Raw genomic sequence first — 121,840 nt, forward strand, 5'->3', positions numbered from 1 at the left:
GTATGACTAGTGTTTTGTTGTGCACAAATGTATTTCATATTCATAGGACAATGGGTCCTAACAGGTTAAAGACATTGTCATGGTAATGAGGGCATAATGCTGTGACATCATAATGTTGTGGCTACAGCCGCCGTTCAGACAGGCCCAGCAGTGACCTGGGCAGGAAGCCTCGCATCGGCTATGACAGGTACATTGTGGTGAGACTAGGCTATGTACACAATGATATCGATTTGATGCGATATCGTCTGCGACGAGAACAGACATCGGCAAGTGCATGCACACTTTCCGATGTCGGGAGAGACGGTGGGGGCCATGCCCTCACAGGCGATGTCACTGGCGACTCGCAGGAGTGCATGTCATCAGCGAGATTGTGTATACACACTGGGCGATATCGTGAATGATGTGTCCAAATTGTGCACATCGTTCTGGTGTGTAAGCACCTTTGCAGGGCATTTTTCCAGATCGTCTCATTGGCATACAGGTGTATTCATTACTTGCTGATACATATTAAAAGATTCAAAGGTGGTGCTAATTATTTCATACGAGATACTGAAGAGATCTGTTTCACTTCAAGCTCTACTAAATTCTAAATATACTATTGCTATATTGGTCATGGTGTGGGCCGGAGAGGTTTCCAGTAGAGAACTTGCGTTTGCCTGTAGAGATAATTACTGATGAGGGAATGATATTGTAAGGTGATGGAAAATCTTATTGATCAAAAGTAATATTCATAGTACAACGGGTCCTAACAGGTTAAAAAGAGTTGGTATGGTAATGAGGTGATAATGTAGTGGCTGCAGCCGCTGCTCGGACAGGCTCCACTGTGACCTGAGCGGGAAGCCTCGCATCGGCTATGACAGGTACATTGTGGTGAGACTAGGCTAATATATATTGTAAATAGCAGAATACACAGCAAAGCGAATACAGGGCGACTTCTTAGTAAATTAAAATATTAGGATATGCTACTTGGTCACCGTCCAGATGGCGCTATCAGTAGCCAGCGCACGGCCTCCTCAGTGTGGGCCCCGCGGGTTTGAGGTGCGAGTTTAAAGCGGCGCTCACCGTCTGAGTAGTGCAAGCCCAGCCGGCGTTACGGTGCCGGGTAGCGCCGTCTTAGGGCTGTGTGTGAAACAGCCCTTACATGTTCCCCTCCAACCCGCCACTGCTAAATAATAATGTGTTTACCCGCAGATTACTGCTGTTGCGGCGTGCATGCTAGTAAGTGTGGAAGTATGGCTGCCACATGATCCGGGATATCAGCGAGCTGGCGCTGCGTCTCTGTACCTGGCGGGCCCGGCGCGCATCAGCTCAGTCACTGGGATGCAGCTCAGCTGCTGCCTCCTCCTGTATAGCACAGGGTATATATAATGTAAGCGTAGCACCCACCCGCAGCACTGACTGATAGGCACCGACAGTGCTGATGCGGCTGCGTCATTTGACCCGGCGCAACCCCCCCTCCTTTCTCTGCGGGAGGCCAGTCACGTGCTCCGTTCCGGCTGCGCTTCGCCCTGTGTTGCTTTTTGTCCCTTGTGATACCCCGTACAGGAGGCGTCGAGCTGTGTTTTGGGCCAGAAGGAAGCTAGAGCCCCGGGGCCGCTGTACTGTGTGCTCCGGTCTCCCCGTCCCAGGCAGCGGCGCCCGTGTAGCAGCACCCTTCCCCCGCAAGAGCAGATGTGCAGCACGGAGCAGTCGCTGCACTGATGGCCGCTCTCTTGGGGCCTGTGTGATAAAGACTCCCAGGCCGGTGTACGGGCCTGGTCCCAGCAGCACGCTTCCCGTCCCCCTGTATCCGGAGGCTGTGGCCGACTCCTGTCATGTGTGCTAGTGGTGATGTGAGTGGGAGAGTCCACGCTGCTTGCTCTGCTGAGGTAATGCCTGCTGCTGCTTGGTGCCCTTGTAGTGATGACCATAACCTGCCTGGTGTCTCCATGAAGTAACCACACACTGCCCACCCATGACCCTTATGGCACTGTATCAGCTGCAGGGGCCTGGGCTGACCCTCTGCCCTAACATGCCTTTACCCCCACTTATATTTTATCATTCCTCAGTTTACAAGAATATTAGTCATAACTTTTGGAGAAATCAAACAAGTTTAATTCCCCCTCTTGTTCCTCCCTGACAGGGCTGAGCAGCAACATGGGTACAAAGTTGGGCAGTAAGATGTCTCTCTCTCCTCTCTCTCTCTATATATCTATATATATATCTATCTATATATATATATATCTATATATATATATATATATATATATATATATATATATATAATGTAACTTTCATTTCCCCCAAGCAACTCTAACAGAGGGTTGCCATAACCAAAATCATTGCTGCTCTGACTCTCCGTGATATGGGCCACGTAAATGTTAATAATGTGATCATAGGTGCATAAATAATGATGTGTGGTTGGTGCCTACACACATTTAGTACATTTGTTAGCAGTATTTTTTAGGACAACTGATTCTGCAATTAACTTCCAGGGATTTGACATCACTGAAACGGGTGGTAGTCATGTGACCACCGGTCGGCTGACCGACAGTCACATGACCTCCTCCGTGAGCCCGACGGCTCACTATCCCGATGGTCGGCATGCCGACCAACAGGGACTATTTCCACTCGTGGGTGTCCACGACACCCATAGAGTGGGAATAGAACCCGCAGGTCGCCACCGAGCTCGCGGCGTGGCGAGCGCAGCGAGCCCGCAAGGGGCTTGCTGCACTCGCCCCGCCGGGATCCCGGCGTCGGTATGCTGCCGGGATCCCGGCGTCTGTAAGGTGACCGGCGGTCAGGAGACAGCCGGTCACCCGTACTACACCCCACTGAAACATGTACAATAAACTGCCTCAATGTAACCATTCATTTCTGGTGGCTATCAATAAAGTGCTTCATGCACCAGTATGATTTGTTTAGTGATTAGCTACTGTATAGAGCAGGCATTCCCAGCCTTGGTCCTCAAGGCACACTAACAGTCCAGGTTTTAATGCTATCCATGCATGAGCACAAGTGACTTTATTAGTACCTCAGTTATTTTGATTTAACATCTGTGCAGTAGCCTTGATATTACTAAAACCTGCAATATTACTGTGCCTTGAGAACCGAGGTTGGGAATGACTGGCATATATGGTAGAAAAGAGTAGTAGTGGTCATATCAGTAAGTGTACCTGTTCACTTGTATTCTGTTAAAGCAGCAATCCCACATAGTTTGCATGTTAAGTACCTTTTAAGCATGTATAATTTCTCTTATCTACTAATCATTAGCTCCTTTTCATAATCTCCCTAAAGGTAGAACAAATGAGGTTCACAGTCATAGAGGGGGCATTCCAGTTGTTGGCTGCCACGTACCTGACAAAGTAGTCCCACATCGCATGTTTTCCTGTACACAGCTAATTTAATTACCCCCATAGACTCTCATCTATCTTGTGATGGCAGAGGGGAGGTTATCACAGTTCAGAGGGTATTCACAAGCCTGTCTGCTAACTACTCCATGTTACAGTTGACTGTGATTGCTATGTTAGTAAGGTGAGATTGGATATTTCTGCATAATTATTAATCACTAACAGCAGTCAGAGGGATCAAACTAAGAGGGAATGAAATTCCATCCATAGAGTGCGAATTGCCATTGCCGCGTAGTTTAAACGTTAGCAGCGGCACCCCTCGTTGCACCCTTCACCTGGCAGGCCGAATGTCCAATTTGCACAAAAGCGCTCACTAACCTATGGGGTAGTGAACACCTTTGTGCAACATCCTGCTGCCACGCTGATTCGGCTGGACGAAGGCATTCGTCGGCAATTTAAACTGCAGCATATCGCTCGTCACATTTTTTTCAAGGGGTTTCTGCTTTAAACAGTTTAGTAATATTGTAGTTTATTTTAGTATTTACATTATAAAATATAGAAGTCATGGTTCAGAAAAAGAAATATACTTTACTAGTTACCAGCCCATCAAAATGACAGAACAATGTAACAGTAATGTCAACACTGGCAGCTGTACACGCCTGAACAGAGCAACATTTGAATTGCTCTGTCGGGTGCCATCTTGTGGCCGCTGGCACACACCACACTTGAATTGCCCCCATAGAGGTGAGGAGCAGCGTTAGACTTTTATGTTATAGTATTTTCAAATATTGGTGTTGATTCAGTTAGGTGTAAGTTGGGTCCTGCGAGGTAAGACTTAGAGTTTCATGATACAAACTCACTCCTAATTGGACTGACCTCTTAGTTCACAGTTCATTGGAGCCTGAGTGAAAATTGGAAGGAAAAAAAGGCAGTAGTTCTGTTAATGCCCCTGCGAGTGTTACTACTATTACTATTCAGACTAATATGTACTATTTTATATGTTTTAGGTTCTCCTAAAGTTCAGGATGTTGCATAAAAATGAAAGTACATAAATCATCACGTCATAGAAGAGGTGTATTCCCGGCCTGGTCTACATCATGGACTACGCTATTTGGAGGATTTAACAGTTTTCTATCCTGGAGACACCATGGTTTCTTATACAGAAAGTTGACGAATAGGCGCATAAAGAAAGTCCGCAAAAATCAGCAGGTTGGAAGACGTATAGCCAAACAACGAAAGAAAAGGAAATCTACTGGACAGGCCTCCAGGTTAAGCCAAAATAGCTTAAACAAGAAAGAACTGAATTGTAAAAATAAATTGATTAATTGTTCTTCTGACATTGTTACTGTGAGTAGAAAAGTAGCAAGACCACAGAGAACCCAAAAACAAAAGAAATCAGATGCAGGTAAAACAGTGTCTTTAGTTGGTGCATTCAGTAACACTCTTAACTCTAATAACATTGCTACTGTGTCTAAAAAGACCACTGAGGCACAGAAACGCAAGGATAACCATGAGCACTCCCTTGTAACTTGTAAGCAACCTGGAAAAAGACCTCGTCCATCATTAAAACAAAGATGCTGTGGAGGATTATGGCTGCTGAGAAGTTGTGATTTGTTTTCTACTGGAAGGGTGCCCTTATTTATGATGAATAGAAAACCTTCTCATTTTACAGCTCGTGGTAGATTACAGTCTCAAAAAAGAAAGAGAAGCTTTAAAATACTGGATTTTCACCGGCTGTGGTTTCAGAAAGGCTTTTGGAATTGCTGCAGAAAAACTCTGAGAAGCAAACTTTACAAAGTATATTCCTATTTGAAATCGAGAATTCAGAGACCCATAAAGGCAGTAAGCAGGTCATACGGTATGAACAATAACACTTCAGGGATTTTATGCGATATCCAACCATGCACAACCAAAAGCTGCCTAAAAGATGAGACTGTCAAGTTGCAGAGTGTAGAGTCTCAGTTTGCAACTGTTGCATCCAGCAGATCTCTATTAAAGGACAACCAGCAGCCACCGTTCTGCACGACTGCTCAGTGGTGTTCTGGAGAGACTGTACACAAGAGACTAAGTGATGTTCCCACTATTAATGGTTATCCAGGTGATGTGTATGTATTAACAGAAAAAGAGATATCTATATCATGTCACGAGGACACAGACGCACAGGGGGATGAGACAGATGCTTTCATGCTCCTGGCTCCTGACAAAGTGCAAGTGTGTGCGAGTGAAAATGTTGGATACCAGGACAATGCTTCCTTGGAAACAATGGAGAATGGGGACGATTCCTCCCCCATGGAGGTTGATGAAAACACAGACTCGGATTTATTTAGTACAAAGCTATTAGATCACCCTTACTGTAAAAGTCCTTTGCAAAAGACCACACTTGAAGAAGAATTAGATGTTTCAACGAAACAGGGGTTAAAGAATGGCCAGAAAATAATCACTATCACAGATGAGCAATTGGAATCCTCGATTTGTGGTAAATAAATACTTCATTGTAAAAAATAATCTCACAAAGTAGTAAGGAACAGTTACTGATTTGGTTTACCGACGTTGCAGCCTGTAGTTGAACGAGAGACTATAGTAATGAATTTGTTGATCTCTGTACAACCAGTTACCTAGCCATGTTTAGAGTCTGTAAAATATAATTCTAACCCTTGGACAAGAGCGTTCCACAAATATTAAGCACCACAAGAGTTTCTGTACAGAAGACCGCAGCAGCTACTGGTGTTTTGTGGCCACCAGCACTGCAGATTTTTCCATGTAGCCCATAGAGGTGTACAGGAAAATCTGGAAAGTTGGGATAGCATAATAAGCAGCGACGTGCGCAGCCACATATCGCAGCTAATTGAATTGCTGCATGTGGCACCCATTACCATTGGCGGTTTAAGAAAGTAGGTGGCCTGTGTGCAGATTCTGTGCGGGCTCCCTCCGCTCTGCTGCACACTAGGCTCTCTGGCAGGTTGCAGGTCTCCGGAAACATGGTGCCCGCCATGTTTCTGGTGACAAATCTCTGCTGCACATGTCTCTGGAGACTAAACTGTACTGTGCATGCACAGATCACCAGCAAAATGGCCACTGTTCCATTTTCAGAATAATTTCTGCTGCAGCAATATGGGTGCAAAGGTGTACGTTGTACCCCAGGGCTTGTGTGCACCGCACACACAGCACCTATTACAAATACGCCTGTGCCCATTACATTACTATAAATAACTTCCACCTTAGATAAAGTAGATGAATTTATCCAAGAGGAGGAGATCCACCTTGAATGAAATGTAGTGTGTACTGCCTAGTTAAAGCGCATCTTAGAAACTTGTTTCTCGTCTCGGCTGTCCCTTACTGGGTACATAGTACATTTTGATTAGAAAACTCCTATAAGGATTCACACTCAGAAACTAAATGACAGTAAAATCACCCCCCTCAATTAGAAAAATGTTTTTCTCTATCGTCCTAGTGGATGCTGGGGTTCCTGAAAGGACCATGGGGAATAGCGGCTCCGCAGGAGACAGGGCACAAAAAGTAAAGCTTTAGGATCAGGTGGTGTGCACTGGCTCCTCCCCCTATGACCCTCCTCCAAGCCTCAGTTAGATTTTTGTGCCCGGCCGAGAAGGGTGCAATCTAGGTGGCTCTCCTAAAGAGCTGCTTAGAAAAGTTTAGCTTAGGTTTTTTATTTTACAGTGAGTCCTGCTGGCAACAGGATCACTGCAACGAGGGACTTAGGGGAGAAGAAGTGAACTCACCTGCGTGCAGGATGGATTGGCTTCTTTGGCTACTGGACATTAGCTCCAGAGGGACGATCACAGGTACAGCCTGGATGGTCACCGGAGCCTCGCCGCCGGCCCCCTTGCAGATGCTGAAACGAGAAGAGGTCCAGAATCGGCGGCAGAAGACTCCTCAGTCTTCTTAAGGTAGCGCACAGCACTGCAGCTGTGCGCCATTTCCTCTCAGCACACTTCACACGGCAGTCACTGAGGGTGCAGGGCGCTGGGAGGGGGGCGCCCTGGGAGGCAAATGAAAACCTTTTTTGGCTAAAAATACCTCACATATAGCCTCCGGGGGCTATATGGAGATATTTAACCCCTGCCAGAATCCATTAAAGAGCGGGAGACGAGCCCGCCGAAAAAGGGGCGGGGCCTATCTCCTCAGCACACAGCGCCATTTTCCCTCACAGAAAGGCTGGAGGGAAGGCTCCCAGGCTCTCCCCTGCACTGCACTACAGAAACAGGGTTAAAACAGAGAGGGGGGGGCACTAATTTGGCGTTAGAAATATATAAAAGATGCTATAAGGGAAAACACTTATATAAGGTTGTCCCTATATAATTATAGCGTTTTTGGTGTGTGCTGGCAAACTCTCCCTCTGTCTCTCCAAAGGGCTAGTGGGTCCTGTCCTCTATCAGAGCATTCCCTGTGTGTGTGCTGTGTCGGTACGTGTGTGTCGACATGTATGAGGACGATGTTGGTGAGGAGGCGGAGCAATTGCCTGTAATGGTGATGTCACTCTCTAGGGAGTCGACACCGGAATGGATGGCTTATTTAGGGAATTACGTGATAATGTCAACACGCTGCAAGGTCGGTTGACGACATGAGACGGCCGACAAACAATTAGTACCGGTCCAGACGTCTCAGAAACACCGTCAGGGGTTTTAAAACGCCCGTTTACGTTAGTCGGTCGACACAGACACGGACACTGAATCCAGTGTCGACGGTGAATAAACAAACGTATACCTTATTAGGGCCACACGTTAAGGGCAATGAAGGAGGTGTTACATATTTCTGATACTACAAGTACCACAAAAGAGGGTATTATGTGGGATGTGAAAAAACTACCGTAGTTTTTCCTGAACCAGATAAATTAAATGAAGTGTGTGATGATGCGTGGGTTCCCCCCGATAGAAAATTATGGGCGGTATACCTTTTCCCGCCAGAAGTTAGGGCGCGTTGGGAAACACCCCTTAGGGTGGATAAGGCGCTCACACGCTTATCAAAACAAGTGGCGGTACCGTCTATAGATAGGGCCGTCCTCAAGGAGCCAGCTGACAGGAGGCTGGAAAATATCATAAAAAGTATATACACACATACTGGTGTTATACTGCGACCAGCGATCGCCTCAGCCTGGATGTGCAGAGCTGGGGTGGCTTGGTCGGATTCCCTGACTAAAAATATTGATACCCTTGACAGGGACAGTATTTTATTGACTATAGAGCATTTAAAGGATGCATTTTCTATATATGCGAGATGCACAGAGGGATATTTGCACTCTGGCATCAAGAGTAAGTGCGATGTCCATATCTGCCAGAAGATGTTTATGGACACGACAGTGGTCAGGTGATGCAGATTCCAAACGGCACAAAGGTGTATTGCCGTATAAAGGAAGAGGAGTTATTTGGGGTCGGTCCATCGGACCTGGTGGCCACGGCAACTGCTGGAAAATCCACCGTTTTTACCCTAAGTCACATCTCTGCAGAAAAAGACCGTCTTTTCAGCCTCAGTCCTTTCGTCCCTATAAGAGTCATATCTGCCCAGGGATAGAGGAAAGGGAAGAAGACTGCAGCAGGCAGCCCATTCCCAGGAACAGAAGCGTTCCACCGCTTCTGCCAAGCTCTCAGCATGACGCTGGGACCGTACAGGACCCCTGGATCCTACATGTAGTATCCCAGGGGTACAGATTGGAATGTCGAGACGTTTCCCCTTCGCAGGCTCATGAAGTCTGGTTTACCAAGGTCTCCCTCCGACAAGGAGGCAGTATGGGAAACAATTCACAAGCTGTATTCCCAGCAGGTGATAATCAAATTACCCCTCCTACAACAAGAAAAGGGGTATTATTCCACATTATATTGTGGTACTGAAGCCAGAAGGCTAGGTGAGACCTATTCTAAATCTAAAAAAATTTGAACACTTACAAAGGTTCAAATCAAGATGGAGTCACTCAGAGCAGTGATAACGAACCAGGAAGAAGGGGACTATATAGTGTCCCGAGACATCAGGGATGCTTACCTCCATGTCCAAAATTTGCCCTTCTCACTAATGGTACCTCAGGTTCGTGGTACAGAACTGTCACTATCAGTTTCAGACGCTGCCGTTTGGATTGTCCACGGCACCCCGGGTCTTTACCAAGGTAATGGCCGAAATGATGACTCTTCTTCGAAGAAAAGGCGTCTTAATTATCCCTTACTTGGACGATCTCCTGATAAGGGCAAAGTCCAGGGAACAGTTGGAGGTCGGAGTAGCACTATCTCGGATACTGCTACAACAGCACGGGTGGATTCTAAATATTCCAAAATCGCAGCTGATCCCGACGACACGTCTGCTGTGCCTAGGGATGATTCTGGACACAGTCCAGAAAAAGGTGTTTCTCCCGGAAGAGAAAGCCAGGGAGTTATCCGAGCTAGTCAGGAACCTCCTAAAATCAGTGCATCATTGCACAAGGGTCCTGGTAAAGATGGTGACTTCCTACGAAGCAATTCCATTCGGCAGATTTCACGCAAGAATTTTTCAGTGGGATCTGCTGGACAAATGGTCCGGATCGCATCTTCAGATGCATCAGCGGATAACCTTATATCCAAGGACAAGGGTGTCTCTCCTGTGGTGGTTACAGAGTGCTCATCTTCTAGAGGGCCGCAGATTCGGCATTCAGGATTGGATGCTGGTGACCACGGAGGCCAGCCCGAGAGGCTGGGGAGCAGTCACACAAGGAAAAAATTTCCAGGGAGTGTGATCAAGTCTGGAGACTTTTCTCCACATAAATATACTGGAGCTAAGGGTAAATTTATAATACTCTAAGCTTAGCAAGACCTCTGCTTCAAGGTCAGCCGGTATTGATCCAGGGGGAAAAACATCACGGCAGTCGCCCACGTAAATAGACAGGGCGGCACAAGAAGCAGGAGGGCAATGGCAAAAACTGCAAGGACTTTTCGCTGGGCGGAAAATCATGTGATAGCACTGTCAGCAGTGTTTCATTCCGGGAATGGAAACTGGGAAGCAGACTTCCTCAGCAGGCACGACCTCCACCCGGCAGAGTGGAAACTTCATCGGGAAGTTTTCCACATGATTGTAAACCGTTGGGAAATACCAAAGGTGGACATGATGGCGTCCCGTCTGAACAAAAAACGGGACAGGTATTGCGCCAGGTTAAGAGACCCTCAGGCAATAGCTGTGGACGTTCTGGTAACACCATGGATGTACCAGTCGGTGTATGTGTTCCATCCTCTGCTTCTCATACCTAAGGTACTGAGACTTATAAGACGTAGAGGAGTAAGAACTATATTCATGGCTCCGGATTGGCCAAGAAGGACTTGGTACCCGGAACTTCAAGAGATGCTCACAGAGGACTTATGGCCTCTGCCGCTAAGAAGGAACTTGTTTCAGCAAGTACCATGTCTGTTCCAAGACTTACCGCTGCTGCGTTTGACGGCATGGCGGTGGAACGCCGGATCCTAAGGGAAAAAGGCATTCCGGAAGAGGTCATTCCTACCCTGGTCAAAGCCAGAAAGGAGGTGACCGCACAACATTATCACCACATGTGGCAAAAATATGTTGCGTGGTGTGAGGCCAGAAAGGCCCCACGAAGAAATTTCAACTCGGTCGATTCCTGCATTTCCTGCAAACAGGAGTGTCTATGGGCCTCAAATTGGGGTCCATTAAGGTTCAAATTTCGGCCCTGTCGATTTTCTTCCAGAAAGAAGTGGCTTCAGTTCCTGGAGTCCAGAAGTTTGTCAAGGGAGTATTGCATATACAACCCCCTTTTGTGCCTCCAGTGGCACTGTGGGATCTCAACGTAGTTCTGGGATTCCTCAAATCACATTGGTTTAAAACCAGTCAAATCTGTGGATTTGAAGCATCTCACATGAAAAGTGACCATGCTCTTGGCCCTGGCCTGGACCAGGCGAGTGTCAAATTGGTGGTTTTTTTCTCAAAAAAGCCCATATCTGGTTGTCCATTTGGACAGGGCAGAGCTGCGGACTCGTCCCCAGTTCTCTCCCTAAGGTGGTGTCAGTGTTTCACCTGAACCAGCTTATTTTGGTGCCTTGCGCCTACTAGGGACTTGGAGGACTCCAGGTTGCTAGATGTTGTCAGGGCCCTGTAAATATAGGTTCCAGGACGGCTGGAGTCAGGAAAACTGACTTGCTGTTATCCTGTATGCACCCAACAAACTGGGTGCTCTTGCTTCTAAGCAGACTATTGCTAGTTGGATGTGTAATACAATTCAGCTTGCACATTCTGTGGCAGGCCTGCCACAGCCAAAATATGTAAATGCCCATTCCACAAGGAAGGTGGGCTTATCTTGGGCGGCTGCCCGAGGGGTCTCGGCTTTACAACTTTGCCGAGCGGCTATTTAGTCAGGGGCAAACACGTTGGTAAAATCCTACAAATTTGATACCCTGGCTAAGGAGGACCTGGAGTTCTCTCATTCGGTGCTGCAGAGTCATCCGCACTCTCCCGCCCGTTTGGGAGCTTTGGTATTATCCCCATGGTCCTTTCAGGAACCCCAGCATCCACTAGGACGATAGAGAAAATAAGAATTTACTTACCGATAATTCTATTTCTCGGAGTCCGTAGTGGATGCTGGGCGCCCATCCCAAGTGCGGATTATCTGCAATACTTGTACATAGTTACAAAAATCGGGTTATTATTGTTGTGAGCCATCTTTTCAGAGGCTCCGCTGTTATCATACTGTTAACTGGGTTCAGATCACAGGTTGTACAGTGTGATTGGTGTGGCTGGTATGAGTCTTACCCGGGATTCAAAATCCTTCCTTATTGTGTACGCTCGTCCGGGCACAGTATCCTAACTGAGGCTTGGAGGAGGGTCATAGGGGGAGGAGCCAGTGCACACCACCTGATCCTAAAGCTTTACTTTTTGTGCCCTGTCTCCTGCGGAGCCGCTATTCCCCATGGTCCTTTCAGGAACCCCAGCATCCACTACGGACTCCGAGAAATAGAATTATCGGTAAGTAAATTCTTATTTTTTTCAGACCACTGTTACTAAATCTGTGCTCATTCCTCTGGCACATAATTATCACAGAGACCCGGAATTCCTAATGCTAACTTTCTATAGATCCATCCACGCCCACTGTTAGATAGAAGTTGGATTTGTGGCCTGAACTCTTGTATTTATCTCTTTCCTGCTCTTATTTCCTGTCCATGAAAATCACCTTGGGCAGAATGTACTCTATAGAGTTTGTGTTTGTGAATAGGCAGTACAGCAGCAGAGGCTGGCACTGCTGGTATTACTGGGTGGGCTTTTGCTGCCTTTGTTATGTGAATGGTACTGCTTACATTATATGTTGTATGGTACTAGTATTAAATGTAGGACTGTGTACTACATAGGGGTATATGCAATTGCGACCGTTTTTAAATTCGACAGTCAGACACCCTCCCGCCGGGACCCGAATTCGACATATTCAATAAAAAACGGATTCTACAGTCCCACTGTCGAAAAACGGACCAATTAACGATAGTGTGCGTCCTGGATTCGACTTCATGGACGGCACTAAAGTGTTTAAAAAAATCAAGAAAAAAAATGTGTGGGTTCCCCCCTCCTAAGCATAACCAGCCTCGGGCTCTTTGAGCCGGTCCTGGCTGTAAAAATACGGGGGGGGGGGGGGGAATGACAGGGGATCCCCCGTATTTTCACAACCAGCACTGGGCTCTGCGTCCGGTCCCTGGTGCAAAAAATACGGGGGACAAAAGACGTAGGGGTCCCCCGTATTTTTCACACCAGCTGGAGAGATAATGCCACAGCCGGGGGACACTTTTATACCGGTCCCTGCGGCTGTGGCATAAATCCCCAACTAGTCACCCCTGGCCGGGGTGCCCTGGAGGAGTGGGGACCCCTTAAATCAAGGGGTCCCCTCTCCAGCCACCCAAGGGCCAGGGGTGAAGCCCGAGGCTGTCCCCCCCCCCCCCCCCCATCCAAGGGCTGCGGATGGGAGGCTGATAGCCAAGTGACAAAATAAAGAATATTGCGTGGGGTCCCCCCTCCTAAGCATAACCAGCTTCGGGCTCTTTGAGCCGGTCCTGGTTGTAAAAATACGGGGGGGGGGGGGGGGGGGGGGGGAAATGACAGGGGATCCCCCGTATTTTCACAGGGGACAGAGTCGGCGTGTCAACATAGGTATGTGTGTATCGGTGTGCATGTATGTAATAAAGTTTTACTATCACGGTGTGTGTGTGTATTGTTTTTATTTGGGTATTTTTTTTGCAGTAGAACTACAGGTACCAGCGGGCCCGTTTCCCCCCCGCATGCTGGTACTTGTGGTTCTCCAAGTACCAGCTCGCGGGGGAGGCTTGCTGGGACTTGTAGTTCTGCTACAAAAAACAATATTCTTTATTTTGTCACTTGGCTATCAGCCTCCCATCCGCAGCCCTTGGATGGGGGGGGCGGCAGCCTCGGGCTTCACCCCTGGCCCTTGGGTGGCTGGAGGGGGGGACCCCTTGATTTAAGGGGTTCCCACTCCAGGTTACCCCGGCCAGGGGTGACTAGTTGGGGATTTAATGCCACGGCCGCAGGGACCGGTATAAAAGTGTCCCCCGGCTGTGGCATTATCTCTCCAGCTAGTGGAGCCCGGTGCTGGTGTGAAAAATACGGGGGACCCCTACGTCATTTGTCCCCCGTATTATTTGCACCAGGACCGGACGCAGAGCCCGGTGCTGGTTGTGAAAATATGGGGGATCCCCTGTCATTTCCCCCCCCCCCCCGTATTTTTACAACCAGGACCGGCTCAAAGAGCCCGAGGCTGGTTATGCTTAGGAGGGGGGACCCCACGCAATTTTTTTTCCTGATTTTTAACCCATTCCCAGCCCTTCCCACTGAAAAACATGCTCTGATCTCTCCATATTACTTTAGTCAGTAAAAAAAAAAAATATATATATATATATTCTTTTAAAAAATCTATTAAATAATACTTGTGGCTCCTAATAGACAAACCCAAGTAGATAATCCCTTCTAATATAAATAGATATGCTATTAGCAATAAAAAAAAAAACATGTTTTCAAAAAAATTTATTAGATCCCGCCAGCAAAATGAGGCGGACTGAAATTGATGAAATTACTGGCGAAAAGCACTGTTGTCGAATCGACATTCTTCAATTGAATATACTTTTGTCGAAAAGCCGCATTTTTACCATTGCAGACATGTCGAATTGCAAAAAGTCGAATCTGAAACGGCCGTATTTTTTGTCGAAAAGTACTGTATTGCATTGTCGAATCATTTTTTTTGTGTCGAAAATGCCCCGTTTTTCGACATTTGCGACAATTCGACCGCAATTGCATATGGCCCATAATGTTTCAGACCGTTGTATTTATATGACAGAAAAAGTTATTTATAAATACAGTTCTTACAGCAAGGTGTTTTCTTAGCACATCCCAATCTTGTTAAAACCATATCGTTCGGTGTAAGCAACATTTCTGCAGTCTGCAAAAATGTGAGTTGCTGAATGAGGGTCTTTCCCAAAAACTTGCACTCTTACCCTCATCTCTCTCCCCACTTGCTCTATTGTTTTGTGCACATGGGTGTGTTGCGTCTGTGTACTCTGCCAGCATAGCACAAGGGATGAGACCTATTTCAAAGTGAAATACACACCTTTGTCCCCTAGACAAGGGATGGGCAACAGGCAGTCTGCTAGCAGCCCTCCAAGCATTCACCTCCAGCCCCCAGTACCGTCCTGCACTATTTGTTTTTTTAGCGTTTGTTTAAAATGCCTGGTCTTTGATCAAATTTGTTTTCTTTTTTTACTGAGATTGGCAGGCTAGAGAGCTTTTGGTCAGTCCCCCCATAGGGTCTCAGATTGCCCTGTGTCTTTGTCAGATTGTTCCCATGCACCGTACATGAACCAGAAGCTGCCACAACCATCTGCTTCCATGCGGGCTGGATGTTTAGTCATTAGCATTTTAACTCTGAAAATTCTGACACTTCATATAACACACACACATATAGGGGGCTGTTCAAATGTTTGTGAGGCGGGGAATACTAATGGGTGTTAATCAGAGCTATTCAAATGTTGCTCCGATCAGACGCCCATTAGCCTCGGCAATCCCATTTCAGCTCGCAGCTTGGGAGACTGCGAGCTGAAATGAGTGAGAAGTCGGCTGTTTGGGCGACCAAACAGAGCTTTTCCCTGTGGCGCCTATTAGTTTACATGGGTTTTGCTTTACGCGGCTAAACTCTGTCTAATTGGGCGCGTCAAGCGCAATATTTAAAGGGCAACCAGAACATTTGAATAGCAACAATAGGCACCCTTTCTTTATCACCCATTTGAATAGCCCCCATAGTCTCAAGAACAACAGCACTCATGGGCCAGTAAATGAAACAGCAAAGAATGTATTCCAAAGACCAATGTTTCAAGGCCACATCAGCGTTACCCTGACGAAAAGGCTACAGTGGCTTTGAAATGTTCTTTGGAATACATGCTTTGCTGTTTCATTTACTGGACCCTGAGTCTTGTTTTTTCTTGAGTCTATATATAGTGTTCACTCTAGGATTTTTTTAGGGCAGGGTGCTGAGCATTGAAGAGGGCACATTTTTATTTTGAAGGGCACATTTTTGATGTGACTCTTTGCGCACAAAGCATAGCGCATATGTTTATAGTTTTTGTACATACATTTTGCCCTTAGTAAATCATATACCCATGCATACATATAAGACACCTAACATCTGTACTGAGAAACATACTGTATATGTCCAGTCTTCTTGAAAGATCGGCTGTAGCATATACATAAGTAGATAATTATAAATGTCTTTTCCAGTGCTGAAGTAGTTAATAATCCGTTATAAAACAGAAAAGTTAAACAATGGGTTAAAATATATAGGAAAAAAATAAGTCTGTTCTACTAGGGAAATACTGTAAGCAGTACATGCTCACTGCTTACCCTGTTCTTTCCCTCTTTATCAGAGTGCTGTGTTATTTACAGTGCCTCCTCTGCCATCCAGTTGGCTAAGGATAGAAATTGTGTTCCAATTTCAGAGGTAAGGAAAATAGTAGACGACAATATTGTAACATGTACTCAGACTGTTACATTCTGTATACAAGGGGCGATTTATGGTCCTGCAGGGTGCACTGGAAAAGGTCAGGGTGCTTTTTCACATTTCAAAAATGGGCAGGGTGCAGCACCCTGCTGAAACCGCCTAGAAGGAACACTATATATATATATATATATATATATATATATATATATATGAGAAAAACTGCGGCACTCGGGGACTGATGAAAAGATGATGTATTCAGCAATACATAATTTACATCTACATCAATTAAATTATGTATTGCTGAATACATCATCTTTTCATCAGTCCCCGAGTGCCGCAGTTTTTCTCTTCTATGACAATCGTTCCTGAGGGCACCGGGGCAAGTTGATATTTTTTGTGGGAGTGCCGGGCTTTTTGTTCTAATATATATATATATATATATATATATATATATATATATATATAGCAAATAAACAGGAAGCGGCACTCAGAGACGTGGTAAGTAGTGCATAAATAAAGCAACCAAGCTTTAATATATCATCACATCATCAACGTTTCGGGGTTGTCCCCCTTCATCAGGATAGAAGGGGGACAACCCCGAAACGTTGATGATGTGATGATATATTAAAGCTTGGTTGCTTTATTTATGCACTACTTACCACGTCTCTGAGTGCCGCTTCCTGTTTATTTGCTGCATGTGCTGGGGCGCAGACCCCTCAAAGAAGGCACCAGAGCATCTACAATTTTTATGGTTGGAGTGCCGGATCCTCTGCATGGATATATATATATATATATATATATATATATATATTTGTGCATTATTTGAGGGGTCATAATTTCCAGCTTGGGTCTTTGCGATATTCTTTGCTGTTTCATTTGTTGGACCCGGAGTGCTGTTTTTTTTCTTGAGACTGTGACTGCAAATGTAATGTGGACTGGGGACAATTGCTTTTTGTCACAGTGAGTCTTGCCTTGTGTGATTGAGTTGCGTGTGTGTGTATATGTGTGTTTTTTCTTTCTTGCCATTATAAGAGGGAATTTGAGAGTTCTTATGTTTTTTTTTTTAAAGTGCCAATCATTTACGTGGTAAAACCAGATGAATTTTGCCATGCAAAATCTCTCACTTCCTGATTCTCATACCCTATTACTTTCCCCCCTATAGGGTTAACATAACTTTTATTAAACAGTAAATGAGGGAGTAGATGGCACAGAGTCACAAATTTGCTAAAAAATACAATTCCTTCTGTCACTAGTTTGTTTTTTGTTTTTTTGGGTTTTCTTTTTACAGTTTGGGAGGATGTTACTAAATTAGTTCCAATCTAGTACATCCCAGCTGAAAAGCCATCCGGAAATATGAAAGTATTAAGCCAACACAGTTGTTATCAGTGTTATGCTTACTGTTGCAAATATATATAGTCTAACAAAATGAACATGTCCTATTTTTTTATAAAACATTTCAGTTTGCAGCCAACATTTTATAAAATTCATAATCAGCACTGTGTTTCCAGGATCTCTTATCCGCATGTCTGATACTCTCCCTGGGTTAAACATATAACTGGTGGATCCGTTTTCATCTCCATAACATTGTTACAAATTCTATTCTTGAGTGAATGATGAAGGAAACACGTTAGAATGAGGGTAAACACATGACCAACACTGGGAGCTGATTATGGGTTTCCTAGTCCTTCCTCAGTCTGGCATTTGCTATGTTTTACACTCCAGGGGGCAGATGTATTAAGCCTGGAGATCGCATAAGGAAGTGCTAAATCAGTGATAAGTGCAAGGTGATAACGCACCAGCCAATCAGCTCCTAACTGTCATTTTTCAAATTGGTAATGATTGGTTGGTGCGTTATCACCTTGCGCTTACCACTGGTTTATCACTTCTTTATCCCTTCTCTGGGTTAATACATCTGCCCCAATATTAGTTAACGTATATTTTGATGAATAACAAAGTACAGGTTGAGTATCCCTTATCCAAAATGCTTGGGACCAGAGGTATTTTGGATATCGGATTTTTCCGTATTTTGGAATAATTGCATACCATAATGAGATATCATGGTGATGGGACCTAAATCTAAGCACAGAATGCATTTATGTTACATATATACCTTATACACACAGCCTGAAGGTCATTTTAACCAATATTTTTAATAACTTTGTGCATTAAACAAAGTGTGTCTACATTCACACAATTCATTTATGTTTCATATACACCTTAAACACACAGCCTGAAGGTCATTTAATACAATATTTTTATTAACTTTGTGTATTAAACAAAGTGTGTGTACATTGAGCCATCAGAAAACAAAGGTTTGACTATCTCACTCTCGCTCACAAAATTCCGTATTTCGGAATATTCCGTATTTCGGAATATTTGGATATGGGATACTCCACCTGTATTGCTATTTCTGTATGTTTTTAAAGCTGACCGTTTTCTATTCCTTTTTCCTTCTGTATATATTTCAAGGTGTTCTAAATGAGGTCATAAAGAAATATGGTAGCTTGTTTCCATTTTCTGAGAAGGATATACTGACTCGATTAAAAGAAGTTTTCAACATGGACTTTACTCACAGGTTTGCAATTTTGTTTCTAATGCATTTAATCTGTGATTGACCTCTAGCATATATCTACTGTGGAGAGTGGACCACATTTATTTCCATGAAAAAAAGCTATTAAAAGTTGTGTCCTGCAACATTTTCAAAACTCACAGGGCATCATGGGATTGCAGTTGCATGTAAGGAAAGCAGCTTAGTATTATTTTTATTTTCTGTTGCAGGAGTGGGCAGTGTTTGGCACTCCAGCAGCTGTGGAACTATATATACCAACATATTCCAGCATGCCCTGTCTTGCTCTTAGGGCATAGGTCTGCAAACTCTGTCCTCATTACCCCACACAGTGCATGTTTTGCAGGAAATCCAGTAGGAGCACAGGTGTATTAATTACTCACAGACACATTGTAAAAGGTCCGCAGGTGGAGTTAATTATTTCACTTGTGATTTTGTGAGGAGACCTGCAAAACATGCACTGTGCGGGGTAATGAGGACCGAGTTTGCAGACCTATGTCTTCGGGTATGCTAAACTATGACAGTACATGCTAGGATGTGTAGTTCCTTTGTTAGGGACTTCTATGTTAAGGTGATTAACTTGGTCAATTTATTGCAGAAATTAAAAGATTATTCTTTGCAGTTCAAAGTAGTCTAAAATATTGTTTTCTCTCTCAGGGCACCTTTCATTAGCAAGGAAATAGCAAAGTTCAGAGCCAAGCATTCCAGATCTAGTGCGTGCAATTTTCGCATCATCTATAATAAACACATGCTTGATATGGATGACCTGACTACTCTAGAAGGGCAGAATTGGCTCAATGATCAGGTATAATGTTTTAGTTCATGTTTTTATGTTGTGGCAGAGCAATTGACTACATTATTTTGAGACTTTGCACTTCATACATGTAGACTAGGTTAAAAAATAAGAATTTACTCACCGGTAATTCTATTTCTCGTAGTCCGTAGTGGATGCTGGGAACTCCGTAAGGACCATGGGGAGTAGACGGGCTCCGCAGGAGACTGGGCACTCTAAAAGAAAGATTAGGTACTATCTGGTGTGCACTGGCTCCTCCCTCTATGCCCCTCCTCCAGACCTCAGTTAAGGAAACTGTGCCCGGAAGAGCTGACACAACAAGGAAAGGATTTGGAATCCAGGGTAAGACTCATACCAGCCACACCAATCACACCGTACAACTTGTGATAACCATACCCAGTTAACAGTATGAACAACAACTGAGCCTCAGTAACAGATGGCTCATAACAATAACCCTTTAGTTAAGCAATAACTATATACATGTATTGCAGAGAGTCCGCACTTGGGACGGGCGCCCAGCATCCACTACGGACTACGAGAAATAGAATTACCGGTGAGTAAATTCTTATTTTCTCTGATGTCCTAGTGGATGCTAGGAACTCCGTAAGGACCATGGGGATTATACCAAAGCTCCCAAACGGGCGGGAGAGTGCGGATGACTCTGCAGCACCGAATGAGCAAAGGCAAGGTCCTCCTCAGCCAGGGTATCAAACTTGTAGAACTTAGCAAATGTGTTTGAACCCGACCAAGTAGCAGCTCGGCAAAGCTGTAAAGCCGAGACCCCTCGGGCAGCCGCCCAAGAAGAGCCCACCTTCCTTGTGGAATGGGCTTTTACCGATTTAGGATGCGCCAATCCTGCCGCAGAATGAGCTTGCTGAATCGTGTTACAGATCCAGCGCGCAATAGTTTGCTTTGAAGCTGGAGCACCCAGCTTGTTGGGTGCATGCAGGATAAACAGCGAGTCAGTTTTCCTGACTCCAGCCGTCCTGGCTACATAGATTTTCAAAGCCCTGACTACATCCAGTAACTTGGAGTCCTCCAAGTCCAGAGTAGCCGCAGGAACCACAATAGGTTGGTTCAAATGAAACGCTGATACCACCTTAGGGAGAAATTGGGGACGAGTCCTCAATTCTGCCCTGTCCATATGGAAGATCAGATAAGGGATTTTACATGACAAAGCCGCCAATTCTGACACACGCCTAGCCGAAGCCAAGGCCAATAGCATGACCACTTTCCACGTGAGATATTTTAGTTCCACGGTCTTAAGTGGCTCAAACCAGTGGGATTTCAGGAAATCCAACACAACGTTAAGATCCCAAGGTGCCACTGGAGGCACAAAAGGGGGCTGAATATGCAGCACTCCTTTAACAAACGTCTGAACTTCAGGCAGTGAAGCCAGTTCTTTTTGAAAGAAAATAGATAGGGCCGAAATCTGGACCTTTATGGATCCTAATTTTAGGCCCATAGTCACTCCTGACTGTAGGAAGTGCAGGAATCGACCCAGCTGGAATTCCTCTGTAGGGGCCTTCCTGGCCTCACACCAAGCAACATATTTTCACCATATACGGTGATAATGTTGTGCTGTCACGTCTTTCCTAGCCTTTATCAGCGTAGGAATCACTTCATCCGGAATGCCCTTTTCCGTTAGGATCCGGCATTCAACCGCCATGCCGTCAAACGCAGCCGCGGTAAGTCTTGGAACAGACAGGGCCCCTGCTGTAACAGGTCTTGTCTGAGAGGCAGAGGCCATGGGTCCTCTGAGATCATTTCTTGTAGTTCTGGGTACCAAGTTCTTCTTGGCCAATCCGGAACGATGAGTATAGTTCCTACTCCTCTCTTTCTTACTATCCTCAGTACCTTTGGTATGAGAGGAAGAGGAGGGAACACATAAACCGACTGGTACACCCACGGTGTCACTAGTGCGTCCACAGCTATCGCCTGAGGGTCCCTTGACCTGGCGCAATATCTTTTTAGCTTTTTGTTGAGGCGGGACGCCATCATGTCCACCTGTGGCCTGATAAAGCCTAATATTTATCTTATTTAAAACACTCTAAAAGGTTAAAGAACACAGTACGCAATTGGCGCACGAGGTACCGTAAGGGTACGCTCTTAGCGTAGCGGACGCTGTATCGGGAGCGAGCCGCTCGAGCGACACAAACGCTCGCGAGAATACGCTGTTGGTATCGGGCACACTATAGGTGAGCGACTACCGTAATGCTACGCTATCAGCGTAGCGGACGCTCGAGACCACGAGGAGATCACGAGCGGCGCAGACGCTCACAAGATAACAATCAGTAGACCTTGAATGTAACACACAGAAAGGATATTCTTATACTGTAGACCTTGTACTGAAACACTGTAGTGATATAACGCTGCTTAACCTTGTTTACACTAAAGCTGTTTGAGCGATAGAGACGCTCCTATTACCCTCTGTAATATAATAAACACTCAAATACCGGTCTAAGGGTCTAACGCCTTTTAAGGAAATGAATGAACGTTCAATCGCAAAAGAATAATACAGTACAAGTTATACACTACCAAAATAACATAGAATATCTAACCAAGTAACTACACATAAAATACAATAAAGATACAATTACTTTTAAAGGGGGAAGGAGAGAGAGAGAACGAGAGAGAATGGCTTATAACAATAAAGACAATATGATTGCAGAGAAACTTACGCACAAAGGGAAACAATCGCATGCGCCTTCTGGATATCCAGCTCCCGATTATCAGTGATGAGAACCGTTGAAGAGAATAGAGAGCTGGCCCAGATCTGCTTGTCTTTATATACACTTACAGACAGTACAGTACAATGGTCCCTACATTCTTATTGTTCATTGGACACAGGAATTCGTCTCTGCATTATAACAAAAGGTCATAGGTTGGTTCATACAGGTGGGCTGTGACTATTTCAAACTGCTCAGGTGGGAGGGAAACTGGGTTTCCCGCCGCATGGGTAATAAAGTGCAAATACAGTAAATGTTCATAAACTTCTTATGTCCATAACTATTCGCACGAGCAATTAATCCGCTTCAAACCAACACCGATATATTGCTAATTAAATACTCTTCCGATGGATACTAAACACCACTGTATAACCCCTGTCTGACCCTTCGTATCAAACAAAGAGGGATCTCTCTGTCTATGAACATGCTACATTAACTAAACTTTCAGATTCTATCAAAGGGACCATAATCTATAAAATACATTATATGGTTAAAATATGTTACGATTGAGTCGCACGCTAGACGTATACAAACTCTACCGTAAATGCGCATACCGTGCGCCCGCGGGTGCACGCAACAGCGAGTATGCGCACGCACGGGAGAGCTCATGCACGCGCAGCGGGGACATGCATGAGGTGCAAATATGGCAATGTGTAGCGTGATATTTTTCTGACTTTGACAGTCCACCCTTTGGCAGTCACCAATAACTGCCACTTTCTAAAACATTTCAAAAAGAGAAAAATATATGTCATGATTTCTATGATTGGGTAGGGGAGGAGAGGAGAAGGTAGGAAAAGGGTATGACCTAGTGAGATAGCAGAAGCATGTGTGTATGAATCCATGTTTGGGGGGTCATGTATCATCGTGCCGTACGTGTTTTAAATCAAGCTTCGAGGTATTGCGAAGTATACATTTGAATTCCTTCTTATCCCGTGGTACGGGTCTGTGGATGGGCTGTCAAACTTTACCGAGCTCTTTTCGGCTTTTGGTTGCAACAAAATGGGGGAGCACATTTTAGTTGATGATACATGAGTAGGGGGGATATGTGGGTGCTGATATCTGTGTCTGTATTCCCTATCGACTATGTGTGTCATTACCTGAAGGTTGTAGAGATGAAGATTAAGAACAATTATGGTAAATGCAGTGATAAACTATGTGAGTTTAATATACTTTTGCCGATTGAGGTCTTGTCTTGTGTCTTGTCTTGATGTACATGTTGACTGTAGTCTCTTTGTGCTTTTGCCAATAAACGCAAGCAAAGCTTTATCAATGTCCATAGACTTACAAAAAGTGTTGGGCTAGCGTAAAATTAAAAGATACTAGGGATATGGGGGGTCTATGGCATAGTCCATCAGTTGTCTGTGTAAAAGGTTGTCAAATTCTTCTTCCAAGCGGATGTCTTTTTACCTTGGAGAGAAACAAAGGAGAAACGGGTGAAAGAAACGGACCGTGGAATCACATTTTCATCACAACATTGTCTCTATCGTTGGGTCATAAATCAAATCAGTTGTTGTTATTACAGTATCTTCACTCCTTAAACTCATCACTCGGGCGCTACGTTTACACTTTGTTAAAACCCGAACGCATCTAAATATCAGACCGACCAATATGATGACACCCAGAATACACAAAAGGAATTTCCCTACATCCATGATAATTCCTTGAGTCCATTCTCCTAAACCAGAGAACCAATTTCGTGGGTTCAACCATGACACCCAACTGGTCAGCTCATTACCCACAGCGGCAAGGGTGAGATTGTGTTTCCTTCGGAACTCCCATTTTAATTGCAAAATGTCGTCCATCTTTTGGTCTATGACCTCGACCGGGTCCTCGGTGCTGTTTGTGATATACGTGCAGCACTTTATTCCATACTGAGTTGCTAGGGTAACACAATACCCACCTGTCACAGCTGTGAGATAATTGAGAATCATCCTATGCTGAACCAGTTCTGTTTTATAAGCTTGGAGCTCCCTTCCGGTATACCTAAATGTGTCATCATACATTTCAGTGATATTGTCTAATAAATTTGCAAGCGCAGATATGTACAGGTTGAGTATCCCTTATCCAAAATGCTTGGGACCAGAGGTATTTTGGATATCGGATTTTTCCGTATTTTGGAATAATTGCATACCATAATGAGATATTATGGTGATGGGACCTAAATCTAAGCACAGAATGTATTTATGTTTCATATATACCTTATACATACAGCCTGAAGTTAATTTTAGCCAATATTTTCAATAAATTTGTGCATTAAACAAAGTGTGTGTACAGTCACACAATTCATTTATGTTTCATATACACCTTATACACACAGCCTGAAGGTCATTTAATACAATACTTTTTATACCTTTGTGTATTAAACAAAGTTTGTGTAAATTGAGCCATCAAAAAACAAAGGTTTCCCTATCTCACTCTCACTCAAAAAAAGTCCGTATTTCGGAATATTCCGTATTTCGGAATATTTGGATATGGGATACTCAACCTGTATTTATAATTTATCACTCCTCTGGCGGTACGAGTGATATCTAACGCGATTAGGAATTGAATCCCGGTGGATTCATTGATCAGGTCAGAGGCCGGATGCTCTGTTCTTTCTATTAGGTGCCGTTTAACGATGTGCTCGTAATGAGTGTGAGTATAAGGAGCTTGGGCACTGCGGTGAATATCCTTCATTTTAGTGTGAGATACGGTCATTACCTCAGGCAGTACTTTTCCAATGTAACATAACCCTTCTGAGTTTGGGGCAAGCCACTTATACGCCTTCCTCCCGCATATGAAATATGCATCATCGGGGAGAACATATGGGACGGAGTAGGACATTACCATATTACACATTTTCCATATGCAATCTCCTACCCCTAATTCTCCCATCTGTTTAGTACACGTATCAGTTTGTACTATATGTGCACAGTATCCTGGTGATACCTCTCCAACTCTCATGGTCCTACTTCCTAGGGTATACCTATATCGGAAATATTTTCCACTACCGGCTATGTGGCGTATAAGTTCTGTATCTGTAGGCATTCTATCTGCTCTGTATGAAAAGGTCATGGTTTGGTTATTCCATGACACTTCTCAATTTCCCGGCTTTCGGGGATTGGAAATGTTAAAACATACTAGGGATCTATCCACATGATATTGGTGGAGCTTCAAACTAGGAGGACTGGAGATATTAAACCTCCTGTCCACCGGCCTCCCACCACTTAGCTCAAGTACCTCCCCTATAGTTAACGGGAAGGGCACTAATCCTGATTTGCTATGGCCTTGAGGTACTTGAGAGCATACCCAACAATCTGTCTGATTTAACACTTTACCCACTAAGGAGTGATAGTCACTCAATGGATGCCGGTCCATGTGGATATTAAAACTGGATTGGCATTTCTTGATACACCCATCCTCAACTACACTGTCACAGAGTCTACAGATACAGTTCTCTTCAGCTAACAATCCTTCACAATTTCTTCTATTGTCAATGCTACCAGATCGTTTTCTGATACTCGCCTTTACTCGGTGATTATGTTGTTCTTGGAAATCTACGCCTCCATCTCTGTCATCAGAACCCATTCCAGAACCTCTCTCGACCTCCATGGTACTCTCGCCGGAACAGACTGTTCTGGTCAACATCATGGTCAACAGGAAAATCCGGATCACAGTCTCTTGGGGCAAGTCCATCTTATTGGAGGAAATGGAGAAGGATGAGAAGGGGGAAAGAAACAATTGAGGGAGATGGGATGGGAAGTGGAGAAAAACAATAAAAGGGGACAGGGAATTGACAACTGCCAATGATCTTATTATTCTCAATGCTCAGGTGCCGTCTCAGTCCTCCTGAAACAGACACTCCAGTGATACAACTTCCTCTACCGTCTGTTCTTTATCACGGGACCTCTCTGGATCAGCAACCTTCTTACAATGGGACGAATGAACCCAAGTCTCTCTCTCGGCAACCTTTAATGCTGTCGTGCTAATCAATAAGACTTGGTATGGTCCTTCCCATCTGTCAATAAGGCAACCTGAGCGTAGAAAATTCCGTATCATTACATAATCCCCAGGTTCAATGTCATGACAATTACTATCTGGCAAATCAGGAATCACTAACTTCAGATTGTCATTCTGATTCCTTAGCTGTTTACTCATGTTAACCAGGTATTTTACAGTCACTTCATTGTTACACTTCAAATCATCCTGAGGGTTAATCATAACATGCGGTTGTCGACCAAACAGAATTTCAAAGGGGGACAGATTAAGAGGGGACCTGGGAGTGGTTCTGATGCTGTATAGTACAATGGGTAAAGCTTCTGGCCATGTTAATCCTGTTTCTGCCATAACTTTGCTCAATTTATTTTTAATAGTGCTGTTCACTCTTTCTACTTTCGCACTCGCCTGGGGGCGGTACGGAGTGTGCAGCTTACTATCAATTCCCATCAACTTACACATTCCTTGAAAGACATCACCTGTAAAATGGGTACCCCTATCACTTTCAATTATTCTAGGGATACCGTATCTACACACAAATTCCTGCACAATTTTCTTAGCAGTAAACATAGCGGTATTTGTGGCCGCAGGAAATGCTTCGACCCAATTTGAAAACACATCTATACAAACAAGTACATATTTCAAATTTCGACAAGGGGGTAATTGTATAAAATCAATCTGTATTACCTGAAAAGGGCCGCCTGTAGGTGGGATATGAGATGGTTCTGTTGGTATTGCCTTTCCGATGTTCTTCCTCAAGCAGGTAAGGCATGACATTGCTCTCTTACCTGCATGGGATGAGAATCCTGGGGCGCACCAATATGCTCTTACCAACTTGCACATTCCTTCCTTGCCCAGATGAGTCAGCCCATGTGCTGCTTCAGCTAAACATGGAAGGTATGCTCTGGGTGCCACTGGTTTACCCTGTCCATCTGTCCAGAGTCCTGAGGACTCCTGGCCATATCCTTTTGACCTCCAAACTGCCTTTTCCTGTGTGGAACACACATTTAGCATTTCACACAACTTCTGTGTGTTGATGGTATTGAATACCATCAATTGTGTGGTGTCTGTCTGTCTGGGGGTACCAGCTGCTAACTTAGCAGCTTCGTCTGCTCGGCTGTTACCAAGTGATACTGGGTCTTGGCTATATGTATGTGCTTTACACTTGATAACAGCCACTCTGTCGGGTTCCTGTATCGCTGTTAGAAGCCTTTTGATGTGAGCTGCATGCGCTATCGGTGTACCAGCTGCCGTCATGAAATTTCTGAGGCGCCATAGGGCTCCGAAATCATGGACTACCCCGAAGGCGTATCTAGAATCGGTGTAGATATTGGCTGACTTGCCCTTAGCCAATTCACATGCTCTGGTCAGGGCAACCAGTTCAGCAAAATGGACTGAGTGAGGTGGGCCTAGCGGTTCTGCTTCTATGGTGCCTTGGTCATCTACAACTGCGTATCCAGTACACAAGTCTCCCGAGTCCGTCTGTCTGTGACAACTACCGTCAGTGTAGAAAGTAAGATCTACATCTTCCAGTGGGTTGTCACTGATGTCAGGCCTTGCCGTGAAATTTTGGGTCAAATATTCCATACAATCATGTGTGTCATCCCTTGTATTAAATCCTCCTTCCCCATCACTCTCATCCTCCACCCTTTGTGCCTGTCCAGGCACACCTGGGAGATATGTTGCAGGATTTAATGCACTGCATCTCTTTATGGTGATGTTTACGGGGGCCATTAATGCCAATTCCCATCTTGTAAACCGCGCTGATGAGACGTGCCTGGTTTGGGCAGAATTCAGCAAGGCTGACACTGCATGTGGTGTATGAATTGTGAGGTTGTGTCCTAGCACTACATCTTCGCTTTTTGTAACTAGCAATGCTATCGCAGCGACACTTCGCAAGCATGTGGGGAGGGATCGCGCTACCGTGTCTAGCTGAGCGCTGTAGTATGCTACCGGCCTGCTGGCATCACCGTGCTTTTGGGTTAGGACGCCTGCCGCGCAACCAGCAATTTCTGTTCCGTACAGCTCAAAGGGTTTCCCATAGTCTGGCATACCTAATGCTAGTGCCTGCGTTAGGCACTGTTTAAGTCTCTCAAATGCCATCTCGGATTCGTCTGTATGCGAAATCCGATCAGGTTTGTTTGATGAAACCATCTCCTGCAAAGGTAATGCTAGAATGGAAAACCCTGGGATCCAGTTACGGCAATACCCACACATTCCTAAAAACGTTCTGATCTGTTGCTGGGTTTGTGGCAGAGTCATGTCTCTAATTGCTTGAATTCTATCAGCGGTCAGGTGTCTCAGTCCTTGTGTTAGACAGTGTCCCAGATATTTTACTTTAGGCTGGCATAATTGTAATTTGTCTTTGGAAACCTTGTGTCCTGTGTCTGAAAGATGAAACAGGAGCTGTTTCGTATCTTTCAGGGACGCTTCCAGTGAATCTGAACACAAGAGTAAATCGTCCACATACTGTATCAATATTGATCCACTCTCTGGTTGGAAAGACTGTAAACAATCATGCAAAGCCTGTGAAAATATACTTGGACTGTCTATGAAACCTTTTGGTAATCGAGTCCATGTGTATTGGACTCCTCTGTATGTAAATGCAAACAAATATTGGCTGTCAGGATGCAGGGGTACCGAGAAAAAGGCGGAGCAGAGGTCAATAACAGTGAAAAATTTCGCAGTGGGAGGGATCTGCATAAGGATGACAGCTGGATTTGGCACTTCGGGGAACTGACTCTCAACTATTTTGTTAATCCCCCTTAGATCCTGTACTAGCCTGTAACCCCTCCCCCCACTCTTTTTCACAGGGAAGATGGGACTATTGGCAGTGCTGGATGTTCTTACCAGAATGCCCTGTTGTAGCAAGCGCTCTATTACGGGGTATACTCCTAATTCCACCTCTGGCTTCAGAGGGTATTGTGGGATTTTTGGAGCTATCCTACCATCTTTTACTTGTACAACTACTGGAGCTACGTTTGCCATTAATCCAGTGTCTTGTCCATCTTTAGTCCAAAGTGACTCTGGTATTTGGGATGTCATTTCTTCTACCTGGGATGGATTTCTATTTATCATAACAGTATGTGACATTAATTTTGATGGGGAGTCTAGCATGTCTCGCTCTTCCTGAGCGTGATTCTCAGGTATGTCTAAGAATACACCTTCAGGAGTACAATAAATGACGCACCCCATTTTACACAATAAATCTCTTCCCAGGAGATTAGTCGGTGCCGATGCCGCCAGCAAAAAGGAATGCTTGGTATGCAAAGGCCCTATTGTAATCTCTGCTGGTTTGCTAACAGGGTAGTGCTGGACTACTCCCGTTACTCCCATGGCTGGAATTGTCTTACCAGTGGTTCTCATGCCCACTGTCGAATTTATCACTGATTTGGCCGCCCCCGTATCTACAAGGAAGTTTAATGATTTACCAGCTACATCAATTGTGACCTCGGGTTCACTTCTAAGGCTTGCAATCAATTTCACTGGCTGCAGATTACAGGTGTGGCCACACCCCTATTGGGTATGGTGACCTCCCTGAATCGCGCTGGCAGCAATTACTTGTGGTGGGGGTAGATGGGAACTATCAGAGATTTGCCAGTCTCTTCTTGGGGGATACCTTTTTGTTTCCCCTGCATGTGGCTCATAGCTCCGCCCCTTCGGTCCTTGATCCCAATTTCGTGTGTCATGTCGTTGTCTAGGGGGTTGATATGATTTTTGTGTGTTTTTCACTCTACAGTCTCGTGCAAAATGTCCCTCTCTATGACAGGAATAACAAGTTACCACATTTGACTTACCCACAGGGTTTGGAGATTTATACAAAGGTTGCCTTGTGGTCAGGGCCTGTATACTTACGGCCATTAACTTATCACTTTGTGACTCCCTGTGTCTGGTGATATTCCGATCGTGATCAATAGCGGCCTCTCTCAAAGTAGCCACCGACAGACCTCGCCAACATGGTTGCGTGGTCTGTACCCTTGTCTTCAATTCCTCCTTTAAACCATCCATTAACACCGAGACTGCTACTTCTCTATGATTTACATTTGTCTTAATGTCTTCTATGCCTGTATACCTGGCCATTTCCTGTATTGCCCTGTGAAAATAGTCAGCAGCTGTTTCTGCCTCTTTTTGTTTAATGGAGAAAATCTTGTTCCATTTGACAACAGCTGGGAAATACTCTTTTAACTGTAAATTTATTCTCTTTACATTGTCTTGGTTGTACACATCCGTAAGGGGTACATCCTCATCTAATTTACAGTCAGCTAAAAATCTTGCTGAGTCGACATTGGAGGGTAAACATGCCCTCAGCAATATCTGCCAGTCTTTGTTATTGGGCTCCACAGTATTCCCTAGCTCTCTAATGTATTTCTGACTAGCAACTAGATCTTTCCTAGGATCAGGGAATTCAGACACTATTGTTCTTAATTCCATTCGGGAAAACGGGCAGTGCATGGCAATGTTTCTGACAGGAGTGACTCCTGAAGTGTCCGTTTTCCCATTTGGCACTGCTATTACCCTAACGGGATTAAGCCTAATAACATCATTCTGAGTAGATTCTACAGCCTGTGGTGAAATGGTTTCAGCATAGTGTATGGTGCCGTACTTACCCGTTGATACGACCTCACCTGTCCCTCCGCTAGGGGCCTTGGATACTAATCTTACGGGTTGGGTCGTGCCCACTGCTGTTTCTGATATGGTGGCTGCTAGAGAGAGTGCCGATAGTGTTGTTGACTCGTCCTCTTGATCACACTCCTGGAGAAAGTTTAAAACAGGGTACAACTTGCACGGGTTAATATTTGCATTACTCATCTTATTCATATTATCCTTAACATTTATACAGTTACTAAGTGCCTGTTTATCACACATTAGTGCGTCATTCTCTGCAACCAACTTCTCTCCCGTTATGTAAGGTGGCGGTGGTGCCGTAGCTATCCGTTTCCTGATAGGGTTAGATCCAGCCGCCTGAGCCAATCCTCTCTGTATTTCACCCTCCTGTTGCCATAACTGTAAGTAGTCATAATGTTTGATCCGTCTCTTTGTTGATTTAATGAGACATATCCTTCTCCTAAGATTTTGTAACACATCTGGGCTAAAACTACCTACCTGGGGAAACTTTTCCCCGTCATGCACAGTCATCCTTTCCCATTCATCACATAAAACCTGTGTGTGTGAACCGCATTTTTCACACATTACATACCTTGCCGACCCGATTGGCCGGTTTACTGAATCAACCCGAACCGAGGTTGATCGCCCCCTACCTGAACAACTGGCCCCCATACTTGCAGGTGTTGCTTTCACTACCTCTGATCTTCAAATCAGGGTCTTCAGCTAAACCTTACAAAAACCAAGATGTCCGGGGTAGGCCGACGGTGGCAGTTTACCGAGTACTCCACTCACTCGCCCACGCCGACCAATACGCCTACACACTACTTTAGCGCTGGCGTACTCGACCTAGGGCCCCTGCGACCTGAACCGCTATTTACTGGAACCTGCGGGTGTGATCCGAAGAGCACTTAACCCTTTCCAGTAACTATTGGTTGTTGGATAGTTCCCAAGTGACTAGCGAACCTCCCTTAAAATAAAAAAAATTACACAAATCACGTTAGAGTGTACAAATAGCGTTTATGACCCCTTTCGTACGCAAATGGTACTGGTCAGGTTACTAACTAATGCACACAATTACGTGCGGTACAATCGTTCTGCACATAAGCAACTAATCTTATGTGCGGAGCGACCAGTGGAATCGAAAATTACGGCTGCAAATTCCTTCAGCCAGAGCTTTAATGGCCTATATGGGTTCCGCACCAACCCTTCCTGGTGTTGTGCTACTTTTCTCTATAGCGGACTTCTTAGTCTGCTGTACCTAGACCTCCTGGTCTGTTCCGGACCTCCTGGTCTGTGCTACAGTAGACCACCTGGTCTGCTATACTCTAATGCTCAAATTTATGTTTAACAAGGGATGCCTCCCAAGCCACCATGCACGTCACTTACATGTATGTACCTCACGAGAACTCGACTTCTTGTGGTTCAACCCAAAAATTGTAAAAACTTATATATACAAACACTCACCACATGTACACTTTAATTTTTATTTCTGCGCAGAAATTCCTTTCATTCAGTAAACAGTCTAGACCAGATGAGTCGCAAATTGGAGAAGGATCTATTCGCTTAAAATTTTGGACACTAAAATTGACTTGCGCTATTTATCGCGTTGCCTCCTTTTCGCCTGTTAAAAATAATACTATCGTGTGTTTTGAATTATGTGGGCGTACCCGGACGCTCCGTTGCGTAATATACGCTACGTGCGTCGGCCTTTGTGTTGCGTACACTAGTCTCACCCTTTTGTTAGAGACACGTGTATGCCGGCCAGATATGTCCACAGAAATACAATTAACACGTTTATCAATGTAGATGATTTTTTATTGTATTCATCTACCGAGCACCACACAAGTCTCTCCTTGTATCTTAGGCAAAGCTGTGTGCGTGCTTTACAAATTACCCCTTAATGTATTACTTTTACTCTTTAACTACTAATAGCAACAAATCTTTCTTAGCACGTTATCAATTGTGAAATGGCAACCAGGAGAGTGATATGTGAAAATACACGAATGAAAAGAAATGCAGATGTATGCGTGCGTGCGTGCGTACGCAAGACAGAACAGAAAAAAAAAACAGTTTTAAAAGACACTAGCGTATTGTTCTTACCTCCGGTTCCGGATTCCTTCAGCACCCTTTACTAAGCGAAGCAGACGCTTATCTGGTCAGCACTACGAGGAATATTACCTCCCGCCCTTTGCTGACCGATAATGTCTGCTGAAATTACCTAGTGCAGATATGTGAAGGACGGACGAGCCGCCAATTGATAAAGCCTAATATTTATCTTATTTAAAACACTCTAAAAGGTTAAAGAACACAGTACGCAATTGGCGCACGAGGTACCGTAAGGGTACGCTCTTAGCGTAGCGGACGCTGTATCGGGAGCGAGCCGCTCGAGCGACACAAACGCTCGCGAGAATACGCTGTTGGTATCGGGCACACTGTAGGTGAGCGACTACCGTAATGCTACGCTATCAGCGTAGCGGACGCTCGAGACCACGAGGAGATCACGAGCGGCGCAGACGCTCACAAGATAACAATCAGTAGACCTTGAATGTAACACACAGGATATATTTATACTGTAGGCCTTGTACTGAAACACTGTAGTGATATAACGCTGCTTAACCTTGTTTACACTAAAGCTGTTTGAGCGATAGAGACGCTCCTATTACCCTCTGTAATATAATAAACACTCAAATACCGGTCTAAGGGTCTAACGCCTTTTAAGGAAATGAATGAACGTTCAATCGCAAAAGAATAATACAGTACAAGTTATACACTACCAAAATAACATAGAATATCTAACCAAGTAACTACACATAAAATACAATAAAGATACAATTACTTTTAAAGGGGGAAGGAGAGAGAGAACGAGAGAGAATGGCTTATAACAATAAAGACAATATGATTGCAGAGAAACTTACGCACAAAGGGAAACAATCGCATGCGCCTTCTGGATATCCAGCTCCCGATTATCAGTGATGAGAACCGTTGAAGAGAATAGAGAGCTGGCCCAGATTGGCTTGTCTTTATATACACTTACACACAGTACAGTACAATGGTCCCTACATTCTTATTGTTCATTGGACACAGGAATTCGTCTCTGCATTATAACAAAAGGTCATAGGTTGGTTCATACAGGTGGGCTGTGACTATTTCAAACTGCTCAGGTGGGAGGGAAACTGGGTTTCCCGCCGCATGGGTAATAAAGTGCAAATACAGTAAATGTTCATAAACTTCTTATGTCCATAACTATTCGCACGAGCGATTAATCCGCTTCAAACCAACACCGGAATATTGCTAATTAAATACTCTTCCGATGGATACTAAACACCACTGTATAACCCGTCTGACCCTTCGTATCAAACAAAGAGGGATCTCTCTGTCTATGAACATGCTACATTAACTAAACTTTCAGATTCTATCAAAGGGACCATAATCTATAAAATACATTATATGGTTAAAATATGTTACGATTGAGTCGCACGCTAGACGTATACAAACTCTACCGTAAATGCGCATACCGTGTTCCCGCGGGTGCACGCAACAGCGAGTATGCGCACGCACGGGAGAGCTCATGCACGCGCAGCGGGGACATGCATGAGGTGCAAATATGGCAATGTGTAGCGTGATATTTTTCTGACTTTGACAGGCCGTTCCCAACGGTTTACAATCTGCGTGAAGACTTCTGGATGAAGTCCCCACTCTCCCGGGTGGAGGTCGTGCCTGCTGAGGAAGTCTGCTTCCCAGTTGTCCACTCCCGGAATGAACACTGCTGACAGTGCTAGCACGTGATTTTCCGCCCATCGGAGAATCCTTGTGGCTTCTGCCATCGCCATCCTGCTTCTTGTGCCGCCCTGGCGGTTTACATGGGCGACCGCCGTGATGTTGGTTGGTTTTGAAGCAAGGGCTCTGCTTGACTCAGGGCGTTGTAAATGGCCCTTAGTTCCAGTATATTTATGTGTAGTGAAGTCTCCTGACTTGACCACTGTCTTTGGAAGTTCCTTCCCTGAGTGACTGCCCCCCATCCTCGGAGGCTTGCGTCCGTGGTCACCAGGACCCAGTCCTGTATGCCGAATCTGCGGCCCACGAGAAGATGAGCACTCTGCAGCCACCACAGCAGAGACACCCTGGCCCTCGGGGACAGGGTGATCAACCGATGCATCTGAAGATGCGATCCGGACCATTTGTCTAACAGATCCCACTGAAAGATCCTTGCATGGAACCTGCCGAAGGGAATTGCTTCGTAAGAAGCCACCATCTTTCCCAGGACTCGCGTGCAGTGATGCACCGATACCTGTTTTGGTTTCAGGAGGTCCCTGACCAGAGATGACAATTCCTGGGCCTTCTCCACCGGGAGAAACACCTTCTTCTGTTCTGTGTCCAGAATCATGCCCAGGAAGAGCAGACGAGTCGCAGGAATCAGCTTCGACTTTGGGATATTCAGAATCCAGCCGTGCTGTTGCAACACTTCCTGAGAGTGTGCTACGCTGACTAACAACTGCTCTCTGGACCTCGCCTTTATAAGGAGATCGTCCAAGTACGGGATAATTATAACTCCCTTTTTCCGAAGGAGTATCATCATTTCGGCCATTACTGTGGTAAATACTCTCGGTGCCGTGGACAGACCGAACGGCAACATCTGGAATTGGTAATGACAATCCTGTACCACAAACCTGAGGTACTCCTGGTGAGGTGGGTAAACGGGGACATGCAAGTAAGCATCCTTGATGTCCAGCGACACCATAAAATCCCCCTCTTCCAGGCTTGCAATAACCGCCCTGAGCGATTCCATTTTGAACTTGAACTTCCTTATATAAGTGTTCAAGGATTTTACATTTAGAATGGGTCTCGCCGAACCGTCTGGTTTCGGTACCACAATCATTGTGGAATAGTAACCCCGTCCCTGTTGAAGGAGGGGAACCTTGATTATCACCTGCTGGAGGTACAGCTTGTGAATTGCCGCCAGTACTACCTCCCTTTTCCTGGGAGCAGCTGGCAAGGCTGATTTGAGGTAACGGCGAGGGGGAGTCGCCTCGAACTCCAGCTTGTATCCCTGAGATACAATTTGTACAGCCCAGAGATCCACTTGTGAGCGAACCCACTGGTTGCTGAAGTTTCGGAGACGCGCCCCCACCGCACCCGGCTCCGCCTGTGGAGCCCCAGGGTCATGCGGTGGACTTAGAGGAAGCGGGGGAGGATTTTTGTTCCTGGGAACTGGCTGCCTGGTGCAGCTTCTTTCCTCTATCCCTGCCTCTGGGCAGAAAGGATGCGCCTCTGATCCGCTTGCCTTTCTGAGACCGAAAGGACTGTACTTGATAATACGGTGCTTTCTTAGGCTGTGAGGGAACCTGAGGTAAAAAAGTCGACTTCCCAGCTGTTGCTGTGGATACGAGGTCCGAAAGACCGTCCCCAAACAATTCCTCACCCTTATAAGGCAAAATTTCCATGTGCCTTTTAGAATCAGCATTTATCAGACAGGGAATCAGACCACGCTGCTGCAGCACTGCACATCCATGCTGAAGCAATAGCAGGTCTCGGTATAGTACCTGAGTGTGTATACACAGACTTCAGGATAGCCTCCTGCTTTCTATCTGCAGGCTCCGTTAAGGCGGCCGTATCCTGAGACGGCAGTGCCACCTTTTTTGATAAGCGTGTGAGCGCCTTGTCCACCTTAGGGGATGTCTCCCAGCGTAACCTATCCGTTGGCGGGAAAGGGTACGCCATTAGTAACCGCTTAGAAATTACTAGTTTCTTATCTGGTGAACCCCACGCTTCTTCACACAATTCGTTTAACTCATCAGATGGGGGAAAAGTCACTGGCTGCTTTTTCTCCCCAAACATAATACCCTTTTTTGTGGTAACCGGGTTAATGTCAGAAATGTGCAACACATTTTTCATTGCCGTAATCCTGCATCGGATGGCTTTTGTAGACTGTGCATTTGTCTCATCCTCATCTACACTGGAGTCAGACTCCGTGTCGACATCTGTGTCTACCATCTGAGCTAGCGGGCGTTTATGAGCCCCTGATGGCCTCTGAGATGCCTGGGCAGGCGCGGGCTGAGATCCCGGCTGTCCCAAGGCTGCTGCGTCATCAAACCTTTTATGTAAGGAGTTGGCACTGTCGGTTAAGACCTTCCACACATCCATCCAATCCGGTGTCGGCCCCGTCGGGGGCGACACCACACTTATCTGCCCTTGCTCCGCCTCCACGTAACCCTCCTCATCAATCATGTCGACACAGCCGTACCGACACACCGCACACACACAGGGAATGCTCTGACTGAGGACAGGACCCCAGAAAGTCCTTTGGGGAGACAGAGACAGAGTATGCCAGCACACACCACAGCTCTATATAACACAGGGATGTACACTATACTGAGTGAATTTTCCCAATAGCTGCTTATTATCTTATTTGCGCCTAAATGTATGTGCCCCCCCTCTATTTTTTACCCTTCATGTACAGGATACTGCAGGGGAGAGCCTCGGGAGCGTCCTTCCAGCGGAGCTGTGAAGACAAAATGGCGCTGGTGTGCTGAGGAAGAAGGCCCCGCCCCCTCAGCGGCGGGCTTCTCCCGCGTTTTGTATGTCTTAATGGCGGGGTTTTTTGCACATATACAGTTTTCCAGACTGTATTATGTGCATACTGTGCCAAAAGTAGAGATGAGCGCCTGAAATTTTTCGGGTTTTGGTTTTGGGTTCGGTTCCGCGGCCGTGTTTTGGGTTCGAACGCGTTTTGGCAAAACCTCACCGAATTTTTTTTGTCGGATTCGGGTGTGTTTTGGATTCGGGTGTTTTTTTCAAAAAACACTAAAAAACAGCTTAAATCATAGAATTTGGGGGTCATTTTGATCCCAAAGTATTATTAACCTCAAAAACCATAATTTACACTCATTTTCAGTCTATTCTGAATACCTCACACCTCACAATATTATTTTTAGTCCTAAAATTTGCACCGAGGTCGCTGTGTGAGTAAGATAAGCGACCCTAGTGGCCGACACAAACACCGGGCCCATCTAGGAGTGGCACTGCAGTGTCACGCAGGATGTCCCTTCCAAAAAACCCTCCCCAAACAGCACATGACGCAAAGAAAAAAAGAGGCGCAATGAGGTAGCTGTGTGAGTAAGATTAGCGACCCTAGTGGCCGACACAAACACCGGGCCCATCTAGGAGTGGCACTGCAGTGTCACGCAGGATGGCCCTTCCAAAAAACCCTCCCCAAACAGCACATGACGCAAAGAAAAAAAGAGGCGCAATGAGGTAGCTGTGTGAGTAAGATTAGCGACCCTAGTGGCCGACACAAACACCGGGCCCATCTAGGAGTGGCACTGCAGTGTCACGCAGGATGTCCCTTCCAAAAAACCCTCCCCAAACAGCACATGACGCAAAGAAAAAAAGAGGCGCAATGAGGTAGCTGACTGTGTGAGTAAGATTAGCGACCCTAGTGGCCGACACAAACACCGGGCCCATCTAGGAGTGGCACTGCAGTGTCACGCAGGATGTCCCTTCCAAAAAACCCTCCCCAATCAGCACATGATGCAAAGAAAAAGAAAAGAAAAAAGAGGTGCAAGATGGAATTGTCCTTGGGCCCTCCCACCCACCCTTATGTTGTATAAACAAAACAGGACATGCACACTTTAACCAACCCATCATTTCAGTGACAGGGTCTGCCACACGACTGTGACTGATATGACGGGTTGGTTTGGACCCCCCCCAAAAAAGAAGCAATTAATCTCTCCTTGCACAAACTGGCTCTACAGAGGCAAGATGTCCACCTCATCTTCACCCTCCGATATATCACCGTGTACATCCCCCTCCTCACAGATTATCAATTCGTCCCCACTGGAATCCACCATCTCAGCTCCCTGTGTACTTTGTGGAGGCAATTGCTGCTGGTCAATGTCTCCGCGGAGGAATTGATTATAATTCATTTTAATGAACATCATCTTCTCCACATTTTCTGGATGTAACCTCGTACGCCGATTGCTGACAAGGTGAGCGGCGGCACTAAACACTCTTTCGGAGTACACACTTGTGGGAGGGCAACTTAGGTAGAATAAAGCCAGTTTGTGCAAGGGCCTCCAAATTGCCTCTTTTTCCTGCCAGTATAAGTACGGACTGTGTGACGTGCCTACTTGGATGCGGTCACTCATATAATCCTCCACCATTCTATCAATGTTGAGAGAATCATATGCAGTGACAGTAGACGACATGTCCGTAATCGTTGTCAGGTCCTTCAGTCCGGACCAGATGTCAGCATCAGCAGTCGCTCCAGACTGCCCTGCATCACCGCCAGCGGGTGGGCTCGGAATTCTGAGCCTTTTCCTCGCACCCCCAGTTGCGGGAGAATGTGAAGGAGGAGATGTTGACAGGTCGCGTTCCGCTTGACTTGACAATTTTGTCACCAGCAGGTCTTTCAACCCCAGCAGACTTGTGTCTGCCGGAAAGAGAGATCCAAGGTAGGCTTTAAATCTAGGATCGAGCACGGTGGCCAAAATGTAGTGCTCTGATTTCAACAGATTGACCACCCGTGAATCCTTGTTAAGCGAATTAAGGGCTGCATCCACAAGTCCCACATGCCTAGCGGAATCGCTCCCTTTTAGCTCCTTCTTCAATGCCTCCAGCTTCTTCTGCAAAAGCCTGATGAGGGGAATGACCTGACTCAGGCTGGCAGTGTCTGAACTGACTTCACGTGTGGCAAGTTCAAAGGGCATCAGAACCTTGCACAACGTTGAAATCATTCTCCACTGCACTTGAGACAGGTGCATTCCACCTCCTATATCGTGCTCAATTGTATAGGCTTGAATGGCCTTTTGCTGCTCCTCCAACCTCTGAAGCATATAGAGGGTTGAATTCCACCTCGTTACCACTTCTTGCTTCAGATGATGGCAGGGCAGGTTCAGTAGTTTTTGGTGGTGCTCCAGTCTTCTGTACGTGGTGCCTGTACGCCGAAAGTGTCCCGCAATTCTTCTGGCCACCGACAGCATCTCTTGCACGCCCCTGTCGTTTTTTAAAAAATTCTGCACCACCAAATTCAAGGTATGTGCAAAACATGGGACGTGCTGGAATTTGCCCATATTTAATGCACACACAATATTGCTGGCGTTGTCCGATGCCACAAATCCACAGGAGAGTCCAATTGGGGTAAGCCATTCCGCGATGATCTTCCTCAGTTGCCGTAAGAGGTTTTCAGCTGTGTGCGTATTCTGGAAAGCGGTGATACAAAGCGTAGCCTGCCTAGGAAAGAGTTGGCGTTTGCGAGATGCTGCTACTGGTGCCGCCGCTGCTGTTCTTGCGGCGGGAGTCCATACATCTACCCAGTGGGCTGTCACAGTCATATAGTCCTGACCCTGCCCTGCTCCACTTGTCCACATGTCCGTGGTTAAGTGGACATTGGGTACAACTGCATTTTTTAGGACACTGGTGAGTCTTTTTCTGACGTCCGTGTACATTCTCGGTATCGCCTGCCTAGAGAAGTGGAACCTAGATGGTATTTGGTAACGGGGGCACACTGCCTCAATAAATTGTCTAGTTCCCTGTGAACTAACGGCGGATACCGGACGCACGTCTAACACCAACATAGTTGTCAAGGCCTCAGTTATCCGCTTTGCAGTAGGATGACTGCTGTGATATTTCATCTTCCTCGCAAAGGACTGTTGAACAGTCAATTGCTTACTGGAAGTAGTACAAGTGGGCTTACGACTTCCCCTCTGGGATGACCATCGACTCCCAGCGGCAACAACAGCAGCGCCAGCAGCAGTAGGCGTTACACGCAAGGATGCATCGGAGGAATCCCAGGCAGGAGAGGACTCGTCAGAATTGCCAGTGACATGGCCTGCAGGACTATTGGCATTCCTGGGGAAGGAGGAAATTGACACTGAGGGAGTTGGTGGGGTGGTTTGCGTGAGCTTGGTTACAAGAGGAAGGGATTTACTGGTCAGTGGACTGCTTCCGCTGTCACCCAAAGTTTTTGAACTTGTCACTGACTTATTATGAATGCGCTGCAGGTGACGTATAAGGGAGGATGTTCCGAGGTGGTTAACGTCCTTACCCCTACTTATTACAGCTTGACAAAGGGAACACACGGCTTGACACCTGTTGTCCGCATTTCTGGTGAAATACCTCCACACCGAAGAGCTGATTTTTTTGGTATTTTCACCTGGCATGTCAACGGCCATATTCCTCCCACGGACAACAGGTGTCTCCCCGGGTGCCTGACTTAAACAAACCACCTCACCATCAGAATCCTCCTGGTCAATTTCCTCCCCAGCGCCAGCAACACCCATATCCTCCTCATCCTGGTGTACTTCAACACTGACATCTTTAATCTGACTATCAGGAACTGGACTGCGGGTGCTCCTTCCAGCACTTGCAGGGGGCGTGCAAATGGTGGAAGGCGCATGCTCTTCACGTCCAGTGTTGGGAAGGTCAGGCATCGCAACCGACACAATTGGACTCTCCTTGTGGATTTGGGATTTCGAAGAATGCACAGTTCTTTGCTGTGCTGCTTTTGCCAGCTTGAGTCTTTTCATTTTTCTAGCGAGAGGCTGAGTGCTTCCATCCTCATGTGAAGCTGAACCACTAGCCATGAACATAGGCCAGGGCCTCAGCCGTTCCTTGCCACTCCGTGTGGTAAATGGCATATTGGCAAGTTTACGCTTCTCCTCCGACAATTTTATTTTAGGTTTTGGAGTCCTTTTTTTTTCTGATATTTGGTGTTTTGGATTTGACATGCTCTGTACTATGACATTGGGCATCGGCCTTGGCAGACGACGTTGCTGGCATTTCATCGTCTCGGCCATGACTAGTGGCAGCAGCTTCAGCACGAGGTGGAAGTGGATCTTGATCTTTCCCTAATTTTGGAACCTCAACATTTTTGTTCTCCATATTTTAATAGGCACAACTAAAAGGCACCTCAGGTAAACAATGGAGATGGATACTAGTATACAATTATGGACTGCCTGCCGACTGCAGACACAGAGGTAGCCACAGCCGTGAACTACCGTACTGTACTGTGTCTGCAGCTAATATAGACTGGTTGATAAAGAGAAGATGTCTATGTAACTATGTATGTATAAAGAAGACTGAAAAAAATCCACGGTTAGGTGGTATACAATTATGGACGGACTGCCTGCCGAGTGCAGACACAGAGGTAGCCACAGCCGTGAACTACCGTACTGTACTGTGTCTGCAGCTAATATAGACTGGTTGATAAAGAGAAGATGTCTATGTAACTATGTATGTATAAAGAAGAATGAAAAAAAACCACGGTTTGGTGGTATACAATTATGGACGGACTGCCTGCCGAGTGCAGACACAGAGGTAGCCACAGCCGTGAACTACCGTACTGTACTGTGTCTGCAGCTAATATAGACTGGTTGATAAAGAGAAGATGTCTATGTAACTATGTATGTATAAAGAAGAATGAAAAAAATCCACGGTTAGGTGGTATTACAATTATGGACGGACTGCCTGCCGAGTGCAGAGACACAGAGGTAGCCACAGCCGTGAACTACCGTACTGTGTCTGCTGCGACTGGATGATAAATGATATAAAAAATATATATATATCACTACTGCAGCCGGACAGGTATATATTATATATTATATAATGACGGACCTGCTGGACACTGTCTGTCAGCAGAATGAGTTTTATTTTTATAGAATAAAAAAAAAAAAAACACACAAGTGAAGTCACACGACGAGTGTTTAACTTTTTCAGGCAATCACAATATAAGTATACTACTAACTATACTGGTGGTCAGTGTGGTCAGGTCACTGGTCAGTCACACTGGCAGTGGCACTCCTGCAGCAAAAGTGTGCACTGTTTAATTTTAATATAATATGTACTCCTGGCTCCTGCTATAACCTATAACTGGCACTGCAGTAGTGCTCCCCAGTCTCCCCCACAATTATAAGCTGTGTGAGCTGAGCAGTCAGACAGATATATATAATATTATATATAGATAATAGATGATGCAGCACACTGGCCTGAGCCTGAGCAGTGCACACAGATATGGTATGTGACTGACTGAGTCACTGTGTGTATCGCTTTTTTCAGGCAGAGAACGGATATATTAAATAAACTGCACTGTGTGTCTGGTGGTCACTCACTATATAATATATTATGTACTCCTGGCTCCTGCTATAACCTATAACTGGCACTGCAGTAGTGCTCCCCAGTCTCCCCCACAATTATAAGCTGTGTGAGCTGAGCAGTCAGACAGATATATATAATATTATATATAGATAATAGATGATGCAGCACACTGGCCTGAGCCTGAGCAGTGCACACAGATATGGTATGTGACTGACTGAGTCACTGTGTGTATCGCTTTTTTCAGGCAGAGAACGGATATATTAAATAAACTGCACTGTGTGTCTGGTGGTCACTCACTATATAATATATTATGTACTCCTGGCTCCTGCTATAACCTATAACTGGCACTGCAGTAGTGCTCCCCAGTCTCCCCCACAATTATAAGCTGTGTGAGCTGAGCAGTCAGACAGATATATATAATATTATATATAGATAATAGATGATGCAGCACACTGGCCTGAGCCTGAGCAGTGCACACAGATATGGTATGTGACTGAGTCACTGTGTGCTGTGTATCGCTTTTTTCAGGCAGAGAACGGATTATAAAGTAAACTGCACTGTCCTCACTAGTAAACTCTCTCCACTCAGTCTCTACACTTCTACAGTAACAGTACTCCTCCTAGTCAGCTCCAGTAAATCTCTCTCAGTCTCTTATAATCTAAATGGAGAGGACGCCAGCCACGTCCTCTCCCTATCAATCTCAATGCACGTGTGAAAATGGCGGCGACGCGCGGCTCCTTATATAGAATCCGAGTCTCGCGATAGAATCCGAGCCTCGCGAGAATCCGACAGCGTCATGATGACGTTCGGGCGCGCTCGGGTTAACCGAGCAAGGCGGGAAGATCCGAGTCTGCTCGGACCCGTGAAAAAAACCATGAAGTTCTGGCGGGTTCGGATTCAGAGAAACCGAACCCGCTCATCTCTAGCCAAAAGGTATTCTTATTGCTGCCCAGGGCGCCCCCCCCCCCAGCGCCCTGCACCCTACAGTGACCAGAGTGTGTGGTGTGCTGTGGGAGCAATGGCGCACAGCTGCAGTGCTGTGCGCTACCTTAATGAAGACTGGAGTCTTCTGCCGCCGATTTCATCTCCTTGTCTTCTGGCTCTGCAAGGGGGACGGCGGCGCGGCTCCGGGAACGGACGATCGAGGTCAGGCCCTGTGTTCGAACCCTCTGGAGCTAATAGTGTCCAGTAGCCTAAGAAGCACAAGCTAGCTGCACGCAGGTAGGTTTGCTTCTCTCCCCTCAGTCCCACGAAGCAGTGAGTCTGTTGCCAGCAGATCTCACTGAAAATAAAAAACCTAACAAATACTTTCTTTCTAGCAAGCTCAGGAGAGCCCACTAGGAGCACCCAGCTTTGGCCGGGCACAGATTCTAACTGAGGTCTGGAGAAGGGGCATAGAGGGAGGAACCAGATAGTACCTAATCTTTCTTTTAGAGTGCCCAGTATCTGCGGAGCCCGTCTATTCCCCATGGTCCTTACGGAGTTCCCAGCATCCACTAGGACGTCAGAGAAATGAACATGTACAATATTTAGTTTAATCTTTTTTTGGCATATAATATATCATGTATTAATTTTATTTTATTTCATTAGTAGAAGTTACATCAGTTGAAGATTACCACCACACTGCAGTAGTTTACAGGGTCCAGTGGGAAGGGTGGGTCTGTTACTGAGAACATGGGGGCAGATGTATTAACCTGGAGAAGGCATAAGGAAGTGATAAACCAGTGATATGTGCAAGGTGATAAACACACCAGCCAATCAGATCCTAACTGTTAATTTACATATTGGAGCTGATTGGCTGGTGCCTTTATCACCTTGCTCATATCACTGGTTTATCACTTCCTTATGCCTTCTCCAGGTTAATACATCTGCCCCATGATTCTGAATTCAGATGCCACAATTCCCTGTGTTTGCAGTGTCTTGTATTAGTCCACTCCCTTTTGTTGCATCTGGTGTTGACACCACTGGCTGGCGCACCTGTTTCTTGTTCTGTGATTATACAGGAAACACACAAACCAACTCTCACTCTCATTCTTTTGTTCTGGTTTCAGTGTATAGATAGTGTTTAGATAGACAGTCAGTAGGTTTGCACCGTATGGTCGACATGCATTAGGTCAACAGGTAAAAATTAGACGGTGTTAAAGGTCAGCATGTACAAAAGGTCAACATGACAGTGGTCAACACAAGGTTTTTTTTTCTGTTTTGCTTGATTTACCAGCCATGTGGACTACGACTAGGAATAGTAGCCTTACCCAAAGCAAGCCCATAAGGGTAAACATTTACACTGGTCACAGATGATGAGATGTACAAAATGGCACCCAAAATGCCCAAGAAGCTTGTGTTGACTTTTTTTTTCTTTGTATTGACCATTTCCATGTCTACCTTTTCTACTATCTACTTTTTCCATGTCGACATTTGGACCCTGCTGACCTTATGCATGGTGACCTTTATGGGGTCGACCTGATGACTGTCTAGCTATTACTGTAGATCTTTTATTCCACACCCCTTTTCTCAACCATCCTACGTCAGTACATACACAACATTATACTTGAAAATTGATTTTCTTTGTTTCTTATTGCCTGTAACTGAATATTCACATTGTACTGAGAAGTGAATGAGTTTAAGATCATTGCAGCTATTGATCGCAATTGCACTACCTCATCCCTTACAGTGGATTATAAGTCTGGCATCAAAATCTGCCTCATCCAAATTCAAATATATATATTATTACAAATAAGTCCCATTTGCAATATCAAGTAGATACGATATGCTGTCGTATAAGTGCCTTGAGTCCTATTGGAGAAAGGGCGCTATATAAATTAAATTATTATTATTATTTGTGTGTGTATATATATATATATATATATATATATATATATATATATATATATATATAATATTATTTTTGCTATACTCATCTTAAACTTTACATTTTCAAGCTTTGGTAGATAGCTGATCACCTAAAGGCCAAGGTGGCCTGGAACTATGGCCTCTATTGCACGTGACATCATTACTCTGCTGTTTTTTTTTATCATTATTTTTAATCTTTTTACATTGTTGGTCTTCATAAATATTTTGCTAATTTAATATACAATAATTTTATCTTTCACAGGTTATTAACATGTATGGTGAACTCATAAAAGATGCAGTACCAGACAAGGTATATCATTTTTAAAATTACTGTAGGCCCAGTTTGGGCAGCCTGTGCCTCTCCAGGTGTTGTGTAAAAATAATTGGGCGCATACCCTACCATTTATCACCTACCAGCTCATCTGGCAAAGGATACTGGAGCTTGTAGTTTCACAACACCAGGGGGTATATTCAATTAAAGTCGAAAACTGTCGACAAGACGGCAGTTTTCGACTTTTTAAGGTTGAATCCTGATTCGACCTATTCAATATTTTACAAAAATCAATATTTTAAAAAAAGCACGTTGATCAGCGGAATAGCTGCCGATCCACGTGTTTATGTCGAAAACGGGGCCACAACCACAGGTTATGGCCACCTTTTCGGCCATCTCAGTCCGACATCAAAATGATGTCGGACTGAGATGCGGACCCAGAGGAGGCAAGGGGGAAAGCCGCAGGGAGACGGGGGGACAGCCGGCGGGCATACAGGGAGATCAGCGCTACAGTAGCGCTGCAGCTGGATGTCACTCTGCCACCCGACCTCACGGCAGTTTCCACCCGGCTCCAGCACGCTGCTGGAGCCGGGTGGAAGCTGCCGTGAGGTGGGGCGGCTGAGTGACATCCTGCTGTAGCGCTGATCTCCCTGTATGCCCGCCGGCTGTCCCCCCGCGGCTCGCCCCCCTTCTCCTCCTCTGCGTCCCATCTAAATTCGACTTGAAAAGTCGAATTAAGATGGGATTGAATAGGGGTTGTCAGATCCATTCCGACAAATACATGTCGGAATGGATCCGAATTGAATATACCCCCAGGAATGCCACAGGGCAGACCGGTCACAGGCTTTCAGTCCAGCATGATAGGTTATCATGCTGGGCAGATATTTTCAAACTGGTTATCATTTAAAGAAAAATAAAAGTTTAGTGATAAGTGCTCGCTTTTCTTATAAGTGAAATCTATAGCCACATTCTGCTTGGATGATATAAGTAAGTTAGGTATAAGTAAGGGGTCCACAATACACCTCAACAGGATTCTGCCTGGGATTAGTAGATAAGTGCATTAGGAATCCTGTTTAAATAGGATAGAAGATGAAGGGTATAAAGGCATTATGCAGGATAGCCCTTCCTATTGGGTCTTTTCTGGCCATGGTGTACAATATTCACTCATCTTTTTATAATTATCCTAAATAAAAAAAACAAAAACACTTTTCAGTCTTAACATTTAAATTATATGTACATTAAAACTAGTAATGATGGTGCTGCTACAATAATATAAGCTCCATCACAAGTAAGTTTTAGAAAAAATATAAAAAATGTATGTAATCTTGGAATAATTGAATTATAGGTATAGTAAAACAAAGTGTCTGAACTGCAACTTTAGTAATAAAGCACTAGAACCAATTTAGCTGTTCCTGGAGTGAGCTGACAATGTCTAAGCCACTTCTAATATGGTTAGTGAGACCATTCCCTTCCCCAGATAAGTCTTGGAGAAGTCCACGTCCGCTACATATGTACTGCTTCATACTTATCTTACTATATGTTACCACTTTTTAAAAAAACTTTTTGCGATAATATACTAACATTAGTACTGTCTCTGCCAGGTACACTTCTTCAACAGTTTCTTTCATAAACAACTCATGACCAAAGGTTATAATGGGGTGAAAAGATGGACTAAAAAGGCAAGTTTTTAATATTTTCTTTTTTATCTTCAAATTTACAAATGTGTGTGCAGAAAATAGTGTAGCTGTTTTATAGATTACAGTTATTTCTCTATCGTCCTAGTGGATGCTGGGGTTCCTGAAAGGACCATGGGGAATAGCGGCTCCGCAGGAGACAGGGCACAAAAGTAAAGCTTTCCGATCAGGTGGTGTGCACTGGCTCCTCCCCCTATGACCCTCCTCCAAGCCAGTTAGATTTTTGTGCCCGGCCGAGAAGGGTGCAATCTAGGTGGCTCTCCTAAAGAGCTGCTTAGAAAAGTTTAGCTTAGGTTTTTTATTTTACAGTGAGTCCTGCTGGCAACAGGATCACTGCAACGAGGGACTTAGGGGAGAAGAAGTGAACTCACCTGCGTGCAGGATGGATTGGCTTCTTGGCTACTGGACATCAGCTCCAGAGGGACGATCACAGGTACAGCCTGGATGGTCACCGGAGCCTTGCCGCCGGCCCCCTTGCAGATGCTGAAATAAGAAGAGGTCCAGAATCGGCGGCAGAAGACTCCTCAGTCTTCTAAAGGTAGCGCACAGCACTGCAGCTGTGCGCCATTTTCCTCTCAGCACACTTCACACGGCAGTCACTGAGGGTGCAGGGCGCTGGGAGGGGGGCGCCCTGGGAGGCAAATGAAAACCTATTTTGGCTAAAAATACCTCACATATAGCCTCCGGAGGCTATATGGAGATATTTAACCCCTGCCAGAATCCGTTAAGAGCGGGAGACGAGGCCGCCGAAAAAGGGGCGGGGCCTATCTCCTCAGCACACAGCGCCATTTTCCCTCACAGAAAGGCTGGAGGGAAGGCTCCCAGGCTCTCCCCTGCACTGCACTACAGAAACAGGGTTAAAACAGAGAGGGGGGACACTAATTTGGCGTTAGAAATATATAAAAAAGATGCTATAAGGGAAAACACTTATATAAGGTTGTCCCTATATAATTATAGCGTTTTTGGTGTGTGCTGGCAAACTCTCCCTCTGTCTCTCCAAAGGGCTAGTGGGTCCTGTCCTCTATCAGAGCATTCCCTGTGTGTGTGCTGTGTGTCGGTACGTGTGTGTCGACATGTAGGAGGACGATGTTGGTGAGGAGGCGGAGCAATTGCCTGTAATGGTGATGTCACTCTCTAGGGAGTCGACACCGGAATGGATGGCTTATTTAGGGAATTACGTGATAATGTCAACACGCTGCAAGGTCGGTTGACGACATGAGACGGCCGACAAACAATTAGTACCGGTCCAGACGTCTCAAAAACACCGTCAGGGGTTTTAAAACGCCCGTTTACTTTAGTCGGTCGACACAGACACAGACAGGGACACTGAATCCAGTGTCGACGGTGAATAAACAAACGTATTCCTTATTAGGGCCACACGTTAAAGGCAATGAAGGAGGTGTTACATATTTCTGATACTACAAGTACCACAAAAGAGGGTATTATGTGGGATGTGAAAAAACTACCATAGTTTTTCCTGAATCAGATAAATTAAATAGAGTGTGTGATGATGCGTGGGTTCCCCCCGATAGAAAATTATGGGCGGTATACCCTTTCCCGCCAGAAGTTAGGGCGCGTTGGGAAACACCCCTTAGGGTGGATAAGGCGCTCACACGCTTATCAAAACAAGTGGCGGTACCGTCTATAGATAGGGCCGTCCTCAAGGACCAGCTGACAGGAGGCTGGAAAATATCATAAAAAGTATATACACACATACTGGTGTTATACTGCGACCAGCGATCGCCTCAGCCTGGATGTGCAGAGCTGGGGTGGCTTGGTCGGATTCCCTGACTAAAAATATTGATACCCTTGACAGGGACAGTATTTTATTGACTATAGAGCATTTAAAGGATGCATTTCTATATATGCGAGATGCACAGAGGGATATTTGCACTCTGGCATCAAGAGTAAATGCGATGTCCATAACTGCCAGAAGATGTTATGGACACGACAGTGGTCAGGTGATGCAGATTCCAAACGGCACAAAGGTGTATTGCCGTATAAAGGAAGAGGAGTTATTTGGGGTCGGTCCATCGGACCTGGTGGCCACGGCAACTGCTGGATAATCCACCGTTTTTACCCTAAGTCACATCTCTGCAGAAAAAGACACCGTCTTTTCAGCCTCAGTCCTTTCGTCCCTATAAGATCATATCTGCCCAGGGATAGAGGAAAGGGAAGAAGACTGCAGCAGGCAGCCCATTCCCAGGAACAGAAGCGTTCCACCGCTTCTGACAAGTTCTCAGCATGGCGCTGAGACCGTACAGGACCCCTGGATCCTACAAGTAGTATCCCAGGGGTACAGATTGGAATGTCGAGACGTTTCCCCTTCGCAGGCTCCTGAAGTCTGCTTTACCAAGGTCTCCCTCTGACAAGGAGGCAGTATGGAAAAAAATTCACAAGCTGTATTCCCAGCAGGTGATAATTAAATTACCCCTCCTACTACAAGAAAAGGGGTATTATTCCACACTATATTGTGGTCCTGAAGCCAGAAGGCTAGGTGAGACTTATTCTAAATCTAAAAAATTTTTGAACACTTACAAAGGTTCAAATCAAGATGGAGTCACTCAGAGCAGTGATAACGAACAGGAAGAAGGGGACTATATAGTGTCCCGGGACATCAGGGATGCTTACCTCTATGTCCCAAATTTGCCCTTCTCACTAAGGGTACCTCAGGTTCGTGGTGCAGAACTGTCACTATCAGTTTCAGACGCTGCCGTTTGGATTGTCCACGGCACCCCGGGTCTTTACTAAGGTAATGGCCGAAATGATGATTCTTCTTCGAAGAAAAGGCGTCTTAATTATCCCTTACTTGGACGATCTCCTGATAAGGGCATAGTCCAGGGAACAGTTGGAGGTAGGAGTAGCACTATCTCGGATACTGCTACAACAGCACGGGTGGATTCTAAATATTCCAAAATCGCAGCTGATCCCGACGACACGTCTGCTGTGCCTAGGGATGATTCTGGACACAGTCCAGAAAAAGGTGTTTCTCCCGAAAGAGAAAGCCAGGGAGTTATCCGAGCTAGTCAGGAACCTCCTAAAAACAGTGCATCATTGCACAAGGGTCCTGGTAGAAAATGGTGGCTTCCTACGAAGCAATTCCATTCGGCAGATTTCACGCAAGAACTTTTCAGTGGGATCTGCTGGACAAATGGTCCGGATCGCATCTTCAGATGCATCAGCGGATAACCCTATATCCAAGGACAAGGGTGTCTCTCCTGTGGTGGTTATAGAGTGCTCATCTTCTAGAGGGCCGCAGATTCGGCATTCAGGATTGGATGCTGGTGACCACGGAGCCCAGCCCGAGAGGCTGGGGAGCAGTCACACAAGGAAAAAATTTCCAGGGAGTGTGATCAAGTCTGGAGACTTTTCTCCACATAAATATACTGGAGCTAAGGGTAAATTTATAATGCTCTAAGCTTAGCAAGACCTCTGCTTCAAGGTCAGCCGGTATTGATCCAGTGGGAAAAACATCACGGCAGTCGCCCACGTAAACAGACAGGGCGACACAAGAAGCAGGAGGGCAATGGCAAAAACTGCAAGGACTTTTTCGCTGGGCGGAAAATCATGTGATAGCACTGTCAGCAGTGTTTCATCCCGGGAATGGAAACTGGGAAGCAGACTCCCTCAGCAGGCACGACCTCCACCCGGGAGAGTGGAAACTTCATCGGGAAGTTTTTTCCACATGATTGTAAACCGTTGGGAAATACCAAAGGTGGACATGATGGCGTCCCGTCTGAACAAAAAACGGGACAGGTATTGCGCCAGGTCAAGAGACCCTCAGGCAATAGCTGTGGACGTTCTGGTAACACCGTGGGTGTACCAGTCGGTGTATGTGTTCCCTCCTCTGCTTCTCATACCTAAGGTGCTGAGAATTATAAGACGTAGAGGAGTAAGAACTATACTCATGGCTCCGGATTGGCCAAGAAGGACTTGGTACCCGGAACTTCAAGAGATGTTTACAGAGGTCTTATGGCCTCTGCCGCTAAGAAGGGACTTGCTTCAGCAAGTACCATGTCTGTTCCAAGACTTACCGCAGCTGCGTTTGTTGGCATGGCGGTGGAACGCCGGATCCTGAGGGAAAAAAAGGCATTCCGGAAGAGGTCATTCCTACCCTGGTCAAAGCCAGAAAGGAGGTGACCGCACAACATTATCACCACATGTGGCGAAAATATGTTGCGTGGTGTGAGGCCAGGAAGGCCCCACAAAGAAATTTCAACTCGGTCGATTCCTGCATTTCCTGCAAACAGGAGTGTCTATGGGCCTCAAATTGGGGTCCATTAAGGTTCAAATTTCGGCCCTGTCAATTTTCTTCCAGAAAGAATTGGCTTCAGTTCCTGAAGTCCAGAACTTTGTCAAGGGAGTATTGCATATACAACCCTCTTTTGTGCCTCCAGTGGCACTGTGGGATCTCAACGTAGTTCTGGGATTCTTCAAATCACATTGGTTTAAAACCAGTCAAATCTGTGGATTTGAAGCATCTCACATGAAAAGTGACCATGTTCTTGGCCCTGGCCTGGACCAGGCGAGTGTCAAATTGGTGGTTTTTTTCTCAAAAAAGCCCATATTTGTTTGTCCATTCGGACAGGGCAGAGCTGCGGACTCGTCCCCAGTTCTCTCCCTAAGGTGGTGTCAGTGTTTCACCTGAACCAGCTTATTGTGGTGCCTTGCACCTACTAGGGACTTGGAGGACTCCAAGTTGCTAGATGTTGTCAGGGCCCTGAAAATATAGGTTCCAGGACGGCTGGAGTCAGGAAAACTGACTTGCTGTTATCCTGTATGCACCCAACAAACTGGGTGCTCTTGCTTTTAAGCAGACTATTGCTAGTTGGATGTGTACTACAATTCAGCTTGCACATTCTGTGGCAGGCCTGCCACAGCCAAAATATGTAAATGCCCATTCCACAAGGAAGGTGGGCTCATCTTGGGCAGCTGCCCGAGGGGTCTCGGCTTTACAACTTTGCCGAGCGGTTATTTAGTCAGGGGCAAACACGTTTGTAAAATCCTACAAATTTGATACCCTGGCTAAGGAGGACCTGGAGTTCTCTCATTCGGTGCTGCAGAGTCATCCGCACTCTCCCGCCCGTTTGGGAGCTTTGGTATAATCCCCATGGTCCTTTCAGGAACCCCAGCATCCACTAGGACGATAGAGAAAATAAGAATTTACTTACCGATAATTCTATTTCTCGGAGTCCGTAGTGGATGCTGGGCGCCCATCCCAAGTGCGGATTATCTGCAATACTTGTACATAGTTACAAAAATCGGGTTATTATTGTTGTGAGCCATCTTTTCAGAGGCTCCGCTGTTATCATACTGTTAACTGGGTTTAGATCACAAGTTGTACGGTGTGATTGGTGTGGCTGGTATGAGTCTTACCCGGGATTCAAAATTCCTCCCTTATTGTGTACGCTCGTCCGGGCACAGTACCTAACTGGCTTGGAGGAGGGTCATAGGGGGAGGAGCCAGTGCACACCACCTGATCGGAAAGCTTTACTTTTGTGCCCTGTCTCCTGCGGAGCCGCTATTCCCCATGGTCCTTTCAGGAACCCCAGCATCCACTACGGACTCCGAGAAATAGAATTATCGGTAAGTAAATTCTTATTTTTACATTGTAGTAAATGATTTCTCTCGTTCTAGAAATGCATAAGGAAAGCCTTTTTTATTTAAATGAAACCTCACTCAGTGGCCCCTTTGCTAGGTATACCTAGGTGCAAGGTGTCTGAGTTGTTTTTGGTATGGATTCAGCAAGATACTGAAAACATTCCTTTAGGATTCTGGTCCATGCTGGCATTAGGTAGTTGCAGCAGAGTTGCTGGCTGCACATTCATGCAGAGAATCTCCTATTCTACCACATCTCAAAGGTGCATTTGTACATGTCTGTTGAGATGATGTGGTTTATGAAACGTTATACTAATGAAAGTAGCCATTATAAAATGGGTAGACTGGGGCAATAAAAGGATGCAGTCAACAATATATTCCCAAGGTCAACAAAAACAGGAATAGTAAATTCAAACCAATGTGGCTTAATAAGAAGGTAAATGAACAAATGGATAAAAAGAGGCGTGCTTTCAAAGCATTTAATTCTGACGGGAGGTCGGAATCATTCCAGTTCTACAAGGAATGTAACAAAAAATGCAAAAAAGAAATCAGAGCAGATAAAATAGAAAACGAAAAACAAACTTTTTGGGGTTTGTTTTACTCTCCCTTGAGATTTAAGTATATAAATGCTAAAAGGTTAAAAAAAAAATATTGGGCCATTAAAGGGCGAGTCGGATGTCTTGATTAATGATCATAGGGAAAAAGCAGATTTATTGAATAAGTTCTTTTAATCAGTATTCACTAGAGAGGACAGGGTGACGAGAGTAGAGCACAAAATAAACTATAATAACGACCCGTTGCTAAGTAATTGGATAAACGAGGAAGTAGTCTGGGAGAAACTAAGTAAAATTAAGATAAATAAATCTCCTGGGTCGGATGAACTTCACCCCAGGGTTCTTATGGAACTTAACGCAGAGATATCTAGACCCCTATATTTGATCTTCAGCGAGTCAATTGCATCAGGAATGATACAGAAGAACTGGCAGAGGTAGTCCCAATATTTAAAAAGGGTAGTAAAACTCATCCCGGCAACTATAGACTGGTAAGTTTGACATCTATAGTGGGGAAAATATTGGAAGGTATATTAAGGGATAGCATACTAGAGCACTTGGATACCTCCAAGGTTATTACTAAGAATCAGCATGGTTTTGTGAAGGACAGGTCATGTTAAACTAACTTAATAATAAGCTTCTACGAGAAAGAGCGATAATATTGATCAGGGTAAAGCAGTGGATGTGGTCTTTTTGGACTTCGCTAAGGCCTTTGACAAGGTCCCACATAAGAGACTAATTTTCAAACTAAAGAGCTTGGGGTAGGAAACACTATTTGGAGACAAGGGATGAGAGCGTAATCTTGCCACTGTATAAATCTTTGGTGCGGCCACACCTAGAATATTGTATACGGTTCTGGGCACCTCACTATAAAAAAATATATTGGTACTCGAAAGGGTTCAGAGACGAGCCACCGAACTAGTTAAGGGGTTAGAGGCACTGAATTATGAGGAAAGACTCAAAAGGTTAGATTTGTTTACACTGGAAAAGAGGTGATTGAGATGGGACATTATTAATATTTCTAAATACATAAAGGGACAATACAAGGATTTATTAAATGATTTATCAAAAAAATGCAACATAGGACACGAGGACCCCCCCTGAAGTTAGAGGGGGGGGGGGGGGGGGAATTCATACACAATGGAGAAAAGGGTTCTTCACAGTAAGCAGTAAGGATTTGGAATTCCCTGCCAGAGAAGGTAGTAATGGTGGATTCAATCAATAAGTTTAAAAATAGGATTTTGGTTACCTACCGGTAAATCCTTTTCCCGTAGTCTGTAGAGGATGTTGGGGTCCATATTAGTACCATGGGGTATAGACGGGTCCACCAGAAGCCATTGGCACTTTAAGAGTTTGAGAGTGTGGGCTGGCTCCTCCCTCTATGCCCCTCCTACCAGTCTAGAAACTGTGCCGGAGGAGACAACATACTTCAAGAGAAGGATTATACACAGATAGTGGTGAGATTCATACCAGCTCACACAACAGACACATCCGGCTAACATGCCGGAACAATTCAGCAATGGCTGAAAAAGAAAATAACGCAGAACTTACCTAGGAACCAGGCAGTACTGAACTATGAAACCAAAGTAGGATAACGCAGCGCTGGGCAGGCGCCCAGCATCCTCTACGTACTACGAGAAAAGGATTTACCGGTAGGTAACCAAAATCCTATTTCTCTAACGTCCTAGTGGATGCTGGGGACTCCGAAAGGACCATGGGGAATAGCGGCTCCGCAGGAGACTGGGCACAAAGTAAAAGCTTTAGGACTAGCTGGTGTGCACTGGCTCCTCCCCCTATGACCCTCCTCCAAGCCTCAGTTAAGATTTTGTGCCCGAACGAGAAGGGTGCAATCTAGGTGGCTCTCCTGAGCTGCTTAGAGTAAAAGTTTAAATAGGTTTTTTATTTTCAGTGAGACCTGCTGGCAACAGGCTCACTGCATCGAGGGACTAAGGGGAGAAGAAGCGAACTCACCTGCGTGCAGAGTGGATTGGGCTTCTTAGGCTACTGGACATTAGCTCCAGAGGGACGATCACAGGCCCAGCCATGGATGGGTCCCGGAGCCGCGCCGCCGGCCCCCTTACAGATGCTGAAGCAAGAAGAGGTCCATAAATCGGCGGCAGAAGACTTTCCTGTCTTCATAAGGTAGCGCACAGCACTGCAGCTGTGCGCCATTGCTCTCAGCACACTTCACACTTCGGTCACTGAGGGTGCAGGGCGCTGGGGGGGGGCGCCCTGGGAAGCAATGAATTTACCTTATTTGGCAAAAAATACATCACATATAGCTCCTGGGCTATATGGATGTATTTAACCCCTGCCAGTTTTCCAGAAAAAAGCGGGAGAAGAGCCCGCCGTGAAGGGGGCGGGGCCTATCTCCTCAGCACACAGCGCCATTTTTCCCACACAGCCCCGCTGGTAGGAAGGCTCCCAGAATCTCCCCTGCATCCTGCAACTACAGAAACAGGGTAAAAAAGAGAGGGGGGCACTTATTTGGCAAAATAACAGATATAAGCAGCTATAAGGGATAGACACTTATTGTAAGGTTGTCCCTATACATATATAGCGCTCTGGTGTGTGCTGGCAAACTCTCCCTCTGTCTCCCCCCCAAGGGGCTAAGTGGGTCCTGTCCTCTATCAGAGCATTCCCTGTGTGTGTGCTGGGTGTCGGTACGTGTGTGTCGACATGTATGAGGAGGAAAATGATGTGGAGGCGGAGCAATTGCCTATAATGGTGATGTCACCCCCTAGGGAGTCGACACCTGAATGGATGGCCGTAATTAAGGAATTACGTGACAGTGTCGGCACGTTACAGAAAACTGTTGACGACATGAGACAGCCGGCAGCTCAGTTAGTGCCTGTCCAGGCGTCTCAAACACCGTCAGGGGCTATTAAACGCCCGTTACCTCAGTGGGTCGACACGGACCCAGACACAGACACTGACTCCAGTGTCGACGGTGAAGAAACAAACGTATTTTCCAGTAGGGCCACACGTAACATGATCACGGCAATGAAGGAGGTTTTGCACATCTCTGATACTGCAAGTACCACAAAAAGGGGTATTATGTGGGGTGTGAAAAAACTACCCGTAGTTTTTCCTGAATCAGATGAATTGAATGAAGTGTGTGATGAAGCGTGGGTTACCCCCGACAAAAAAAAAAAAAACACCCCCTAGGGTGGATAAGGCGCTCACACGCTTATCAAAACAAGTGGCGTTACCGTCTCCAGAAACGGCCGCCCTTAAGGAGCCAGCAGATAGGAGGCTGGAAAATATCCTTAAAAGTATATACACTCATACTGGTGTTATACTGCGACCAGCAATCGCCTCAGCCTGGATGTGCAGTGCTGGGGTGGCTTGGTCGGATTCCCTGACTGAAAATATTGATACCCTGGACAGGGACAATATATTATTGACTATAGAGCATTTAAAGGATGCATTCCTATATATGCGAGATGCACAGAGAGACATTTGCACTCTGGCATCAAGAGTAAGTGCAGTGGTCAGGGGATGCGGATTCCAAACGGCATATGGAAGTATTGCCGTATAAAGGGGAGGAGTTATTTGGGGGCGGTCTATCGGACCTGGTGGCCACGGCAACGGCTGGGAATTCCACCTTTTTACCCCAAGTCACCTCGCAGCAGAAAAAGATACCGTCTTTTCAGGCTCAGTCCTTTCGTCCCCATAAGGGCAAGCGGGCAAAAGGCCACTCATATCTGCCCCGGGGCAGAGGAAGGGGAAAAAGACTGCAACAGACAGCTTCTTCCCACGAACAGAAGCACTCCCCCCGCTTCTGCCAAGTCCTCAGCATGACGCTGGGGCCTTACAAGCGGACTCAGGCACGGTGGGGGCCCGTCTCAAGAATTTCAGCGCGCAGTGGGCTCACTCGCAAGTGGACCCCTGGATCCTGCAGGTAGTATCTCAGGGGTACAAATTGGAATTCGAGACGTCTCCCCCTCGCCGGTTCCTGAAGTCTGCTTTACCAACGTCTACCCCCGACAGGGAGGCGGTATTGGAAGCCATTCACAAGCTGTATTCCCAGCAAGTGATAATCAAGGTACCCCTCCTACAACAGGGAAAGGGGTATTACTCCACGCTGTTTGTGGTACCGAAGCCGGACGGCTCGGTGAGACCCATTTTAAATCTGAAAGCCTTGAACACTTACATAAAAAGGTTCAAGTTCAAGATGGAGTCACTCAGAGCAGTGATAGCGAACCTGGAAGAAGGGGACTACATGGTGTCTCTGGACATCAAGGATGCTTACCTCCATGTCCCAATTTGCCCTTCTCACCAAGGGTACCTCAGGTTTGTGGTACAGAACTGTCACTATCGGTTTCAGACGCTGCCGTTTGGATTGTCCACGGCACCCCGGGTCTTTACCAAGGTAATGGCCGAAATGATGATTCTTCTTCGAAGAAAAGGCGTCTTAATTATCCCTTACTTGGACGATCTCCTGATAAGGGCACGGTCCAGAGAACAGTTAGAGGTCGGAGTAGCACTATCTCAAATAGTACTACGACAGCACGGATGGATTCTAAATATTCCAAAATCGCAGCTGATTCCGACGACATGTCTGCTGTTCCTAGGGATGATTCTGGACACAGTACAGAAAAAGGTGTTTCTCCCGGAAGAGAAAGCCAGGGAGTTATCCGACCTAGTCAGGAAACTCCTAAGACCAGGCCAGGTATCAGTGCACAAGGGTCCTGGGAAAGATGGTGGCTTCTTACGAAGCGATTCCATTCGGCAGATTCCACGCAAGAACTTTTCAGTTGGATCTGCTAGACAAATGGTCCGGATCGCATCTTCAAATGCATCAGCGGATAACCCTGTCTCCAAGGACAAGGGTGTCTCTCCTGTGGTGGTTACAGAGTGCTCATCTCCTAGAGGGCCGCAGATTCGGCATTCAGGATTGGGTCCTGGTGACCACGGATGCCAGCCTGAGAGGCTGGGGAGCAGTCACACAGGGAAAAAATTTCCAGAGCTTGTGGTCAAGCATGGAAACGTCACTTCACATAAATATCCTGGAACTAAGGGCCATTTACAATGCCCTAAGTCAGGCAAGGCCTCTGCTTCAGGGTCAGCCAGTATTGATCCAGTCGGACAACATCACGGCAGTCGCCCACGTAAACAGACAAGGCGGCACAAGAAGCAGGAGGGCAATGACGGAAGTGGCAAGGATTCTTCGCTGGGCGGAAAATCATGTGATAGCACTGTCAGCAGTGTTCATTCCGGGAGTGGACAACTGGGAAGCAGACTTCCTCAGCAGACACGATCTTCACCCGGGGGAGTGGGGACTTCACCCAGAAGTCTTCCACATGATTGTAAACCGTTGGGAAAAACCAAAGGTGGACATGATGGCGTCTCGCCTCAACAAAAAACTGGACAGATATTGCTCCAGGTCAAGGGACCCTCAGGCAATAGCTGTGGACGCTCTGGTAACACCGTGGGTGTACCGGTCAGTGTATGTGTTCCCTCCTCTTCCTCTCATACCAAAAGTACTGAGAATCATAAGAAGGAGAGGAGTAAAGACTATACTCGTGGCTCCGGATTGGCCAAGAAGGACTTGGTACCCGGAAATTCAAGAGATGCTCACGGAAGACCCGTGGCCTCTACCTCTAAGACAGGACCTGCTCCAGCAGGGACCATGTCTGTTCCAAGACTTACCGCGGCTGCGTTTGACGGCATGGCGGTTGAACGCCGGATCCTGAAGGAAAAAGGCATTCCGGATGAAGTCATCCCTACCCTGATCAAAGCCAGGAAAGATGTAACCGTACAACATTATCACCGTATTTGGCGTAAATATGTTGCGTGGTGCGAGGCCAGGAAGGCCCCTACGGAGGAATTTCAACTGGGTCGATTCCTGCATTTCCTGCAAACAGGACTGTCTATGGGCCTCAAATTAGGGTCCATTAAGGTTCAAATTTCGGCCCTGTCGATATTCTTCCAAAAAGAACTAGCTTCTGTTCCTGAAGTTCAGACGTTTGTCAAGGGAGTACTGCATATACAGCCTCCTTTTGTGCCTCCAGTGGCACCTTGGGATCTCAATGTAGTGTTGGGATTCCTAAAATCACATTGGTTTGAACCACTCACCACTGTGGACTTGAAATATCTCACATGGAAAGTGGTAATGCTGTTAGCCCTGGCTTCAGCCAGGCGTGTATCAGAATTGGCGGCTTTATCCTATAAAAGCCCTTACCTAATTTTTCATACGGACAGGGCAGAATTGAGGACTCGTCCTCAATTTCTCCCTAAGGTGGTTTCAGCATTTCACTTAAACCAACCTATTGTGGTGCCTGCGGCTACTAGGGACTTGGAGGATTCCAAGTTGCTGGACGTAGTCAGGGCCCTGAAAATATATGTTTCCAGGACGGCTGGAGTCAGAAAATCTGACTCGCTGTTTATCCTGTATGCACCCAACAAGCTGGGTGCTCCTGCTTCTAAGCAGACGATTGCTCGTTGGATTTGTAGTACAATTCAGCTTGCACATTCTGTGGCAGGCCTGCCACAGCCAAAATCTGTAAAAGCCCATTCCACACGGAAAGTGGGCTCATCTTGGGCGGCTGCCCGAGGGGTCTCGGCTTTACAACTTTGCCGAGCAGCTACTTGGTCAGGGGCAAACACGTTTGCTAAATTCTACAAATTTGATACCCTGGCTGAGGAGGACCTGGAGTTCTCTCATTCGGTGCTGCAGAGTCATCCGCACTCTCCCGCCCGTTTGGGAGCTTTGGTATAATCCCCATGGTCCTTTCGGAGTCCCCAGCATCCACTAGGACGTTAGAGAAAATAAGAATTTACTTACCGATAATTCTATTTCTCATAGTCCGTAGTGGATGCTGGGCGCCCATCCCAAGTGCGGATTGTCTGCATTACTTGTACATAGTTATTGTTACAAAAATCGTGTTATTGTTGTTGTGAGCCATCTTTTCAGAGGCTCCTTCTGTTATCATGCTGTTAACTGGGTTCAGATCACAAGTTGTGCGGTGTGATTGGTGTGGCTGGTATGAGTCTTACCCGGGATTCAAAATCCTTCCTTATTGTGTACGCTCGTCCGGGCACAGTATCCTAACTGAGGCTTGGAGGAGGGTCATAGGGAGAGGAGCCAGTGCACACCAGCTAGTCCTAAAGCTTTTACTTTGTGCCCAGTCTCCTGCGGAGCCGCTATTCCCCATGGTCCTTTCGGAGTCCCCAGCATCCACTACGGACTATGAGAAATAGAATTATCGGTAAGTAAATTCTTATTTTTCTCTAACGTCCTAAGTGGATGCTGGGGACTCCGTAAGGACCATGGGGAACAGCGGCTCCGCAGGAGACTGGGCACAAAAGTAAAGCTTTAGAACTACCTGGTGTGCACTGGCTCCTCCCCCTATGACCCTCCTCCAAGCCTCAGTTAGATTTTTGTGCCCGAACGAGAAGGGTGCACACTAGGTGGCTCTCCTGAGCTGCTTAGTGAAAAGTTTAGTTTTAGGTTTTTTATTTTCAGTGAGACCTGCTGGCAACAGGCTCACTGCATCGAGGGACTAAGGGGAGAAGAAGCGAACTCACCTGCGTGCAGAGTGGATTGGGCTTCTTAGGCTACTGGACATTAGCTCCAGAGGGACGATCACAGGCCCAGCCATGGATGGGTCCCAGAGCCGCGCCGCCGGCCCCCTTACAGAGACAGAAGAGGTCCGGAAAATCGGCGGCAGAAGACGTCCTGTCTTCAACAAGGTAGCGCACAGCACTGCAGCTGTGCGCCATTGCTCTCAGCACACTTCACACTCCGGTCACTGAGGGTGCAGGGCGCTGGGGGGGGGGGGGGGGCGCCCTGAGACGCAATAAAAACACCTTGAATGGTAAAAAATGCATCACATATAGCTTCTGGGCTATATGGATGAATTTAACCCCTGCCAGAATACATAGAAAAACGGGAGATAAGGCCGCCGATAAGGGGGCGGAGCCTATCTCCTCCGCACACTGGCGCCATTTTCCCTCACAGCTCCGTTGGAGGGAAGCTCCCTGGCTCTCCCCTGCAGTCACTACACTACAGAAAGGGTTAAAAAAGAGAGGGGGGCACTAATTACGCGCAGTATTAAATAAAACAGCAGCTATAAGGGGAAAAACACTTATATAAGGTTATCCCTGTATATATATAGCGCTCTGGTGTGTGCTGGCAAACTCTCCCTCTGTCTCCCCAAAGGGCTAGTGGGGTCCTGTCCTCTATCAGAGCATTCCCTGTGTGTGTGCTGTATGTCGGTACGTTTGTGTCGACATGTATGAGGAGAAAAATGATGTGGAGACGGAGCAGATTGCCTGTAATAGTGATGTCACCCCCTAGGGGGTCGACACCTAAGTGGATGAACTGTTGGAAGGAATTACGTGACAGTGTCAGCTCTGTATAAAAGACAGTGGTTGACATGAGACAGCCGGCTACTCAGCTTGTGCCTGTCCAGACGTCTCATAGGCCGTCAGGGGCTCTAAAGCGCACGTTACCTCAGATGGCAGATATAGATGCCGACACGGATACTGACTCCAGTGTCGACGGTGAAGAGACAAATGTGACTTCCAGTAGGGCCACACGTTACATGATTGAGGCAATGAAAAATGTTTTACACATTTCTGATAATACGAGTACCACCAAAAAGGGGTATTATGTTCAGTGAGGAAAAACTACCTGTAGTTTTCCTGAATCTGAGAAATTAAATGAGGTGTGTGATGATGCGTGGGTTTCCCCCGATAACAACTGATAATTTCTAAAATGTTATTGGCATTATATCCTTTCCCGCCAGAGGTTAGGGTGCGTTGGGAAACACCCCCTAGGGTGGATAAAGCGCTCACACGCTTGTAAGAACAAGGGCTCTACCCTCTCCTGAGATGGCCGCCCTTAAGGATCCTGCTGATAGAAAGCAGGAGGGTATCCTAAAATGTATTTACACACATACTGGTGTTATACTGCGACCAGCAATCGCCTCAGCCTGGATGTGCAGTGCTGGGTTGGCGTGGTCGGATTCCCTGACTGAAAATATTGATACCCTGGATAGGGACAGTATATTATTGCCTATAGAGCATTTAAAAGATGCATTTCTATATATGCGTGATGCACAGCGGAATATTTGCCGACTGGCATCAAGTCTAAGTGCGTTGTCCATTTCTGCCAGTAGAGGGTTATGGACACGACAGTGGTCAGGTGATGCGGATTCCAAACGGCATTTGGAAGTATTGCCTTATTAAGGGGAGGAGTTATTTGGGGTCGGTCTTTCAGACCTGGTGGCCACGGCAACAGCTGGGAAATCCACGTTTGTACCCCAGGTCGCCTCTCAACATAATAAGACTCCGTATTATCAGGCGCAGTCTTTTCGTGGGCAAGCGGGCAAAAGGTTCCTCATTTCTGCCCCGTGACAGAGGGAGAGAAAAAAGGCTGCAGAAATCAGCCAGTTCCCAGGAACAGAAACCCTCTCCCGCCTCTGCCAAGCCCTCAGTATGACGCTGGGGCTTTACAAGCAGAATCAGGCACGGTGGGGGCCCGTCTCAATGAATTTCAGCGCGCAGTGGGCTCACTCGCAAGTAGACCCCTGGATCCTTCAGGTGATATCTCAGGGGTACAAATTGGAATTCGAGACGTCTCCCCCTCGCCGTTTCCTAAAGTCGGCTTTACCGATGTCTCCTTCTGACAGGGAGGCAGTTTTGGAAGCCATTCACAAGCTGTATTCCCAGCAGGTGATAATCAAGGTACCCCTCCTGCAACAGGGAACGGGGTATTATTCCACACTGTTGTGGTACCGAAACATTCTAAATCTAAAATCTTGAACACTTACATACGGAGGTTCAAAGTCAAGATTGAGTCACTCAGAGCAGTGATTGCGAACCTGGAAGAAGGGGACTACATGATGTCTCGGGACATCAAGGATGCTTACATTCATGTCCCAATTTACCCTTCTCACAAAGGGTACCTCAGGTTTATGGTACGGAACTGTCACTATCAGTTTCAGACGCTGCTGTAGGGATGGTCTACGGCACCCCGGGTATTTACCAAGGTAATGGCCGAAATGATGATACTCCTTCGAAGGAAGGGAGTTTTAGTTATCCCTTACTTGGACGATTCCCTGATAAGGGTAAGATCCAGGGAACAGTTGGAGGTCGGTGTAGCACTATCTCAGGTAGTGTTGCGGTAGCACGATTGGATTCTCAATATTCCAAAATCGCAGCTGATTCCGACGATCCGTTTCTGTTCCTAGGGATGATCCTGGACACAGTCCAGAAAAAGGTGTTTCTCCCGGAGGAGAAAGCCAGGGAGTTATCCGAACTAGTCGGGAACCTCCTATAACCGAGCCAAGTCTCAGTACATCAATGAAATGGTTCTGGGAAAAATGGTGGCTTCCTACGAAGCAATCCCATTCGGCAGATTCCACGCAAGAACTTTCCAGTGGGACCTGCTGGACAAATGGTCCGGGTCGCATCTTCAGATGCATCAGCGGATAACCCTGTCACCAAGCATAAGGGTGTATCTCCTGTGGTGGTTGCAGAGTGCTCATCTTCTAGAGGGCCGCACATTCAGGACTGGGTCCTGGTGACCACGGATGCCAGCCTGCGAGGCTGGGGAGCAGTCACACAGGGAAGGAATTCCAGAGCTTATGGTCAAGCCTGGAGACATCACTTCACATAAATATCCTGAAGCTAAGGGCCATTTACAATGCTTTAAGCTCAGCAAGACCTCTGCTTCAAGGTCACTCGGAGTTGATCCATTCGGACAACATCACGGCAGTCACCCATGTAAACAGACAGGGTGACACAAGAAGCAGGAGGGCAATGGCAGAAGCTGCAAGGATTCTTCGCTGGGCGGAAAATCATGTGATAGCACTGTCAGCAGTATTCATTCCGGGAGTGGACAACTGGGAAGCAGACTTCCTCAGCAGACACGACCTCCACCCGGGAGAGTGGGGACTTCACCCAGAAGTCTTCCACATGTTTATAAAACTCGACAAGTATTGCGCCAGGTCAAGGGACCCTCAGGCAATAGCTGTAGACGTTCTGGTAACACAGTGGGTGTACCAGTCAGTGTATGTGTTCCCTCCTCTGCCTCTCATACCCAAGGTACTGAGAATTATAAGATGGAGAGGAGTAAGCACTATATTCGTGGCTCCGGATTGGCCAAGAAGGACTTGGTAACCGGAACTTCAAGAGATGCTCACGGAGGATCCGTGGCCTCTACCTCTAAGAAGGGACCTGCTCCAGCAAGGACCCTGTCTGTTCCAAGACTTACCGCGGCTGCGTTTGACGGCATGGCGGTTGAACGCCGGATCCTGAAGGAAAAAGGCATTCCGGATGAAGTCATTCCTATCCTGATCAAAGCCAGGAAAGATATAACCGCAAAACATTATCACCGCATTTGGCGAAAATATGTTGCGTGGTGCGAGGCCAGTAAGGCCCCGACGGAGGAATTTTCAACTAGGTCGATTCCTACATTTCCTGCAAACAGGAGTGTCTATGGGCCTGAAATGGGGGTCCATTAAGGTTCAAATTTGGGCCCTGTCAATTTTCTTCCAAAAAGAACTAGCTTCAGTCCCTGAAGTTCAGACGTTTGTGAAAGGGGTACTGTATATACAGCCTCCTTTTGTGCCCCAGTGGCACCTTGGGATCTAAATGTAGTTTTTGGGTTCCAAAAGTCACATTGGTTTGAACCACTTAAAAATATGTGGAGTTAAAATATCTCACATGGAAAGTGGTCATGCTGTTGGCCCTGGCCTGGGCCAGGTGCGTGTCAGAATTGGCGGCTTTATCCTGTAAAAGCCCTCATCTGATTTTCCATTCGGACAGGGCGGAATTGAGGACTTGTCCTCAGTTTCTCCCTAAGGTGGTTTTCAGCGTTTCACCTGAATCAACCTATTGTGGTGCCTGCGGCTACTAGGGACTTGGAGGACTCCAAGTTGCTAGACGTTGTCAGAGCCCTGGAAATATAGGTTTCCAGGACGGCTGGAGTCAGAAATCTGACTCGCTGTTTATCATGTATGCACCCAACAAGCTGGGTGCTCCTGCTTCTAAGCAGACTATTGCTCGTTGGATTTGTGGTACAATTCAGCTTGCACATTCTGTGGCAGGCCTGCCACAGCCAAAATCTGTAAAAGCCCATTCCACAAGGAAGGTGGGCTCATCTTGGGCGGCTGCCCGAAGGGTCTCGGCTTTACAACTTTGCCGAGCAGCTACTTGGTCAGGAGCAAATACGTTTGTAAAATTCTACAAATTTGATACCCTGGCTGAGGAGGACCTGGAGTTCTCTCATTTGGTGCTGCAGAGTCATCCGCACTCTCCCGCCCGTTTGGGAGCTTTGGTATAATCCCCATGGTCCTTACGGAGTCCCCAGCATCCACTTAGGACGTTAGAGAAAATAAGAATTTACTTACCGATAATTCTATTTCTTGTAGTCCGTAGTGGATGCTGGGCGCCCATCCCAAGTGCGGATTGTCTGCAATACTGGTACATACTTATTGTTACCAAAAAAAAAAATCGGGTTATTGCTGTAGTGAGCCATCTTTTCTAGAGGCTCCTCTGTTATCATGCTGTTAACTGGGTTTAGATCACAAGTTATATGGTGTGATTGGTGTGGCTGGTATGAGTCTTACCCGGGATTCAAAATCCTTCCTTATTGTGTACGCTCGTCCGGGCACAGTATCCTAACTGAGGCTTGGAGGAGGGTCATAGGGGGAGGAGCCAGTGCACACCAGGTAGTTCTAAAGCTTTACTTTTGTGCCCAGTCTCCTGCGGAGCCGCTGTTCCCCATGGTCCTTACGGAGTCCCCAGCATCCACTACGGACTACGAGAAATAGAATTATCGGTAAGTAAATTCTTATTTTCTCTTACGTCCTAGAGGATGCTGGGGTCCATATTAGTACCATGGGGATGTACCAAAGCTCCCAGTACGCGAGGGAGAGCGCGGAGGCTCTTGCAACACTGCTTGACCAAACTTGAGGTCATCAGAGGCCAAAGTATCGAACTTGGCAAACGTGTTCGACCCAGACCAAGTAGCTGCTCGGCAGAGTTGTACAGCCGAGACACCCACGGGCAGCCGCCCAGGAAGAGCCCACTTTACGAGTAGAGTGGGCCTTTACAGATTTAGGACACGGCAATCCTGCCGTGGAATAAGCATGCTGGATAGTGAATCTGATCCAGCATGAAATCGACTGCTTAGAAGCAGGACACCCAATTTTCTCTGGATCATAGAGGACAAACAGAGTCGCTTTTTCTATGACGAGCTGTCCTCTTCACATAAATCTTCAAAGTCCTCACCACATCCAAGGCCTTTGCAGCAATTGAGGAGTCAGTAGCCACTGGCACCACAATAGGTTGGTTGATATGGAAAGCCGATACAACCTTAGGCAGGAACTGTGGACGAGTCCTAAGTTCCGCCCTGTCTTCATGGAAAATCAGATAGGGGCTTTTACAAGATAAAGCCCCCAATTCCGACACGCGTCGTGCAGAAGCCAAGGCCAACAAAGTGACCGCCTTCCACGTAAGAAACTTGAGATCAGCCTCCTGTAGAGGCTCAAACCAAGCAGATTGCAGGAACTGCAACACTACATCAAGTTCCCAGGGTGCCGTTGGTGCCACAAAGGGAGGCTGGATATGCAGAAACCCTTTCAAAAAGGTCTGAACCTCAGGGAGGACAGCCAATTGTTTTGGAAGACGATGGACAAAGCAGAGATCTGAACCTTGATGGAGCCCAATCTCAGTCCCATATCCACCCCTGCTTGAAGGAAAAAGGAGAAACCGTCCAAGTTGAAACTCCACCGCAGGAAACTTCTTGGCCTCACACCAAGAAACATATTTTTTCCAAATGTGATGGTAATGTTTAGACGTTACCCCCTTCCTAGCCTGTTACAGGGTAGGAATGACCTCACTCGGGATACCCTTCCGAGCTAAGATCTGGCGTTCAACCGCCATGCCGTCAAGTGTAGCCGTGGTAAGTCTTGCTAAGCGAACGGACCCTGCAGTAGCAGATCCTCCCAAAGAGGTAATGGCCTTGGATCTTCCAGCAGAAGATCCACGTACCAAGCCGTCATTGGCCAGTCCGGAGCAATGAGGATTGCCAGAACCTTTGTTCTTCTTACTAGTTGTATAACCTTTGGTATCGGAGGAAGTGGAGGGAACACATACACTGACTAGAACACCCACGGTGTTACAAGAGCGTCCACCGCCACTGCCTGTGTATCTCTCGACCTGGAACTGTACCTCTGTAGCTTCTTGTTGAGGCGGAAGGCCATCATGTCTATGTGAGGAACCCCCCACCAACCGGTTACCTCCTTGAACACCTCCAGATGGAGGCCCCACTCTCCTGGATGGAGATTGTTTCTTCTGAGGAAGTCTGCTTCCCAGTTGTCTACACCCGGAATGAAGATTGCCGACATCGCCACCGCATGCCTTTCTGCCCAGAGGAGGACTTTTGACACCTCTGACATGGCAGCCCTGCTCTTCGTTCCGCCTTGTCGGTTTATGTAGGCCACTGTGGTCACGTTGTCCGACTGCACCTGAACAAGCCCGATCCTGTAGAAGGCGTGCTGCTTGCAGAAGGTCATTGTACACGGCCCTGAGCTCCAGGATGGTGGGAGAAGGGATTCTTGATCCGACCATCTTCCCTGAATGGTTTCCCCCAGAGCGACTGCTCCCCAACCTCTTAGACTTGCATCTGTGGTTAAAAGGATCCAGTCTTGAATTCCAAATCTTCGGCCTTCCAGAAGGTGCGGAAGTTGTAGCCACCAGAGGAGTGAAATCCTGGCTTTTGGAGACAGGCGAATCCTCTTGTGTAGGTGAGAGCCCGACCACTGGTCCAAGAGGTCCAGCTGAAAAGGTCGAGCATGAAACCTGCCGTACTGCAGAGCCTCGTAGGCGGCAACCATCTTCCCCAGAAGGCGTATGCATTGATGAACCGATACCCGGGTAGGCTTTAAGACATCCCAGACCATTGTTTGAATCACCAACGCTTTCTCCACCGGGAGAAATACCCTCTGCACTTCCGTGTCGAGGATCATTCCCAGGAAAGACAGCCTCCTTGTCGGCTCCAGATGAGACTTCGGAAGGTTCAGGACCCAGCCGTGCTTCCTGAGCAGCTGTGTGGTGAGCGCGATGGATCGCAACAACCTCTCTCTGGACGACGCCTTGATCAGGAGATCGTCCAGATATGGAATTATGTTCACCCCCTGTTTGCGTAGGAGAACCATCATCTCCGCCATCACCTTGGTGAAGATCCTTGGTGCTGTTGAGAGGCCACACGGCAGCGCCTGGAACTGATAGTGATCGTCCAACAGTGCAAATCTGAGATATGCCTGATGCGGTGACCAAATGGGAATGTGGAGATAAGCATCCTTGATGTCTAGAGACACCAGGAACTCCCCCTCCGTCAGTCCTGAGATAACAGCTCTCAGAGATTAAATCTGGAATTTGGACTTCCTGAGATAAGGGTTCAAAGACTTTAAGTTTTAGAATAGGCCGTACCGAACCATCCGCTTTTGGTACCACAAAAAGGTTCGAATAATAACCCTTGTTCCACTGCTGAGGTGGAACTGGAACAATGACCTCTGACACCACCAGTTTTCTGATGGCCTCCAGAAGAATTGTTCGGTCTGCCAGCAGAGCTGGCAAGCCTGACTTGAAGAAACGGTAGGTGGGGGATTTTGAAACTCCAGTCTGTACCCCCTGGATACTATATATCCAGTACCCAGGGGTCCAGGCCAGACGACACCCAGACGTGGCTGAACTGCCGGAGTCTTGCCCCCACCTGACCCTCCTCCAGGCCTAGCTGTCCACCGCCATGCGGAGGACTTAGGGGTCTCAGAAGCGGGCTTCTGGGTTTTGGAACCTGCGGGAGCAGGTTTCTTTCCTATGGCACGACCACCTCTGAAGAAGGTGTTCGAAGGCTTGTTCTTTCTAGGCCTTGCGGGCCGAAAGGATTGTGACGTGGCTGGTGTAAAAGGCTTCTTCATAGCCGGTGCAGCTGAGGGGAGAAATTGAGACTTACCCGCGGTAGCCGTGGCAATCCACACATCCAGTGCCTCCCCAAAGAGAGCCTGACCAGTATAGGGTAGGCCCTCCACGCTCTTCCTGGATTCCGCAGACCATTGGCGCAGCCAGAGATCCCTGCGAGCCGAGATGGACATGGAGGAGATCCCCGCAGCCATGGAACCCAGGTCCTTCATGGAATCCACCAGGAACCCGGCAGAATCCTGAATATGGCGTAAAAATACATTGTCACCTTTATCCAGCGAAGTCGACTCCTCCTGCAGAGCGATTGACCACCTGGCAATTGCTTTTGCAATCCAAGCACAGGCTATAGTAGGCCGTAATATAGCCCCGGAAGCAGTGTAAATGAATTTTAGCGTAGCATCCACCTTGCAATCCGCCAGGTCCTTCAACGCGGTAGATTCCAGGACTGGTAAAACCACCTGTTTTGACAGCCTGGAGACAGGGGCGTCAACTATCGGCGGAGACTCCCACTTCTTTCTATCTTCCTCTGGGAAGGGAAGAGCAACCAAGACCCTCTTAGGGATCTGAAATTTCTTTTCCGGAGTTTTCCAGGCTTTTTCAAAGACAGCGTTTAATTCTTTGGATGCTGGGAAGGTGAGGGGGGGTTTCTTATTATCTGTGAAGAAAAAAAAAAAAAAAGGCCTCCTCCACCTGTTCAGGAGCTGTGTCAGAAATATGTAAAATATCCCTCACAGCTTCAATCCACTGCACCCCCCTAGCAAGTGATGCTGTCCCCCTCGACATATCCCCGTCACCGTCTGCAGTGTCAAAGTCGGTGTCCGTGTCATCCTGCATAAGCATTGCAAGTACACGTTTTTGAGAATCTACCGCAGGGGACCCCAAGGACGCAGTATCAGGATTGTAGGATCTGAGTGGCATGCTCAGTCATAGCAACCCTGTCAGAAATCTGAGAAATAGTCCCCCTCAGAGAGACCAACCATTCTGGCTCTGAAGCTGGGATCTGCGCTATAACAGTGCAATCCTGATTACATGGTATGGAGTCTTCCTAGGAAGACAAATCGTCTGCAGCATATGAAACAGTGTCCCTAGACATGTTGTCACACACACCAAACACCCCACAAACACACAGGGTATTCACTAGACAATTTCCCCCTAAGAATGGCAGAGAGATTGGAGCCAACCCACATACAGCGCTATTATAGGTATAGGGAGACCCTAACCCGCGCTGACTGTGTCCCTTAATAGGTGACACAGCCTATAATACAGCTTCCCTCCCCCATCCCCCCCTTCTACAACCCCCTGGTACCGTACAGATAGCTGGTGGAGTTGCACTGGAGGGACCTGGACATCCACTTGTAGTGATTGCAGGCAGGAAAAATGGTGCTGAACGCTGCTGGGTCCGCTCTGAGGAGAAGCTCTGCCCCTTCAATGGCGCGGTCTTCCTGCTCTTGAAGATTATACTGGCCTGAGGAAATTTGTGCTGGCTGAGATTCGCGGAACCCGACAGGCTGGAAATGGTCAGTGTAAGGTACTTTGCTGGCTCAGGGCGCCCCTCACAGCGCTGCACCACAGTACCGCTGAGCCGTCCGGGAGCGCTGTTAATACCGCGCTCCCACCCTTAAGCCGCCCTCTTCACACTGACCCCCAGCTTGTAAGGGGGGACAGTGTCTTACTCGCCACACTTTAGCTCTGTGAGCTACCGGGGTGAGCGTTCCCTTGTGGCGGGGCGCAATCTGTCCCCTCTGGAGCTCAATGTCCAGTCAGCGGAGGCAGTGGCTCAAGACCCAGCAGGGCGGACACTGCTCCCCCCTCAGTCCCTCGATGCAGGGAGGCTGTTGCCAGCAGCCTCCCTGTAAAAAAACAAACTCTAAAATAAACTTTCTCTAACGTCCTAGTGGATGCTGGGAACTCCGTAAGGACCATGGGGAATAGCGGGCTCCGAAGGAGGCTGGGCACTCTAGAAAGATTTAGGACTACCTGGTGTGCACTGGCTCCTCCCACTATGACCCTCCTCCAAGCCTCAGTTAGATTTCGTGCCCGGCCGAGGTTGGGTGCACACTAGGGGCTCTCCTGAGCCCTTAGAAAGAAAGTATAGTTTTAGGTTTTTTATTTTCAGTGAGACCTGCTGACAACAGGCTCACTGCAGCGAGGGACTAATGGGAGAAGAAGCGAACTCGCCTGCTTGCAGCCGGATTGGGCTTCTTAGGCTACTGGACACCATTAGCTCCAGAGGGATCGACCGCAGGCCCAGTCCTTGGTGTTCGGTCCCGGAGCCACGCCGCCGTCCCCCTTACAGAGCCAGAAGCAAGAAGAGGTCCGGAAAAACGGCGGCAGAAGACATCAGTCTTCACCAAGGTAGCACACAGCACTGCAGCTGTGCGCCATTGCTCCTCATGCACACTTCACACTCCGGTCACTGAGGGTGCAGGGCGCTTGGGGGGGGGGGGGGCGCCCTGAGCTGCAATAAAAACACCTTGGCTGGCAAAAATACCACAATATATAGCCCTAGAGGCTATATATGTGGTAAATACCCCTGCCAGAATCCAGAAAAAAGCGGGAGAATAGGCCGCGGAAAAGGGGCGGAGCTATCTCCCTCAGACACACTGGCGCCATTTCTCCTTCACAGATCCGCTGGAAGGAAGCTCCCTGGCTCTCCCCTGCAGTCTACACTTCAGAACAGGGTAAAAACAGAGAGGGGGGGCACTAAATTTGGGCGCAATACATATATAATATAAAAAGCAGCTATAGGGGACATAACTCAGTTAGTCCCTGCATTATATAGCGCTCTGGTGTGTGCTGGCATACTCTCACTCTGTCCCCCCAAAGGGCTTTTGTGGGTCCTGTCCTCATTCGGAGCATTCCTTGTGTGTGTGCGGTGTGTCGGTACGGCTGTGTCGACATGTTTGATGAGGATAATGATGTGGAGGCGGAGCAGATGCCTTTAGAAGGGATGTCACCCCCTGCGGGGCAGACACCTGAGTGGATGGGCTTATGGAAAGTAATGAGTGCACGTATAGACTCCCTATATAAGAAAATCGACGACATGCCAAATGTGGGACAGCCGACTTCTCAGCTCGTGCCTGCCCAGGCGTCGCATGGGTCGTCAGGGGCTCTAAAACGCCCGCTACCTCAAGCAGACCCAGATGTCGACACTGATACTGACACCAGTGTCGACGACGATGAGTCAAACCTGATGCCCACTAAGGCCATTCACTGTATGATTGAGGCAATGAAAGAGGTGTTAAACATTTCTGATATAACTACTGGTACCACTAAAAAGGGTATTATGTTTGGAGAGAAAAAACTACCCGTAGTTTTTCCCCCATCAGATGAATTAAATGAAGTGTGTGAAGAAGCGTGGGCTTTCCCTGATAAAAAATTGGTAATTCCTAAGAAGGTACTAATGGCGTTCCCTTTCCCGCCAGAGGATAGGTCACGTTGGGAAACACCCCCTAGAGTGGATAAAGCGCTCACACGTTTGTCTAAAAAGGTGGCACTACCGTCTCCGGATACGGCCGCCCTCAAGGAACCTGCTGATAGAAAGCAGGAGGCGATCCTGAAGTCTGTATATACACACACAGGCATTATACTTAGGCCAGCTATTGCGTCAGCTTGGATGTGCAGTGCTGCCGCTGCTTGGTCAGATAAACTGTCAGAAAATATTGACACATTAGACAGAGACACGATCCTGTTAACCATAGACCATATAAAAGACTCAGTCTTATATATGAGAGATGCACAGAGGGAAATCTGCCGACTGGCATCTAAAGTAAGTGCATTGTCCATTCTGCTAGGAGAGGCTTATGGACTCGCCAGTGGACAGGAGATGCAGATTCTAAAAAGCACATGGAAGTGTTGCCATATAAGGGTGAGGAATTATTTGGGGATGGTCTCTCGGACCTAGTTTCCACAGCAACGTCTGGGAAGTCAGCATTTTTACCCCATGTCCCCTCACAGCCTAAGAAGGCGCCGTTTTATCAGGTTCAGTCCTTTCGGACCCAGAAAAACAGGCGTGGAAAAGGCGGGTCTTTTCTGTCCAGAGGCAGAGGTAGGGGAAAAAGGCTGCAACAAACAGCAGGTTCCCAGGAGCAAAAGTCCTCCCCCGCTTCTTCTTCCAAGTCCGCCGCATGACGGTGGGGTGCACAGGCGGAGCCAGGTACGGTGGGGGGTCGCCTCAAAAATTTTCAGCGATCAGTGGGTTCGCTCACAGGTGGATCCCTGGATCCTGCAAATAGTATCTCAGGGGTACAAGCTGGAATTCGAGGCGTCCCCACCCCACCGGTTCCTAAAATCTGCCTTGCCAATTGCTCCCTCAGACAGGGAGGCGGTGCTAACGGCAATTCACAAGCTGTATTCTCAGCAGGTGATAATCAAGGTACCCCTACTTCAACAAGGCCGGGGTTATTATTCCACACTATTTGTGGTACCGAAACCTGACGGTTCGGTGAGACCCATTCTAAATTTGAAATCCTTGAACACATACATAAAGAAATTCAAGTTCAAGATGGAATCGCTCAGGGCGGTTATTGCAAGCCTGGATGAGGGGGATTACATGGTATCCCTGGACATCAAGGATGCTTACTTGCATGTCCCCATTTACCATCCTCACCAGGAGTACCTCAGATTTGTGGTACAGGATTGCCATTCCCAATTCCAGATGCTGCCGTTTAGACTGTCCACGGCACCGAGGGTATTTACCAAGGTTATGGCGGAAATGATGATACTCCTTCGAAGAAAGGGAGTTTTAATTATCCCGTACTTGGACGATTTCCTAATAAAAGCGAGGTCCAAGGAACAGTTGTTGGTGGGAGTAGCACTATCCCAGGAAGTGCTGCACCAGCACGGCTGGATTCTGAATATCCCAAAGTCACAGCTGGTTCCGACGACACGGCTACTGTTCCTGGGTATGATTCTGGATACAGTCCAGAGAAAAGTGTTTCTCCCGGAGGAGAAAGCCAGGGAGTTGTCATCTCTAGTCAGAGACCTCCTGAAACCAAAACAGGTATCAGTGCATCACTGCACGCGGGTCCTGGGAAAGATGGTGGCTTCTTACGAAGCAATTCCCTTCGGCAGGTTCCATGCTAGAATCTTTCAGTGGGACCTGTTGGACCAGTGGTCCGGATCGCATCTTCAGATGCATCGCTTCATAACCCTGTCTCCAAGAACCAGGGTGTCTCTACTGTGGTGGCTGCAGAGTGCTCATCTTCTAGAGGGCCGCAGGTTCGGCATACAGGACTGGGTCCTGGTGACCACGGATGCCAGCCTTCGAGGCTGGGGGGCAGTCACACAGGGAAGAAACTTCCAAGGACTATGGTCGAGTCAGGAGACTTCCCTTCACATAAATATTCTGGAACTAAGGGTCATCTACAATGCCCTAAGTCAAGCAAAATCCCTGCTCCTACACCAGCCGGTGCTGATCCAGTCAGACAACATCACGGCAGTCGCCCATGTAAATCGACAGGGCGGCACAAGAAGCAGGATGGCGATGGCAGAAGCCACAAAAATTCTCCGATGGGCGGAGAATCATGTACTAGCACTGTCAGCAGTGTTCATTCCGGGAGTGGACAACTGGGAAGCAGACTTCCTCAGCAGACACGACCTCCACCCGGGGGAGTGGGGACTTCACCCAGAAGTCTTCCAGATGCTGGTAAACCGTTGGGAAAAACCACAGGTGGACATGATGGCGTCCCGTCTCAACAAAAAGTTAAAAAAATATTGCGCCAGGTCAAGGGACCCTCAGGCGATAGCTGTGGACGCTCTAGTGACACCATGGGTGTACCAGTCGATTTATGTGTTCCCTCCTCTGCCTCTCATTCCAAAGGTATTGAGAATAATAAGAAAGCGAGGAGTAAACACAATTCTCGTGGTTCCGGATTGGCCAAGACGAGCGTGGTACCCGGAACTTCAAGAGATGCTCTCAGAGGACCCGTGGCCTCTACCGCTCAGACAGGACCTGATACAGCAGGGGCCCTGTCTGTTCCAAGACTTACCGCGGCTGCGTTTGACGGCATGGCGGTTGAACACCGGATCCTAAAGGAAAAGGGTATTCCGGAAGAAGTCATTCCTACGCTTATTAAGGCCAGGAAAGATGTTACGGCAACGCATTATCACCGCATATGGCGAAAATATGTTGCATGGTGCGAGGCCAATAAGGCCCCAACAGAGGAATTTCAACTAGGTCGATTTCTGCATTTCCTGCAAGCAGGAGTGGATATGGGCCTAAAACTAGGCTCCATTAAAGTACAGATCTCGGCTCTGTCGATTTTCTTTCAAAAAGAACTAGCTTCAGTACCTGAGGCTCAGACTTTTGTAAAAGGAGTGCTGCATATTCAGCCCCCGTTTGTGCCTCCAGTGGCACCTTGGGATCTCAACATGATGTTGAGTTTCTTAAAATCACATTGGTTTGAGCCACTAAAAAACCGTGGATCTGAAATATCTCACGTGGAAAGTGGTCATGTTATTAGCCTTGGCTTCAGCCAGGCGAGTGTCAGAATTGGCGGCTTTATCATGTAAAAGCCCTTATCTGATTTTCCATATGGATAGGGCAGAGTTGAGGACTCGTCCCCAATTTCTCCCTAAGGTGGTGTCAGCGTTTCACCTGAACCAGCCTATTGTGGTGCCGGCAGCTACTAGTGAATTGGAGGACTCCAAGTTGCTAGACGTTGTCAGGGCCCTGAAAATATGTTTCCAGGACGGCTGGAGTCAGAAAATTTGACTCGCTGTTTATCCTGTATGCACCCAACAAGCTGGGTGCTCCTGCTTCTAAGTAGTCTATTGCTCGCTGGATTTGTAGTACAATTCAGCTTGCACATTCTGTGGCAGGCATGCCACAGCCAAAATCTGTAAAGGCCCATTCCACAAGGAAGGTGGGCTCATCTTGGGCGGCTGCTCGAGGGGTCTCAGCTTTACAACTTTTCCGAGCAGCTACTTGGTCAGGGGCAAATACGTTTGCAAAATTCTACAAATTTGATACCCTGGCTGAGGAGGACCTGGAGTTCTCTCATTCGGTGCTACAGAGTCATCCGCACTCTCCCGCCCGTTTGGGAGCTTTGGTATAATCCCCATGGTCCTTACGGAGTTCCCAGCATCCACTAGGACGTTAGAGAAAATAAGAATTTACTCACTGGTAATTCTATTTCTCGTAGTCCGTAGTGGATGCTGGGCGCCCATCCCAAGTGCGGATTGTCTGCAATACTTGTAAATAGTTATTGTTAACAAAAGGGTTATTGTTGAGCCATCTGTTGAGAGGCTCAGTTGTTTTCATACTGTCAAACTGGATATAGTATCACGAGTTGTACGGTGTGATTGGTGTGGCTGGTAAGAGTCTTACCCGGGATTCTAAATCCTTCCTTATTATGTCTGCTCGTCCGGGCACGGTGTCCTAACTGAGGCTTGGAGGAGGGTCATAGTGGGAGGAGCCAGTGCACACCAGGTAGTCATAAATCTTTCTAGAGTGCCCAGCCTCCTTCGGAGCCCGCTATTCCCCATGGTCCTTACGGAGTTCCCAGCATCCACTACGGACTACGAGAAATAGAATTACCGGTGAGTAAATTCTTATTTTTCTAAAGAAGCTCTGTAGAGCTCCCCTAGCTGTGACCGTCTCCTCCGGGCACATTTTCTAAACTGAGTCTGGTAGGAGGGGCATAGAGGGAGGAGCCAGCCCACACTCTTAAACTCTTAAAGTGCTAATGGCTCCTGGTGGACCCGTCTATACCCCATGGTACTAATATGGACCCCATCATCCTCTAGGACGTAAGAGAAAATGAATTAGACAAATTCCTAGCTGAAAGAAATATCCAAGGATACAGCACTTAATTCATATAAAATTTATAATACAGGTTGAACTCCATGGACGTGTCTTTTTTCAACCTCAACTATGTAACTATATGTACCAATAAAACTAAGGTAAGCTGTGGCATTTATGCAGTGCTTAATTGGTATTAAAGGTCCAAGTGTGTATCAACAAAACATGTTAAATACCATTAGAACACAACCAGCCTGCACCACTGACGCACAGCAGGATGGATCCACGTTGATACCAAATTCTGACCCTGCCATCTGCATGTCGCAGCATGCAGATTTGTCAGATGGCTTTTTGCTACTATTATGTCCAGCTTTGAGTCTGTGTCCACCCCATTTCTGGACAGCAGTGGAACCGATGTGGTTTTCTAGCAGGGCCTAAAATAAGGAACAAAGCTACAAATGGGGGTTTGGGGGATGAAATTCCCAACGGTGTTCAGAGACGAAGCCTCACAAGCCGAACCTTTCTGCATAATAGAAAACAAAGTCCAGCTCTCCTTTAAAACTGATTATGCAATGTTACTTATAGGCAAAAAGCACAATGTCACTTTAAAATATTGACATTTACAACTTACGAAGTTTTGTATAGAATTTAATATCACCTGATAAGTCAGAATGCGGTGTTTTAATTAATGTTTGTCAAAGTTCTCAACTGTAGAAGAATATTCATATCTGTAAATAGATGAAAATCCCATAGTCAATGTGAGTGTGGTTGATTTGTGGCTCAGTAGGGCATAGAGGGTCACTGTTAGAATTAGTTGGCCTCGGATCACAGAAGTAGTCAGTGTATGGAAAAGATGATGATGTGATGAGTCTGTGTCCCAGGCCTGCAGAAAATGTTGTAGTCAGTGTGTGACGCACAAGGTCCGTGTGAGTGTGTACTCTGCTCACGTGGTTAGAGACGGCCATCAACCATCATGTCACTTAGCTGCAGCTCTCTTTCCTCATTGGTCCGTCACCTTCCCATGATTGACAGCAGGGATATCCATTGATTATTATTTTTTTTTATTAAATCATTGATAGTTTCCTGTTGATGGTTTACATCCATTGATTTAAAGTAACAATGGCACTATTAATATTAGACTCACCGGTGGTAATCACTAGTTCAGTTGAAAACAAGCGTGCAGCAGAGAGGTTCCTAGTGGCGCAATGCTAGAACTCTGTAAATGAAGGATGTATCGCTGCAGTACAGTTGATACTTTCGGGTACATTTACTAAAGTGCGGATTCCAGAATTGGAGACATTACTCATTGCAACTGATCAGATTCAAGCTATTATCTTGCGGAAGGTGCTAGATAAATGATAAGTGGATCTTCACTTCCGAAAATCCGCACTTTAGTAAATATACCTCCTACTGTGGTGTTCCCATCTGAACCCCATAGCACATCCATATGGTAGGTGCTTGCGGTAGCAGCTGTAAAATTAAGATTTACAGCAAGCTTTCATCACTGAACGAAAACTCACATTGGAAACCAGGCTCACAGAAATAAAATATGCCACTGCCAAAAGCATGAAAAATGTTGCAAAGATATTTCCAACTATTTTAGACCCTGTCTTCTGGTGCTGTATGTAGCTCATCTCCTTCAAGGTATGACAGTGCTGTGCGGTCAGAGACTCTCATCTACATAACATTGTTGTAATAGGTATCCAAATGACTTATTAAATGTTTGTATTCGGGAGGTGTACATAATAAAGGGGCCACATATAAAAATGAAGTACTGTAAATGTTTATATTGTTTCCTATGTAAATTATTTTGTAACTTTCTTAAATCTACAGCGGTCTTTTCCAACAAAGACTGTGTGTGAAGTGAAGATCTGAAAGAAGTAACATGTTTACGATTCTGTTGGAATCGGTCACATCTATATTTTGCAGTAGTTTGGAACAGCATCCTGAGAGAGACACAGCAAACAAGAGAAGAAATGCTAAATGCTAGCTGTGTTCTAAATGTATATTTGCTAGATTCACTAGTCTGCTTATCTACAGCTAAACAATACAATACATTGACTTAAGTGTGTGTGTGTGTGTGTGTGTGTATGTGTGTGTGTATATATATATATATATATATATATATATATATATATATATATATAAAATGTGTGTAATAATAAAATTCACAAAGTCGACCTTGTTGCCAAACCTTACTGTGTATTTTCGTCTTGTAGGTGGATTTGTTCAAAAAAACCCTGCTGTTAATTCCCATACACCTAGAAGTCCACTGGTCTCTCATTACTGTGAATATCCCCAATAAAATCATTTACTTTTATGATTCCCAAGGCATTCATTTCAAATTTTGCGTGGAGGTAAGTTCGTTTTTTTGTTTGTTTGTTTAAATCAAAATATATTGTTCCATCTTAAACGTTAAAGCTTCTTTCACTGAATACAAACTTTTTACAGTGACCTTCAGCTTAGTTTTTAATGTGCAAAAGCAGCAGTAAACATTTCTCCATCCCGTTTGGTTTGGCACGTATCTACTTGGGGTTTTGCTTTGCCTTCCTCTGGATCAACAAAGTTGAAACTTAAAATGTTGGGACTTTTTTGTGGACCTTCCTTTTCCCCACTACAAAGTTAGACTACACTTTTATGGATTATTAATTTTTCCATGTTAATATGAATGAATTGCTTTTATACAGTAAACATTAGTTATCTAGAATCTTACATGGGTTAGCTTTGATTCTTAGGCCCATAGTGCTCATGTTTTGTTAATGGATTATACAACATTAGTGTTCAGCATGTTTCCTCATTTCTGTTTATTTTGCACACATGTAGGTCATGAAGCTTTATTTTGGTGTATGTAGCTGCTTTGCCCAATTTTTTAAAACGTGAAAAGAATGGTGAATAATTAACAACATCTTTTTATGGTGACTCGTGTTGTGTTTCTTGCCGAGTGAAAATATGTTTGCTGTTATTTTTCTGTAGAACATACGCAAATACTTAATTACAGAAGCTAAGGAGAAAAATCAAGAAGAGTTTCTTCAGGGGTGGCAGAGTGCTGTTAACAAGGTATGTGTGTTATTGGTTTAAGAATGGTTTTCCGTGAGAAGAGTAATTGTCCCATAGCATGCAATTTCAGACTTGATTCTAAAGCATGCGAGTTTGCAGGCGAATATTAGTCTCTTTAAATGTTAGGCATGCCCACCAGTTTATTATACCTATTAAACAAAACTTTGAATGTCTATTAGGTGGTATTATTAAGTTTGACACTTGTCTTTCAGTGCATTCCACAACAGAAGAATGACAGTGACTGTGGCGTGTTTATGCTTCAGGTGAGTATATAAACAGATTACCTGTAACATGCTGCAGAATGCATTGTGGTCTCTATGCCTGTAGTTTTCTTGTTAACCTAAATCTATTTTTCAATTCACAGTACTGTAAGTGCCTCGCTCTAGAACAGCCTTTCCAGTTCTCCCAAGAAGACATGCCTCGTGTGCGAAAAAGGATATACAAAGAACTCTGCGATTGCAGACTCATGGATTAAACATTAAAGCTACTTTTTACTGCCCACTTCGGAAATATTTCAGCTGTACTTGAATTAAAGTATACTTCCACAATTTTTGAACATTGCTTTAGAAGGGTGGTTGACCCTCCATTGTTACCTCAGATGTTCCTTTTTTAATTTAATTTTTTATTTCTCTTTTGGGACATGAACTTGGTCAGCTGTGGGACATTGAGCAAAGCTGCCATTAAATCTATGTGGCTTCATTTTGGTTTTGTATTTAATATTTATTATGTAAGCATGCAAATACGCAAAAGCATGCCGCAGTAAAACAAAAACTGTAGATTTGACGCACCTTTGACTTGTAGATAGAACTTATAAAGAGTTTTAATTTTGTTTAAATATATAAAAATAGCAGGTACATTTTTCCTGAAATCATTAAATCTGTATTTACTTTCAAATGCTATTCCTATGGAAAAATCACTCACAACATGCATTTTGACCAATTCCGATGTCCTATCTTCTAAAGCAAATTCCACAGCAAACACGCAACTGGAGATATATTCCAGTGTAATGATGCTTCTGTCTGCCTCTCTCAATATGGTCTTATTTCATGTGGCTAAAGAATAGAAACTGGAATTTTTTTTCACAGCCAAATTGAAATAGATTTTTAAAGAGAAGAAAAAAAAGGCTGCATTATATTCTTCTACAACTTCAAAACTGTTACCGGCTGTATTTTTCATTTAGTGCTTTCTCTTCATATCACAAGTGAAATGTATATTCTACGATGTGAGTGTAGTGATTTTTTAGTATCACATTTGCAGTTAGAGTGCTGGAATGGTCCTGATGGCTGTAGTGGTACCCAAACAACACTATAAGGGTAAATGTAATGGCCTGTGACTTGCAGGCATTGGTTGTTTCTGGGGAGTCTGCACCATAGTTTAAAATGGAAAATCATGTCAAAGGAAAATCGGGTTGGTTGTGCCTGTTAAATGATTACTACTTTAAACCATCAGGCAGACTCTCCGGAAACTTGCTGATGCCTGCAAGTTGCAGGCTATTACATTTAGACAAAAGAAAGAATTGAGAATCTGGACTCTTCAAAAAGGGGTCTACCTGTTATGTAAACTCTGGGGTTTGTCCCCAATGACCCCAGGGGATAAGATACCGAAATATATAGGTGGTAACTTTGTGTGGTCCTTGGATTCTTATGTCTCCCTTCTTTAATGGACAATAGGTTCATGAAGCTGCTGTTCTCAGAAGTGGACCAAAGTTTGAGAAAACAAAGATATAAGAAGTAATGAGCAGTAATGTCAGAATACATGTTAGCAATTTATAACTGTATCGTCTATATGGGTGTCCAATAGAAAACACCCCTGTCGTGATATCTCAGTATGGGTAGTGGTGAATGCATACCCAAACTCACAGTTTTACATTACAATTCACACTGTGAGTTTGGGTATGCATTCGCCACTACCCATAGGGAGATATTACGCCTGAGAAGAACAGCTTCACATCCTATTATCCATCAAAGAAGGGAGATATATATGAATCCAAGGACCACACACAGTCAAAAGGGATGTATGGTTTTATTCACTTTGTTCATATAGATCTTTTATATATACCTACAGTACCCTTTCCATAGTGCTATTTATTAGGCTCAAACCAAAAAGGGAGCGCCGTGCTGTTTACACCACCTATATATTTCTGTAGGCTTTTACGTTTATTTCAGGTACGTGCAGTGAGGTAAATGGCTGAGGTGGCACTGGCTAGTACCAGAGTCAGATTTACACACAATATATGAGCCCAAGGGTTCAGGTGGGCTTTATACAAAAGTGCCGCATTTTATACTGCTAGAAATTAGTTGAGTTTTGATCCGGGATGTGTAGAAAAGGACACAGCCTTATCTGTCAGATTTTTTTTTTTACCCCAGAGTTTTGACTATAAAAATGACTAGAATAATTCAAAGAAGATATTTCTTATATATTCTTTGTATTTTTCATATACTTTATGTAGTCAAAAATCTGGCTTATATTGGAGTATGACAGGAAAGGCTCTGCCTCACCTCACTGGCTTATTCATATTTCTGGACTAATGGAAACTGTCCCCCAAAATAAACAATTCTATTCCACACAGGTATTGCAGACTGGAATGGAGAGCACAGCATTTTGTACCTGCTAGAATAGGTCATGTTGGAGGGTTCATCTTAAAGGTTTTATTATAGACTTGACTAAGGTCGGAGTACCTATTGTTTGCATTTTCCATCTGCTTATCTCTGTATTCACTGGTTAGTGTTACCAGCATCGCACAGTATTGATGCAGCACCAACTCTGTAATGGTGCATACATATGGTGAGATATTGTCTAGGCCCGATTTTTGACTATGCGATTTCCCCTGTACTCCCCCAGAGCACAAAAGCACCAATTTTGACTATCTGTACCTTCGATTTTGACTAAGTGACAATTTTGACTATACTTTGTACTAGATAGACTGTGCAGGCAAGTCAATCTTGACTATCTAGCCTTGCGATACCGACCCCGCGGGAATGCGCCTCAAGATCGCAAGGTGGCTAACCTTGCGATTTTGACTATATAGTCAAAATCGAAAGGAGAAATCTCACCGTGTGTACACACCTTAAGCCCTAGTCTATGCAAATTTGAGTGGGAGGGGCTAAGCTAACAGTCAGTAGCAGCCTCAACATATTAAAATATCCCCTCATCCTTAATATACAATCTTTTGGGGGTGTTTTATAATATTTGAAGCCCCCACCCTCTTCAGTGTTGGTAATGCCACTGTTCAGAAGATCCTATTAGTTAAGCACCTTGAATGTGATGGATTGCTTGAATGTACATTAGAACCCCCATTATTCAGGTTAAACAAGGGGGAAGGTTAAAACAAAACTTTTGTTAATTCATACATGTATAGTACCTACTGTATTGTTAACGTGGACACTTTACACGGTGGAGCCAAAGCATAAGGATGAATACAGTATGTAGCGGCGTTGCTCCAAATGAACATGCAGAGCCTAGCATGGACTACCGACCTAGTGTCTGTTAGTTAATGTGATACTGGATAATTGGGGTAAATTACACAAAAATTAAACTGATAGGTGTTTTATACTAATTTGTCGCACGTTTTCACTTGTAAAGAAAATACCAACTGTTGCATTTCAGAAGTGGTCAGACTATATCTTTAGGAGACCGAGTATTAGAGGGTACAATAATCTTCCCCTATTTAGGGGCTTTGTGTCATCATTAATGTTACATTTGTCATTGTGTTGTATTATTTTTTCCTTTTGAATTTATTTGATTTGAATAGGGAGGATGTAGCAATCTCTTCATCTATAAAATCATACCATTGTCCTCCCACATTGTCATTTCTGTTCCCAGATGTACCTGTAGATCAAATGGATCTGCAGCAGCCTTTGGGAATTATTCCTCCTTTTCTAGTCCTGGTCACCCTGAGGGACTCATCTACTTCCTACAATTAAGAGTGGCCAAACACTATTTGAAGAGAACTCCTGCAGAATCCAGATGGAGAAGACAAAGGCATCCACTGGAGACTACTGCCACTGTTAAAGGACCATAAGGCCCTACTAATATTACAGAGAAACAGCATGGTATTGTTCAGTGCATGATTTTTTTTTAGCTCGTGCATATACATCCTGTATCCAGTCAGGTTCGGTCTAGACAGATCCCTCATGAGCATCACAATGCAATAATACTTTGGAATGAACAAGAGCACCAGTGTTGTCTTCCTGGCTGCTGCAGCCTGTGGGCACAGGTAGTAGGGTTGCTATGTGTGCTTTTCAGTTTCTGCTCTTTCATATGTCCAACCTAATACCCCACCTGGACTACTACCTTTCTCAGACCACTCCTGCTGCTCTGTGTCAGTCTCGCCAATCTGTTGACAACTTCACTGGCTCCCCATCCACCTCAGTGTAGAATTCAAATTCCCCACCCTCATATTTAAAGACCTTAATCACACTACTCCATTATTTACCTCAATTCTGATCATAGGGGGTAATTCCAAGTTGATCGCATTCGCAGCAGCAAGTTTGTTAGCAATTGGGCAAAACCATGTGCACTGCAGGTGTGGCAGATATAACGTGCAGAGAGAGTTAGATTTGGGTGGGTTATTTTGTTTCTGTACAGGGTAAATACTGGCTGCTTGATTTTTACACTGCAAGTTAGATTTCAGTTTGAACACACCCCACCCAAATCTAACTCTCTCTGCAAATGTTATATCTGCCCCACCTGCAGTGCACATGGTTTTGCCCATTTGCTAACATATTTGCTGCTGCGATCAACTCAGAATTACCCCCATAGTCCCTTCTTTCCTCAACTCTGATCACCATTTTCTATATGGAGGCTGTCTAAATGCCAAACCTACCATGCTCTGGAATGAGAAGAGTTTTGCCCCAGCAGATAATGATATCTTCAAAGGGTGTTAGCTGTAGCCCATAGGCTACAACAGCTAACAAAAGTTACCTAAGGATCCCACCTCACACCTGATGACTGCGCACTCTGCTTACAGGTGTGCAGTCATCAGACTTTGCATGCGTAGTAATGCGGCCGACCTTAAAATTTAAAGTAAAGTGATTGCATTAATGATTACTACTTTTGTTACATCTCAGCGATATAATTTCTTATCACAGCAATAAGAAATGATGTAAGTATGATTTCTGAGTCCTCTCTCCGTTGGAGTACCGCAAGGCTCAGTCTTAGGTCCTCTGCTTTTCTCTATCTATACCACATCTCTTGGCAAACTAATCACCTCTTTCGGATTTCAGTACCATCTGTATGCAGCTGATACTCAAATCTACCTATCCTCCCCAGATTTGTCTCCATCTGTATTGGGCAGTGTCACTTTTCTACCATTTCATCTTGCATGACATCTCGCCACCTCAAACTTAATATTTCCAAAACAGAATTAATTATATTCCCACCGGCCAGTAGTAGTTCCCAACCTGATAATCTCTATCACTGTTGGTAACTCAGCAATCATCCCTATCCCACAAGCTTCCTGCCTAGGTGTCATTCTTGACTCTGAACTGTCCTTTATTCCCCACATTCAATCTGTCTCAAAATCATGTTACATACATCTAAGAAACATATCTTTCACAAGACACATCAAAAACTCTAATCCATGTTTCTCTGACGTCCTAGTGGATGCTGGGAAATCCGTAAGGACCATGGGGATTAGCGGGCTCCGAAGGAGGCTGGGCACTCTAGAAAGATCTTAGACTACCTGGTGTGCACTGGCTCCTCCCACTATGACCCTCCTCCAAGCCTCAGTTAGATTTCGTGCCCGGCCGAGGTTGGATGCACACTAGGGGCTCTCCTGAGCTCTTAGAAAGTTATAGTCTTAGAATTTGTTATTTTCAGTGAGACCTGCTGGCAACAGGCTCACTGCAGCGAGGGACTAAGGGGAGAAGAAGCGAACTCGCCTGCTTGCAGCCGGATTGGGCTTCTTAGGCTACTGGACACCATTAGCTCCAGAGGGATCGACCGCAGGCCCAGCCTTGATGTTCGGTCCCGGAGCCGCGCCGCCGTCCCCCTTACAGAGCCAGAAGCAAGAAGATGGTCCGGAAAATCGGCGGCATGAAGACATCCTGTCTTCACCAAGGTAGCGCACAGCACTGCAGCTGTGCGCCATTGCTCCTCATACACACTTCACACTCCGGTCACTGAGGGTGCAGGGCGCTGGGGGGGGGCGCCCTGAGGCAGCAATAAAAACACCTTGGCTGGCTAAAATACCTCAATATATAGCCCCTGGGGCTATATATGAGGTAAATACCCCTGCCAGAATCCCATAAACAGCGGGAGAATACGCCGCGAAAAAGGGGCGGAGCCTATCTCCTCAGCACACTGGCGCCATTTTTCCCTCACAGCTCGGCTGGAAGGAAGCTCCCTGGCTCTTCCCTGCAATTCTACAGTACAGTAAGAGGGAAAAGAGAGGGGGGGCATTAAAATTGGCACTGTATACAGTATATTATATTGAAAAGCAGCTATTAGGGACATAACTCAGTTAGTCCCTGTATATATATAGCGCTCTGGTGTGTGCTGGCATACTCTTACTCTGTCCCCCCAAAGGGCTTTTGGGGTCCTGTCCTCTGTTGGAGCATTCCCTGTGTGTGTGGAGTGTGTCGGTACGGCTGTGTCGACATGTTTGAGGAGGATAATGATGTGGAGGGGGAGCAGATGCCTTTAGCAGGGATGTCACCCCCTGGGGGTCAGACACCTGAGTGGATGGTATTATGGCAGGAAATGAGTGCACGTATAGACTCCTTACATAAAGAATTGGACGACATGACGACTGTGGGACAGCCGAGTCTTCAGCTCGTGCCTGTCCAGGTGTCTCAAAAGTCATCAGGGGCTCTGAAACGCCTGCTATCTCAGGTGGCACAAGTAGATGTCGACACGGATACTGACACCAGTGTCGACGACGATGAGTCAAATTTAATGCCCGTTAAGGCCATTCACTGCATGATTGAGGCAATGAAAGAGGTGTTAAATATTTCTGATTTACATCCAGGTACCACAAAAAAGGGTATTATGTTTGGGGAGAAAAAACTACCTGTAGTTTTTCCCCCGTCAGATGAATTAAATGAAGTGTGTGAAGAAGCGTGGGCTTCCCCTGATAAGAAATTGGTAATTCCTAAGAAGCTACTAATGGCGTTCCCTTTCCCGCCAGAGGATAGGTTACGTTGGGAAACACCACCGAAGGTGGATAAAGCGCTCACACGTTTGTCTAAAAAGGTGGCACTACCGTCCCAGGATACGGCCGCCCTTAAGGAACCTGTTGATAGAAAGCAGGAGGCGATCCTGAAGTCTGTATATACACACTCAGGCATTATACTCAGACCAGCTATTGCGTCAGCATGGATGTGCAGTGCTGCCGCTGCGTGGTCAGATAAACTGTCAGAAGATATTGACACGTTAGACAGAGACACGATCCTGCTAACAATTGACCATATCAAAGTCTTATACATGAGAGATGCACAGAGGGAAATCTGCCGGCTGGCATCTAAAGTAAGTGCATTATCCATCTCTGCTAGGAGATGCTTATGGACTCGCCAGTGGACTGGAGATGCAGATTCCAAAAGGCACATGGAAGTTTTGCCTTATAAGGGGGCGGAATTATTTGGGGATGGTCTCTCCGACCTAGTTTCCACAGCAACGTCTGGGAAGTCAGCATTTTTACCCCATGTCTCCTCACAGCCTAAGAAGGCGCCATTTTATCAGGTTCAGTCCTTTCGGTCCCAGAAAAATAAGCGGGGAAAAGGAGGGTCTTTTCTGTCAAGAGGCAGAGGGAAAAGGCTGCAGCAAACAGCAGGTTCCCAGGAACAAAAGTCCTCCCCCGCTTCCTCTTCCAAGTCCGCCGCATGACGGTGGGGCTTCACAGGCGGAGCCAGGTACGGTGGGGACCCGCCTCAGGAATTTCAGCGATCAGTGGGCTCGCTCACAGGTGGATCCCTGGATCTTTCAAATAGTATCTCAGGGATACAGGCTGGAATTCGAGGCGACTCCACCCCGCCGTTTCCTAAAATCCGCCTTGCCGATTGCTCCCTCAGACAGGGAGGCGGTGCTAGCAGCGATTCACAAGCTGTATTCCCAGCAGGTGATAATCAAGGTACCCCTACTTCAACAAGGCCGGGGTTACTATTCCACACTATTTGTGGTGCCGAAACCGGACGGTTCGGTGAGACCCATTTTAAATTTGAAATCCTTGAACACATACATAAAAAAATTCAAGTTCAAGATGGAATCGCTCAGGGCGGTTATTGCAAGCCTGGACGAGGGGGATTACATGGTATCCCTGGACATCAAGGATGCTTACCTGCATGTCCCCATTTACAATTCTCACCAGGAGTACCTCAGATTTGTGGTACAGGATTGCCATTACCAATTCCAGACGCTGCCATTTGGACTCTCCACGGCACCGAGGGTATTTACCAAGGTTATGGCGGAAATGATGATACTCCTTCGAAAAAAGGGAGTTTTAATTATCCCATACTTGGACGATCTCCTAATAAAGGCACGATCCAAGGAACAGTTGTTGGTGGGAGTAGCACTATCTCAGGAAGTGCTGAGCCAGCACGGTTGGATTCTGAATATCCCAAAGTCACAGCTGGTCCCCACGACACGTCTAATGTTCCTGGGAATGATTCTGGACACGGCCCAGAAAAAAGTGTTTCTCCCGGAGGAGAAAGCCAGGGAGTTGTCTTCTCTAGTCAGAGACCTCCTAAAACCAAAACAGGTATCGGTGCATCACTGCACGCGGGTCCTGGGAAAGATGGTAGCTTCTTACGATGCAATTCCATTCGGCAGGTTCCATGCCAGAATTTTTCAGTGGGACCTGTTGGACAAGTGGTCTGGATCGCATCTTCAGATGCATCGTTTAATAACCCTGTCTCCACGAACCAGGGTGTCTCTTCTGTGGTGGCTGCACAGTGCTCATCTTCTGGAGGGCCGCAGATTCGGCATACAGGACTGGGTCCTGGTGACCACGGATGCCAGCCTACGAGGCTGGGGGGCAGTCACAAAGGGAAGAAATTTCCAAGGACTATGGTCAAGTCAGGAGACTGCCCTTCACATAAATATTCTGGAACTAAGGGCCATTTACAATGCCCTAAGTCAAGCAAAATCCCTGCTCCTACACCAGCCGGTGCTGATCCAGTCAGACAACATCACGGCAGTCGCCCATGTGAATCGACAGGGCGGCACAAGAAGCAGGACGGCGATGGCAGAAGCCACAAAAATTCTCCGATGGGCGGAGAATCATGTACTAGCACTGTCAGCAGTGTTCATCCCGGGAGTGGACAACTGGGAAGCAGACTTTCTCAGCAGGCACGACCTCCACCCGGGAGAGTGGGGACTTCATCCAGAAGTCTTCCAAATGATTGTAAATCAATGGGGTCGTCCACAGGTGGACATGATGGCGTCCCGCCTAAACAAAAAACTAGAGAAGTATTGCGCCAGGTCAAGAGACCCTCAGGCGATAGCTGTGGACGCTCTAGTGACACCGTGGGTGTACCGGTCAGTTTATGTGTTCCCTCCTCTACCTCTCATACCAAAGGTATTGAGAATAATAAGAAAGCGAGGAGTAAACACAATTCTCGTGGTTCCGGATTGGCCGAGAAGGTCGTGGTACCCGGAACTTCAAGAGATGATCTCAGAGGACCCGTGGTCTCTGCCGCTCAGACAGGACCTGCTGCAGCAGGGCACCTGTCTGTTCCAAGACTTACCGCGGCTGCGTTTGACGGCATGGCGGTTGAACGCCGGATCCTGAAGGAAAAGGGCATTCCGGAGGAAGTCATTCCTACGCTTATTAAAGCCAGGAAAGATGTTACGGCAAAGCATTATCACCGCATATGGCGAAAATATGTTGCATGGTGCGAGGCCAAAAAGGCCCCAACAGAGGAATTTCAACTAGGTCGATTTCTGCATTTCCTGCAAGCAGGAGTGAATATGGGCCTAAAACTGGGCTCCATTAAGGTACAGATCTCGGCTCTGTCAATTTTCTTTCAAAAAGAACTAGCTTCAGTAACTGAAGTTCAGACATTTGTGAAAGGAGTGCTGCATATTCAGCCCCCATTTGTGCCTCCTGTGGCACCTTGGGATCTCAACGTGATGTTGAGTTTCTTAAAATCACATTGGTTTGAGCCACTAAAAACCGTGGATCTGAAATATCTCACGTGGAAAGTGGTCATGTTATTGGCCTTGGCTTCAGCCAGGCGAGTGTCAGAGTTGGTGGCTTTATCATGTAAAAGCCCTTATCTGATTTTCCATATGGATAGGGCAGAATTGAGGACTCGTCCCCAGTTTCTCCCTAAGGTGGTGTCAGCGTTTCACCTGAACCAGCCTATTGTGGTGCCTGCGGCTACTAAGGATTTGGAGGACTCCAAGTTGCTAGACGTTGTCAGGGCCCTGAAAATATATGTTTCCAGGACGGCTAGAGTCAGAAAATCTGACTCGCTGTTTATCCTGTATGCACCCAACAAGCTGGGTGCTCCTGCTTCTAAGCAGACTATTGCTCGTTGGATTTGTAGTACAATTCAGCTTGCACATACTGTGGCAGGCCTGCCACAGCCAAAATCTGTAAAGGCCCATTCCACAAGGAAGGTGGGCTCATCTTGGGCGGCTGCCCGAGGGGTCTCGGCTTTACAACTTTGCCGAGCTGCTACTTGGTCAGGGGCAAACACGTTTGCAAAATTATATAAATTTGATACCCTGGCTGAGGAGGACCTGGAGTTCTCTAATTCGGTGCTGCAGAGTCATCCGCACTCTCCCGCCCGTTTGGGAGCTTTGGTATAATCCCCATGGTCCTTACGGAGTTCCCAGCATCCACTAGGACGTCAGAGAAAATAAGAATTTACTCACCGGTAATTCTATTTCTCGTAGTCCGTAGTGGATGCTGGGCGCCCATCCCAAGTGCGGTTTATCTGCAATACTTGTACATAGTTATTGTTAACTAAATCGGGTTATTGTTGAGCCATCTGTTGAGAGGCTCTATTGTTTCATACTGTTAACTGTGTTTCATATCACGAGTTGTACGGTGTGATTGGTGTGGCTGGTATGAGTCTTACCCGGGATTCAAAATCCTTCCTTATTGTGTACGCTCGTCCGGGCACAGTACCTAACTGAGGCTTGGAGGAGGGTCATAGTGGGAGGAGCCAGTGCACACCAGGTAGTCTAAGATCTTTCTAGAGTGCCCAGCCTCCTTCGGAGCCCGCTATTCCCCATGGTCCTTACGGAGTTCCCAGCATCCACTACGGACTACGAGAAATAGAATTACCGGTGAGTAAATTCTTATTTTTCATTATCTCCTGCATTGATTATGCTAATAGTCTCCTGACTGGTCTTCCCAAACATAGGCTCTCACCACTACAATCAATTTTGAATGCAGCTGCGAGGCTAACCTTCCTCGCTAGACGTTCATCATCTGCAGATGTCAGTACCTCCATTGATTACCGGTATTCTACCGTATTAGATATAAAATACTTTTACTTACATACAAGGCCATTAACCAAACTGCACCAACATACATCTCTTCACTCATCTCAAGATATCTTCCTAACCGACCTCTTCGCTCTGCACCTCTCATCCACACGTATTACTTGTTCCCACTAAAAATTACAGGACTTTATCTGGGCTTCACCCACTCTGTGGAATTCCCTCACACGCACAGTAAGACTCACCTCTAGTCTCCAAACCTTTAAAGCAGGCCTGGCCAACCTGTGGCTCTCGAGATGTTGTGAAACTACACATCCCAGCATGCCTTGCCACAGTTTTAACATTCCCTAATAGCAAAACTGTGGCAAAGCATGATGGGACTTGTAGTTTTACCGCAGCTGGAGAGCCACAGGTTGGCCAGGCCTGCTTTAAACCGTCCCTGAAAACTCACCTCTTCAGACAAGCCTATCAAATTCCAAACACACCCGCATAAACCTACAATGCTTCCCTATCTAATTACATCCTCTATGTACAGTACACATAACCTCACATATTTTGTCTTTCTTTACTCTCACACCCTCCTTGCCAAAATTGCTGGGTGATCATATCATACAACCCATTAAGAACCTAGCAATCTGGTGGACCATTATGCAATAGGTAGCATCTATCCTTGTGTATCAATGCCTATTTCCCTATTGATTGTAAGCTTGCGAGCAAGGCCTTCCTACCTCTATGTCTGTCTGTTTTACCCAGTTTTGTTCAATTACTGTTGTTCTAATTGTAATGTGCAACGGAATATGCTGCGCTATATAAACTGTTAATAACAATAAAAACTTATAATGAATAAGCCCCTTTATGAGGAGCTAGGTCCTACTGATTAGGCAAAAGCTATGGCAGATAAAGGCAAGGGGCCTGATGCACAGTTAATTCTTACATAGCAAGATTTCAGGCAATGTAGTCCATATGCCAAGTTGGACACATCTGATGCTTACAACTCTTCATTGACAGTACTTCCATTGCACCCATTGCCGAGCATGCGCAGTGCAAATTCATGCAAGATGAGCTTCGCAAATGGGAATATATTCAACTCTATAGCATCTCCAAGGGCAGTAAGGTGAGTAAAGGAATAAACAGTCGATAAAGTGTAAGCTTGTTCTAATCAGGAAAACGGGCCCCAAATGACAGAGGATCTGTGAGGATAGAGCAGCAGCCCTCCTTACAATTTGGGATGATGCCATGCAGAGAATGCCACACACCACAAAGGATGGAGGCAAGGGATAGGAGCACTAAAATAATTTTTTCTATTGATGGTCCAGGTAATTATGGAAGTTCTTTTCCCAAAAGAAGTATTCACAGGAGGATTCAGAATAGTACTAGACTTCAAGTACTTAAACAGCAAATCAAGTACTATTCTGGTTAGAGATGAGCGGGTTCGGTTCTCAGAACCGAACCCCCCCTAACTTCATGTGACGAGCCTGGATCCGAGTCAGGCTCGAGTTTTCCCTCCTGACTCGGAAACCAGAACGAGGCAAAACGTCATCATCCCGCTGTCGGATTCTCGTGGAGTTTGGATTCCATATAAAGAGCCGCGCGTCGCCGCCATTTTCACTCCGGCATTGGAGAGTGTAGAGAGAGGATGTGTCTCCGTCCTCAGTGTCCTGCATCAGTTCAGTGTTAGTGTCTTGTGCTGCATCAGTCCAGTCACAGTGTTGTGTCCTCTGCTGCCATATGTCCAGTGCTGTCCAGTGGTGCTGTGTTGTGCTGCATCAGTCCAGTGGTGGTGTGTTGTGCTGCATCAGTCCAGTCACAGTGGTGGTGTCCTCTGCTACCAAATGTCCAGTGCTGCTGTGTAAGACTAGTCCATTGCAGTGGTGCTTTGTTGTCCTGCATCAGTCCAGTGGTGGTGTCCCTGTGCTGCTGTATATGTCCAGCGGTACTGCCGTATAATTCCAGTGGTACTGGCGTATACGTCCAGTGATCCTGCCGTATAATTCCAATGGTACTGGCGTACAAGTCCAGTGATCCTGCCGTATAATTCCAGTGGTACTGGCGTACAAGTCCAGTGATCCTGCCATATAATTCCAGTGGTACTGGCATATAAATCCAGTCGAGTGGTACTGCCGTATAATTCGTTTAGCACTCTTGGAACGAATACTACAGACAACACTGGATGATGGAGTTCTGCCCACTTTAGTGTGTGACTTACCTCCTTCATCACTTTTCGGCTGCGGGTTCCTCCCTGATGGTTGAGGTACGCTACTGCCGTCACATTGTCCGAGCGGATCTGAACTGGTTTTACCCGAAGAATGTCCTTTGCCTGAATCAGTGCCATGTATATGGCCCAAAGTTCCAATATATTTATTAGCAGGCAACCTTCTTCTTGGTCCATTGCCCCTGGAAACACAACCTTGTTGACACTGCTCCCCAGCCCTGGAGACTGGGAAATTCTGACAACGGATGCCAATCTGATATCCAAAAGGGTCTCCCCTTGTCCAGATGGGATGTCTGTAGACACCAGGCTAATGACCTTCTTACTTCCATCGTAAGGGCCATAGTCTGCATTTTTATCATCTGATGCAACCCATTCCATTTAGGAAGGATCAGATGCTGCAGAAGCCTCAAGTGGGACTGTGCATACTCCACCATGTCGAATGTTGACACCATCAATCCCATCCCACGCATTGCTGCGTGAATAGATACCTTTTGACTGTAGCAACTCCTGAATCCTTGACTGAACATTGGATATCTTGTTCAGAGGTAAAATTACTCTCCGACGGTTTGAATCCAGTACAGCCCCCAAGTGAGTCATCCGCTGTGATTGAACCAGATACGATTTTGCCCAATTTATGAGCCACCCGTGCCTTTGCAGACACGTTATTGTCTGTTGCAGATTACATAGGAGCAATTCCTACAACTGTGCCAGGATTAAAAGATCGTTGAAGTATGGAAAAATTCTAATCCCCTGCTGGCGGAGATAAACTGCCATTACCACCATAATTTTAGTAAATACTCTGGGGGCTGTGGCTAACCCAAAAGGTAGGGTCTAGAACAGAAAATGCTGTTGAAGGATAGCGAACCTGAGATAGCACTGATGGGACAGTGCTATAGGAACATGTAGGTAAGCATCATGGATATTCAGGGTACCATATAATCCCCTGGCTCCATGGCCAAAATGATGGAACGTAAAGTCTCCATATGAAACCGAGGTTCCCAAATGTATTTGTTCAGCACCTTGAGATTGAGAATGTGCCGGAATGACCCATTTGGCTTCTGAACTGGAAACAAGTTGGAGTAAAAACCCTGTCCTCGTTGTGCAGGAGGAACTGGAATGACTACTCCTGACTGAAGCAATTTCTGAACTGCCTCTTGCAAAGCCCTGGCCTTTGTCTCTACACAAGATGGGCTGGTACAAAAAAAAAAAACACCCCTTCGAGGAGGGTGCATCTTGAAGGCAAAATCTGTTGTAGACTGCTGCCAGATCTGTGCAAACTGAAGAAGTCGGCCCCCCTCCCTGGAATTCCCTAGGTGGAGGCCCGACATCAGGCTGATGGCTTATTTTCTGTTTTACCCACCGGTCCTCTGGTAGCCCAATGCTCTTTAGTCTTACCAGACTTGTTGTATTGGGGCTGCCTGCCATCACTTTTTCCTTTAGATTTTCCTTGAGACCGAAAGGGCCGAAAAGCTGGAACTTTAGGTTTGAAATTGTATGTGGAAGGAAACTTTACCTTCTTAGAGTCTGCTTCTGACTCCAAAAGATCTGTCAATTCTTTACCAAAAAGAATATCTCCAGGAAAAGGCAACGATTCCAAAACCTTCTTAGATTCTGAATCAGTTTTGCACGTACGTAGCCAAACTGCTCTACAAGCAGCTATTGTTGAAGCTGATGCCCTGGAGGCAATAGTACCCATATCCAATGCTGCTTCTTCCAAGAACATTGCAGCCTGTTTTATATGTGGTATATGGGATTTTTGCTCTCTAGGGGGTCTATTCATGAAGCAGTGAAAAGAGTGGAGAGGTGAGCCTGTGGAGAAGTTGCCCATGGCAACCAATCAGCTGCTCCGTACAATTGTATAGTATGCAAATTATAAATGTTACTTCAATGCTGATTGGTTGCCATGGGCAACTTCTACACTGGCTCACTTCTCCACACTTTTCACTGCTTCATGAATAGACCCCTAGATGCCATTGAAAAACCCCTCTCCAATGCATCAGCCCAGGCAGCCAATGCCTTTGCCATCCAAGCTGAAGCCATGGCTGGCTTTATGACTGCCCCAGACAGGGAAAAAAAATGTTTTTAAAAAACATCCACTCTCCTATCCGTGACATCATTTAATGATGGTGAAGGCAAAAGTAATGTAGATTTTCACACTAATTGAATCACATGCGTATCAACCTTGGGAGCCACCTCCCTTTTTAAAAAATCCCCAGCTGGAAGAAGATAATAAGAATTTACTTACCGATAATTCTATTTCTCGGAGTCCGTAGTGGATGCTGGGGTTCCTGAAAGGACCATGGGGAATAGCGGCTCCGCAGGAGACAGGGCACAAAAAAGTAAAGCTTTACTAGGTCAGGTGGTGTGCACTGGCTCCTCCCCCTATGACCCTCCTCCAGACTCCAGTTAGGTACTGTGCCCGGACGAGCATACACAATAAGGGAGGCATTTTGAATCCCGGGTAAGACTCATACCAGCCACACCAATCACACCGTACAACTTGTGATCTAAACCCAGTTAACAGTATGACAACAGAAAGGGCCTCTTAAAGATGGCTCCTTAACAATAACCCGAATTAGTTAACAATAACTATGTACAAGTATTGCAGATAATCCGCACTTGGGATGGGCGCCCAGCATCCACTACGGACTCCGAGAAATAGAATTATCGGTAAGTAAATTCTTATTTTCTCTATCGTCCTAAGTGGATGCTGGGGTTCCTGAAAGGACCATGGGGATTATACCAAAGCTCCCAAACGGGCGGGAGAGTGCGGATGACTCTGCAGCACCGAATGAGAGAACTCCAGGTCCTCCTTTGCCAGGGTATCAAATTTGTAAAATTTTACAAACGTGTTCTCCCCCGACCACGTAGCTGCTCGGCAGAGTTGTAATGCCGAGACCCCTCGGGCAGCCGCCCAAGATGAGCCCACCTTCCTTGTGGAGTGGGCTTTTACAGTTTTAGGCTGTGGCAGGCCTGCCACAGAATGTGCAAGTTGAATTGTGTTACAAATCCAACGAGCAATCGACTGCTTAGAAGCAGGTGCGCCCAACTTGTTGGGTGCATACAATATAAACAGCGAGTCAGATTTTCTGACTCCAGCCGTCCTTGCAATGTATATTTTTAAGGCTCTGACAACGTCCAACAACTTGGAGTCCTCCAAGTCGCTAGTGGCCGCAGGCACCACAATAGGTTGGTTCAGATGAAATGCTGATACCACTTTAGGGAGAAAATGCGGACGAGTCCGCAGTTCTGCCCTATCCGAATGGAAGATTAGATATTATGTGAAGAGACTTTTCCAGACTCGTCCATACTCCCTGGAAATTTCTTCCTTGTGTGACTGCTCCCCAGCCTCTCAGGCTGGCGTCCGTGGTCACCAGGATCCAATCCTGAATGCCGAATCTGCGGCCTTCTAATAGGTGAGCCTTCTGCAACCACCACAGAAGTGACACCCTTGTCTTTGGTGACAGGGTTATTCGCAGGTGCATCTGCAGATGCGACCCTGACCATTTGTCCAACAGATCCCTTTGGAATATTCTTGCATGGAATCTGCCGAATGGAATTGCTTCGTAAGAAGCCACCATTTTTCCCAGGACTCTTGTGCATTGATGTACTGACACTTTTCCTGGTTTTAGGAGGTTCCTGACCAGATCGGATAACTCCTTGGCTTTTTCCTCTGGAAGGAAAACCTTTTTCTGAACCGTGTCCAGAATCATTCCTAGGAACAGCAGACGAGTTGTCGGGATTAAATGGGATTTTGGAATATTCAGAATCCACCCGTGTTGTCTTAGCACCTCTTGAGATAGTGCTAAAGCTGTCTCCAGCTGTTCTCTGGACCTTGCCCTTATTAGGAGATCGTCCAAGTATGGGATAACTAATACGCCTTTTCTTCGAAGAAGAATCATCATCTCGGCCATTACCTTGGTAAAGACCCGAGGCGCCGTGGACAATCCGAACGGCAGCGTCTGAAACTGATAGTGACAGTTTTGAACAATGAACCTGAGGTACCCCTGGTGTGCGGGGTAAATCGGAACGTGTAGATACGCATCCTTGATGTCCAAGGATACCATAAAGTCCCCTTCTTCCAGGTTCGCTATCACTGCTCTGAGTGACTCCATCTTGAACTTGAACTTTTTTATGTAGAGGTTCAAGGACTTCAGATTTAGAATAGGCCTTACCGAGCCATCCGGCTTCGGTACCACAAATAGAGTGGAATAATACCCCTTTCCTTGTTGTAATAGGGGTACTTTGACTATCACCTGCTGAGCGTACAGCTTGTGAATGGCTTCCAACACCCTCTCCCTTTCGGAAGAGACGGTTGGTAAGGCAGACTTCAGGAAACGATGAGGAGGATCCGTCTCTAATTCCAACCTGTACCCCTGAGATATTATCTGCAGGATCCAGGGGTCTACCTGCGAGTGAGCCCACTGCGCGCTGTAATTTTTGAGACGGCCCCCCACTGTCCCCGAGTCCGCTTGAGAGGCCCCAGCGTCATGCTGAGGTTTTTGCAGGAGCCGGGGAGGGCTTCTGTTCCTGGGAAGGAGCTGCCTGTTGGTGTCTCTTCCCTCTTCCTCTGCCTCGTGGCAGGTACGACAAGCCCTTTGCTCTCTTATTTTTGTAGGAGCGAAAAGGCTGCGGTTGAAAGGTCGGTGCCTTTCTCTGTTGGGGAGTGACTTGAGGTAAAAAAGTGGATTTCCCGGCAGTAGCCGTGGCCACCAAGTCTGATAGACCAACTCCAAATAACTCCTCCCCTTTATACGGCAAAACCTCCATGTGACGTTTTGAATCCGCATCGCCTGTCCACTGTCGTGTCCATAAGGCTCTTCTGGCTGAAATGGACATAGCACTCACCCGAGATGCCAGTGTGCAAATATCCCTCTGTGCATCACGCATATAGATAAATGCATCCTTTATTTTTCTAACGACAGTAAAACATTGTCCCTATCTAGGGTATCAATATTTTCAATCAGGGATTCTGACCAAACTACTCCAGCACTGCACATCCAGGCAGTTGCTATAGCTGGTCGTAGTATAACACCTGCATGTGTGTATATATTCTTTTGAATAACTTCCATCTTTCTATCTGATGGATCCTTAAGTGCGGCCGTCTCAGGAGAGGGTAACGCCACTTGTTTGGATAAGCGTGTGAGCGCCTTGTCCACCTTAGGGGGTGTTTCCCAGCGCGCCCTAACCTCTGGCGGGAAAGGGTATAATGCCAATAACTTTTTTGAAATTATCAACTTTTTATCAGGAGCAACCCACGCTTCATCACACACGTCATTTAATTCTTCTGATTCAGGAAAAACTGTTTGTAGTTTTTTCACACCATACATAATACCCTGTTTTACGGTATCTGTAGTATCAGCTAAATGTAACGTCTCCTTCATTGCCAAAATCATATAACGTGTGGCCCTACTGGAAAATACGTTTGAATTTCTACCGTCGTCACTGGAATCAGTGCCCGTGTCTGGGTCTGTGTCGACCGACTGAGGCAAAGGGCGTTTTACAGCCCCTGACGGTGTTTGAGGCGCCTGGACAGGCATTAATTGATTGTCCGGCCGCCTCATGTCCTCAACTGACTGTTTAAGGGAAGATAAACCATCACGTAATTCCACAAATAAAGGCATCCATTCTGGTGTCGACCCCCTGGGGGGTGACATCTGCATATTTGGCAATTGCTCCGCCTCCACACCAATATCGTCCTCATACATGTCGACACCACGTACCGACACACACCGCAAACTCACAGGGAATGCTCTAATGAAGACAGGACCCACTAGCCCTTTTGGGGAGACAGAGGGAGAGTCTGCCAGCACACACCACAAAGCGCTATATATACAAGGGATATCCTTATATTAAGTGCTCCCTTATAGCTGCTTTAATATATATATATATAGCCATTAATGTGCCCCCCCTCTCTGTTTTACCCTGTTTCTGTAGTGCAGTGCAGGGGAGAGACCTGGGAGCCGTTCTGACCAGCGGAGCTGTGACAGAAAATGGCGCCGTGTGCTGAGGAGATAGGCCCCGCCCCTTTTTCGGCGGGTTCTTCTCCCGCTATTTTTCCAGTCAGGCAGGGGTTAAATATCTCCATATAGCCCCTATGGGCTATATGTGAGGTATTTTTAGCCTTGTATAAGGTTTATATTTGCCTCTCAGAGCGCCCCCCCCCAGCGCTCTGCACCCTCAGTGACTGCCCAGTGAAGTGTGCTGAGAGGAAAATGGCGCACAGCTGCAGTGCTGTGCGCTACCTTATGAAGACTGAGGAGTCTTCAGCCGCCGGTTTCCGGACCTCTTCACGCTTCAGCATCTGCAAGGGGGTCGGCGGCGCGGCTCCGGGACCGGACTCCACGGCTGGGCCTGTGTTCGATCCCTCTGGAGCTAATGGTGTCCAGTAGCCAAGCAGCAAATCCACTCTGCATGCAGGTGAGTTTACTACTTTCCCCCTAAGTCCCACGTTGCAGTGATCCTGTTGCCAGCAGGACTCACTGTAAAGAAAAAAAACCTAAACTAAACTTTCTCTAAGCAGCTCTTTAGGAGAGCCACCTAGATTGCACCCTTTCTCGTTCGGGCACAAAATCTAACTGGAGTCTGGAGGAGGGTCATAGGGGGAGGAGCCAGTGCACACCACCTGACCTAGTAAAGCTTTACTTTTTTGTGCCCTGTCTCCTGCGGAGCCGCTATTCCCCATGGTCCTTTCAGGAACCCCAGCATCCACTTAGGACGATAGAGAAAAGTGGAATTCCATTTCCTAGGAATTCTAAACTTCTTACTGGGCGTAGCCCAAACCTCTTTCATGACTTCAATCAGCTGATCTGACCCCAGAAACTCAGTCTTAACTGTTTTGGGACGTTTAAACACAGGTGCCTTGGTTTTTAACACAGGCTCTGCTGAATCCTCTAAGGATAGAATGGCTTTCATAACTTTAATTAACTCAGCTATATCCACTGGGCGGAGATCTTCCTCCTCCTCTTCCTATGCAGAAGCAGAGTTTATTAAGCTTTCATCCTCCGATGAATCCTCATCTGAAACATGTGTAGCCTGTGCGGATGAAGATTTACTTACCACTGGCTTATCAGCCTGTTTCTTTTTAGAGGCTGCTGCTGGAAGTAATAAACCGCAGGTGGGAAGCTGCATGTAAGGGTTAATCGTGTAACCTATCCCTGGTACAGGAGTTGGAATTATCTGTTCAGCTATACTGGATAATGTCTGTGCAAACATAGCCGAGGCGGATCAATCTGCACCTGAATCTGCCTTGTATTTTTCAAGCGACCCTGGTGAAAGCTAAATCGATTTGCACACAAACCATTCTGAACCACATCTTGAGAGGTTAACTCGGCTTTGCAAGACAAACATGATATGAGTGTTTGTGTTGTTGTGAGTGTATCTTCCTCACCTTTGCCGCTCTTAGACATGATAAATAATCAACACTTCCAAAGTGTACTACACAATTTGTGACTATAATCACTTTAAACCCTACGCATGCACCAGCATTAAGGATCGGAATAGAAAAAAACCCAAAAGAATATTATAGTAAAGTCAACAATCACAGTAGCAGTCAGACACGTTACACATTAGTATAATAAGCAATATGAGCATATCAACTACATTTCAAGTATGTAGGAGAACATATTACTGAATCATATTTAAACAGATCTACCGTATTCAGATGCATAGCAAAAGAAACCGTAGTAATAATATACAGACTCATATGCAATAGGCACTTATCTAACTACTCATACTCAAAAGGTAGATAGAGACTTAGTGCTGTATTACCCGTACTCAGTAGAGTGGGATACAGGGAGACTCACCCCGCTTCTAGGACCGATCAATACATTTGTAAACACTAAGTGGATCCAGACGCTACTAGTGTACACTGCGGCTCCATGAACCTATAGTGAACACAGATGCTCAGTGAACACAGACGCACCAGTCACACAGCCGCCTATGCTGCAACTGGGTCCCCTTTGTATACAGTGTCTGAGATGGAAGCAACAAAAAAGTTAATGGCAGGATACTTGGAGAAAACTGGTCATGAACCAGGGGGAGGGGTGACCAGAAGAGCGTCTGACTCCCCACTGCTGACATCAACCCTAGGGATCGCAGCCTCATACTATTCCTGGAGCCTATGATGCCTAAGGCCTAGCGCAGGTGCACCCGAGGTGGCTGCTGCGTCAGCAACTGTTTGGTGGTCTCCTTCCCAAAACAGTGCGGCTGTGTCCATATTCCACTTCTAATCGGAATCGATGCCTTACCTTCTCCCCGTGCTACGGCCACAGCCTGGTAACGTCTGCTGGACCTGCTAGTATATCCGACACAGATGCCCGCCGAAACAGCACTGTACTTGTGGGTAAACATTGTCGCGACCCGGCAAAAGTTGTTGGAGCAACTCAGGTACGTATAAGACGCTTTTTAGAAAGATTACTCAAGAAAAAAAAATAGTAAAGACTAAAAATAAAATAAGAAAGCTTAGGGCTGCTAAAACCAGCAGCCCTCTTACCATGGTCCGGCTCCTGCCACACCAAACAAAAAACTGATTTGCCTGAGCCAGGAGGCGGGGATACATGGACGGGCCCGTTGTATGCTGGGAGGCCGAAAGCTTTGACCGATTGGTGCAAATCCGCTGTCGCTGCATCATATCCCAATATTATCCTGTCGATAACCTGTGGACCCTGCCGGAGATGCAAAGATCTGAGTGTAGTCTCAAATTTTGTGATCAACCGCGTATTTTAGGGAGGCTACACACAGGACAGGCAATACAATCTTTCGTGAGAGCCTGGAGACGGATGCATCCTCTACTGGTGTATTTTCCCATTGTTCCCCGATCCTCAGGAGGAAAAGGAAAAGATAACAACCACCATTTAGGAATCTGAATTTTTTTTATCTGGATTAACCCACGGTTCTTCAAACAGGGTATTTAGGGGGTCATTTCGAGTTGATCGCTCGCTAGCTAGCTATTTTTTACAGCGCTGCAAACAGATAGTCGCTACCTATAGGGAGTGTATGTTTGCTTTGCAAGTGTACGATCGCATGTGCAGCCGAGCACTACAAAAAAGTTTTGTGCAGTTTCTGAGTAGCTCAGGCACTGCGATCACTTCAGCCTGTTCTTGCCCGGAATTGCCCAACCACTCCAGAAAACGGTCAGTTTACACCCACAAACGCCCTCTTCCTGTCAATCTCTTTGCGATCGGCTGTGCGAATGGATTCTTCGTAAAATCCATTGCTCAGCAACGATGCGCTTTGTACCCATACGACGCACCTGCGCATTGCGGTGAATACGCAGTTCTGACCTGATCACATCGAAAAAATGAGTTTTATGGTAAGAACTTACCTTTGTTAAAACTCTTTCTGCGAGGTACACTGGGCTCCACAAGGATAATATACAATATATAGAGATTACCCAGCGCCAGCTGATAATTTAAATACCTGCCGCTTCTTTAGCGGGTATGCTCATCCCACCAAGCAAGAAACCAGAAACAAAAATTCTCCTTTAGTGGAGAAAAAAGAAGCGCTGGTATTTAAATGTTATTTATTTAGTAATTCTATTGTATCATACATATATAAAACACTCAATATTTTCCAATAAATGAATCACCGGCCGGTAAATAAATTAAAATAAATCGAATAATTAAAATTAACCCCACTTGTAGAAGCACATTTAGGGAAATTCCCAATAATACTGAGGTTGTCATTTTTAGAACCTTCAAGTATCCAAAGAGCAGGAAATTGGTATTTGTTTGGATGTTATCCTTAATACCCAAGCACAGTCTTGTACAATTATGAAAAGTCCTCCCGGCCGCTGGTTGCTACTGGGCTCCACAAGGATAAACATAGGGGTGTAGAGTAGGATCTTGATCCGAGGCACCAACAGGCTGAAAAGCTTTGACTGTTCCCAGAATGCATAGCGCCGCCTCCTCTATAACCCCGCCTCCCTGCACAGGAGCTCAGTTTTTAGTTAACCAGCCCAATGCAGTAGCAGGAAAAGAGACGACAACGGTTAGTAGCCACATACACCACACTCTCAGAACAGGAGAAGTGTCAGCGGCTAATGCCATACCAACCCAAAGAAGCTAAGTGCGTCAGGGTGGGCACATTGTGGAGCCCAGTGTACCTCACAGAAAGAGTATTAACAAAGGTAAGTTCTTACCATAAAACTCGTTTTCTGCTGCGGGGTACACTAGGCTCCACAAGGATAGACATAGGGGGATGTCCTAAAGCAGTTCTTTATGGGAGGGGACACACTGTAGCAGGCACAAGAACACTGCGTCCAAAGGAAGCATCCTGGGAAGCGGCAGTATCGAAGGCATAGAACCTTATGAACGTGTTCAGAGGACCACGTAGCCGCCTAGCACAATTGTTCAAGGGTCGCACCACGGCGGGCCGCCCAAGGTTGTCCAACAGACCGAGTAGAATGGGCCGTAATGTGAGCATGAGCTGATAGACCAGCCCTCACATAAGCATGTGCAATTACCATTCTAATCCATCTGGCCACAGTTTGCTTGTGAGCAGGCCAGCCCCGTTTGTGAAATCCAAACAGCACAAAGAGAATCAGCTTTTCTAATAGAAACAGTTCTCTTCACATAGATACGGAGAGCCCGTACCACATCCAAAGATCGCTCTTTGGGAGACAGATCAGGAGAAACAAGTGCCGGAACCACAATCTCCTGGTTAAGGTGGAACGAAGAAACCACCTTAGGTAAATATCCGGGACGAGTCCCAAGAACCGCCCAGTCACGGTGAAATATCAGATATGGGGAACTACAGGACAAGGCACCCAAATCCGACACTCTTCTAGCTGAAGCAATAGCCAGCAGAAACACCACCTTAAGGGAAAGCCACTTAAAATCAGCTGAACCAAGAGGTTCAAACGGAGACTCTTGTAACACCTCCAAAACAACCGAAAAGTCCCAAGGAGCCACAAGCGGGACATATGGAGGTATGCACATCAGGTAAGGTCGCAATTTTTTTCTGAAACCACACCGACAAGGCAGATATTTGAACCTTGAGGGAGGCCAGACGCAGACCTGCACATCAGGTAAGGTCGCAATTTTTTTCTGAAACCACACCGACAAGGCAGATATTTGAACCTTGAGGGAGGCCAGACGCAGACCTAAGTCGAGGCCCTGCTGCAGAAAAGCCAACAACTTGGCTATATTAAACTTGGAAGCGTCATAATCGTTAGATGCGCACCAAACAAAGTAAGAATGCCAGACCCTATAGTAAATCCGAGCTGAAGCCTGTTTCCGGGCCCGCAATATAGTTTGAATGACCGCCTCAGAAAACCCTTTAGCCATTAAGACGGAAGCTTCAAGAGCCACGCCGTCAAAGACAGCCGGGCTAGGTCCTGGTAGACACAGGGGCCCTGAACGAGGACGTCTGGGCGTTGTATAAGTAGAATTGGACGCTCTGACGATAGGCCTTGCAGGTCTGAGAACCAGTGCCTACTGGGCCACGCTGGAGCTATGAGAAGCAGATTTCCTTTTTCTTGCTTGAACTTCCGAATTACCCTGGGCAGGAGTGACACCAGAGGGAACGCGTACGGCAGTCGAAACCTCCACGGCACCGCCAGCGCATCCACGAATGCTGCTTGAGGATCCCTTGTCCTTGCTCCGAAGATCGGAACCTTGTGATTATGTCGCGACGCCATCAGATCTACGTCTGGAAGGCCCCACTTTTCCACTTGGAGTTGAAACACTTCTGGATGGAGGACCCACTCGCCGGCATGTACGTCTTGACGACTGAGAAAGTCCGCTTCCCAATTCAGGACTCCCAGAATGAATATTGCCGATATGGCCGGTAGATGGCGTGCCGCCCAATTTAGAATCTGTGAGACTTCCTTCATTGCCAAACGGCTTCGAGTGCCGCCTTGATGATTTATGTAAGCCACTGTGGTGGCGTTGTCCGACTGTACTTGAACAGGACGGTTCTGAATTAAATGCTGGGCCAGGTTCAACGCATTGAAGACCGCCCGCAATTCCAGAATGTTGATCGAGAGGAGGGATTCCTCCTTGGTCCACCGACCCTGAAGGGAGTGTTGCTCCAGCACCGCGCCCCAACCTCCAAGAGTGGCATCTGTCGTCAACAGGACCCAGTTGGATATCCAGAAGGGACGGCCCCTGCACAATTGTCGGTCCTGGAGCCACCAGAGCAGCGACAGACGGACCTCCGGAGTCAATGAGATCATTGGAGACCTGATCCGGTGAGGCAGGCCGTCCCACTTGGCTAGAATCAGCTTCTGGAGGGGGCAAGAATGGAATTGAGCATACTCCACCATGTCGAATGCTGATACCACGAGGCCCAGCACCTGCATCGCCGAATGTATCGACACTTGCGGACAAGAAAGAAAGCAACGAATCCTGTCCTGAAGCTTCAGGACTTTCTCCTGAGACAAGAACAACCTCTGGTTGTGAGTGTCCAATAGCGCTCCCAGGTGCACCATGCTCTGAGCAGGGACCAGGGAGGATTTCTTCCAGTTGAAGAGCCACCCGTGGGCTTGTAGAAACCGGACAGTCATATCCAGATGACGTAGGAGAAGTTCTGGGGAATTTGCCGGGATTAACAAGTCGTCCAGATATGGCGGTATCCTGACCCCTTGACGGAGGAGGAGGTGCAGGCCCTGACATGCCACATGGAGCATTATGGGGTTGCTCCAAGGTAGGTAGCTCTTAGCTTAGACATATTGTAGCAAGGAGCCATTATCATGTGGCTCCTTGCTGGTTAATCTTAGACCCAGATTGGGGTAATGGAGGTGTGAGGTGTGGTGCCTCTGGACTGGCTGAGCTGGATAGCCTTAGTGTGGCATACCCTTACATTCTATTAACACTTTTCACTTATTAATTTTTTAACACTCTTTCTCTATTTTAATTGCATTTCATTTTTGTATCACTTTCTCTATAGCTTCGGCTTCCTAAATACTAATTTATTAACACTATAGTTTTTTCACTGGTATGCTACGCTGGGCTTTCTGGCTTATGCTGGTGTTTTCGGGTGCCACACCCTGCACCTAGATATAGCGCTAGGGACCCCATATATACAGAGACGCCTTGATGCGGCTTTGGGGCTTATTCACACATTTGCGCAAATATGTGTAACGAAGATCTCTGAATTCTATTATTATGTGGAATTTATATCTGGTTACTGTTATCATTCAGGGTGCTGGGGAAACAAATGGATTTTTTTCTTGCTTAGAAATACCCCTCCCTTTCGAGCACCTGAATGATATCACTAAGCTAATTGAGCATCTACCAATATATATGTTTGGTGGAGTACCACCGTCAGCACCGCCATAACTTTGGTGAAGACTCGCGGAGCCGTAGTTAAACCAAAAGGTAACGCCCAAAACTGGTTGGAGGTTGCAATCACAAACCTCAGGTATTGCTGATGTGACGCTGCTATAGGAATATGCAGGTAAGCATCCTGTATGTCCAGGGAGACCATGTAGTCCCCAGGTTCCAAGGCCAGAACTATATAGTGAAGGGTTTCCATACGGAACTTGGAAACCTTCACAAACCTGTTCAATGCCTTGAGGTTGAAAATGGGCCGGGAGGACCCATTCGGTTTTGGGACTGGAACAGCGGAGAATAGTACCCCCGGCCCCTCTGCGCAAGAGGCACCTGTACTACGACTCCCGTGTCCAGGAGGGTCTTTACCACCGAATGTAGAGTGTTTGCCTTTGGTCCAACGGGACGTCTGTCTGGCAAAATCGATGAGAGGGTCGGTTTTTGAAGGCTATGGCGTAACCTCGAGTGACTACTTCCAGTACCCAGGCATCTGAAGTGGTCTTCAACCATTCCTGGGTATACCCTAGAAGCCAGCCCCCCACCCTGGGATCCCCCAGGGGGAGGCCCGCCCCGTCATGCGGCAGGTTTATCGGTCTTGGAAGCTGGCTGTCAGGCCGCCCAGGCTCTTTTGGGCTTTGGCTTACCAGGTTTGGAAGTGCGGGCCTGCTTGTTGTACGCCTGACCTTTTGCTTTACCTGAAGGCTTTACCTGAAGGACGAAAGGGGCAAAAGGAAGTACCTTTAGCCTTCGACACAGAGGAGCGGTACTTGGCAGACAGGCAGTTTTGGCAGTAGCCAAGTCAGCCACAATCTTATTTAAGTCCTCCCCAAACAGAATATCTCCCTTGAAAGGGAGTACCTCCAGGGTTTTTCTAGAGTCCAGATCCACAGACCAGGATCTCAGCCACAATATCCGGCGAGCAAGGACTGATGTAGTAGAGGCCTTGGCTGCTAGGATACTGGCATCAGAAGCCGCCTCTTTAATATAGTGAGAAGCTGTGACAATATATGACAAGCATTGTCTAGCATGGTCAGAAGAGATTTAAGCTTCTAACTCCAAGGCCCATGCTTCAATAGCCTCTGCAGCCCATGTTGCTGCAATAGTGGGCCTTTGTGCAGCACCCGTGAGGGTGTAAATCGCTTTCAGACAACCCTCTACATGTTTATCCATAGGCTCTTTTAGAGACGTGACGGTAGTGACAGGTAGAGCTGAGGAAACCACCATCCTAGCCACATGTGAGTCTACTGGAGGAGTCGTTTCAAAATTTTTAGAGAGCTCTGGCGCGAGGGGATAGCGAGCCAGCATCTTCTTTTGAGGCACAAACTTCTTACCCGGGTTTTCCCAGGGTTCCTGATGTATATCCACTAGGTGGTCAGAGTGAGGTAAAACTTGTTTAACCACCTTCTGACGCTTGAACCTATCTGGTTTCTTAGGAGGGACAGATGGCTCGGGATCATCCGTAATCTGTAAAATCAACTTAATAGCCTCCAAAAGCTCAGGAACATCCACATGTGAACTACCCTCCCCATCAGCAGTATCTGTGTCAGAATCTGTGGGGTCAGTGTAAGTGCCATCTTCATCAGACGAGGCGTCAGTGACAGCAGTGGATTGTGAGGAGATAAGAGCTCGCTTAGAAGACCCCTTGGGCTTGGGCGAGCGAGGGTCAGACTTTTTAGTAGTCAGGGACTGGTTCAACTTCTTCAATTGAGCAGATAAATTGTCCGCCCACGGCGAATTAGCTGCAGGGACCACATACGGTTGCACCGGCATAGGGGGTCCCATAGGGGGTGTTAGTTTATTAACTAGCGTATGTAGAAGCGTGGAAAAAGCAGCCCACGGTGGGTCATTATGTAACTCCATTGCCACAGTCCCAAGGGGGGCAAGGAGCCCCCAGAACCAGAGCCCACAGCTGCTATATTCTCCTCATATGGATCTGTGGCTTCAGGAACACCTGCAGTGTTCCGCCCCAGAACCGTTACCTTCAGCAGCAGACATGATATAACTTGCAGTATCAGGTAACACAGTACAATTGGCAGCAGCACAATACCTCTTACTCAAACCTCTGCGCAGTGTAGGCAGCACAAGCAGAGATATAGGAGAGATATGGTGACTAAAATCACAGAGAAAAATACGTATTAAAGTATACCTTGTGAAAATACTATATAAATAGGAAACCGGACGCACCAAGCCCCCTCAGGTTATAGAATATAGGGATAGGAAGTTGAGTGAGAGACACGAAATGGAAACCACTCAGCAAGCTAATGCACACACAAATAGTCACAGATGTACAATGCAGAGGTTATTACTAACAATAATACTGCACTGGACCAGCTGATATAGCTATGTAGTCAATAGATCTAACACTGCACAGTAAGAACTGGATGTATATCACAGGATAATTGTACTAGAAAACCCTGACTAAATGCACTCTTTCTTAACTAACACTGTCTAATAGGCAGGTAGAATACTTAAGTGTCATGTAAAGTCACAGCGCTGACAACCAGGTGGCTTTACACAGGAGGATTTGCCCAAGCATTCCCAGGAACAGTGTAGCTGAGAGAAATGGCGCCCAGACACTGACAGGGAGTGAGGGAGAGACAGATATGCAGCTCCAGGGCGGGAACATTTGCGGGAAATGGCGCCCTGGGGCTGGGGGAGGGGCTCCAGGTCTAAGCCTTATCCCCCTGCTGGCAAAACCACCGGGTACTGTTGGCTACTATTAAAAATAAGATTTTACTCACCGGTAAATCTATTTCTCGTAGTCCGTAGTGGATGCTGGGGACTCCGTAAGGACCATGGGGAATAGACGGGCTCCGCAGGAGACTGGGCACTCTAAGAAAGAATTAGTACTACTGGTGTGCACTGGCTCCTCCCTCTATGCCCCTCCTCCAGACCTCAGTTAAGGAAACTGTGCCCGGAAGAGTTGACATTACAAGGAAAGGATTTTGGAATCCAGGGTAAGACTCATACCAGCCATACCAATCACACCGTATAACTTGTGATAAACTTACCCAGTCAACAGTATGAACAACAACAGAGCATCAAACAATGGATGCCAACATAACCCTTTATTAAGCAATAACTATATACACGTATTGCAGAAAGTACGCACTTGGGACGGGCGCCTAGCATCCACTACGGACTGCGAGAAATAGATTTACCGGAAAATCTTATTTTCTCTAACGTCCTAGTGGATGCTGGGGACTCTGTAAGGACCATGGGGATTATACCAAAGCTCCCAAACGGGCGGGAGAGTGCGGATGACTCTGCAGCACCGAATGGGCAAACACAAGGTCCTCCTCAGCCAGGGTATCAAACTTGTAGAACTTAGCAAAGGCGTTTGAACCCGACCAAGTAGCTGCTCGGCAAAGCTATAATGCCGAGACCCCTCGGGCAGCCGCCCACTTTCCTTGTGGAATGGGCTTTCACTGATTTTGGATGCGGCAATCCAGCCGCAGAATGATCCGGCTGAATCGTGTTACAGATCCAGCGAGCAATAGTTTGCTTTGAAGCAGGAGCACCCAGCTTGTTGGATGCATACAGGATAAACAGCGAGTCAGTTTCCTGACTCCAGCCGTCCTGGCTACATAGATCTTCAAAGCCCTGACTACATCAAGCAACTTGGAATCCTCCAAGTCACGAGTAGCTGCAGGCACCACAATAGGTTGGTTCAAATTAAAAGATGACACCACCTTCGGCAGAAATTGCGGACGAGTCCGTAATTCTGCCCTGTCCATATGGAAAACCAGATAGGGGCTTTTACATGACAAAGCCGCCAATTCTGACACACGCCTAGCCGAAGCTAAGGCCAATAGCATGACCACTTTCCACGTGAGATATTTTAACTCCACGGTCTTAAGTGGCTCAAACCAGTGAGATTTTAGGAAACTCAACACCACGTTAAGATCCCAAGGTGCCACTGGTGGCACAAAAGGGGGCTGAATATGCAGCACTCCCTTAACAAACGTCTGAACCTCAGGAAGTGAAGCCAGTTCCTTTTGAAAGAAAATGGAGAGGGCCGAAATCTGGACCTTTATGGACCCCAATTTTAAGCCCATAGTCACTCCTGACTGTAGGAAGTGCAGGAACCGGCCCAGCTAGAATTCCTCTGTAGGGGCCTTCCTGGCCTCACACCAAGCAACATATTTTCGCCATATACGGTGATAATGTTTTGCTGTCACATCCTTCCTAGCCTTTGTTAGCGTAGGAATAACTTCATCCGGAATGCCTTTTTCCGCTAGGATCCGGCGTTCAACCGCCATGCCGTCAAACGCAGCCGCGGTAAGTCTTGGAACAGACAGGGCCCCTGTTGCAACAGATCCTGTCTGAGAGGCAGAGGCAATGGGTCCTCTGTGAGCATTTCTTGCAGTTCCGGGTACCAAGTCCTTCTTGGCCAATCCGGGACAATGAGTATTGTTCTCACTCCTCTTTTTCTTACGATTCTCAGCACCTTGGGTATGAGAGGAAGAGGAGGAAACACATAGACTGACTGGAACACCCACGGTGTTACTAGTGCGTCCACAGCTATCGCCTGAGGGTCTCTTGACCTGGCGCAATACCTTTGTAGTTTTTTGTTGAGGCGGGATGCCATCATGTCCACCTGTGGCAGTTCCCATCGATTTGTAATCTGTGTGAAGACTTCCTGATGAAGTCCCCACTCTCCCGGGTGGAGGTCGTGCCTGCTGAGGAAGTCTGCTTCCCAGTTGTCCACTCCCGGAATGAACACTGCTGACAGTGCTTGCACGTGATTCTCCGCCCAACGAAGAATCCTGGTGGCTTCCGCCATCGCCACCCTGCTTCTTGTGCCGCCCTGGCAGTTTACATGAGCCACTGCGGTGATGTTGTCTGACTGAATCAGCACCGGTTGGTTGCGAAGCAGAGGCTCCGCTTGACTCAGGGCGTTGTATATGGCCCTTAGTTCCAGGATATTGATGTGTAGACAAGCCTCCTGACTTGACCACAGCCCTTGGAAGTTTCTTCCCTGAGTGACTGCACCCCATCCTCGGAGGCTTGCATCCGTGGTCACCAGGACCCAGTCCTGTATGCCGAACCTGCGGCCCTCGAGATGGTGAGCACTCTGCAGCCACCACAGAAGAGACACCCTGTCCCTGGGGGATAGGGTGATCAGCCAATGCATCTGAAGATGCGATCCGGACCACTTGTCCAACAGATCCCACTGAAAGGTCCTCGCATGGAACCTTCCGAAGGGAATGGCTTCGTATGACACCACCATCTTTCCCAGGACTCGCGTGCAGTGATGCACCGACACCTGTTTTGGTTTTAAGAGGTCTCTGACCAGAGTCACGAGCTCCTGAGCCTTCTCTGTTGGGAGAAACACCTTCTTCTGGTCCGTGTCCAGAATCATGCCCAGGAAGGGCAGGTAGGGATCAGCTGCAACTTTGGAATATTCAGAATCCAGCCGTGCTGTTGCAACACTTCCTGAGAGTGTGCTACGCTGATCAGCAACTGCTCTCTGGACCTCGCCTTTATGAGGAGATCGTCCAAGTATGGGATAACTGTGACACCTTGCTTTCGAAGGAGCACCATCATTTCCGCCATTACCTTGGTAAATATTCTCGGTGCCGTGGAGAGACCAAACGGCAACGTCTGGAATTGGTAATGACAGTCCTGTACCACAAATCTGAGGTACTCCTGATGAGGTGGATAAATGGGGACATGCAGGTAAGCATCCTTTATGTCCAGAGACACCATAAAATCCCCCTCTTCCAGGCTTGCAATGACCGCTCTGAGCGATTCCATCTTGAACTTGAACCTTTTCAGGTAAATGTTCAGGGATTTTAAATTCAATATGGGTCTGACCGAACCGTCCGGTTTCGGAACCACAAACATTGTGGAATAGTAACCCCTTCCCTGTTGAGGGAGGGGAACCTGTACCACCACCTGCTGGAGATATAATTTGTGAATTGCCGCTAACACTACTTCCCTTTCTATGGGAGAAGCAGGCAGGGCTGATTTTAGGTAACGGTGAGGGGGCATCACTTCGAAATTCCAGCTTGTATCCCTGAGACACAATCTGTATAGCCCAGGGATCCACCTGTGAGTGAACCCACTGGTGGCTGAATTTTCAGAGGCGCGCCCCCACCGCTCCCAGCTCCACCTGTGGAGCCCCAGCGTCATGCGGTGGATTTAGTGGAAGCTGGGGAGGACTTCTGTTCCTGGGAACTAGCTGTATGGTGCAGCTTCTTTCCTCTACCACTGCCTCTGGCAAGAAAGGATGCACCTCTGACTTTCTTGCATTTTTGTGATCGAAAGGACTGCATTTGGTAATACGGTGCTTTCTTAGGCTGTGAGGGAATATATGGCAAAAAATTTGACTTCCCAGCTGTAGCTGTAGAAACTAGGTTCGAGAGACCGTCCCCAAACAATTCCTTACCCTTATATGGTAAAACCTCCATGTGCTTTTTAGAGTCGGCATCACCTGTCCATTGCAGAGTCCACAGGACCCTTCTGGCAGAAAATAAGAATTTACTTACCGATAATTCTATTTCTCGTAGTCCGTAGTGGATGCTGGGGACTCCGTCAGGACCATGGGGATTAGCGGCTCCGCAGGAGACAGGGCACAAAAGTAAAAGCTTTAGGATCAGGTGGTGTGCACTGGCTCCTCCCCCTATGACCCTCCTCCAAGCCTCAGTTAGGATACTGTGCCCGGACGAGCGTACACAATAAGGAAGGATTTTGAATCCCGGGTAAGACTCATACCAGCCACACCAATCACACTGTACAACCTGTGATCTGAACCCAGTTAACAGCATGATAACAGCGGAGCCTCTGAAAAGATGGCTCACAACAATAATAACCCGATTTTTGTAACAATAACTATGTACATGTATTGCAGACAATCCGCACTTGGGATGGGCGCCCAGCATCCACTACAGACTACGAGAAATAGAATTATCGGTAAGTAAATTCTTATTTTCTCTGACGTCCTAAGTGGATGCTGGGGACTCCGTCAGGACCATGGGGATTATACCAAAGCTCCCAAACGGGCGGGAGAGTGCGGATGACTCTGCAGCACCGAATGAGAGAACTCCAGGTCCTCCTCAGTCAGGGTGTGCCCCTGACCAAGTATCAGCTCGGCAAAGTTGTAAAGCCGAGACCCCTCGGGCAGCCGCCCAAGATGAGCCCACCTTCCTTGTGGAATGGGCATTTACATATTTTGGCTGTGGCAGGCCTGCCACAGAATGTGCAAGCTGAATTGTACTACACATCCAACTAGCAATCGTCTGCTTAGAAGCAAGAGCACCCAGTTTGTTGGGTGCATACAGGATAACAGCAAGTCAGTTTTCCTGACTCCAGCCGTCCTGGAAACTATATTTTCAGGGCCCTGACAACATCTAGCAACTTGGAGTCCTCCAAGTCCCTAGTAGCCGCAGGTACCACAATAAGCTGGTTCGGGTGAAACACTCGACACCACCTTAGGGAGAAACTGGGGATGAGTCCGCAGCTCTGCCCTGTCCGAATGGACAATCAGATATGGGCTTTTTTGAGACAAACGCCGCCAATTCTGACACTCGCCTGGCCGAGGCCAGGGCCAACAGCATGGTCACTTTCCCTGTGAGATATTTCAAATCCACAGATTTGAGCGGTTTAAACCAATGTGATTTTAGGAATCCCAGAACTACGTTGAGATCCCACAGTGCCACTGGAGGCACAAAAGGGGGTTGTATATGCAGTACTCCCTTGACAAACTTCTGGACTTCAGGAACTGAAGCCAATTCTTTCTGGAAGAAAATCGACAGGGCCGAAATTTGAACCTTAATGGACCCCAATTTGAGGCCCATAGACACTTCTGTTTGCAGGAAATGCAGGAAACGACCGAGTTTCCTGCACCACGCAACATATTTTCGCCACATGTGGTGATAATGTTGTGCGGTCACCTCCTTCCTGGCTTTGACCAGGGTAGGAATGACCTCTTCCGGAATGCCTTTTTCCCTTAGGATCCGGCGTTCAACCGCCATGCCGTCAAACGCAGCCGCGGTAAGTCTTGGAACAGACATGGTACTTGCTGAAGCAAGTCCCTTCTTAGCGGCAGAGGCCATGAGTCCTCTGTGAGCATCTCTTGAAGTTCCGGGTACCAAGTCCTTCTTGGCCAATCCGGAGCCACGAGTATAGTTCTTACTCCTCTACGTCTTATAATTCTCAATACCTTGGGTATGAGAAGCAGAGGAGGGAAGACATACACCGACTGGTACACCCACGGTGTAACCAGAACGTCCACAGCTATTGCCTGAGGGTCTTTTGACCTGGCGCAATACTTGTCCAGTTTTTTGTTCAGGCGGGACGCCATCATGTCCACCTTTGGTCTTTTCCAACGGTTCACAATCATGTGGAAGACTTCCCGATGAAGTCCCCACTCTCCCGGGTGGAGGTTGTGCCTGCTGAGGAAGTCTGCTTCCCAGTTGTCCACTCCCGGAATGAACACTGCTGACAGTGCTATCACATGATTTTCCGCCCAGCGAAAAATCCTTGCAGTTTCTGCCATTGCCCTCCTGCTTCTTGTGCCACCCTGTCTGTTTACGTGGGCGACTGCCGTGATGTTGTCCCACTGGATCAATACCGGCTGACCTTGAAGCAGAGGTCTTGCTAAGCTTAGAGCATTGTAAATTGCCCTTAGCTCCAGTATATTTATGTGGAGAAAAATCTCCAGACTTGATCACACTCCCTGGAAATTTTTTCCCTGTGCGACTGCTCCCCAGCCTCTCAGGCTGGCCTCCGTGGTCACCAGCATCCAATCCTGAATGCCGAATCTGCGGCCCTCTAGAAGATGAGCACTCTGTAACCACCACAGGAGAGACACCCTTGTCCTTGGAGATAGGGTTATCCGCTGATGCATCTGAAAATGCGATCCGGACCATTTGTCCAGCAGATCCCACTGAAAAGTTCTTGCGTGGAATCTGCCGAATGGAATCGCTTCGTAATAAGCCACCATTTTTCCCAGGACTCTTGTGCAATGATGCACTGACACTTTTCCTGGTTTTAGGAGGTTCCTGACTAGCTCGGATAACTCCCTGGCTTTCTCCTCCGGGAGAAACACCTTTTTCTGGACTGTGTCCAGAACCATCCCTAGGAACAGCAGACGTGTCGTCGGAAACGGCTGCGATTTTGGATATTTAGAATCCACCTGTGCTGTCGTAGAACTACTTGAGATAGTGCTACTCCGACTTCCAACTGTTCTCTGGACCTTGCCCTTATCAGGAGATCGTCCAAGTAAGGGATAATTAAGACGCCTTTTCTTTGAAGAAGAATCATTTTGGCCATTACTTTGGTAAAGACCCGGGGTGCCGTGGACAATCCAAACGGCAGCGTCTGAAACTGATAGTGACAGTTCCGTACCACGAACCTGAGGTACCCTTGGTGAGAAGGGCAATTTGGGACATGGAGGTAAGCATCCTTGATGTCCAGGGACACCATATAGTCCCCTTCTTCCTGGTTCGCTATCACTGCTCTGAGTGACTCCATCTTGATTTGAACCTTTGTATGTAAGTGTTCAAAGATTTCCCATTTAGAATAGGTCTCGCCGAGCCGTCTGGCTTCAGTACCACAATATAGTGTGGAATAATACCCCTTTCCTTGTTGTAGGAGGGGTACTTTGATTATCACCTGCTGGGAATACAGCTTGTGAATTGTTTCCAATACTGCCTCCCTGTCGGAGGAAGACGTTGGTAAAGCAGACATCAGGAGCCTGCGAGGGGGAGACGTCTCGAATTTCCAGTCTGTACCCCTGGGATACTACTTGTAGGATCCAGGGGTCCACTTGCGAGTGAGCCCACTACGCGCTGAAACTCTTGAGACGACCCCCCACCGCACTTGAGTCCGCTTGTACGGCCCCAGCGTCATGCTGAGGACTTGGCAGAAGCTGTGGAGGGCTTCTGTTCCTGGTAATGGGCAGCCTGCTGCAGTCTTCTTCCCTTTCCTCTATCCCTGGGCAGATATGATTGGCCTTTTGCCCGCTTGCCCTTATGGGGACGAAAGGACTGAGGCTGAAAAGACGGTGTCTTTTTCTGCTGAGATGTGATTTGGGGTAAAAAAGGTGGATTTTCCAGCTGTTGCCGAGGCCACCAGGTCCGATGGACCGACCCCAAATAACTCCTCCCCTTTATACGGCAATACTTCCATGTGCCGTTTGGAATCTGCATCACCTGACCACTGTCGTGTCCATAAACATCTTCTGGCAGATATGGACATCGCACTTACTCTTGATGCCAGAGTGCAAATATCCCTCTGTGCATCTCGCATATATAGAAATGCATCCTTTAAATGCTCTATAGTCAATAAAATACTGTCCCTGTCAAGGGTATCAATATTTTCAGTCAGGGAATCCGACCAAGCCACCCCAGCGCTGCACATCCAGGCTGAGGCGATCGCTGGTCGCAGTATAACACCAGTATGTGTGTATATACCTTTTTAGGATATTTTCCAGCCTCTCAGCTGGCTCCTTGAGGGCGGCCCTATCTGGAGACGGTACCGCCACTTGTTTTGATAAGCGTGTGAGCGCCTTATCCACCCTAAAGGGTGTTTCCCAACGCGCCCTAACTTCTGGCGGGAAAGGGTATACCGCCAATAATTTTCTATCGGGGGAAACCCACGCATCATCACACACTTCATTTAATTTATCTGATTCAGGAAAAACTACAGGTAGTTTTTTCACACCCCACATAATACCCTTCTTGTGGTACTTGTAGTATCAGAAATATGTAACACCTCCTTCATTGCCCTTAACATGTAACGTGTGGCCCTAAAGGAAAATACGTTTGTTTCTTCACCGTCGACACTGGAGTCAGTGTCCGTGTCTGTGTCTGTGTCGACCGACTGAGGTAAATGAGCGTTTTACAGCCCCTGACGGTGTTTGAGACGCCTGGACAGGTACTAATTTGTTTGCCGGCCGTCTCATGTCGTCAACTGACCTTGCAGCGTGTTGACATTATCACGTAATTCCTTAAATAAGCCATCCATTCCGGTGTCGACTCCCTAGAGAGTGACATCACCATTTCAGGCAATTGCTCCGCCTCCTCACCAACATCGTCCTCATACATGTCGACACACACGTACCGACACACAGCACACACACAGGGAATGCTCTGATAGAGGACAGGACCCCCACTAGCCCTTTGGGGAGACAGAGGGAGAGTTTGCTAGCACACACCAAAAACGCTATAATTATACAGGGACAACCTTTATATAAGTGTTTTTCCCTTATAGCATTTTAATATATATATACATATCGCCAAATAAGTGCCCCCCCTCTCTGTTTTAACCCTGTTTCTGTAGTGCAGTGCAGGGGAGAGCCTGGGAGCCTTCCCACCAGCATTTCTGTGAGGGAAAATGGCGCTGTGTGCTGAGGAGAATAGGCCCCGCCCCCTTTTCGGCGGGCTTCTTCTCCCGTTTTTCTGAGACCTGGCAGGGGTTAAATACATCCATATAGCCCCCAGGGGCTATATGTGATGTATTTTTAGCCAGAATAAGGTACTATCATTGCTGCCCAGGGCGCCCCCCCCAGCGCCCTGCACCCTCAGTGACCGCTGCTATGAAGTGTGCTGACAACAATGGCGCACAGCTGCAGTGCTGTGCGCTACCTTATGAAGACTGAAGAGTCTTCTGCCGCCGTTTCTGGACCTCTTCACTTTTCGGCATCTGCAAGGGGGGTCGGCGGCGCGGCTCCGGGACGAACCCCAGGGTGAGACCTGTGTTCCGACTCCCTCTGGAGCTAATGGTGTCCAGTAGCCTAAGAAGCCAATCCATCCTGCACGCAGGTGAGTTCACTTCTCTCCCCTAAGTCCCTCGTAGCAGTGAGCCTGTTGCCAGCAGGACTCACTGAAAATAAAAAACCTAACAAACTTTTACTCTAAGCAGCTCTTTAGGAGAGCCACCTAGATTGCACCCTTCTCGGCCGGGCACAAAAATCTAACTGAGGCTTGGAGGAGGGTCATAGGGGGAGGAGCCAGTGCACACCACCTGATCCTAAAGCTTTTACTTTTGTGCCCTGTCTCCTGCGGAGCCGCTAATCCCCATGGTCCTGACGGAGTCCCCAGCATCCACTTAGGACATCAGAGAAATTGACATTGCGTTTATTCTAGAGCCCAGTAGGCAAATATCCCTCTGGGCATCCCTCATATATAGGACAGCGTCTTTTATATGCCCCAGGGTCAGCAATATAGTATCCTTGTCCAAGGTATCCAGTTCCTCAGAGTATCTGTCCATGCTGCTACAGCACTACACATCCAGGCCGACGTAATTGCCGGCCGCAGTATGGTACCTGAATGTGTATAAACAGACTTCAGGATACTTTCCTGCTTCCTATCCGCAGGATCCTTTAGGGAGGCCGTATCCTGTGACGGCAGGGCCACCTTCTTAGATAAGCGTGTCAGAGCTTTGTCTATCCTAGGGGAGGATTCCCTGCGCATCCTGTCCGTTGGCGGGAAGGGGTACGCCATAAGTAACCTTTTGGAAATCAGCACTTTCCTATCAGGAGAATCCCAAGCTTTTTCACATAACTCATTTAACTCATGTGAAGGGGGAAAAGTCACCTCTTGCTTTTTCTCCCCAAACATATAAACCCTCTTGTCAGGGACAGGGTTTACCTCTGATATGCGCCATACATCCTTCATAGCTACAATCATGTAGCGGATGGCTTTAGCCATTTTAGGCTGCAATTTTGCATCATCGCCATCGACACTGGAGTCAGAATCCATGTCGATATCTGTGTCAACAATATGGGATAGTGGGCGCTTCTGAGACCCTGACGGCCTCTGCGCTGTAGGATCAGGCATGGGCTGAGACCCCGACTGTCCCAAGGCTTCAGCTTTATCCAACCTTTTATGCAAGGAGTTTACATTATCATTTAACACCTTCCACATATCCATCCAATCAGGTGTCGGCGCCGTTGGCGGGGACACCTCATTCATCTGCACCTGCTCTGCCTCCACATAGCCCTCCTCGTCAAACATATCGACACAAGCGTACCGACACACCACACACACACAGGGGATGCTCTATATGAGGACAGGACCCCAACAAGGCCTTTTGGAGAGACAGAGAGAGAGTATGCCAGCACACACCTCAGCGCTATATGATCCAGGAATCACACAGTAACTTAGTGTTCACCCAGTAGCTGCTGTATATATGATTATTGCGCTAAATTTATGTGCCCCCCCTCTCTTTTTACCCTCTTTCTACCGTGAGTCTGCAGGGGAGAGCCTGGGGAGCTTCCTCTCAGCGGAGCTGTGGAGAGAAAATGGCGCTGGTGAGTGCTGAGGAAGAAGCCCTGCCCCCTCAGCGGCGGGCTTCTGTCCCGCGATTTGGTGTAAAAAATGGCGGGGGCTCATGCATATATACAGTGCCCAGCTGTATATATGCTGCTTTTGCCAGGAGGTACTCAATTGCTGCCCAGGGCGCCCCCCCCCTGCGCCCTGCACCCTACAGTGACCGGAGTGTGTGGGTTAGTGTGGACGCAATGGCGCACAGCTGCAGTGCTGTGCGCTACCTCATGTGAAGACAGGAGTCTTCTGCCGCCGATTTTGACGTCTTCTTGCTTCATCCGCCGGCTTCTGTCTCTGCGAGGGGGACGGCGGCGCGGCTCCGGACGACCAAGGTTAAGTTCCTGTGTTCGAACCCTCTGGAGCTAATTGTGTCCAGTAGCCTAAGAAGCGCAACCTAGCCGCAGTTAGTAGGTTTGCTTCTCTCCCCTCAGTCCCACGTAGCAGAGAGTCTGTTGCCAGCAGAAGCTCTCTGAAAATAAAAAACCTAACTAAAATACTTTAATAGCAAGCTCAGGAGAGCTCACTAAAATGCACCCAGCTCCTTCCGGGCACAGATTCTAACTGAGGTCTGGAGGAGGGGCATAGAGGGAGGGCACACCAGTAGTACTAATTCTTTCTTAAGAGTGCCCAGTCTCCTGCGGAGCCAGTCTATTCCCCATGGTCCTTACGGAGTCCCCAGCATCCACTAGGACGTTAGAGAAATGGTTTTAAGGGAAAACCTGACCTGCACCCATGCCCTGGTGATCTAGTGGGATCGCCTGTACTGCCACAGTGTCCACGGACCGCGCCGGATCACGATAAAGTAAGGGTCCCCCAAGCGGGACCCACTCATCTTCTTAGGGCTGCCCAGAGCAGCCCCTCTGTTATGTGCCTGCTATCTGCGGCACCAACTACAAAACGGAGCTCCTGTGCAGGGAGGCGGGGTTATAGAGGA

At 46.8% G+C, this 121,840-nt stretch overlaps 1 protein-coding gene across 2 annotated transcripts; it reads left to right on the forward strand.

Annotated features, from left to right (window-relative positions):
* The first annotated feature begins 784 nt into the window (after positions 1–784).
* SENP5 (SUMO specific peptidase 5) lies at positions 785–81,646 on the forward strand. Of its 2 annotated transcripts, none has more exons than XM_063916362.1 (10): positions 785–860; positions 4,337–5,805; positions 18,760–18,865; positions 19,514–19,661; positions 46,161–46,208; positions 47,771–47,848; positions 79,915–80,052; positions 80,669–80,752; positions 80,965–81,015; positions 81,117–81,646. In XM_063916362.1, the coding sequence occupies exons 2-10, from the start codon at positions 4,368–4,370 to the stop codon at positions 81,225–81,227; spliced, it is 2,202 nt and encodes a 733-aa protein (XP_063772432.1). In that variant the 5' UTR covers positions 785–860; positions 4,337–4,367; the 3' UTR covers positions 81,228–81,646. The 2 variants fall into 2 exon arrangements, with proteins under 2 accessions (XP_063772432.1, XP_063772431.1); XM_063916361.1 differs by lacking the exon at positions 785–860 and adding an exon at positions 1,281–1,868.
* The last annotated feature ends 40,194 nt before the right edge of the window (positions 81,647–121,840 follow it).

The sequence above is a fragment of the Pseudophryne corroboree genome, chromosome 4, assembly GCF_028390025.1.
Source record: "Pseudophryne corroboree isolate aPseCor3 chromosome 4, aPseCor3.hap2, whole genome shotgun sequence".
Taxonomy (NCBI): Eukaryota; Metazoa; Chordata; class Amphibia; order Anura; family Myobatrachidae; genus Pseudophryne; species Pseudophryne corroboree.

Coding starts and splice junctions, on each gene's coding strand:
- SENP5 (XM_063916362.1), top strand. CDS start 4,368: ATGAAAGTACATAAATCATCACGTCATAGAAGAGGTGTATTCCCGGCC. Junction 46,209..47,770: donor AAGATGCAGTACCAGACAAG/GTATATCATTTT, acceptor TGTCTCTGCCAG/GTACACTTCTTCAACAGTTT. Junction 80,053..80,668: donor ATTTCAAATTTTGCGTGGAG/GTAAGTTCGTTT, acceptor ATTTTTCTGTAG/AACATACGCAAATACTTAAT.